The sequence below is a fragment of the Diabrotica virgifera genome, chromosome 2, assembly GCF_917563875.1.
Source record: "Diabrotica virgifera virgifera chromosome 2, PGI_DIABVI_V3a".
NCBI lineage: Eukaryota > Metazoa > Arthropoda > Insecta > Coleoptera > Chrysomelidae > Diabrotica > Diabrotica virgifera.
The window spans coordinates 256,961,393-257,063,591 of record NC_065444.1 but is presented as its reverse complement, the minus strand read 5'-3'; the positions used below and the strand labels follow the sequence as shown (position 1 = coordinate 257,063,591).

General features: G+C 32.9%; 3 protein-coding genes across 8 annotated transcripts; 1 reads left to right on the top strand and 2 right to left on the bottom strand.

The window, feature by feature from the left end:
- Positions 1-19,801: 19,801 nt before the first annotated feature.
- LOC126880969 (uncharacterized) lies at positions 19,802-21,124 on the top strand. The gene has a single exon (XM_050645053.1). The coding sequence runs from the start codon at positions 19,802-19,804 to the stop codon at positions 21,122-21,124; it is 1,323 nt and encodes a 440-aa protein (XP_050501010.1).
- A 17,456-nt stretch (positions 21,125-38,580) lies between these two features.
- LOC126880968 (facilitated trehalose transporter Tret1-2 homolog) lies at positions 38,581-39,262 on the bottom strand (the record flags this gene model as incomplete). Its single annotated transcript, XM_050645052.1, has 1 exon — positions 38,581-39,262. A coding segment is annotated over one exon (612 nt), but the record flags the coding sequence as incomplete, so codon positions are not given.
- A 3,675-nt stretch (positions 39,263-42,937) lies between these two features.
- Positions 42,938-98,803, bottom strand: LOC126879853 (facilitated trehalose transporter Tret1-2 homolog). Of its 6 annotated transcripts, none has more exons than XM_050643161.1 (4): positions 98,549-98,803; positions 65,308-65,378; positions 52,585-52,651; positions 42,938-44,344 (listed from the first exon to the last, which is right to left on the bottom strand). In XM_050643161.1, the coding sequence occupies exons 3-4, from the start codon at positions 52,631-52,633 to the stop codon at positions 43,020-43,022; spliced, it is 1,374 nt and encodes a 457-aa protein (XP_050499118.1). In that variant the 5' UTR covers positions 52,634-52,651; positions 65,308-65,378; positions 98,549-98,803; the 3' UTR covers positions 42,938-43,019. The 6 variants fall into 6 exon arrangements, with proteins under 6 accessions (XP_050499118.1, XP_050499121.1, XP_050499122.1 ...); XM_050643164.1 differs by lacking the exon at positions 98,549-98,803 and adding an exon at positions 98,227-98,289; XM_050643165.1 differs by lacking the exon at positions 52,585-52,651.
- Positions 98,804-102,199: the final 3,396 nt, after the last annotated feature.

The following is a 102,199-nucleotide window of genomic DNA, read 5'->3' as shown; positions in this document are numbered from 1 at the left end:
AAGGGCCGGTTGTTCGAACGCTAATCAACAATTATTTATATGGGAAATAAGCCACAATTAAAATGAAAAAAATAATTTTATTAACGTTTCGACGCCCAAATCGGGTGCCGTTGTCAAAATACAAAATATTACTAAAATAAACTAAAGTGTTGTTGCTAAGCAAAAAAATTCTTCTAATAATTTATTTAATCTCACTCATTTATATTGGCAATTCAGACATATATTATACATTTTAAAGTAGAAGACTTTAAAATGATATTGCCAATATTTATGAGTTGCGTTCCTGGGACGACTTACTGAAAGATAGTTCATTCGATTACATGAAATTAACCCCAACTCAAGAATATCCGTCATAAAAAGTTGGGGTTAATTTCATGTAATCGAATGAACTATCTTTCAGTAAGTCGTCCCAGGAACGCAACTCATAAATATTGGCAATATCATTTTAAAGTCTTCTACTTTAAAATGTATAATATATGTCTGAATTGCCAATATAAATGAGTGAGATTAAATAAATTATTAGAAGAATTTTTTTGCTTAGCAACAACACTTTAGTTTATTTTAGTAATATTTTGTATTTTGACAACGGCACCCGATTTGGGCGTCGAAACGTTAATAAAATTATTTTTTTCATTTTAATTGTGGCTTATTTCCCATATAAATAATTAATCATAAAAATGCCACAAGGAAATAGCTTCAGAACAACGCTAATCAACAATGATCACTATCAAATATTTAATTATTGTCACAACTGTCAATGTCAACTTTGGTTGGGTTGCTGAAAACATAATTGATTATAATTATGCGATTAGTTAATTAATTAACATTACAATTATTAACATAATTGATTAACTAATTTCATAATTGTACTCAATGATTATGTTTTCAGCAACAAAATCAAAGTTGACATTGACAGTTGTGACAGTAATTAAATATTTGATAATGATCATTTTTGATTAGCGTTCGAACAACCGGCCGGTTGTTCGAACGCTAATCAAAAATGATCATTATCAAATATTTAATTACTGTTACCAACTGTCAATGTCAACTTTATTTGGGTTGCTGAAAACATAATTATGGATTACAATTATGAAATTAGTTAATCAATTATGTTAATAATTGTTATATTAATTATAATTATAATCAATTATGTTTTCAGCAACCCAATCAAAGTTGACATTGACAGTTGGTGACAGTAATTAAATATTTGATAGTGATCATTGTTGATTAGCGTTCGAACAACCGGCCCTACGTCTGTTCTGTCATACAAAATACATGTGCCGTTTTCGTGGTGTGACCGTTTCAAATTTTTAACCTGTTCCACAATTAAAACTGCCCCTGTTCCAGTGTTCCCATATATCAAAGTTTATCCGACTAGACACCCTTAAGCTATTAACAAATTTTCAGCTTGCTATTAATCAACTTTTTTTTCATACGTTGATAATCAGTAATCTTAAATTATCAGTTTTAAAAAATTCGGTCATGGCTTACTTAAAATTTGGAAAGATTTAGACATATAATTACATAATAATTTGCTCTGAAAAATGAAAATATCACGAAAACTAATAAAGTACAGTAAGGGTACTTTTCGATAGTGACATAAACTACAGGGTGTTCCATTTAAAATTACTGAGAAAATAATGTACCTGCGTTTTGACTCACCCTGTATTCGATATAAAGAAAATTTGCAATATCAACCATTCTTAAAAATGTTCACAATCAACAAAAAAATATGGCTCCAATAAACCATTGCTGTTGTGCTTATTTTTATTTATACATGGAGCAGAACTTGTTATGATTTTCATAGAAAATTGGTTATACCTTTGTAAATACCCTGTATAACATAACAGACTTTTATATTTTTGTAATGAGGAAGTTAAGAAGATTTCGAATATAAGATAAAATATAGGGTGTTCCATTAAAAAAAAAAACATAAGTTGGTCTGCCACGATGTTATCAACACCCTGTAACATTCTAATTAATTTTAAAATGTGAAGCTCAAAGTTGTCTACAATTTTTGTTATTAACTTTTATTGCTATTGTCCTTTTCATGATCATTTTTCAGTGCGTAACAAATGACAGGAAAAAGGGTAAGTCCGTGATAATACACATTTATGACATTTATTCTAACATGACATTTTAGTTAAATCTGACAGTTGTCATATTTTATTTTCAATTTGGAATAAAAACCAATCAAATGTGTTTCTTGCATTTATAAAATGGTATTTTCTTTGATTTGTATAGTCTTATAAATTATACAGATTATATTTGTAATATTATCTAATTAAAAAAAAAATTATATTTTTATTATGGCGCCATCTATCGACAACTAGAATAACTAGAATAAATGTTATAAAAATGTCACCGACGAAATGTAATTACCGACGTGCCTTTTTTTCTGTCACATACAATTTAATGCGTTAGAAAGAAATCGAAAAACTGTGACGCACTGAAAGATGATCATGAGAAATACTGTATCTATTACTATAGCGGATCTATAGGGCTTTTCATTCACAGTCATTTGTTTCGAGCTTCTGTTATATGTCACATAATATTAATATATCTACGTCATACGTTATTGGTATATACAATGATACAAACCAAAGACGTATGGCGTAGATATATTAATATTATGTGACACATGACAGAAGCTCGAAACAAATGACAGTCGATGAAAAGCCCTATTGAGCTTTACCCCACTAATCAATCACCCTGTATGTATAGTCCGTCCAATATACTTACCGTTGCACGTCATTACCTACGTCAGAGCTCTAAGTTGACATTGTTGCCCAATTACAAAAATTCTTGAATTCATTTTAAATCAAATATATCACAATTTTTGCGGAAGGGGATATACAACAAAACAAATTAATATTCAATGTAAATGAATAAAAACTATAGAAATAGAAAACAAGAATTGAGTTATAATCTTGCGTTAAAATAAATATGTATAGTCGAGGAAATGAAGCATTTTGGCTCGCAATTTTTTCGTCCAGCATGGATTTATTTGAAATTTTCACAGAAGGTAGGGAATAGTCCAAGGATCATTTTCTATATCATGTTGCTGTACGCTAAAACCTTGGGGGTAGTTGCCACCCCATCTCGGGGGTGGGAATTTTTTATTACATTTTAAACATGTAAATCGATGTAAAAAGTAATTTTAATAAAAAAATGTTTTTTACATTTTCTTCGTAAAACTAATACTTTTTGAGTTATTCGTGGTTGAAAGTAACAGTTTTTCGACGGAAAAATCGACTTTTTTAGAGGGTTCTTTTTTGAGAATAACGAGAAAAATATGCATTTAATCAAAAAACTGTAAATATCAAAATTGTATCTTTTAGTAACACAAACGAAATTGTTTTTCTATAATATTTTTACGACCAATACAAACCGAGATACGGCATGCCAAAGGTTAGCTTTCTTCGTCAAATACATAATTTGAAATAATCAAAGCCAAATAACGGGAAAACTTTGCATTTTTCCAGGAAAACTTACATGATGTTTTTTCAAGCATACTATAAGATCTTAAAAAAAATAATAAAAAGTTTCTAGCATAAAAATTGAGCAACTTATGATAAAAAAAAAGTCGGTACCTATTTTTCTCTACGAAAAAAAACAGTGAAAACAACCCCCTAACTACCCTTGTAACTAAAAATTGGTCTTCGCCTTTCTGTAATTACTTTTATATTTATATTATCAATACACTCAAGAAGTTTGACCTATTTATAAGGCCTAATTTTAGAAAAATTGGAGTTTAAAAAAATTGATTTTTTGCAATTTTGCAAGTTTTATCATTTTCTTCAAAATATCTCCGAAAATACTGGAGATACGAAAAAAATTATACATTACTAATTTGTAGCTTTTTTAATACCTAAAATTTTCTTATGCATAGATTTTTATTACAGTAAACAGTTAGCGAGATATAGCTGTTTAAAACATCTAGTTACGAGCAAACATCCCCTTATACCCCAGGCTGTGGGTGAAAAATAGGTCGATTTCAGGATATAATTCAGGAATTTTTGAAACCTATCAGGTGTTGTAAAGGACGATGCCAGGAATAACTTCTACTAAAATGTAACCAAAAATATTGTGCGCTTTTTTTATATTGCGATTTTCATTTGTTAAATTTGTAATTTTAAAGATTTTTAATTTTGCAGCTTAGGATATTGATTTTAGAGAAAAACTTTTTAATAGAAAGTTGTAGTAAATTAAAAAACCTACAATTTGAGCTATGGTAAGTTTAATTTCGTTTATTGGTTATTGCAAAAGAGCCTGCGAAATGTCCAAAATGACCGTTTTTTACAATTGCATTATTTATTGTACACATCATTTTTTTATATTTTTTAAAGCTTTAAAATGAAGATCATTCAATTCCAAACATAAAATTGTAAAGCCAGATTAACGAATTTGTTGCTTAGATATTATAAATTGTTTATCCCAAGAGTGCAAATGTTGAAGGCTATAACTTTTGGAAAAAAAAAATCATAGAGAGTTGGTGAAACATCCAATTTCCTTCTAAAGAGTTATATTTTCATATTCTGATGTAAATAAATGCGTAAAACATTTTTATACCTCTAATGTTTGGGTTTGAAAATGAGGAGGCAAATTTCGTTATATAAACATTTAGAGCTGAAGCGGCCCTGTACATCCTATGAGTTTTTAACTTACAGATTATTGTTGCTGAAAACGAAACGAAGATTTATAAAAAAATTAAAAAATTCTACGACCAACTGAAGCGGAGATAATTTTTGGGTTTTGAAAATAAGGGGGCAAATTTCGTTATAAACTTTTAGAGCTGAAGCGGCCCTGTGAATCCTATGAGTTTCTAACTTACAGATTAAAGTTGCTGAATACGAAACGAAGATTTATAAAAAAATAAAAATTTTCTACAACCAACTGAAGCCGAGATAATTGTTTTTTTTCTCAAATCGTAGTGCCTTTATTTATAACAATTAAGAAATTATTTTACAGTCATTGACTAAAGAAAGACTTATATTATCTTAAAATAAAAATTATTATAAAATATAATTACATTTAATTATTAAAAATTATTTTTAAAATCGGTGCTTTTGCGATCGGCCGAATTTTGCAAATCGCCCGGCTCGCTTCAAATCCGCGCGCTCGGAAAATTTTTACGTAACTTGTATTAAATTTTGACAGAAAACAATTTAATAATATTACCATTATAATATACAGTCTGTTTACCACTATATTTGTTTTTCTTGATAAACTTTTATATGTGAAATCTCATTTCTGAAGAAATAATATTACAAAAATGATACATATAATAATATATGAAATATATAACTATATTTTTAATTTTTTCATTGTTATATAAATATAATAATAATAATGTTACTTCTTATTATACAATATAAAACTTTTTCTTCTTGTAGTGACTACAAGAAGCTAACATCCAAAACGGATAGTCACTACAAGAAGAAAAAGTTTTATATTGTATAATAAGAAGTAACATTATTATTATATTTATATAACAATGATAAAATTAAAAATATAGTTATATATTTCATATATATGTATCATTTTTGTAATATTATTTCTTCAGAAATGAGATTTCACATATAAAAGTTTATCAAGAAAAACAAATACAGTGGTAAACAGACTGTATATTATAATGGTAATATTATTAAATTATTTTCTGTCAAAATTTAATACAAGTTACGTAAAAATTTTCCGAGCGCGCGGATTTGAAGCGAGCCGGGCGATTTGCAAAATGCGGCCGCTCGCAAAGCACCGATTTTAAAAATAATTTTTAATAATTAAATGTAATTATATTTTATAATTTTTATTTTAAGATAATATAAGTCTTTTTTTAGTCAATGACTGTAAAATAATTTCTTAATTGTTATAAATAAAGTCACTACGATTTAAGAAAAAAAAAACAATTATCTCGGCTTCAGTTGGTTGTAGAAAATTTTTATTTTTTTATAAATCTTCGTTTCGTCTTCAGCAACTTTAATCTGTAAGTTTGAAAATCATCGGATGTACAGGGCCGCTTCAGCTCTAAATGTTTATAACGAAATTTGCCCCCTTATTTTCAAACCCAAAAATTATCTCGGCTTCAGTTGGTCGTAGAATTTTTTTATTTTTTATAAATCTTAGTTTCGTCTTCAGCAACAATAATCTGTAAGTTAAAAACTCATAGGATGTACAGGGCCGCTTCAGCTCTAAATGTTTATAACGAAACCCCCTTATTTTCAAACCCAAAAATTGGAGGTTTAAAAATGTTTTACGCATTTATTTACATCAGAATATGAAAATATACCTCTTTAGAAGGAGATTGGATGTTTCAGCAACTCTATGATTTTTTTTTCAAAAAGTTATAGCCTTCAACATTTGACCTCTTGGGATAAACAATTAATAATATATAAGCAACAAATTCGTTAATCTGGCTTTACAATTTTTTTATGTTTGGAATTGAATGATCTTCATTTTAAAGCTTTAAAAAATATAAAAAAATGTTTTGTACAATAAATAATGCAATTGTAAAAAACGGCCATTTTGGAACTTTCGCAGGCTGTTTTGCAATAACCAATAAACGAAATTAAACTTACCATAGCTCAAATTGTAGGTTTTTTAATTTACTACAACTTTCTATTAAAAAGTTTTTCTCTAAAATCAATATCCTAAGCTGCAAAATTAAAAATCTTTAAAAATTGCAAATTTAACAAATGAAAATCGCAATATAAAAAAAAGCGCACAATATTTTTGGTTACATTTTAGTAGACGTTATTCCTGGCATTGTCCTTTACAACACCTGATAGGTTTCAAAAATTCCTGAATTATATCACATTTTTTCACCCACAGCCTGGGGTATTATTCGAGCCCTTTAAACCCACCTCAATTAAAAATTAAGGAATCTTACGGAATTTAATTTACAACACTCTTATTACTCTTCAAAAATCCTACAAAACTGTTATTGAAAAAACTTTTTATCGCCAAAAATGAAGGAGCTATGTTTATAAAACTATTTTTTTTTTTCGAAAAATTCGAATACTCCCCTCATGCATTTTCAATGTACCTATATAATACCACAGAGCCGGTTCGTATACTGGATGACTAAAAAACTATTTGTTGTATGTGTATTTTTATATATTTCTAAATTGGTATTTTTGTAAATAAATGTTTTTGTAATTCTTTAATTCTACTTTTTTTCTGTATAGATCTATTAAATTGTCGACTTATAAAAATTGCAATGTTATTAAGGGTGGTTTTTAAGGGTTGAAATATGGTATTATATCCTAAAGCATAAAACAATCATTATTTCACCAGTCAAAACCAAATTTTACCTATATTAAAGATTACAATGTTTTTATATAATATTTGACAATAAGGGTAGTTTACACCCCTAAAGATAATCAATGCCCTTGAGCATGATATAGAATATGAAGTACAGGGTAAAATGATCCTAACCCCAAATTTTTATGTAAATTGATGCAAGCCGAAATTATTCTTTTAGGATAAGTAAACTTTTCATATATAGCTCCAACAAGGGTTGTTTTAAGGGTTGAGATATTGTGATATTATATCTTAAAGCACAGAACAATCATTATGTAACTAATAAGAAGCAAATGTTGACAATATTAAAGTTTAAAATGTTATTTTATAATTTTTTACAATTAGGGGTGGTTTTCACCCTTAAAAAACCAAAAGCGTACAACGGCTCAAGATAGAAAATGCACTAGAGGGTGAAATGGGCCTAATCCCAAATTTTTGTACAAATCGATGCTGGACGAAAAAATTGCGAGGTTTTGCCATTTTTCCAGCTTCATTTCCTCGACTAGTAATAAAAACAGTAAATATAATAAAACAAATACTTATAATGAAGTGTCATCACCGCAACTGTCAAATCAATGTTACCAATTTATGCCAAAATGTCACCTTTGTTCGATCGCAGTTAGTGTAATCCGTTAAGTTAGAGTGTAATCCGTTAAGTTTCTTAAAGGAAGAATCAGTCAATGTAATTATGCGTTTTCTTGCAATTAACCAAATAAGCTTATAAACTGTAATGCGTTTTCTAGCAATTAACAAAATATGCTTACAAATTGCAAGGAACTGTTTTTATGTACAGTACAACCTGTCATATCCGGACGGTTCTGCGCCGTCCGGATCCACCGAAAACTACCGAGAAAGGCAGTCCTGCTGTTGGACAACGCACTAAAAGAAGAACTAAAAGATGGCGAAATAATGTATTATACACTGAGATTGACAAATATACTAAGACAAAAATTGATCAAGATTCGGTGTTTCTAAATTTGCATACACTCGTGATAAGTGACTCGTTCAAGCCCTTTTAAGTACAGCTCTTTCAAAAATAAGGACTTTGAACCGATGAAACTTACAGATCGTATGATCAATACATACGTGAGTAAAAAACTTGCGAAGTGATAACAATAAGTTCATTTGAAATGCTAATTAGGGGTGATTTTCCCGATTTCTTACCAAAAAAAAGGCACCAACTTTATTTTGAGCGTAACTGGTTTACTTTTTATGCTAATTTTTTTTTAAACAAAAATAAGCATATTTTAAACACTTTTAAAAAGTTAAAATGAGTTTTCCCCCAAGTGCTTCGTTTTTTGGTTATGGCACGTTAAAATATACGATTTGGAATTTGACGAATATGAACCTATTTTTCATTAGCTATAACTCTACTTCTACTAGATACAGTGACCTAATATACAGTGCTAGTCAAAAGTCCGTACCCCCCCTCGTATCTTTTGAACGGTTATACTTATAATAGTGAAATTTGGAGGGAGGAAATAAACGGATGTAGGCGTCTTAACTAGTCATGACAGGTGACGTAATAGTGACAGGTGACGTAATAGTGACAGATGACGTTGCAGCGCCACCATGACAGATAATTTTAAATGAGACCTTATGGCAAGTGATACCTCGTTTGAAAGGTATTGAAAATACCTATTCAGCCATACTAATTTTTTTGGATATAAATTTATTTTGATTTTGGTGAATAAATGAAATAAATATAAAATTGTAGTTTCGCATTTAATTAATAAAAATTCAAATGTCCGCCTATGTTTTTTTTGTCAAAAAAGTTCAGTTTTTCAGTTCTCTAATAGTTTTTACGTCAACGTCAACCCTTTTGACAAGTAATCATAGGCGGAGGTTTGAATTTTTATTAATTAAATGCGAAACTACAATTTTCTATTATTTCACTTATTCATCAAACTTAGCTTAAACTCAAACAAAATTAGTATGACTGAATAGGTATTTTCAATACCTTTCAAACGAGGTATCACTTGCCATAAGGTCCCATTTAAAATTATCTGTCATGGTGGCGCTGCAACGTCATCTGTCATTATTACGTCACCTGTCATAACTAGTTAAGACGCCTAAATCCGTTTATTTCCTCCCTCCAAATTTCACTATTATAAGTATAACCGTTCAAAAGATACGAGGGGGAGTACGGACTTTTGACTAGCACTGTATACATCAGGTTTTTCACTTTTTTACGTGCTATATTTTTGATAAGAATTTTTTTCCAACTTACTTTTTGAGTTATTTGCGAAAAACCGTTTGAAAACGTAGTTATTTTGTAGAAAAATTAACATATTCACTCGCAAATAACTCGAAAAGTATTAACTTATTGAAAAAACTTTATAGAACAAAAGTTGCTTAGAATTAGGCATTTTATCCATTTCCGGACTTATTTCGAACATATATTTTTCACCCCCAAAAGGGGGTGAAACTCACCCCTAGGGCAAAAGCACACATCGGCACAATATCACTTTTTTTCTTTGACTTATTAGCTATGTGTATGCCAAATTTCATGTCAATCCAAGCAGTTCTTTAAAATTTAGAGGTTTTGCAATATTTTACCTTCAAAGAACGTACTATTGACGCACTGTCCTTCAACGTGTTAAATGTAAGAATGACTACTTACCATGTCATGAAGAAAAAATCAGTTGGAATATCTTCACGGAAGAGCTACCACCTACATTATTCGGGATTGTTCTTGAAGACAAGGCTCAACATAAAACATAGTTTTTAAACATTTAAATATACATGTGTAAACATAAGCAAAATTATGGATTAACTAATTTTTTCGTGAATGGACGATATTACTAGCACACGAACCCTATTAAATCATCGTAGAGGTAATCGATTTTGACAAGAGCTATGAGTCATGCCGAAAGGGCTCTATTAGTCTAGGTAACTGGTGGCGCAACTAGTGGCCCCACCAAATTGTGAGCACGGGCAACTGGTGGCAGAGAATAGCCACCAGCAAAAATAATAAAATGGATTGGAATTGGAAAAATAATCAAATGCAATTGGAAACTTGTTTGTTATCAATTTTACGAAAAAAAGTTATTCTTCATAAAATGCTCTTAATAGTATAAAATATAAGATGCAACCATCAGATTCAAATTTTGTGAATTTTATACGAGGTATGTCAAAAAAGATGAATTTCGCTCAAGAGTAAAGTATCCTTATATTAAACAATATCGAAAAATGTTTTATAAAAAGTTGTTCGGAATTAAAAGCTATGTTTGAATATGCAATTACATTCTTCTAATTGAAATATTGTGAACTGTAAAGGTACTTTACTCTTGGACGAAATTCATATTTTTTAACATACCTCGTATAGAATTGATAAAAGTTTATATATTATGATTGCATCTTAGATTTTAGACCATATAAAGATATTTGTAATAAAATGATGTTGGGTATCCGTAATTTAAAAAAAATGCATTTTTTTTCAATTAGAATGATGTAATAAAATTAATGCGTCCCAAAACATAGTTTTTTTTTAATTCTTAACAACTTTTCATAATAACAATTTTCGATGTTGTGAAATCTAAAGGTACTTTACATACAATTTTTTTGACATACCTCGTATAACATAGACTATGCAGAGCATTTTATAAAGAATATTTTTTTTTCGTAAAATTGATAAGAAAAATGTTTCCCATATGGTTCCAAGTTACGCAGACATACTGTACCTATATATAAAAGCTCAATTTTTTTAAATTTTCCAATTAACGTCACATTCGGATTCAGCATAATTAAAAACAAAATAGAAACATTTTTGATCAAGGTAAAGTGATGAATTCACCGATATTTCTAAAATATAAGAGCTTTTATTGTTTAAACAATGAATAAATAATTAACGGCTAAATCTGCGAGAACTTTTTAATATAGCATATTATTTATAAATCAACAAAAAAGGTTTTATAAAAATATACACTTGTTAATAGAAAATATAGAAGTTAATAGAAAACAAATACGAAGCACTCGATTACAACAAATGAACTAGTGGTGGCCGACACCAGTTGCTCAGTCTAATAGGGTCCATATAACATAATGCCCCGGCTTGGTGGCACCACCAGACCCCGTTGCCCGGCTGGTGGACTGGTTCGGCCACCAGATCGACAATAATTTCTGGTGGCGCAACCAGTTGCCGTAGTCTAAAGAGGAAAACTGACAGAGCGTGTTGCGACATTATGAGTGAAATAAAAAAATGTAACAGAAAAAGATAAAAACTGAAGACGGAATTCAACCCAACGTAAAAAAGATTAAACGTAAGAAGAGATAGAGAAATTTCTGTCAAAATTTGGTATTTATGACCCTTAAAATAACACCAAATGCTAAAATTTATTAGCCTGTAGATAGTGTGGATCTCTCGTCAGCCGAGGGTATGGTCAGTGGCGTGGTAATTTTATGGTCAAACTACGTTTTGTTCTAATTTTTATCATTGTGAGAATTAAAAAAACCAACTAATATTTTTATCTCCACCACTGAGAGCGGTCAACTTTTTGGTTGCCTGTATTCTTCGGGACATATTCGGGACATTTTATCACAAAGTGTAAATATTACTAATTTTACCGTCTTGTAGGGTATCTGCGTTCTCTTTCTTTTCCACTATTATATATATTATATCTCTCTTTGCCGACGTTTAAATTAGGACCCACTTGAATCTCGCTTCAACACGCGCCTCGACCTCGTCGTGAGAATTCTCCATAAGAGGTAACACAGACGGGGCGGTGTACGTCGACTGAACCCCCGCTGAGATGTCGAAAGCGACGCATCCCTTACTATACTTTGATGCAGTAACACACACCAGGATTTTCGATTAAGCGACTTTCTGGCGACATATCCTGGAACCCATCCACCGCCAATCGGTTTTATGACTTCGACATGGTATCGTGCTGCAACACAGGCGTTTGAGCTGTTTTCTAGCGAATTCTGTAGTGAGTGTTGTCAGATCGTGTTTTTGTGATGGGAAATACAGATGTAGAAAAATTAATTAATAAAATTCAAATGAGACCAGCTATTTGGGATATGCGTATTGATGAATATTCAAACAGAGTAATAAAAAAACAGGCCTTATTTATTATTTTATTTATTATGCTCTACAGGCCTTGTATTTACAATTTTAGATAATACAGTTTATGCTAATAATTTATATATAATTGTATTTGATGTCTATGTAAAAATTGCTGAACTATGGTTCTCCACTATATCCTATTTTTCACCTCCTCTTTCCAGTGTGTAATTTCCATCGATACTATACCTTCCTGAAACTTTCTTACCGTCTTTTTCTTGGTCTACCTCGTCTCCTAGTCCCAACTGGTCTTCTGTGCAGTACCATCTTTGGCATTCTTTTCTTATCCATCCCCTCGACATGACTTGCCCACCTGATTCTTTATGACTTTGTGTATCTTGTTACACTTGGTTCCTTGTAAAGCATCCTTAATTCTTGATTGGTGCTTCTATGCCAGCCGTCTTCTGTATCTGTATTCTTTCCCCTGAAAATAGCTCTTAGTACGTTCCGTTGTCAACTCTATATCATCTTTTCTTCTGTTTTATTTAGCACCCATGTCTCACATCCGTAGGTGACTGTTGCTCTTATTACGGTTTTGTATATTCTAGTTTTCGTCATTCTCGATACGTACTTTGGCTTTAATTTGAATAATTTTTTTGTTAATATTCATTTGTGAAACATCACTATTTCCCAATAGATGTGGTATAATAGAGGGGCATCAATTTAACACCTGTATTTGCTCAGTGGCGTACCATAGAATGGACAGCCTCTTAGCGTTATAAATAGTTTTTCTTAGGTGATATGCTTTCTCTCATAACGGTGTTATTTCTTGAACACGGCTCTTTAATACTCACTACTACTCCTGAAAAGATTTTTTAGACATTCTTGTAAAATTAAAAAACATCTCTGGGCCTTTATTATATTAATTTCGTTAATATAATGTGTAAACCATCCCTTATAATTTCGTTCCTTTATGATGGGATGTATCCAATATCTGCGTTTCTTTTTTTTCTTTAATCTAAGATAAAATAAACTTGTATTTATTACAAAAGACAAATCGTCATAACTTTCAGACATCGTATCGTACAGCAGCTAACACGCGACTAAATTTGGCAACAACGAAATACAAATACTTTAAATCGTAGCATAGCTGCCGCTGTTATACCGCGCCATGTGTTTTACGCTGCCTCGACGTCGATTCGACGCGCGCCGCCTGGTGTGTCCTTGCTCTAATAGGTCTCATTTACTTAAATGCCCCGTGACGTCATGAGTCACTGGTGGAGCAACTTGGTGGCGTCACTAGTTGCCTAATATAATAGCGGCCAAATAGTACACAAGTTTACCTATTATTTACAAGGTCATAGCTCTTGTGAAAATCCATGAGGTCTATAAGTCATCACACCCAGATGGATAACGTCACTAGTATGATATATATGCCAAAAAATCATAATTTAAAAATAAAAATCGACCTGTTTTGTGATTTATTTCAAAAATTTTCAATTCTCGAAAAAATGAATTTATTCCATAATTTACCTCACTATATATACAGGGTGTCCAGAAACTCTACCGACAAACGAAGACAGGAGATTCCTCAGATAATTTTAAGATATTTTAACCCAATTCACCTAGTCCGAAAATGCTTCCTAAAGGAGCTAGAGCTCTTTGAAGATGGCGTCTTGTAAGTAGTTTTTCTTAAATAACTCCAGAACGCTTCTATTGAGAAAAACGAAAATTGGTACACATATTTATTTTCCAAAGATAAATCGACTCCATGCATTGCGAATTTCTAGTACCAGTCATAGGTGTCCGTTTTGGGTAGGGCAACAATTGTTTTATCGCATAACTTTTTTATCTTTAATTTTTAAGCATTTTTGACTCTGGATTATTAAATTGTGAGATATTCTACAACTAAAAGGTACTCTTGTTTTAGGTCGATAGGATACACCGTTTTCTAGAAAAATCGATTTGAAAATTTTTCTTTTTTTGAATTTCCAAAAAAAATTTCAAAAAAAAACTATTTAGAAATCTGAAAACTGGTACGTTTATTTATATTTCAGAGATGAATCGATTTCATTAACTGCAAATTTCTAGTACGGGTCATATGCGTCCTTTTTGGGTAGGTCAACGGTTATTCTATCGCATAACATTTTTGTCTTTAATTTTTAAGCATTTTTGACCCTAGATTATTAAGTTATGAGGTATTCTAGTACTAAAAGTTACTCTTGCTTTAAGTTGATAAAATACACCGTTTTTTTAAATTTTTTCAAAATTTTTATTCAAATTCAAAAAACGAAAAATTTTCAATTCGATTTTTCTAGAAAACCGTATGTCCTACGGACTTAAACTAAAAGAGTACCTTTTAGTACTAGAATACCTCACAATTTAATAATCCAGTGTCAAAAATGCCTAAAAGTTAAAGACAAAAAAGTTATGTGATAAAATAACCGTTGCCCTACCCAAAATGGACGCCTATGATCGGTACTAGAAATTGGTAATGGATGGAATCGATTTATCTCTGGAAGATAAATATACGTACCGATTTTCGTTTTTCTAAATTGAAGCGTTCTGGAGGTATTTAAGAAAAACTAATTACAAGAAGCCATCTTCAAAGAGCTCTAACTCCTTTACGAAGCATTTTCGGACTAGGCGAATTGAGCTAAATTGTCTTAAAATTATCTGAAGAATCTCCTGTCTTCGTTTGTCGGTAGAGTTTCTGGACACCCTGTATAAACAAAATAATACATATACACAATGATCTCCAAAACGATTGGACAATAAAAAATTAAATATTACACAAGATTTTAACAAAAAAGTTATTGAAACTTAAAATTTAAAGCCATTTCTTCAATATGATGTATAAGGGAATCCATTTCGTAGGTAACTACTGGCTGTGATACGATAACAATACTACATATCACACCAGGAGTTCCTTCAAGTCAGATTCCCTTGGTCTGTTGTGGTCTTCACGATCCTTAGGAACTCTATTCCCTCGATGTAAAGTCGAATACATTGTGCTTTGCTGAACCAGCTTTATGAAATAAAAAATACTCATACAACTAGATCACCAAAGAACAATATAACCCGACAAAGCTGGGAAAACTTTGTATATCTTCTGTGTTGTTTTTCCTCTGTATATTATTAGGAAGGAGGGTATGGTCTGAAATTTTTTTAATTTTCTACTTCTTAGAATAGCTTTGCAGAAGCATCGCGCCAGAGTGCTGGAACGTAGTGAGAAACGTTCAACAGCTGTTCCTCTTTTTTGTAAATTACTCCGCGATTCAAAAGCATTCCAGTGTGCATCACTTTACCATTTGACGGACAAAACAATTGAAAATAAAAATTATCTAAATTTTAAACGCGTTTTTCTCAAAACTGCTGTTTTCAAAGACGGTGGACATCGCAACTAAAAGACTACTTGAACGATCCACCTGAAATTTTGCATAATTTTCTTATGGAGATTTCGCGAGGTAACGCTGTTGAGATATTTTTTGTGTTATGCTTATTTCTGTTCAACGATAATAAATATGTTGATTTTCAAAAAATCCGGTTCTGATGTCCACAGCAAAATCCATTTTTTTGAGGCGTCTAAAAATTTACCACCATTGGCTTAGTTTTCAATATTTTTTCTTTATTTTTTTTTAATATTCTTTGAACTGTATTGAATGTTTATTATTAAAAATAAAATAATTTTCCCATAGTTTCAAAAAAAAATTCACAAAAATGTGCATGAAATGTTGATTTCGAACCATACCCCCAACCTAATACATATTAATACAGTGGTGGTAGTACAGTGACAAGAATTCTTGATTATTTTTGCAATAAAAATTATCAAGAACACCGTACCTTACAAAACAAAAAATAAAATTACAGAATTCCTTATTTAATAATTATTTTTAGAGGATGGAGGAAACAGAAAATAAAATAATTTTTTAATAAGATTTTGAAATTATTTACTATTGATAAATAATCAAACTAGTCAATACACGATCTTAGTAAGCATTTAGACCAGAGAAGTGAAGTTTTTATCAACACATTCTGAAAAAAATTAAAGAACAATTAAAAAATTTACGAAGTAAAACATTTTAAAAGTTTAATATTTGCTAATTTCTCTGGTCTAATGAGAAACTAACCCAAAATTCAGCAAACAAATATTACACAAATATTTAATTTATCGCACATTTAACAAACTTTTACATATTTCTATTATTATAGGTTTTGTTTTTCAAACTTTTGGTCACAAACAACTTCGCCAACGGGTTAGATAAGGCATTTATCTACCGAATGTAGCGCCATATTGAGTTTTGTGGGATTTTGTTATCACCAAAAAGTGTACAAATATTTGTTTACTCGTATTCAAAGCCAAAAGACCTTTGCTAAGTTGTAGATATTTAAATTAATAAAGTATCAAATATTTCAGCAATTTAAAACAAGTTGATACTCTTTACAAAAGTGGTCTTCAAAAAGGTCCTGGTGGTGGTTGTCAAATGAAGAAGGAAAATTTTTAAAATAATACACTGAATTTAACGCAAAAGATAGTGGTAAAAGAAAATAAGGTAGCCAAATAGACCGCAGAAATAGCAGATATCCCAAATGAAAACAATAAAAAATTTCAGTGCAAAAGAGGAAATAAATGATATTTTAAATAGAATACTTTTTGAACTGTAATAGTCCATTAATTAGAGAAATTAACAGAGCAGATGTATTACCAGAAACATACAGGAAGAAATACTACGCCGAATGAATAACAACAACCCTGTAATTACTATACATTGCGTCCATAAAGTAACGCATAAATTCATTATTTCATTATTTAATAATGAATAATTATTTCATAATTACATAATTTCATAATTACGATTTTTTGGCATGTATATCATACTAGTGACGTCATCCATATGGGCTTGATGACGTAATCGATGATTTTTTAAATGAGAATACGCTGTGAGCTCGTACGTAGAGGGGATATTTACAAATTCGCGAGCGCCAGTAGTGGCAAGTCTGTAAACGTTTACCGGAAATTTGACATAAATGTCAAAGTAATTAATTTAAAATTAAAATTAAAAACATTAATTATAAAAAATATTAGTTGGTCAAAGCTGTGGTATATATTTTTACCTTAAATATACTTACGTTTTAAATGCTGAATTTAAGTTTTTTAATGTTCCGTAATATGTAATTATAAATTAATCCTGCGCCATCTACACGATAATTGTGAAAGAATCCGAAGTAAGAAATTCATATTTTATCAATAGAACGTCAAAATGATTAGCAAAATCTTTAAAAAATCGATTACAATTTAATTACTTTTTTGCGTTGTAAATATTAAGCGATAACAATTAAATAATAAATTTAAAAATTACCGGTAAAAGTTGAATTAATAACCGCTAGGAGCGACACCAGCGAAGCTCAGAGCGTATAGGGGTCACGTGATAGCTTATTTGAAAGGTTATTTAATTATCTTTTCACTAATATAAACATTAACATAATTATTTATGCAGGGTGTCCAAGAACGTTTTAGTTGTAAGATTGAATTTAAACGAAAAGCAATATTTATTTGTCAAATAAACATTTTTTTCCTGTTTTCTGTCTACAGTAAAACGTATTTTGAATTAAATAAATCATATAGATTCTTCTTTTTCTCAATTAATTTAATTAAAAGTTTGAACACCCTGTAAAAATAAATATGTTATGTTTATACTAGTGGATAGAAAATTGAATACCGTTTCAAATGAGCTCTATCACATGACCCCTACTCTCATTAAAAAAAATCATTGATTACGTCATCACGCATAGATGGATGACGTCACTAGTATGATATATATGCCAAAAAAATCGTAATTTAAAAATAAAAATCAACGTGTTTCGGGATTTTTTCTTAAAGTCGTCTGATTACGAAATAATGAATTTATGCGTTACTTTATGGACGCACTGTATATATAAAAAATATAATTTTAATATCTGAGCCACCTAACGAGGGGACGAAAAGTTCAAAAGGAAAGATCAAGGGACGTAAAATAATGTCCTGGAAGAAACATTTTTAGTTACACCCAAAAAACTTATTTAAAATATCTCTCTGTGCAGAGGTGAAAAAAAAAATACATTAGAAAGAAAAACCTTAAAGAAGTAGATGTTAAACAAGACAATCAACTCTACGAAGATTAAAAGAAACTGAGAAATGAAACACATGCACTTATAAGAAGAACTAACAAGAAGCACTGGAAACGCTTTTGAACAAATTAATAAACCCGAAAAACATCGAAAAGGATGCACGATTTACTTCAAAAGAAGTACCACTTGGAACCACAAGCAACAGAAACTACTATGTATAAACAAAGAAGTTCACACATACAAGCATGAAGTACAAAAAACACTTGAAAAACTAAATAACATAAAAGCTGAATGATAATCTAATCCTTAAGCTAAATTCACCTTGCTCTAGAAATAAAAATAAATGTCTACGCCCATGCAATTTGACCAATAACCGAGAAAAATAAGTGATTATAACTGCCCGGGGGTATGATCCTTCTAGGAAACATTCACCTATACATATTATGCTAGCAGGTAGAAAAACATAATCACCCATGAATATATCTGTAATACCGGATTTATACTCAGCCCTGTTCGACAGGGAATTGGACAGGGAAGTGGGCAGCGTGAATGTGTAAATAGCTCACTCGCGCTTTTACTCGTCATGCTACTGCCACTGCACCTACATAAAGTTTTTTTCAGCTAACAAGACCGCTTTGCCATTAAATGCTGATAAGTTTGTTACTAGCGGAGCAGATAAGCGGCGATATATTTTACACTACCTTTATGAATAACATTTTACTGGTCTGTTGTTTCAATCAGCACTCCTCAACAAGTTATAGTTTATTGGTTTTAATATTTTTTTGCAATAGTACGAGTACGGAATATTTATTTAAACAGTGAATTTATTACATGTTATTTTTTTTTAATTTCTTCTGAGGTAGCAGGTTTACCCAATAATCAAAGTTATGCCTTTACAAGAACATATTATGTGAAAAATAAGGAGTATATACCATGTGTCATAATAAATGCAATCTTCTTTATTCACACTTTAAAAATTTGTTTAGCGTGTATGTATTTCTTAAAGACACACAATCATTGAAAAATGATTCATGCTATTTAAAAATATCTTTCTGTTAACGACACTGTTATCGACAAAGTAGATCAAATTCAAACTTGTCATCAAATTACACTTCTGTGTATCGTTAAAAATTAATGGATGGTCGTGGGTTGCATTGGTGTTGTTTAATACATAATAAGCAAAAATCTTATTTAAAACATGCCAATGGTTTTTGCAATCACAATCAATGCAGTGTTTATGCCTGTTATTATAGCATTGGCTGTTAAATAATTTTTATTCGATTGTTTCGTCTGTTGTACAACCCTCGTCCTTTTTAGGGTGTAGTAGTTGTATATAAGTACATACCTATTTTTTTATAGTAGTGTAGTGAAGCGGTACTTCAAAGTAAAATGAATAATTTGGAGAAACGTAGAGTGTTGTCTCCAGAAGAACGGCGTTTAGTTCTGAAAGTCGAAAGTTATTTCAATTTGGAAAAAAATAATATGGGTCCATTGACATCTGTTATGGCAGTTCAGAAACGCACATGCGATGCTTGCGGTATCTCAGAGAGGACATTCCGAAGAATTAATAACATGAGTGAGGATGAAATAAATAAAGTAAGCAAGAGAAATCGTCGACATCCAAAAACTTTAGATTTGAACCAGTCAGTTAAACTTGAAATTAAAAATATTATATACAATATGTATAAAGCCAAAGAACATGTAACAATTAGTGCTGTGTTACAAAAAATTAAAGACAAGGAACTGTGTGATATTAGTTTAACAAGTTTGTGGAGAGTGCTGAAACATTTAGGTTTTCGATATAAAAAGACAAATAATAGACAAGTATTGTGTGAACTGTCCAATGTTGTTTCAAAACGGTGGCATTTTTTAAGAAAATACATGAACAATAAAACGTCTGATAGTCCGAGGCAAGTTGTATTTATAGATGAAACTTGGATTTTCGCTAAAGGAAATATGTCAAAATCATCCTGGCAAGATGGCACCACGAAATGTTATTCTTCTAATCGTTCCAGTAATGGTAAACGCTACATTATACTTCATGCTGGAAATGATGAGGGTTTTATTCCGGACGCTAGTTTAATTTTTTCGTCCACAAAGAATACAGGTGATTACCATGGAAATATGGATGCAAATATTTTTGAAGAATGGTTTGAAGAAAATTTGTTGAAAAAATTGGAGCGACCATCCATAATAGTGTTGGATAATGCATCCTACCACTCCAGAGTAGAAGAGAGATTTCCTTCAAGCAGCTGGACAAAAGAAGAAATACAGTTGTGGTTGACAGAAAAGAAAATTTATCACAGTGACATATTTTTAAAAGTTGATTTACTTCAAAGGTGTGGAGAGCACAAAGTTCAAAAGAAATTTGTTACTGACCAAATGGCTCTTAAATATGGCCATGAAGTTCTTCGACTTCCGCCCTACCATTGCCACTATAATGCAATTGAGTTAGTTTGGGGTATAGCCAAAAATTTTTATGATAAACATGCGTCCAAAACAACAGATGACGCTAGCGTTCTTAGTTTATGGAAAGAATCGCTAGAACAAATAAAAGCAGTACAATGGCAAAATTGTATTAGACATACGGAAGACATAATCGTTAAGTCTTTTCAAACCGAGCGAGTTATAGACGAGGTCCGGCCTCTAATTATTCGGATAGACAATTCAGATACTGACGACTCTGATAGTGAAATATCAGACAGTGAATAGGACAAATCGTTTGCTAAAAGGAAGTGTTTCGGGAATTCAATTCGGACTTGCAAAGCGGTGTGTTTTAGTTAAACGATAAGGTAGTAGGTCTAATTACTGGACTGCATACTCTCAATAGCTTTGGTATTAATTACTGGACTACACGTGTTTAAACCTTTTGTTTTGTTGAAAACTCGGAAGTGATTTAGTGCCAATTTGTTTCAAGGTTATATTTAATACAGTGTCTGCAGAAACTAAAGTCTTGGATGTATTTTATTCAAATTTGGACATACCAGCAACTTGGCAAGTATTTTCCAACTTTACTGCATGCAAAGCAATTCGTATAATTTTCACTCTACGCAAAATAGAGATTTATAGACATCTTCATGAACATTTGATGTCGACAAATAATTTCGAGTAATCAAAATATTCCGTCCCACTTTTTTTAGCACGCCCTGTATATACATATTATAATCATTTTATTTGCCTTGATACAGTAAAATCCAATATTATTACTGAACATAAAATACAGGAAATTAAATATTTTTACTTTTCAAGCGATAGGAATTAAATATTAACGCCCCACTGTTTGAGGCCCACTGATCATATCTTAATTACATACCGGCCGTCATAGGGTAAAAGGACTTTACCCAAAAAGTCGGTTCTAGTGACGGAAGTCAAAGGAGAGAAGTCAAAGGCGGATTCGCCGCCGGCAGAGCGGCAAGTGAGTAAGGGAGCAAGACGATGTTGTTGTCACATTCCTTTCTTGTGACTCGTTCGGTAATGAGACTGATGTAAACACCTCACTCGTGTCGAGATCATATTTCGGGCAATATTTCCGTCAACGGCAGCGGCAGTAGCAATAGCTGAGTATAAATCCGGCATATTCAGACTTTTGGCACGAGGACCAATTTTCAAATGACTCCAGGTATTTATACCTGCAAGCAAATATATTACAAAAGGTATGTGGAGACAGTGGACTAGAAAAAAATGTTTGTGCTAAAAGGTAACAAACAAAATCCAGCTCTAGGTAAATTCGACATATGAAATTTGTAATCTTAGGAATGTACCTGCCACACAAATAATTCTAACAGACAAGTGAAAAACTATTAATGGTCCTGACAAGGACAATTTCGATTATAAAAAAAGACTAGGAAAACATACATATTCAAATCCCTCTAAATGGTTATTATAGAAATATTTTCAACAGCTTAAAAATCTTTTTTTCAAAGATTTACTAAAAAGTCTATCTATACTATGTATGAAAATTATTGACAGCACAGTTGGCTTCAATGACACATTTATAAATTTTTGTATAAATCTAAAAAGAAGTTTTGATTATGTATGTTATACACTTTGAGCAGGTCTGTATGTTTTTTGTTCTCTTTTAACTTACATAAAACAAAAGTTACACTTATTTCAATGTTTCATCACATCATCAATAAATATGTACATCACAAACTAAGAGAGTGGCACCAACAGAAACAAAAATCGCAGAAGAGTCGCAGGACTAAATACAGAATCCACTGAATACTTATGCAGAAACAGAAATCAGCGAAGATAGCTGGGAATTAAATATTAGAAAACGATAACATCTAGGAAAGCTGGGAAAAACTGAAAATCAGACAAATAAGAGAACACTGAGAAAGCTCAAAACAGATGGAACGCGACTTTTAAAGGAACACAAAGAGGAGTATGAAGAATAAAGAGAATAAAGAAAAGATGAACAAACTAATATAAACGAGACCTATGTTGAGAGAGTATACGTACACCTGAAGATAAAATGGAACAAAATATGTAATGAAATAAATATACAACCATCTTTTCAAGAAATAAGAAAATGAAATACAGAATTAAAACAAAATGACAATAGCCCTGGAGAAAATTGAGGAAATGCAGAATTTGTTAAATATGAAGCAGAAAAACTTGCTGAGAAGAGCATGATAAGAAAATAAACAGATCTATCAAAAAGTTTAATTAGTATAAGGCAAACTCTCACATCAAAACTTTTGGGACTAAACCAAGGAGACTTCTCTTAGAACAAAGAAATATGTATGGAGTATCCAGAACAACAGGAGTAAATGTAGACATCTCTATCTCACTAAAAAAATACAGGTCTGTATTCCAATCAGAGATTAACACAATCTTTCATTGTGCCACAAAAATTAAGAAGGACTTTTTGAACTCAAGTGGATCAATAAATACAGATAGTCAAGTAATAGGAGGTACCCTAGCAGTAGCCGTAAAACGAACTTAAGGTTCAGCGGAACGGAATAGGAATAGCCGAACTGTACCGACTACAGGACTAGTGCGTAGTCGGTTCAGTTCGGCTATTCCTATTCCGTTCCGCGGAACCTAAGTTCGTTTTACGGCTACTGCTAGCGTAAATTTGTCGCCCGTGGAGCCGTAGCCTAAGGTGTCTCTAGGCCTAGGCTGTGGGAATGCGCAAATAACTCAATATATTGTCAACATGCACACTGATATGGGAGACATATCAATAGAAGGCATTGAAATTAGCTGGTTAGAAGACGAACACTGTCCTCAACCAGAAAAAAGTATCGATCCTAACACAATAGAACTTTCATTAGGAAAGTATATCTGGTCAAGCATATATTTACCAAAATATACAGATATGTGTGCTAAGGCTGAAGTACTGTGGAAAACAAGTAGGAATAAGTTCAAAGTCATAATAGGCTTCCTTCCTGTTATACAATATCCCTTTCAGTCACCATGTTCCTTAAAACGAACATCAACTTTTCATAATCACCAACAATAACTAATTCAAATTTTTTATGGTGAATCACCATGATCCTCTAGCTCATGGGTTCCCAACCTTCTAGCAACTGCTTACCACCTGAAATATTTTGAAGAATTTGGCGTACCACGAAACACGGTGAAAGGGGATGGAATGGAAGGTAGCCCACTATATTTACTACCAGAAACATGTCCCTTGGCTTTTTTTATCAAGACAAAAATAAATTTAATTATCGGTCAATTATGCTTTCTAATTTTTATTTAAAAATATATACTTCTTTTTTTTTCTTCTTTCTCATAATCCTTAGTGCCCTTCAGGGCGTTGGATGAAAAATATATAAGATATACGTTTATTACAAAACATAGCTTATACAAAAACATGGTGCAATGTTACACAATTGGTACAAAATATCAACCAAAGGAATATACAAATCAACAGAAATCAATATTAGTCATTGTGAATCTCGGGATTAATGTGAAGCTTGTTGCAGTTGGCCTGTGATTAAAGTGTCAATTGCAGGAATAATTAAACTCAATTTTATTCTTAAGTCCTCTTCAACACTTGATAGTATGTTTCTATATTTATTATTTATATACAATAGTTCACCAGTCTCATACAAGTAACTAGTGACAAATGGCATCAAAAACAGCATAGCTTGGCGGAAGAGCATTGGATAGTCGGATTTGCACCCGATCCTGATCCTGATCAGAGTCAATTAAGTAATTCCATTGAACACTGTCTTTCATAGAACTGTCTTTTGTTAGATCGATGAATGTTTCCTGTAATTGCAACTCATTTGGTAAGGTTCCTGCAAAAGGATTTCTGGTCCAGTCAAGTGTGGAACATTTTTCAAAGAAGTATTTTTTAAAATTCTTGAAGAAATTACAGATGATGAATTACAGAACTCACAGGATACCCCAGATGTTGATAATTCTGATTTAGAAGGTAAGCAAAATTGATCAAGTAAAGATACCATGTGAAGAATTTTAACAGTAACCACGTCTGGTATTGGAGATGTTTCGTTTTCTTCAAAAAATGATGACAGCATAGGAAATGCAGAAGCATGCTTCCCCTTTATTTCAGAACAAAAAAAAAATTCGAAGGAGTTTATTTTCTCAATGGCTGTGATGGGTGTTGTGTTTTCTCCCTGAAGAACCATTTTCGACGTGTTGAGTACGTCAAAAACGTCAGCTAGATACGCCAATCTTGACAACCCTTCTTCATCATAAAACAAGTCTTACATGTCATTACTTTTTTCAGTTAGAAGCATTAAAACTTCTGACCTCAGTTCAAAAAGACGGGTGAACATTTTCCCTCGAGATAACCATCTCATTTCTGTATGCAACAGAAGAGTTTTGAACTTGCTACCCATATATTTACACCTCAAGAAGCATAATCTTGAATTCGCTTGTTTCACCTACGTGACGCGTACCACCTGAAATCCTCCCACGTACCACCAGTGGTACACGTACCACCGGTTGGGAACCCCTGCTCTAGCTAGATAAACATCGTCTTTGTTCATTGTATTAGTCACAGTGTCACAATTGTTTTGAATACTTAGTTTGGTTGATAAATAGCCCATGGTAACACATATTTTGGGCGTATCTGCAATTCCTGATATTTCCTTTGTGTTTAAACATTAGTTAAGTTAAAATCTGATTTAAAAATTATTTTATAGGTACTTAGTTGTTAGTTTTTACATGTATGTACAAACACATGACAAATATTAGATGCTAGTTTCATACAAAAAATCATGTGTTCATTTAAACGAACATGGTGACTCAAAGGTAATTTAATTTTCAGATTTCTTATTTCGACGACATGTCTAGAAAGCCACTAACTGAAGCTGAACTGCTTAATATTATCAATAATTTGTCAGATATCGAAGTTATGAGCAATGATGGAGATGATGAATTACAGAACTCACAGGATATAATTCTGATTTAGAAGGTAAGCAATATTGATCAAGTAATACCATGTTTAGACGATATAAATAAATTTTAGATAAAGATGACAGATCCGAAGAGCAAAAATCTGCGACTGAAGAACAAAATGGCGTGGATCAATTGCACATATTTGACAAGAGCAAGGAATGTGCAAGGTGTAAAAAATGGAACCTGTCTGAAAAAGACACACATTAGTTTTTGTAGTAAATGCAAAATTCATTTATGTATTGTCCATGAACGTAATTTTCATTCATTTTCATTCAAAATAAATATGTTTTAAAGATTTTTTTGGTGTCTTTTACATGCGTGACCCTTGAGTCACCATGGTCATTTTAACAAACATTAATTAAAAAAAAAGGTTCTATGGGCAAAATTTTTTTTTGTTCATAAATCTTTCTAAAAGTCATATACCTCAACCTCCAAGTTTCAAATTTTTATCTTTACAAACAAAAACTCATGACTGAAAGGGATATGGTTGTTCAATGGAGACTGAAGCTACTCTGTGCAGAAACAATCAACCATACTTCGAACGACTGCAAGACACGTAATCATAGGTAGTAAACACTTGTGAGACTAAAGTGAATCGAAAAATATATGGTCCACATCTACTTGACCTGTAAAATATGTAGAGTTCCAGAATTGGGAGTAACATGAAACCAATCGATTATAATATACATAGACAAAAATGTATATATAGTCGTTTCGCTAAACTCAGACACCACTGGCTAGTGATTTTAGTAGGTAATTTTTTGTCTTTGGCCAATTTTGCCAATTACTAACTATTTAGTAATTATTTTTTTGCAAATTTTACCAAATTGGCAAAATTACTTAGTAAAATTACTAGCTAGTTGTGTCTTGAGTTTAGCGAATCGACTATAGTATATAGATTACATGAGACCTGACAACCCAGCTGTTTTTGTTGCTACAAAGCTGGAGTATCAAAAGAACAGAAGATAAAATAATTGAATCATCAACGATGTGGTTAATATAATAAAAGTTTCCGAGTCTGATACATGTGACACAGCACAAATATATTCACTATTTTGTGGTATGAATCACCAAGAAACAATGAGATATTAATTTATTCTGAATAAATTTTGAATTTAGGAATTTTGCATGTGTAATAGGAAAACAATTTATGACATTTTATAACAGAAAAAACTATTTATTGTATCAACGGTAATTTAATTACATCCATTCAATGGTTCGGCACATTCATTCAAACTCATTTTGTTGTATGATACTAACAAGAAACAAATAGGTACATTTCTTATACAGTTGAAACTGCTTATTTGAGTCCTGGTTTAATGAATAGAAATTTGAGGTCCTGAAACGTTTCTACTAGCCACAAATAATTGGTTATTAGAATTTCCAGGTTATAGGCATGAAGGCTTTTCCAATAAGCGGATTCAACTGTACCAATAAACAAACAAATGACACCAAATAGAAGCTATATATAAATGATGAAGGTGATGTGACAGAATGGTCAAAGGATAAAACAATAATAATTCGATACAATAGGCTAGTTATATGATATGTACACTTTCCCTATATTTTGGATAGAATATTTTGGATTGTTGCAATATACAGTTTCATCAAGTACAATCAAGGAATAGTTTTTGGGAAAAACTTGCTATTACTAAAATATTGTATTCATAAAAATATTTCAAGAATATTAACGATTTCCAAAATTATATCAAACTTTGTACTTTGGACAGTTATGGAGAGAACAACCTGGGTAGAAAAAGCCAGATCATGTCTAAATATATTTATGAGATAAGTGATAAAAATGGAGAAAGAGAAAAGTATTATAAACACAAATAACCCTTATCGACTTAAGAGTAAGCATACGATAGCATTCCCAGGAAACAACTGTAGGAAGCAATGAGAAGAATGCACATTAGGGAGGAATGGGCGAATAAAACATAAGACTGTATAAAGCAACAGGTGCAAATAAAATTAGACAATGAAATAACAAAACCAATCATCACAACAAAAGGCCAAAACAAGAATGTGGTCTATTACCTACACCTGGTATTATACACAGATCAGGCTTTGAAAGATGGTACAGAAGATACAGAACAATGAGCATACTAGTGCAAGAGAATATACAGTCGGAAAAATTATATAAAATTTGTTTGTTACAAAAAAAGATAGCAAATACAAAATAAGTGATTGATGTGATCGTTCATGGGTATTCTTTCATTTTTCCGACTGTATATTACATCTACTACTTTTCACAGATGAACAAATCCTCTTTGCACAAGACAGGGAGGACATGGAATATGTGATAGAAATTAAAGGAAGAATATGAGTTATCTACATAAATATGTGTAAGACTAAATAGTTATGTATTGGATCTGAGGTTTTGAACTTCAGTTTAGAAGAAGAGACAATTAAGAGTACAGTAAAACCTCGATATAACAGACCTCTACTTACAGACTTCGGATATAACAGACAAAAAATCCGGTCAAATGTAACAAAATTAAAAACGTCCTGTTAATATTATACATACAGTGACACCTGCCATATCCGGATCAATGTGGCGACAGACTGATCCGGATATGAAAAAATGCGGATATCAAGACCACTACTTCTTTTATAGTCTCTGAAACGTTTTCTCCTTCATACGTTCCAGTAATCAACGCCGTCAATAACTTTCGTCGATAGACACGTTTTATAGATTCTATAATACATTATTTCGCCATCTTTTAGTTCTTCTTTTAGTGCGTTGTCCAACAGCAGGACTGCCTTTCTCAGTAGATTTCGGTAGATCCTGATGGCGCAGAACCGTCCGGATATGACAGGTCCGAATATGGCAGGTTGTACTGTACTTACCTCTGCCCATACCAAGATACATTGCATAACAACAGGGTCCCCGTGGATCCCAAACGCTCTATTTTACAAAGAAATTCAATAAACTTTTTATTATAGCATAATGAGGACATTTCTAAATAGTCTGATTTATTTTAAACCTATTTATATTTAACAGACTTTCGGCTGTAACAGACACCCCGCCCCCTCAATTAGTCCGTTATATCGAGGTTTTACTGCAGTTAAACTTATTTAGGTTCAATGATAAGCTGAGATGTACTTGTATGAAAGATATACAAATGAAAATAGCACAGGGAAAACAAGCCACGAAAGCACTCCATGGAGAGAATATGAAGTATGTAAAATACAGAAGAGTTGAATTGGATTTAAGAAAAAATACAGAACAGAATGGAAGTAGAATGCTCAATTATAAAAGAACAGTATGTACTAGTGATATTGGCATGTATAAAGAATGTTAGGACACAGGTGTCTGAATAGAATATTGGACTGGAACTCACCAAGAAGACGGAGACAAAGATCGATCTTGTTAGTTACAATTCAGATATTCACCCTTATTTTACGAGAAATTCTAATAATATTTACATCAGCAGAACCAATACTACAGGTGCTATGAACTCAAGTTGAATACCTCAATTAACAAGTATAGGAAAAATTTAAAGAATTATGTTGCAAATCGTATTTAATATCTCATGTGGCTTCTAAATGTGTTTTTAACTGCGTGTAGTTTAATGTAATATTTTGAGTAATGTAGCATTTTTAATGCTTGTATTGTGATGGAATATTTTAAGTGTTTTTTGTTTTATTTTTATTATTATGACTTGGATATTGTATCTTAATAACACTTTTCTATTGTCAAATAATTTAAACTGTATATACATATTATAAAATATCTCAATTGTAACTGTATATTAGGGTTACCTAATTTCGAATAAATTCTTCTTCTTCATGAATAAATTCTTCTACTATGAGATGGAGAATATACATAGGGAATCCTATGATAGAGACCTCAAAGAAAGCCAAAAAGGAATTAAATAGTGTGGATAGATGGTAGGTATAAGAGCAGTGGCAGCAAACAGTGGATTAGATTAGCTAGCACAAAGTAGAGAAAGATGGAAGCAATTGGTACTACATTCAGGTGATGGATAATGGTTGACAAGAATGAAGAGAACTGAAAATAATGTTTCAGATTTTTCTATATGGGACAAGTAGTCAACGATACAGTTTTTGACAAAACAGTGAACATTAGAGAGATAGAATATTGACAGATAAGTAGGTGAAGGACAATCTAAACATTCTGCAAACAGGATATTTCAAAACCTAGTAATGCGAAAGGCAAAGTGTATATACAAAAGTAGGTGACTTAAGCATGGAAATAATATGAATAATGAATAACTGAAATGTAACAGCCAAAAGTTACAAGATATGGGCACATTGATGTAATTAACAGTGACTCGACTGGTAACTATTTACTCATCAATACATAATCACTAGTTGAGTTAATTGTTTCATGTACATGAATCATACAAAGTTGTTTGGTATAAATAGAATCAAAGAGATTTAGTAATTAGATGAAATATGTACTGAAAAAATTTAAAAACAAGACTCAAAATGACAAGAACAACACTTTCCTTCAATAAAAGCAGTGTTTCGTAGCAGAAGCATTTCTAGGCAGTAGGGTTACTTATGTTACTGTATCTTTAATCAATAGAAACCTTATAAGATGGCCCACCCTTACTCTTACCTAGGAATTACTGAATTACATAAAGTTAGGGATATTGAAATAAAAAAGGTAAAATTGTTACAAAATAAAACAAGCATAATTTCATGACTGATAACATGGGTTATCTATGAATATATGAATAACATTTCTATGTGATAACTACCTGCAAGTTGGTGCTCCAAAAGTATTGAAGAATAGGAACAAAATTCTATATTTATATTCTCACCATGTCGGCATTTGAAACCATTAAACTTATGAAAAACAACTACTGTAACTGTTAATATTCAAAAATTGTTATAAACGTTTCTTATTCAAGGTCATATTTGCATTGCTGAATTTCTTAAGCTTGTAAATCTGTTTTCCCCATTGGAAATTTCCCATGAACTTATTAAAAAAAATATGCGGTAAAGTTTACAATGTGCAAAAACATATAAAGCTAGAAATAAAATAAAAGTGCGGTGCAAATTAAACAACAAAACTTACTCTCCATTCAGGAAAAAGCGCCGCTTGAATGACCGAAGCCAGGTAGCAATTACCCAGAATCGCAGCAACCTGTTGATCGGCAACCCCTCAAAAAATGGGGCGAAAGCGACATCCACACAAAAAGCGAAGCGATAAGGTGCCCAACGTAGAACGTATGCCCGTTGGAGGCGAGTGTTCCATCTAGTCACAATTAAAAACTCATGCAACATAGACGGAACACAAGCCTTCACTAGGCAACACAACAAAAGCTAGGTTATGTAAAATAAACAGCGCAAACAGCATAATCGTAATAAAATATACACAATAAATCAGTTTAAATGATATTAAGAACATAAAAAACTTACCGAATTATCTCCCAATGCAAGCCGCAAAACCGATGAAACCATAATGGCGAAGCAAGCCTTCGAGAACAATGGCCATGATGGTCATCGTACCTTTGGCGGGAAGAGGGAAACGGAAGGCACATGCGCCATACTAACCGATTTTAGCGCGAACTTTAACTATAGCTGTCTATTTTTTATCCAAATTTAGATATTTCAAGCATAATAAAAGTAAAATTGATGAAACTAATATTTAAACATCATTTTGATACTTAACAGTTAGTAGCTGTTATAATAGCAAGGAAAGTAAACAATATTAAAAAATTTTAGAATAAAATTAGCCTCGTCAATGGTGTCACTAGCCATGAGAATTTTGTTAATACAGGTAGTTCATTTTATTCTAATCGAAACCAACAATAAACATTAATTATGATTTAAATATATTTGGATATACTTTTTTTTGTACAAATTACATTTTTTTAGCAGTAGTCTATCAAAATAGTTGATAAATATGAAGTAAACGTTGTTTAACAGGTTACCTCAGGTGATTTAAGAAATAGAGAAGAAGAAAATTTATGGCGGCAAAATTAAATATTGACGGTTGCGTTACAGGACCGGTCTTATGCATATTATGTTAATTTACGTAACTCAGTCCTTATGGTAGGGGAGCCCAAGCGGGGGATTTTTGCAGTTACTCGAGCGCGTCAGATTATCATATCGGGAGAAACCTCGTACCCTGTAGATGTACCTCTACCATATATTGGCTTTTAACACAGGGGAGTTCGTTAAGGGGGGCCCGAAAACAAAATCTATCCTTAAAAAACTCGAAATTGTCAGATTAAGATAAGGTAAGTTAAGTACATGCAAAAGAGTGTATATTTCAAAAATCTGACGATTTGAGCTGGGCGTAAGGAAATGGGCGAGTCCCAAAGTTTCACAAGAAAAAAGCGAATATTTCGCGAAATGAATGACAGATCGAAAAACTAAAAAATATGTGCTTAATATTTTTTAAAAATCTATCGAATGATACCAAACACTACTTCCCACGGAGAGGGGTGGGGGGTAAATTTAATATTTTAAATACGAATCCCACGATATTTCGCGAAATGAACATCAGATCGAAAAACTGTAAAATACACTTATTCAATATTTTTGAAAAATCTATCGAATGGCACCAAACACGACCCCCCCCCCCATGGAGGTGGGGTGGGGGTTACTTTAAAATCTTAAATAGGCCCTTATTTTTTATTGCAGATTTGGATTCCTTACGTAAAAATAAGTAACTTTTATTCGAAATATTTTTTCGAATTATGGATAGATGGCGTTATAATCGGAAAAAACGATTGTTGGAAATGGAAAATTAAATTTAAAAATGACAAGCGCTTACTAAAATGGAAAACTTTACTTCACTTTTTTTGGTTTTGGGACCTACTCTTCACAACCCAATAGGTCCCCAAAGCGCTCTAGTGACTGCACATTTAGCATACTTTGCTCCCCTACCATTAAATCAGGAATTTGATTGTTAAAATTAAATTGAGAATTAGGGTATCTCTGTTAAAATAAATAGGAATAATAGTTTATCAGAAATTTATATTGTCAATTGAACGAATTCGAAAATATTCAAACAGAGAGAGTCACAAATCAAGATGTTTTGCTGAAGATGGGCTGCGAAGTCATAAAAACCATACAAACGAGAAAACTGGTATATCAAGGCCACATAATGAGAGGGCAAAAGTACTCCTTGCTAAAGCTCATAATCGAAGGAAATGTCCCGTCCCCGGGAAACAGAAGTGTGGGACGTAGAAGGATTTCTCCTGGTTGCGAAATTTAAGGGAGTGGTATGGGTGCAGTTCAATACAATTATTCAGAGCTGTAGCCAACAAAGTTAAATTGCTGTGATGGTAGCCAACCTCCGATAGGAGACGGTACTGCAAGAAGAAGATGAAGCAGTTTTCCTTTTTGAAGTTATATAATTCTTTACGATCGAGAGTGAAATTTTATAATGCCGGGCGCATGCGCACACAGACAGTATGTAGTTTGTTGCTAATCTTTCAAGATATATGTATGTATCAGCGGTGTCAGCGCAAATAAGTCATTAAAGCCACATTGTTGATGACATAGATGATGTTATCTACATTTCTTTATTATTTTGAGAGTAGGTATTATCCTTTTTTCTCATGGCGCTATGAAAATAGAGAACAAAATTGCAAAATGAAGTAAAGCGAATGAAAACACTAAGAAAATGGTGGTGTCCCAGGTAATTTCTAGAAAGTCAAAGAAAATATATCTATGTCCCCTTTATCTTTATACAATGGTACATAAACTTACCATCACACTCTCTCTACATGCATTTGGTCATCCTCTTTTCCTCATATATCCTACTAATTATTTGCCACAAAAAATCATCAGGGCCTATATATACTGCTTTACCATTCCGCATCCTATTTAATCCCTCGACAACCTCATCTCTCGCTATTCCCAGACCCAGTATTATATTCTCATTTGGGATTCCGCATCTTCTGTCTCTCATCTGATGTTCTTCATTTAGCAACTTAGTACTCATACCTTCTTTGCTTTAATTTAACATCGGTTCTTATAACACTTTCCCATTAGTCCCTTCTTTAACGGTAAAATATTGCAAAACCTCTAAATTTTAAAGAACCGCTTGGATTGACATGAAATTTCGCATACACATAGCTAACAAGTCAAAGAAAAAAAGTGATATTGTGCCGATATGTGCTTTTGCCCCGGGGGTGCTTTTCACCCCCTCTTGGGGGGTGAAATATTATTCGTCCAAAGTAAGTCCGGAAATTGATAAACTGACTAATTTTAAGTAACTTTTGTTCTATAGAGTTTTTTCACTAAGTCAATACTTTTCGGGTTATTTGCCAGTGAATATGTTCATTTTTTCAACAAAATAACCACACTTTTAGACGGTTTTTTGCAAATATCTCAAATGGTACGTATTTTGTAGAAAAAATATTCATAGCACAAATATAGCCTGTAAAAAATTAAAAAAAAAATGGTGTATATATCATGTTTCTATACCTAGTAGAAGCAGAGTTATAGCTAATTAAAAATAGGTTCATATTCGTTAAATTCCAAATGGAATACTTTAACGTGAAATAACCAAAAATGAAGCACATTTCGGGGAAAACTCATTACAACTTATTTAAAGTGCTTAAAAAACGCTTAATTTTTTTTTTTTAAATTCTAGCATCAAAAGTAAACAAGTTACGCTCAAAATAAAGTTAGTCCCTTTTTTTTGGTAAAAAAAATCGGGAAATCATCCCCTAATTAGTATCTCAAATGAACTTAACCGTTACGACTTCACAAATTTCTTGACCCGTGTATGCATTGTTTATATGATCTGTAAGTTTCATCGGTTCAAAGTCCTTATTTTTGAAAGGGCTGTAGTTAAAAGGGGTTGAACGAGTCACCCATCGCGAATGTATGCAAATTTAGAAACACCAATTCTCAATCAATTTTTTTATAACAGAAAAACAAAAAAATACATGATATTCAGAAAAGTAATGCTGACTTTTTTGTTTTTCGAGATTTTTGGTACCTCTAACAATTTTTAAGTTATTTTGAAAAAAAAGCATATTTTTCAAAATTAAAATTTTTAAAAATTTTACTTTAAAACCAAATTTTTTTCTAAAATAAAGCACTTTGAATCGATAAAACTTACAGATCATATAAACACAACATAAGTAAAATAATTTGTGGATCGGTAACGATTAATTTCATTTAAGTTACTAATTAGGGGGTTATCTTCCCGATTTTTTTTTTTGCTAAAACAAAGGCGACCAACTTTATTTTGAGCGTAACTTGCTTAAATTTAATGCTAGAAACTTTTTATAAAAACATAAATAAAGCTTTTTTTAAACACTTTAAAAAAGTTATAATGGGTTTTCCCCAAAAAGTGCTTAATTTTTTTGGATATTTCACTTCGAAATATTCTATTTGAAATTTGGTGAATATGAATCTATTTTTCATTGGCTATAACTCTGGTTTTACGAGGTCCAGAGACCTAACGCGTACACCATTTTTTTTTACTTTTTGAAGTTATACTTCTTTACGGGCGTAATGACGGTGAAATTTTATATGAGAAAACCTAGCGACCGGGCGCATGCGCATTATAACTTTGTTCTGATTGGATGTTCAAATGACATGACAAAAATTATCCAATATGGCAGCTGTGGCACAGTTGTGGGACTGTGCATGGTTTGGTTATAATGTATGCTTGTTGCGTTTTAAAATTTGTAGGAAGAGAAACAACAAACAAAAAGTTAGTTAATGGTTATACTGCCTTTTTAAATAGTTTTCATATTATATTTTTGGACTTATTTACATAGAAGAGATGATTGTTGCATGCCAATGTGAAAGCTCATCAAACTGTGCCTAGTATGAGTGCCGCAGATCTCGCTTATTCAAAGCTAAAGAATCTTTCACTGGTAAGTGTTTTATAAATAGTTGATCAAATTTTGTTATGATATTTGAACATAGCCACTTTGCACGACGCAAGTGATTGCGAAATTTATTAGTCGTTATACGGGCTCCGATACCTACCTTGAACCTACCAAAATACATAAGTAGTATGTAATACTTTCATTTACATAATTTGATTACCATCAAAATTTCTATCAATATTCACCTAATATATTGTCTTCTTACTCTATGTTTTGTTGTATTTTTTCAATTCTAAATCATTTCAATTCAAAATCAAAATAATTTGATTTACATAAGTTAAAAATGTCAAAAGGTTAATCTGTTTAGTTAGACGATCTTCGCACATAATGACAAGCTGTCTCTGTGGCGAAGTTTTAATGCGGGTGAATCCCAATACAACGCAAATACCAGCCGCGTGGTAAGTTGGTTCGAATCCCAATAGAAACTTTTATTTTTTTATTTTTTTTATACATTTTATGATTGTAAGTATATTGATTATATAATTTTATTTTCAGAAAATACGTATTTAGTTAAAATTTTTTCCGACAATTAATGTTCAGAAATCATTTGTGGCATTTTTAATGTGTTTTTTGGCACTGTTTTAATAAAAATGTTTGAGAAGTAGTAAGTATAAATTAATTTAATATTTAAATAAAATATAAATAAAAAGTATATTAATTTCGTTTATAATCATATAATAGAAGTATAACTTCTTACGTGCGTACAAAGTACACACACATTCTTTTTTACAGGCTATATTTTTGCTAAGAACGCTTTTTTCGACAAAATACTTACTTTTTGAGTTATTTGCGAAAAACCGTCTAAAAATGTAGTTATTTTGTTGAAAAATGAACATATTCACTCGCAAATAACTCGAAGTGTTGAGTGATCAGTGGGTAATATGAGCAATTACCCGTATGCGCGCCAATGGTGAATATTAAATTCTTAATTGTATGTCAAAAAATATGCAATAACTACGTCATAAAATATGCAATAACTACGTCATAAAACCCACCAAATTGCATTTGCATATCTCTACCAGTTTTAAAGCAATAAATATATCGTCAGTTTGTCACAAAAATTTCAACACCCCCTATCTCGGAAACGAAGCATTTGCGAACATAAGTTTTGAAAGCCAACTGTCATTATTTTTTTATGCAGAATTACCCCTTAAACTTTGCCAAAATTTTTTAAAAACACCCTGTATTGATAAAAAGCATGTCTAGTTGTTAAAGCACCTACCTTTTTTATTATCCAACATAAGCGAATCAATCAAACAACAAAATGTTGAGAAAGCATGAGCCTCTAGTTAGGTTTTAATTCCAGTATTCTACAAATGCTTCCAGTATTCCACAAGGTGATGCAAACTTTAAGAAAAAATCACAGTTTGATTCGTACACCCGGTATACAACGACAATTTACGTGTTTAGCAACAATATTACTATAACGCTATTGTCAAGGAATAAGGCTATAACATATTAAAACAAGCTGAAAATGCGAGCATTATCATAACGAAAACTTTGTTTATATTATACGTATTTAAATTCATAATATAGAAAATTGCTACTACGAAAAGCTGTTTAGAACTAAAAATTATATTTTAATGTGCAAGTATATCGTTCTAATTTAAATGTTGTGAACTATAAAGATACTTTACTCGAAATTCATATTTTTTTACATACCTCGTATAAAATTAATAAAATTTGATTCATGATGGTTGCATCATAAATCTTAGACCAAGAAGAGATTTTTATGGAGAATAACTTTTCTTCGTCAAATTAAAAATACAAGAGTTATAAATGAAAATGATGTTGGTATCCATAATTTGAGAAAATTCGTCAAATATTTTTTTCCATTAGAAGGATGTAATTTCATATATCAGAACATACTTTTTTATTCCAAACCACATTTTAAATAACAATTTTCCCAATATTGTAAAATAAATAATACATACATGATAAAGATACTTTTTACTGATAAACTTTACTTGGATCTACAGACCGAGCGAGTCTCGTAAATTCCACGGCTTCGAGCCACGCTTCACGCAACCGTATTTGCGTACTTGTGTTTTGAGTTGTGTGGTCGTACGCTGGTCGAGTGGAGTTATAATTTACCAAATTTAAATATAATCGTTTCTACTGATTCATTATTCATATAATATAATATGTATTATTGCTTTCAAAATATGCTCAAATTGTATTTTTATACATTTATTACACATATTATTTTATATAATAATTAAATTCACTATAAAATGTCATTTATATTTTATTAATAGCTAAATAATTTAAAATTTAGTTTGACATTCACGAAGTGTCAAACTCAAATGTAAATAATAACATTTGCTTTGCTTAACAAATTCAGATTAAAAAAAGGAGCCTACTTCCTAATCAAAGATTTCAGCTGACGTTTAGTGCGTGGTAGGAAATAACCGGATTGTGACGTCACATTTTAGATTTTGAGGTCGATTATCTCGAAGACGATTAGAGATATCGAAATGCTGTTTTCAGATTTGGATTCAGAAGACAAAACTACATAAGAATCCATCGATACATCTGCTCTAAGTATTGCAGGAGCGGCAACGCAATAACACACAGACTTTTGCAAATTTATAAACGAAAAGTTTTCGTTGAAAATCACTTAAATCAGACAACAGATTTAAGAGATATAAGACATCAAAAATGACCCATTTTTAAGGTGGCCGGTTAATTTTGGCCCAGAGTGTAGATATTCTCGCCGGCGCGCGCTGGGTTTCGAACTCCGGCCTACCTGCTTGGAAGTCATACATGCTACCGCCTGAGCTAGCCGGACCCTTTATTGTTTCTATTACTTCTATAAATGTAGACAACTTACAGTTCTTTCGGTACATTGTAGATTTTTCGTTTCTATATTACTTATATTTTATGGACTAAAAATAAATAAACAGATAAAAAATGGACAAATTGGAAAAATCATATAAAACACGGTCCAGGTACAACAAATTTATTAAAATTTGAATATAAAACATTAATAAAAAAAGGTATAAGTACTGTTTATCTAGCAACTAATATCACCTATCCAAAAAATTTGAATTTCTTGAAAACTTTTACCCTTAGTCTCAGGAACAAAGAAAATAACGAAGAAAAAGGAACAAATACAAAAGCAGGCGAACAACCAAAAGGTACCACCTATTCCAAGCGCTAAATTGAGATCGTTAAAGAACTTAGTAACCAAAAATGACATTAACGATCCCGTGAAACCGGTCACAGTGGCTAAATAAAATTTGACGTTAGATGGCAGTACCTCAGAGGTTATAGTAAACGGTAGTGGACCAAAACCTATGTTGAAGGTCACTACGTATACTATAAGACATGCGATTGGCACCCACGACCAATTCTTTAACGAAACATCCGAGTGTTCGTGTAAGTAGGCTCCTAGAATTATCTCTGAGATTATACATCCCAACGCAGATACTGTCAAAAGGCACTTACGACCTTTTCTATCAACGATCAATGGTCCTGCGAAACTTGCCAAGAACAGAACCACACCGACAATCATAGCCGAAACTTCGTTTGACAAGCCAGTACCGGCGAAACCAAAAATTATTTCTGTATATGCCAGAATAGCACCCAGACCAGACAGTTGTTGAAAACTACTCAAACCAAGACGTTAACAGAACATTAAAAAAATTGAAAATTGATAGTACAACTTTCAAATTTTATTTACATATATATTTTGTTTTACAAGATAAGAGGAATTTTTGTTTATACAAACGAGTCAATTTGGTTAAAAATATTCTGAAAGCATTGTTTTACTGATGCTTCACATTTTTCTTAATACGCGTAAGATTATGCAATCTAACGTAGAATGAAGTAAACACTTCTGTTGTATGTAGATATATAATTTATTAAAAAATTCTTAAAATTTATCCACAAGGGAGTGGAAGTACAACAAAACGTTTTCGGTCAAACTGACCATCCTCAGTGTAAACCTGGAAATAAGTGAACCACTTAGATTGAAATGCAAAAGGGTGAAACGTTTTGTTGTACTTCCACTCCCTTGTGGATAAATTTTAAGAATTTTTTAATAAATTATATACCTACATACAACAGAAGTGTTTACTTCATTCTACGTTGTCTTAACAAAGGTATACAGCCAACTACAGGGTTTACCCTTTTAAAGTTTTTATTATGCAATCTACTTTATTGGCTTCCTCTTGTCAAGAATACCACTGGATGAATTGTTGCATGTGCGATGAAGCTTCTCTAGCCTCTTTACGCAAATCTTTGTCAGTTCAGTCAGTTGCAATAACATCATCGACATCGCCACCATCAAATTCCGAGTCTGTGTCAGCTTCTGAATCTGTTTCATCCGCCTCTTTTGCCATTTCAATGGTTTCATCATATCTGTCAGCAATCGATAGCCGTTTGCGTCCTTATCACAAATTAACGATTCGTTTATGTCATCTTAAGTCAACGAAAACAAAACAGTTGATTCAGCCATAACTTCATTCGTAACCGCACTGCTACATTTCAGCAAATTTCGTTTGGCTTAACGAAGTGCTGCTCAAACAAAATGAATTGATGATCCAATTTTTGCTTATGTCGTCAATACAACTTACGTACGGACCCTGACGGTTAACAGAGGTGACGGTTAATGGAGAGACGGATAATCGAGGTTCCACTGTACTTAGAATGTACTATCGCACATATTTTTAGTATATGGGAAGAATATTCCAAGGAAGTGCTATATATCTTCTAGTTATATACTTAGAATATACTATCGCACATTTTTTAGTATGTATATGGGAAGAATATTCCAAGGAAGTGCTATATACCTTCTAGTTATATACTTAGAATGTACTATCGCACATATTTTTAGTATATGGGAAGAATATTCCAAGGAGTGCTCTATATACCTTCTCTTTATATACTTAGAATATCGCGCATATTTTTAGTATATGGGAAGAATATTCCAAGGATGTGCTATATATTTCTCAGAAGTATGTTTTCAACATCACCCAATCTCATTCTAGGTTCTACTAATATATTATATTCTAATTGCATATGAAAATGTAGTTATTATATTCTACAATATTACGTAAAAAGTAAGTATAAAATATAAAATATAGGTACCTATGTATAATAAATATTATATGGGTAAGTAGGTATATATAAAATATAAGTACCTAATATATTTACTTATTATGTGCACATCAAAATAAAAATGCTGCTTATACATATATTATATAATAGCCAAATATATATAATATGTTTGTAAATTACTAAAATTTATAGGTATCTATATACATACTTTTACTTACTAGGTATTTAGGAAATATTGAAGTACCAATATGAATTTATTATCTTCAAGCTGCCGGCAAACAAAATAAAAAAGTTATTTATGTATGTTCTTAAAAATGTTTTAATCCTTGTAGCTAGAAATACTTCGTCTTCGCTTCGTCCTAACAGCGTAGACACAAATGCCTAACGTAACTGTAGTGGAAACTATTTTCATATTTTGCCATTAATAACAGATCTTATTAGGGGGTAGGTAACAAATGTTACCTATCCCCTTCCGCTGTGCAGGTATAATATGCAATGCAAAATGCAAGGGTCAGAATGATAATGAACGGCCGTTTCCGGATTCCCGTTTCACGTTGTTTGGTTGTGGACCTTTACCTGAATGTAATGTAGTTAAAAATAAAATTATACCTAAAAATACTCATGGTATATTATATTCATTTCAGTTGAAAACGAAACGAGAATTTCTCATTTTACTTCAATAGAATTAAGTTTTAAACTTTTTTACCATACAATTAAAACGGTTTAAAAAAAATGAATTAGATAGTTCAGTAGTACCTACCAAAATACCTAAACTTTATTAATTATTCTTAACGAAGTTGATAACCTATAGGCTAACATTATTCTTTTTCCTATAGGTACATAAAGTATATTCTTTTAAAGATATTTTAAAAGTATATACAAGTATGTGTTAAGCATATACTGTTGCATATACTAAGAATATTCGATTAAAGTATATTCTAAGAATAAACTTTTACGAACATTCCGAGATACTACGTACACGGATGTGCTCAGTATATTCGGTGCAAGAATATTCTTTGAAGCATATGCAAAAAACATGAAATTTAGAATGTTTTTTATGGTACATGCTATGCTTGTACCATAGCAAAAAAATACTAAAAAGCATATACTTCGACGAATGTTGGTAGGATATGCTTAGAACATGATACGAACATCATTGTTATGTGATATATACTGCAGAGATCCGATCCATGATATTTCATCTAATATCCTCCTTCCCAATGGATTTATATCTGTATCGTTTGAATCCAGTTTCGTTAAAATTGGTGAAGACCATGTTAAAGTTGTATCGCCGTACATGATGTGTAAATGATATTCCACAGTATCAGTACCAACACCGATCCCTGACGAACTCCCGAAGTTGTGTCCCACCATTTTTTACTGGTTACTCTAATTTTTCTATTTGATCAGTGGTCACACATTTAGGTATATTTATGTCTTTTAATCTTTCGATTGTCATAGCTTAATTTTCTGTATTAGTCATTTTTAATATCTAGCATTGCTATAACTGCCCATTTTCTTTTGTCGTTTTTAACTTATTCTGCTATCCACTTTATTGCATCAACAGCTGATTTTCCTTTTTGGAATCCAAACTGTTGTTTCGATATTTGTTTGATTTTGAACTGAGATCATAAAAAGCATCAAGCAGAGAAAGCTAGAGTATTTCGGACATCTCATGAGAAGTCCCAAATATAGGTTGCTACAAAATATGCACAAAATATTGCTAAATACAAAGAAAAATAGCAGGCAAACGCAATCCAGGACGAACAAGAACCTCATGGTTGAAGAACTTGCGAAATTGGTATGGTGTTGATACAAGCATGCTATTTAGGGTGGCAGTGAATAAAATTAAGATAGCTATGATGGTAACTAACGTTCTTAAAGTACATGGTACATAAAGAAGAAGATATTTGTTTACCTTCACCCAACGCCGTTTGTAACCTGTGTTTTATGAGAATTGTATATTTATAAGTATGTTTTTCCTAGGGTATTCATTGATCTTCCTGGCTTTAATAATAGTACCAAGTTGGCGAATTTTAGTTCATCTGAAAATTTCTGTCTTCTTACTAAATTGTTGCAGATAGGCACTAACACTTCTGGTTTATGTTTGACTAATATAATATTTTTATTAACTCCGGTGGTATCCTATCATCTGAACCCGGTGCCTGTTTGGGTTTTAAAGTTTTCCCTGTCTTCTTTCTCTTTTCCTGCCAAATTGGGAAAATAATATAAAACACGGTCCAGGTACAACAACTTTATTAAAATTTGAATATAAAACATTAATAAAAAAGGTATAAGTACTGTTTATCTAGCAACTAATATCACCTATCCAAAAAAATTTGAATTTCTTGAAAACTTTTACCCTTAGTCTCAGGAACAAAGAAAATAACGAACACTAAGGCAGCAATACAAAAGCAGGCGAACAACCAAAAGGTACCACCTATCCCAAGCGCCAAATTGAGATCGTTAAAGAACTTAGTAACCAAAAAAGACATTAACCATCCCGTGAAACCGGTCACAGTGGCTAAATAAAATTTGACGTTAGATGGCAGTACCTCAGAGGTTATCGTGAATGGTAGTGGACCAAAACCTATGTTAAAGGTTACGACGTAGATTATAAGACATGCGATTGGTACCCACGACCAATTCTTTAACGAAACATCAGAGTGTTCGTGTAAGTAGAAGTATGCCCCTAAAATTATTTCTGATATTATACATCCCAACGCAGAAACTGTCAACAGAAACTTGCGACCTTTTCTGTCCACGATCAATGGTCCTGCGAAACTTGCCAAGAACAGAACCACACCGACAATCATAGCCGAAACTTCGTTTGACAAGCCAGTACCGGCGAAACCAAAAATTATTTCTGTATATGCCAGAATAGCACCCAGACCAGACAGTTGTTGAAAACTACTCAAACCAAGAGCCACCAAAAATCCTTTGATGACGTACTTCTTCTTTAGAGTATTAAAAATGTCGCCCTGTACATTTCTAGCCTTCTCTCGTTTAATTTCTTCAATTTCATTCGTGGCTGTGTACTTACTTTTCGTCTTTCTTAGCTTTTTAAGAATCTTTTCCGCCTTTTCATCTTCTTTGTTAACGTAGTAATATGGACTTTCAGGGGCTATTATCAAAAATATAACCAAGAACGATATGGGAAAAACAGCCAAAATGATATTAAACCATAAAACGGATACGTAAGGGCCTAATACGTACGGAATTAAGTCACCTAAACTAGCAAATGTGCTGTAGGACATTAGTAACATTCCCCTATAGGAATCTTCTGCAATTTCAGCAACGTACATCGGCAATATGATGTACACCGAAGACAAGGAAACTCCCCCCAAGAAGCGCCCCACATAATACCAACCGATGGTTTTTGCAAAAGCAAAAGAAAGAAACGATATAATGTGCGGTACGGCCAATAAGAGCAGTACAGGTTTTCTTCCTATTACATCAGCTAAAACGGCGAAGGGCAGAATTCCTACCATTGCGCCTATATACTGCAAAGATCCGATCCATGATATTTCATCTAATGTTATCTTCCTTCCCAATGGATTTATATCTGTATCGTTTGAATCCAGTTTCGTTAAAATTGGTGAAGACCATGTTAAAGTTGTATCGCCAGTTAGAGCCAGAAGGTTTCCTGCAAAAATAAAACTATTATAAAATAAAAGTTTTTAGTATATGAATCTTTTCTGCACAATCAAAAACTTATTGTCGTGTTTTTCACATAAGAAAAGATTTTGACACAACATGGAGACACAATTAATACAATATTAAAAACACTTCAAGAGTAGAATGTTCAAGGGCATATAATTGTCATTTATTAAAAACTTCCTAACACGAACTTTTTAGGTATAACTAATAGATTTACATCTTCCAGACGAGTATAGTATATATATATATAAAACCTCGATATAACGGACTAATTCGAGGACGGAATGTCCGTTAAAGACGAAAGTCCCTTCTAAAAATAGGTTTAAAATCAATCAAATTTTTTTTTGAAATTATGTAGGTAATGTATTTAGATACAGTGTACAAATCTATAAGTTAAAAAAGGAATAAAGTTTTGTTCGCTACTTTTTTACTTTTCTACTTCATCTAAAAACATTCTGTAATATACTCATTTGGTTGATAAAATTATTCACTGATTCATGGGTTGAATAAGAGATGTATTTTTTGACAAAACATACAATTAAGGCCATCTTCTGAATTTAGAATACTTTCAGGCGGATTAGCAGGAGCTTTGTCTAAAATCAATAAACATTTCACCTCTTTAGGCGGTATTACCAGTTTCTTCTCTTGAAATTTTCTCACTGCAGGTACAAAAACCAATTTTTGAAAATATCTCTGGTGAACCATGCCCTATTAGAGCTATAATATAAAACGGGCAGATGATGCCTTTTGATGATTATATCTTTGACAATAAGTACCAGGTTTACGAGATTTGCCAACAATAATTATAGAAGTCAATCCATGCAATCCATCTGCTTTGGCACAAATCAGTGCCGGGATCCTGTCCTTGTTGTTTTTCCTTCTAGAATTCGATTTTTCATATTTTTTTGCATTCAATTTTTTTTACATTCGATCTTATTTTTTTGTCCGTTACATCCGAAGTCCGTTAATTAGAGGTCCGCTCTATCGAGATTTTACTGTACTTCAAAAAGCACTTCAGAAGGATCTACTCGAAGTTGAACACTCTAATTGCAATAAATAGTATTGTAAGTCAAATAAAGCTACCTCTATCTAAAAACAAATAATGTAACCTCAGGATCACATATATTGCAAAGTGCGTTTTACACATAATTGAAAACTGGTCTAAAAACACGGGTTTTATATTCTCTGGTGAAAAGACACGTTATTTAATTTTAGAAAAGAAAACATTATAACCTATCGAGCAGGCTGGATGCAAAAAATATATTTTAGTACCATAGACCACTTGCACACTGTAATAACACTAATAGAGAAATGTACCGGGTATAACGTTTTAATTAATATGGCGTTTGTGCTTAAATCTGTACAAAACGCATGTATACAGTATGGTGCAAATGAAAGGAATAAATTCGTTATTTCGTAAACCGGCGACTTTACGGAAAAATCCCGAAACAGGTCGATTATTATTTTTAAATTACGATATTTTGGCATATATTTCACACGGGAGACATCATCCGTCTGGGCGTGATGACGTAATCAATGATTTTTTTAAATGAGAATAGGGGTCATGTGCTAGATCATTTGAAAGGTTATTCAATTCTCTATTCAGTAATATAAACATTAACATCATTATTTATACGGGGTGTCCAAAAACAATTTTTTTAAATTAAATTAATTGACAGAAAAATAAGAATGTATGTAATTTTTTTAATTCAAAATACATTTATTACTGTCAGGAAATAGGAAAACAATGTTTATTTGAAAAATAAACATGGCTTTTCGCTTAAATTAAATGTTCAAACTCCCAAAAAGCAGGTGCCTAGCGGGAGCTGGCTTAAACATTGAATTTAAGCGAAAATCGACGTTTATTTTTCAAATAAACATATTTTTTCTGTTTTATGATAAGAGTAAAAAGTACTTTGAATTAAATAAATTACATACAATTTTCTTTTTTTGTCAATTAACTTAATTTAAAAAATTGTTTTTGGACACCCTGTATAAATAATTATGTTAATGTTTACATTACTGAATAGAGAATTAAATAACCTTTCAAATGAGCTAGCACACGGCCTCTATTCTCATTTAAACATAATCATCGATTAATCGACCATAAAAATCGACCTGTTTCGGGATTTTTCCTTAATGTCATCGGTCGTCGAATTTATTCCTTTCATTTGCACCATACTGTATATTCAATATACACTAATGTAATTAAAAATATATACAGAGTGTCCCAAAAGTAGTGGAACGGTCGAATATCTCGAGAACTAAACATCGGATCGAAAAACTGAAAAACACATTTTCAATAATCTTTAAAAATCTATTTAATGACTCCAAACACGATCCCCCACTCCACCCCCTGGAGGTGAGGGGGGGGGCAACTTTAAAATCTTAAATAGAAACCCCCAGGACTTAAATTTCTTATGTTAAAGTAAGCAACTTTTATTCGAGACATTTTTTAGAATTGTGGATAGATGGCGCTATAATCGGAAAAAACGCTTTCGAGAAATACTTTCAAATAAAAAACCAAAAAATACGTGTTTAATATTTTTCAAAAACCTATCGACTAACACCAAACATGACCCTTTACCCCACCCCCTAGAGGTGTGGGGGGGGGGGGAACTTTAAAATCTTAAATATCAACCTCCATCTTTTATTGCAGATTTGGATTCGCCATGAAAAATTAAGCAATATTTATTCGAAACATTTTTTAGAATTGTTGATAGATGGCGCTATAATTGGAAATAGACGATTTATTAACGCCATCTATCAACAATTCTAAAAAGTGTTTCGAATAAATGTTGCTTAGTTTTTCATGACGAATCCAAATCTGCAATAAAAAATGGGAGTTGCTATTTAAGATTTTAAAGTTACTCCCACCCAACCCCACCTCCAGGGTGTGAAGTGGGGGGTCGTGTTTGGTATAACTCGATAGGTTTTTGAAAAATATTAAACACGTATTTTTTGGTATTTCATTTGGAAGTGTACTTCTCGAGATATAATACCGTTTCTATAATTTACCTATGGTGTCAGGATAAATGGTTTTTTTCCGATTTTAGCACCATCTATGTCATCATCATTCTCTTTGCCTTATCCCTATGCGGGGTCGGCTTCCCTAATTGCATTTCTCCACACAACTCTGTCTTGGGTCATATCAATGTTAATCCCCTTTACCAGCATGTCCTGCCTTATCGCCTCCCCCCAGGTCTTCTTTGGTCTTCCTCTCCTACTCCTTCCAGGAATCTGCACTTCAGCTATTCTTCGTATTGGGTGATTAACGTCTCGACGTTGAACATGACCGAACCATCTTAACCTATGCTCTCTCATTTTGGCATCAATTGGTGCCACACCTAGACTTCCCCTAATATACTCATTTCTAATTTTATCCTTCTTTGTCACTCCACTCATCCATCTAAGCATTCTCATTTCCGCCACATGCATTCGTTGTTCCTCTTTCTTTTTCACTGCCCAACATTCAGTTCCGTACATCATAGCCGGTCTTATGGCTGTTTTATAGAATTTTCCCTTCAGCTTCATTGGAATTTTTCTGTCACACAACACACCACTCGCTTCTTTCCACTTCATCCATCCAGCCCTAATTCTACTGCATACATCTCCATCTATTTCTCCATTACTCTGTAATACCGATCCTAGGTACTTAAAACTATTGCTTTTCACAATCATTTCACCATCCAAAGATACCATTTTATTTGTACTAGCTCCATCTTTAAATGAACATTCCAAACACTCTGTTTTTGTCCTACTAAGTTTTAAACCTTTTTCCTCCAGAGCTTGTCTCCACTGTTCCAGTTTTTGTTCTAAGTCTCTTTCACTATTTCCTACTAACACGACATCATCAGCATACATTAAGCACCATGGAATGTTACCCTGTAGTTTCGCTGTTATCTGGTCCAAAACTAATGAGAATAAATACGGACTAAGCACAGAGCCTTGGTGCAATCCTACTTTCACATGAAATTTATCAGTCTCTCCCACACCTGTCCTAACACTAGTCGTTACTCCCTCATACATATCCCTCACAATCTTTACATATTCACCAGGGACTCCTTTCTTATTGAGTGCCCACCACAGAATCTCTCGAGGAACTCTATCATATGCTTTCTCAAGATCAATGAATACCATATGAGCGTTTGTTTCTTTACTCCTGTATTTTTCCATCAACTGCCTTATAATGAAAATAGCATCTGTTGTTGATCTACCCTGCATAAAGCCAAATTGATTCTCGGATATTTCGGTCTCTTCACGTATCCGTCTGTCAATTACTCTTTCCCATATTTTCATGGTGTGGCTAAGCAGTTTTATAGCCCTGTAGTTTGTACATTGTTGTATATCTCCCTTGTTTTTGTAAACAGGTACCAGTATACTGCTTCTCCATTCGTCTGGCATTTGTCCGACTTCCATAATTCTATTAAATAGACCTGCTAGCCACCTTGTTCCTGTCTCTCCCAATGCTCTCCATACTTCCCCAGGAATATCATCTGGTCCTACCGCTTTTCCTTTCTTTATTTTTTGAAGCGCTTGAGCCACTTCCTCGTTGGTTATTTTGGTGACCATTGCTGCTACTGTCTCCGTTGACTCTACAGGCTGTCTGTCAAATTCTTCATTTAATAAGCTGTCAAAGTACTTTCTCCATCTCTTTTTGACTTCCCTTTGGTGAACTAGTATTTTATTATTTTCATCACGGATACATCTAATCTGATTAAAATCTTTTGCTTTCCTTGCTCTCTGTTTGGCTATTTTATATATCTTCGTTTCGCCTTCCCTGGTATCAAGTTGATCATATAGGTTTGAATACGCTTCTGCTTTGGCTTTTGTTACTGCTACTTTCGCTTCCTTTTTCGCCACCATATAGTTTTGAAGATCTGTGTCGGATCTGGTTTCTTGCCACTTTTTATATAATTTTCTCTTCTCTTTTATTTTTCCTTGTACTTCGTTTGACCACCACCAAGTCTCTTTATCCTCAAACTTTTTTCCTGACGTTTTCCCAAGTATTTCAATAGCAGTCTCTCTAATACTACTGGCCATTTTTCTCCAAATTGTATTAGGGCTTCCTTTCATGTTCCAACATATTTTTTCTACTATTCTTCTCCTGAATAGACCTTCTTTCTCATCTTTCAGCAGCCACCATTTGATTTTTTGTGGTCCTCTCCGATATTTTTGTTTAGTTTCGCTTTTTACTTCGATGTCCAGAACAAGCAGCTTATGTTGTTGGCTTACTGTCTCACTCACTATTACCTTGCAGTCCTTGCATTCACGTATGTCTTCTTTCCGTATCATGAAGTAGTCTATTTGGGATTGATGTTGTCCACTTTTGTAGGTAATAAGTTGAGTTTCTCTCTTTTTAAAGAATGTGTTAACAATCGCCATATCCAATGCTGTTGCTAATTCAAGCATGTCATCTCCAGCTTCATTTCTAGTTCCAAAGCCTAATCCCCCATGTATTGTTTCATATCCTGTCTTGGTTTGGCCCACATGTGCATTGAAATCACCTCCTATTATAACTTTCTCCTCTGCTGGAATATCACTCAGTACGTCTCCTAATTGATCATAGAAAGCTCTTCTTTCATTCTCACCCAGACCTGTTTGGGGAGCATACACACAAACAACATTCAATACCTCTTTATCAATTACAAATTTCACTGACATCATTCTATCACTCAGTGACATCTATGTACAGTTCAAAAAAATGTCTCGAATAAAAGTTGCTTACTTTTATGTAAGAAATCCAAATCTGAAATAAAAGCTGGGGGTTTCAATTTAAGATTTCAAAGTTACCCCCCATCCCACCTCTAGGGCGTGAAGTGGGGGGGGGGGGGGGGTCGTGTTTGGTTTCATTCGATAGATTTTTGAAAATTATTGAAAGGAATTTTTCAGTTTTTCGATACGATGTTCATTTCGAGAAATACATATTCGACCGTTCAGCTACTTTTGGGACACCCTATAATGACAATTCCACCATGCAAATAAAGCTGGACGAAAGCACAAAAACGAATCTCTTAAAACTACAACGGGGAGTGAGACAAGGAGACACCACTTCTCCCAAACTATTCACCCGTACGCTAGAAGACATTTTTAAGAAATTAGAATGGAACAACAAGGGTATAAACATCGACGGATCATACTTAAACCATTTGAGATTTGCGGATACAGTTTTAGTAACAGACAATATCCAAGAACTAAATGAAATGTTACAAGGAGCAGACAAATATAACAATACAAAACCATAGAAAATGTTGAACATTATGTTTATCTCGGCCTCTCATCAAACTGGGAAAACTAAATCAAGATGCTGAAATTAAAAGAAGAACTCAACTGGCATGGGCCGCTTTTGGTAAACTAGCATATATCTTGAAAAACATTTCCTGTAAACTAAGGCATTCTGCACACGGAGCGTATCGTAATAGACGCGTATTAGATGCGACGTACGAAAGGCATACGCTTTCGTGCTGCTCACTTGTGTCTTTATGGAATACTGTACATGAAGCGTAAGCGGCGCGGAATCGTCAACGCAGACAAGCTTCAATCCGCCAGGCGTACAACGATGTCAGTAGCTTGCAGTACGCTTGAGTGTTAGAACACCTTTTTTGGCGGAACTTTATGAGAATGGCGGATTAAATATTAAAATTTGTCCAACTGATTGAAAATTATGAGTGTTCATATAATAATACCCAAACAAGAGTACCCAGAAAAATGTGTGGAATTTAGAATCATCTTCCGACAACTCTTTGGCGGCAATAAATAACTTTCTGTTGTAGTTTTTGTAGATATAAGGATGCACCCAAAATTTCCTCTTTCTTTTTTTTTTGCGGTGGCGAAGATAATTTAACAAATGTAAGTCCTCTTCATCACTTAACATATTTGCAACTACTGTAAGAGCATGGAAAACCTTAAAACAAGACGATCACATGCCGCTTGCAAATCGAATCGTTTGCGGATTTTAAGGCGCAAGGGAATCGTCGCTGCATGACGAAACTTATACGCGTCTATGACGATACGCTTCGTGTGCAGAATGCCTTAAGGAGAAAGGTGTGTAACACATACATACTACCAGTTTGTGCCTACGGTTTAGAGACCATAGTCCTTGAATGTAGAATGTAGAAAATGTGGCGGCCAGTAGAGCCTGATACACTGCGACCTTTGCAGATCTATTGTGTTTCCCCCTTCTTTTAAAGCACTTCATCTAGCTTGGTACTCGTAATGAGACTCAACAGCCTTGATAGTGGCCTTTTCATGTAGCCTGGTGCTTCCGGTTTTTCCTCCACGAGTTCTAGAAACCGCACTCGTGCGAGACCTTCGCAATGACACAGAACGTGTAGAGCGGTTTCCTCTTCTTCCAGACAGAACCGATAGGTATCCTCTTCTGTCAGACCTATGAGACTCAAGTGTCTATTTAGTCTCACAGTGTCCAGTCACCAGATCCACTATCATTCTGTCAGTGCTGCGACTGCGCGAAAGTAAGTCTGCTGTAAATTTAGCCGAATGTCCTTTGATGAACTTTTTGGCCTGTCTCTGCCCTGGGGAGTTGTTTCACCATTCAAGAGACTTCTGTTGCACCCATTTGTGTATAGCTGCTCTTTTTATCGTATTTGCGATTCCAAAGAAGGGTTCCGGACCATCCAGTGGCGTAGTTGCGCCTTCTCGGGCCAATTCATCGGCCTTCTCGTTGCCACGATGACCCTTATGTCCCGGCACCCAGGCAAGTATCAACCTGTTTCGACTTCTCACCTGAGAGAGGACATTCAAACAGTTCCATACCAGCCATGAATCGACCTGTACCGAACTGAGAACCTTTAGAGCCGCTTAACTATCCGAATAGATAACGATGGAGTCGTTATCTAGATTTCGGCTGATTAGTTCCATAGCGCACTTTTGTATTGCAGCTACTTCGGCTTGAAATACGGTCGCGTATGTTCCTAGACATACCCGGACTTCGGTCCTTGGTTTTATGCCATATATTCCAGCTCATGTAGCTATATAGGTTTTGGAGCGGACCAGTTTCCAAGTCCTTTTTTTTGGTATTGTGATTTGAAAATTTTTGTTAAAGCTATACCTCGTAACCATTCGGTCTACAGGCATTCCTAGAACGGGGTCTGCCTTTATGTCCTGGCATAGCCTAGATAGGCTGGCATAGAGAGAAGTGAAAATTTGCTATGCGAAGTTCGATTGAATTTAGATATACACGTGTACAATTATGATAAATTTACTTACCACAAAATGCAACTAAGTAAGCGTAATTAATTTTTTCCTTTATCCCCATTGTATTGTATTCATTTGTCTAAAAAAATATACATAAATTTAATCTAACACTTATCAGTCTAGACTTCAATTAATCATTAATTACTCTTTTGATTTTAATGAATATCATAAAAATATTATGTGACTTTTAGATTATAACAGATAACGAAAAAAGGTAAAACAATACAGAAATCAAACAGTTATATGTACCAAAGAGATATTTGAATCACGCAAAAAATGTATGACTTTGCTGTAAAAAGCTAAACATGTGTGGTAAATTAAAATTTGAATCACACAAATTATGTAAATACAGTGAAATTCAAATAATGTTTGGAGAATACCCAAAATATAGAGGGTGTCTCTAAATAAGTGTGACAAACTTCAAGGGGTAATTCTACATAAATAAATCTTGAGCTTTTTAATCTAATACATCCCCAGACAATGGCAATATAGCCTCTGGCTAATATATCCCCTGACAATGGAAAAATACAGGAATAAAGAGACCAATGCTCATATTGGTATTCATTGACCTTGAGAAAGCATATGATAGAGTTCCTCGAGAAATTCTGTGGTGGGCTCTCAATAAGAAAGGAGTCCCTGGCGAATATGTAAAGATTGTGAGAGATATGTATGAGAGAGTAACGACTAGTGTTAGGACAGGTGTGGGAGAGACTGATAAATTTCAGGTGAAAGGAGGATTGCACCAAGGCTCGGTGCTTAGTCCTTATTTATTCTCATTAGTTTTGGACCAGATAACAGCGAAACTACAGGGTAGCATTCCATGGTGCCTAATGTATGCTGATGATGTAGTGTTAATAGGAAATAGTGAAAGAGACTTAGAACAAAAACTGGAACACTGGAGACAAGCTCTAGAGGAAGAAGGTTTAAAACTGAGTAGGACAAAAACAGAGTATTTGGCATGTTCATTTAAAGATGGAGTTACTACAAATAAAATGGTATCTTTGGATGATGAAATGATTGTGAAAAGCAATAGTTTTAAGATCGGTATTACAGAGTAATGGAGAAATAGATGGAGATGCATGCAGTAGAATTAGGGTTGGATGGATGAAGTGGAAAGAAGCGAGTGGTGTGTTGTGCGACAGAAAAATTCCAATGAAGCTGAAGGGAAAATTCTATAAAACAGCCATAAGACCGGCTATGATGTACGGAACTGAATGTTGGGTAGTGAAAAAGAAAGAGGAACAAAGAATGCATGTGGCGGAAATGAGAATGCTTAGATGGATGAGTGGAGTGACAAAGAAGGATAAAATTAGAAATGAGTATATTAGGGGAAGTCTAGGTGTGGCACCAATTGCGGCCAAAATGAGAGAGCATAGGTTAAGATGGTTTGGTCATGTTCAACGTCGAGACGTTAATCACCCAATACGAAGAATAGCTGAAGTGCAGATTCCTGGAAGGAGTAGGAGAGGAAGACCAAAGAAGACCTGGGGGGGGGAGACGATAAGGCAGGACATGTTGGTAAAGGGGATTAACATTGATATGACCCAAGATAGAATTGAGTGGAGAAATGCAATTAGGGAAGCCGACCCCGCAAAGGGATAAGGCAAAGAGAATGATGATATCCCCAGACAATGGCTGCAATCGACCTTTGTAGCAATTCCCATAAAGTCAAGTACAACAACCTGCTCAAATCACATAGCAATATCTTTAACGAGTCAAACACTTAAAAACATTTTTGAAAATAATACACAACTGAATTGTTAAAACTCTTGAATGTGAAATTAGTGGCACACAATTTGGCATTAAAAATCGTATGGGCACAACAGGAAGATTTTGGTATTTTAATATTTCTTTTCCTAGTTTCTGAGAATACGTAGTATTTTACATTTTCAAAATTGTGAAATATTTAAGGAAATTTTTGTCCTTAATGATGAACAGACAACAAATTAAAATAGGACAATTATGTCCTGCCAAAGAAAAAATATTCTTCTTGTTTATTCTCGTGCTTCTCGTGGATACAGTTCTGCTACTAATCTCTTCCTCGATTTATCTAATCTCCTTTAAATAATCTTTATATATCTTTCTGTGTACTCCTTTATGTGTTCTGAGGTATGTCCACTCTCTCTTTCTTGATATATTGCAATTTACTAGGACTCTACAAAGGAATATCAAAGTCCAAACTATTACAAAATATTTTGCCAATAAAACTAGTAGAAAAATCGCCAATGTTACCTGAGAATATTATCGTCAACAAACATACACAAAATTCTAACAATATTTGTAGTAGGTTCGATAAATACCTTGTTTACAATTATAGTAATACAAGTAGATAAGACTTTGAAAAATATTCATCAAGACTCAAATTAAAAAAGATAATATATCAACAACTAAAATTTGTTATGTTATCTTTTAAAAATGCCATTTTTGTACTAAAGTTTAGACTCGACATTATATAAATGAGGTATTCAATATGAATCCGGAGGTAATTATAATGTTGACTGAAGGCTTGGATATAAAGTCGACGATTTCTGTATTTAGACAATCTCTACATATTATCAGTCAAGAGACAAAACACCTACAGAAGTTTCTAACAACGTGAATAATATAGAACGATCAGCTTGATGAACCACTTTAAGTCTTCTTGCGAGTGCTACATAACCGTGTCTACAAAAAAAAAACTAGACGATAGAATAAAAGGAAACCGATTGGGATTTAGAAAAGGCTTTGGCACTAGACAGGCATTATATTTATTAATGTTGATTTTATACGTTTCAGACATCCCTCAAAAATCAATAAAACTTTAACAATAGGCGCAAGCCACAAAAAAATATATTAACAAAACCCAAAAAACGGACAAGAGGGGCCCACATCCTCGAGCGCCGAGTCACCGAACTGAACGTAGCTCAGAGCGAGGACTCGGCGCCCGAGCAAGCATTCTTCTTCTTCTTCGTTTTTTTGGCTTGCATACAAGTGCATCTGCCAGCACATTTCATGTAGGTTATGAGAGTCTTGCTCGAAGCAATATACAACCTACGTTTTTATCCTTACAAATAATATATATATATATATATATATATATATATATATACAGGGTGGTTCATCTTATTCGCCTCGGTCTCTGTACGGAAAACCACTTGATATTTTAAAAAAATTTCTTCACAGAAATATACACGGCCTTTAATACTACAATCTAAAAATTATGTGAATTATACAGGGTGCTCCAAGAAAGAGTGATATATCAAAGTTATATTTTTTCTTATGGAATGCCCTATATCTGATGACATTATTGAATTAACCTTAAAAAATAAGCTATACTTTCATAAGGGTTCCCTATACCTAAATACAGGGTGTTTTGATTTATTTCGATTTTTATAAAAATGTAAGGTTTTAGAAAAAAATAAATATTTACGAATCTAAGAAGCAGTAACAAATTATTTCTTGGATCTTAATAACAGACTATTTAGCATACTTAAACAGATGCTTATTGCAACAAAATTTCTTACAGGGTGGTCAAAATATGAGATTGTTCTATTAACAAATTCAAGCTGTAATAACTTACTTATTTTAAATGGAACATCCTGTATCTTACTAGTCTATCGCGTATAAAATTTACTTAGCTTTCAATTTGTATTAGGGTTTCCTATACCTATTTTTTATAGGGTGGTCAAAATATTAGATTGTTCTATTAACAAATTCAAGCTGTAATAACTTACTTATTTTAAATGGAACACCCTGTATCTTACTAGTCTATTGCGTATAAAATTTACTTAGCTTTCAATTCTTATTAGGGTTTCCTATACCTATCTCCCTTCATTCTTTAAATATTTAAAGATTTCCTAATTTGTAAGCTTTAAAAATTAGAATTAAATATAATTAAATATACCTATGTCGTGGTTATGTACAACACATCATCAACACCGCCAATATACTTAAATATCTAAATAAAATAAATAAAAATTCACATTATTATCATTTAATCACACAGAGTGTTCTTATTTTAAATGACATACTCGATATTCTATTGTTTATAATGGAAGATATTTAAAATCTCTACAATTCCATGTAAATATTCTCAATACACATGTTATTCTGTAAATATAAATTCCATATTATTCTGTAAATACCCATTTTTACATATTTTTGTACAATAGGCTCGTTTTCGTCAAAGTAGCCATTGCATTTAATTGTTTGTAATTGCGATTCAAAGATTCAAACAAAAAGTGGTGTTCTTAAATTTACTTAATAACCGTTGGCTTAAGATATGGAAAATATTTATACGGAATGAAATATAATTTAAATATCTTCCAGAATACGACATCTAATATAGGGTATGCAGTTTAATATAAACATATTATTCAATGTCACCTGTAGGCCAAAATCAACTAAAATAATACAACACTCTGTGTGATTACATGATAACAATGAAAATTTTATTGACAGTATCTTGACTAAGTATATTGCCGGTGTTGGTGATGTGTTGTACATAAACACGACACAGGTACTTAATTCTAATTTTTAAAGCTTACAAATTAGGAAATCTTTAAATATTTAAAAAATGAAGGGAGATAGGTATAGGAAACCCTAATAAGAATTGAAAGCTAAGTAAATTTTCTACGCGATAGACTAATAAGATACAGTGTGTTCCATTTAAAATAAGTAAGTTATTACAGCTTGAATTTGTTAATAGAACAATCTAATATTTTGACTACCCTGTAAAAAGATAGGTACATGAAACCCTAATAAGAATTGAAAGCTAAGTAAATTTTCTACGCGATAGACTAGTATGATACAGGGTGTTCCATTTAAAATAAGTAAGTTATTACAGCTTGAATTTGTTAATAGAAAAATCTAATATTTTGACCACCTTGTAACCCACCTTACTAGGAAACCCTAATAAGAATTGAAAGCTAAGTATATTTTCTGCGCGATAGACTAGTAAGATATAGGGTGTTCTATTTAAAATAAGTGAGTTATTACAGCTTGAATTTGTTAATAGAACAATCTAATATTTTGACCACCCTGTAAAAAGATAGGTATAAGAAACCCTAATACAAATTGAAAGCTAGTTAAATTTTCTACGCGATAGACTAGTAAGATACAGGGTGTTCCATTTAAAATAAGTAAGTTATTACAGCTTGAATTTGTTAATAGAACAATCTCATATTTTGACCACCCTGTAAGAAGTTTAGTTGCAATAAGCATCTGTTTAAGTATGCTAAATAGTCTATTATTAAGATCCAAGAAAGAATTTGTTACTGCTTCTTAGATTCGTAGATATTTATTTTTTTCTAAAACCTTACATTTTTATAAAAATCGAAATAAATCAAAACACCCTGTATTTAGGTATAGGGAACCCTTATGAAAGTGTAGCTTATTTTTTAAGGTCAATTTAATAATGTCATCAGATATAGGGCATTCCATAAGAAAAAATATAACTTTGAGATACCACTCTTTTTTGGAACACCCTGTATAATTCACATTATTTTTAGGTTGTAGTATTAAAGGCCCTGTATATTTCTGTAAAGAAATTTTTTTAAAATATCAAGTGGTTTTCCGTACAGAGACCGAGGCGAATAAGATGAAGCACCCTGTATATATATATATATATATATATATATATATATATATATATATATATATATATATATATATATATATATGAGTTAGTTAGAAGCAACCTACCTTGCTCGTTTCGGTACGAAACCGATATGTGCCTCTACTTTGAGGCCACGAGATGTCACCTGGTATTTATTGAAAAATACCTACGGCGTCAAACAAGCAGGAAATAATCGCAACTTTCTACTTTTTAAAAAGTATGAAAATAATATGTAAAATATTATACGGGAAATAAATATTCTACCTTCGTCTGTGCTGCCATCTTGGGAACGTTTTCGCTGTCTACAGCTCATCAGCCAAGCTCTCAGAACAGACGAAGATGTAGAATATTTCCTCCGTATACCCGAGGTAGACAGCGAAAACGTTCCCAAGATGGCAGCACAGACGAAGGTAGAATATTTATTTCCCGTATAATATTTTACATATTATTTTCATACTTTTTAAAAAGTAGAAAGTTGCGATTATTTCCTGCTTGTACCTCGGGTATACGGAGGAAATATTCTACATCTTCGTCTGTTCTGAGAGCTTGGCTGATGAGCTGTAGACAGCGAAAACGTTCCCAAGATGGCAGCACAGACGAAGGTAGAATATTTATTTCCCGTATAATATTTTACATATTATTTTCATACTTTTTAAAAAGTAGAAAGTTGCGATTATTTCCTGCTTGTACCTCGGGTATACGGAGGAAATATTCTACATCTTCGTCTGTTCTGAGAGCTTGGCTGATGAGCTGTAGACAGCGAAAACGTTCCCAAGATGGCAGCACAGACGAAGGTAGAATATTTATTTCCCGTATAATATTTTACATATTATTTTCATACTTTTTAAAAAGTAGAAAGTTGCGATTATTTCCTGCTTGTTTGACGCCGTAGGTATTTTTCAATAAATACCAGGTGACATCTCGTGGCCTCAAAGTAGAGGCACAGATCGGTTTCGTACCGAAACGAGCAAGGTAGGTTGCTTCTAACTAACTCAGATTGCGCTAGTCCCATAAGGACTGCATGGCTGTCTTACGGCCTCGGGTATACGGAGGAAATATTCTACATCTTCGTCTGTTCTGAGAGCTTGGCTGATGAGCTGTAGACAGCGAAAACGTTCCCAAGATGGCAGCACAGACGAAGGTAGAATATTTATTTCCCGTATAATATTTTACATATATATATATATATATATATATATATATATATATATATATATATATATATATATATATATATATAACTTTTCTTCAAATATCCATTATTCCATTTAACTAAGAACAAACACATTAGCAACCATGCTCGAAAATAATTCTTTCTTAATAAAGATAAATTGCCATAATTTTACTACAATAACTATAACAGACAACACTAAGCTACTTCACTTTCACGAATTATAACTAAAAATTAACTTTTCTTTGGGGATTATTTAGATAACTTCAACTAAATTTTTCATTCTACATAAAACATCCTTCGGCGGCCATTGCCGCCGAAGGTCCCCCTATTACTCCCCGAGCAAGCAATTAGAGCGAAGATAAGTCACTAGAGATAACGGGAATAGAGCGCCTCACGCTGGCCTGCATTGATCGGGGTAGGATTTCATGTGGGAGTCCGTGTACGCAGGACTCTCATATTTGATAAGCACTTTGCCGATTGAGAGCCCCTATAGCGCATCAGAGTGCTATTGGGGGGAACTGGATGGTCTGGAGCATTGGAGCGGGGTGGAGTGATTCCTGCATACATAAGTTAATCCTCCTCTAGTGATGTTGATTATAGTTACTTTCGAGTGTTCGTTACAAATCGTTACTTTTGTATAAAGTAATCATTTAAGTACTCGTTACTTTGATTACTTTTGTTACTTTTGTATTTTAGTACCGGTAATCATATCGAGAATCGCATTTCTCAGTATTTCGTATAAGTATAAGATCCGATATAACGACCTTCACCGATCTATTTAATGGATAGAAATTAAATGATATGTAATTGTTCTGTCATTCCTGCTCCACAATATCAGTAATCTGTTTGCATCAATTAAGTGCCAAAAACAAACCCTCGAAACTCTAGATGGCGTACCTTAGCAGTAACCCTGGGCACCCAGGTGCTTCGGAGGTCGGTTCTGATTGCAAATTCGTGTTCAGTGACCCCAAATACCCCGAAATAAGAAAATCTGGCACTTAATATACTGATTTTAACATGTTTATGCATTTTTCGATGCGTTTTATACACTTTTAAAATGTACTAATGCGTTTCCACCTATTTTTTTATTGTAGACTTTTTTCCAGACGTCATCCTAATCCTAAATACAATGCAAAAAGTTGCAAGTCTCTATGTACCTACTATATTTTTTAAAATAGCCTGTGTTTTTAGTTCATGTAAAATTAAAGTTGATGATCATAGTCTAGAAATATTATCATTTCTACATATTTTCCGGTCAATCTCTAGGCCTGATAAGAATAGTGTGTATTTATTATTAAAATCTAATGTGTTGCTACTTCAGCTCTGCTACTCTGCTACTCTGCTTCAGCTACTTCTCAGCGCCCTGTAATCCTGTAAAACTCTTCATAGCCTTCGCCCTTCATAGATAAAATTTTAGTTAACTGTACTGATACACTTGTGGAATACCGGTCCGACTCCGATATCAACCGAGTAGATACAATACTCAAAATCAAAATATGTATCTACTCGCTCTGATACGATTGGTACGACGTAACGAAGTAATCAGAGTAATCAAAGTAATCAAAGTAACGATTTGCCTCTGTGTATAGTAATCGTTACTTTCGGTATTCGTAAGTAACGAGTACTTTGTAACGAATAGTTACTTTTTCAACATCACTATGCTCCTCGCCCCAATGAATTGTATCACCCGAATGTCATTCTCTCGGGGTGAGCAAGTCTCCCAGGCTGGGTTAAATCACTATTGCTTCCTTGCTTGCAGGCATTATTCACTATACAAATATAGAACGGTGCCGATCAACTGTGACGTAGTCAGCTGTCTAGTTGACTTTGAGAGAGCCTTCGCCAAAATACAATGCAGAAGACTTTCAAACATATTACGGAACACAGAAATAGATGATCAGAATGTGAGAATCATTACAAATTTATACCGGCATCAGAAAGCCACAATACGAGTAGACCAACAATACGATACAATACTCCTTGCGAACAGCAGAGAAGGGCTACAAATTTTGGTTGATCGCACTACGCAGTGTTTAAAAAAAGGTTGATTTAAAAGTGTTTAAAAAAAGGTTTATTTTTGTTTAAAAAAAAAACTTCCAACATTAAAAGTAAGTGAGTTACGCTCAAAATATTGTTGGTCCCTTTTATTTTTTGGTAAAAAATGGCGAAAATCACCCCTTAATTAGCTTCTCAAATAAAATTAATCGTTGCCGCTTTACAAGTTACTTTACTTATGTATTGTTTATATTATCTATAAGTTTCATTGTTCAAAGTGCTCAGTTTTGAAAAAAATTGGGTTTAAAATAAAACAGTTTTTTTTTAATTTTGAAAAAAATCGTAATTGTTTATGGAATTAACTTAAAAACAATTAGGCATACCAAAAATCTCAAAGAGTAATAAAATGTACGTTTTGCTTTTCTGAATATTTTTGATTTTTTGTTTTCTTTGTTAGACAAAAATTGGTTATGCTATGGCTGTTCAAAATTTGCCTTAACTCGTGATTAGTTACTCGTTCAAGCCATTTTAACTACAGCTTTTTCAAAACGAAGCACTTTGAACCGATGAAACTTACAGATCATATAAATAATACACAGACAAAGTAACTTGTGAAGTGGTAATGTTAACATTTATACAGTAGGAAAAATGAAAGAATACCCATGAACGAACATATAAAACACGCTGTATTTTTCTGTCACCGTGTCACACAAAAAATTGGTCAGCGCAAGTACATGTAATAATTATTATTACATGTACTTGCGCTGGGCAATTTTCTTTGTGAGACGGTGACAGTAAAATACAGCGTGTTTTATATGTTCGTTCATGGGTATTCTTTCATTTTTCCGACTGAATAAAAGGGACCAACAATATTTTGAGCGTAATTCACTTACTTTTAATATTACAAGTTTCTTTAAAAAACAAAAATAAACCTTTTTTTAAACACTTTAAAAAAGTTAAATTGAATTTTCCTCTAAAAGTGCTCCGTTTTTGGGTTATTTCACAATGAAATATTCGATTTGGAATTTGACGAAGAAAAACCTACTTTTCATTAGCTGCAACTCTGCTTCTACTGGGTCTACAGACCTCATATATACACTATTTTTTTCAATTTTTGGTAAGAATATTTTTTTCGCTAAAATACTTACTTTTTGAGTTATATCCGAAAAACCGTCCAAAAACATGTTTTATTTTGTTAAACATGAACATATTCACTCGCAAATAACTCGAAAAGTATTGACTTAGTGAAAAAAATTTATAGAAGAAAAGTTGTTTAGAATTAAGAGGAAACAGTAGCGATCAACAGGTAGCGAAAACGCGTTCCAAGATTGCGGCTGTAATTTTGAATATTTTTTCGAGATATTTGGCACACGTATTCGTAATATAATAAAGAATGGCGGTACAGAGCCCAATTTGAAAAATATATTAATATGTGGAAATTACTCTGATATTAAATACAATATTAAAAAAACGAGCCTGTACCGCCATTAAGAAGAACAAAAAAATACACTTTCTTCAAATAAACTTTTTTATCCGATGCCTAGATTTTGTGTCATTTTGGAACTACTAATGAAATAAAAATTTTTAGTAGTTCCAAAATGACACAAAATCTAGGCATCGGATAAAAAAGTTTATTTGAAGAAAGTGTATTTTTTTGTTCTTCGTAATGGCGGTACAGGCTCGTTTTTTAATATTGTATTTAATTACAGAGTAATTTCGACATATTAATATATTTTTCAAATTGGGCTCTGTACCGCCATTCTTTATTATATTACTAATACGTGTGCCACATATCTCGAAAAAATATTCAAAATTACAGCCGCAATCTTGGAACGCGTTTTTGCTACCTGTTGATCGCTCCTGTATCACCTTAAGTAGTCATTTTATCCGATTCCGGTCTTATTTTGAATGTATTTTTTTCATCTTCGAGAGGGGGTATTCCCCTTCATTTTTGTAAAATGTAGATGTAGAATTGTAAACTTTTTCGTATATAATAGATAATTTCAACTACAGTCGGAAAAATGAAAGAATACCCATGAACGAACATATAAAACACGCTGTATTTTCCTGTCACCGTGTCATACAAAACATTGGCCAGCGCAAGTACATGTAATAATTATTATTACATGTACTTCCGCTGGCCAATTTTCTATTGGGGTATTCTTTCATTTTTCCTACTGTAGCTATTCCCAAATTTTCATCCTTCCTTTATTTTTTTGGGGTCAGATTGTTCTTTGATCGGACTACTACTCTATCGCATTGAGACAAAGGATGATATTTACGTAAAAAGTAACGAAGAATAAAAAAACATGCTGAAATGATTATTACGACCATGGCGTAGATTGTAAGGGGGAAAAGGAGCGAAAAGGAAGTATATATCCTCTATATATACAGCACGCCTCTGGCAACAGCGGAAAACTATCTTTTAAGACTAGTTAAAGTACCCTAGCATGTATAAACTGTGTGTCAAGTTTGAACAAAAAATATTAAAAGGTGCTTTAACCATGGTCTAAAATCATTTTAGAACATTTGTAATAGAACACTCTGTATCCCGGTAAGGAAGAATATTTTATTTAATTGTTTTGGGTTAAATATTCGTATTTTGTGCTAAGGTGTCTCCAGTTACGATATGGACAATTGTTAATGAAACACTCTGTATAGAGTTGAAGCCTTGTTATCGAAGAATGTGGAAAATATCATGGGCACGACACATAACAAACACGGAAACATTAAGAAAGAAGAAAAAAGAAAATTAAATAGTCAACTCTATGAAGGAAAGACAAGTGAGATACTTTTGGGGGTTGATGTAAAATGTAAGGTGGAAGTGGAAAGTGGAAGGAAAAAAAGGACTAGGGAGACGACCCACGTCCTGGTTGAAAAATTTGAAGCATTGGAGTGGAAAAACAACAATAGAACTCTTCAGAAGCGCTGCAGACGAATATCAGAGGCTGTAATCATCGCCAGTGCCTTTAAAGAAAGGATGATGCACACGAAAAAGAGGATAAACAAAATGGATGAAAATCGACTATGGTTTGTTTTTAAACAGGAGGAGTAAACTAAAAAGACAGATTCACACCCAAGAAAGTCATTAGAAAAATTAACAAATACATCTTCTTTTTTGGTTTTTTGGTTTTTTATATAAAAGCAGACTAAGAATCTAAAAATTAAAGCAATAATGCAGAAAACACAAAAACGGCCGATATAACTTAATTAACCTATGAAATGCCAGTGGTGTCAAAATTTAATAAATGTCATTAGTGTCAAATTTCATAAGAGTGGAGTAAACTTTTCTGAGGTTGGACCAATTACAAACAAGCATTACGGCGCAGTAAATTTGAATTACTCCTCTTGGTTTAAAAACAGGCCATAGCTCTAAACATATACTAAATTAGGAACCGAAAGGAAAAGAATCCTATTGGGACCGTGCAAGTTCGGCAAAGCGACCTCTATTTCTACGCTCTGTACTTTTATTCGCATTTTTAATCATATTGGCCAATTATATTAGTCCTGGTTGCTGGATAATTGTCAAGACCATAGTCCAAAAAAATAATAAGAAGAAAAAATAAGATGCAGGTTATGTTTAGCAAACGTAAACAATTGTATGTAGTAAATAAAATCAGTTATTAAAATGCAATACTGCAAGCAAAATACAATTAATTAAATTTACCTTTATATAATAATTGCATATCATATCAATATTGTGGAGAAATATATAATTTTTCTGCGTCAATGACAGAAGGTATGAAATATACGTCAATTTGACAATTTCAATTGACAATATCAATTATTTAAGATAGTTGCAATATTTCTCCGCGACTCGCGCACGGTCGTTTCTCGTTTCCCTTTCCAAGTACTTGCACACCGCGAATTGTAGTTACATGAACACATCTATGTATTGTATCGGTTACACAGTAAGGATAGATGTTTCGGATATATCATTCTGAAATAAAAAATACACTAAAAAAATTACCTATTTGAGTACTTTCCGTGAAGCCACAAAATTATGAAATTATGCGTCACATTGGTGCCGTACAGAAGTATCTAGAAAAGAAAAAGAAAAATTAAAACTTATTGTTATAATTAAAGTACCTAATTAAGTAAAGGTACTTTACTTATCAATTTATTAATCAGGTAACAATGTAATATCTAATTAGGTACTCATCTAATAAGTAAAGGATCATTATTTTACTTTTAACATTTGATAGGTATACAGTGATGAGTGCGCTAATAACCGGCAAAATGACGTAAAAGACGGAAAACATGTCAAGTTGTGAGACAAAAAAAGATGAAACTAGTAGAGGTAGGTAGAGGTAGCGATAGAAACCTATAAATTCACATTACATTGATTGTTGCCCACCTTTAAACGTATATAGGCTCTCAAATCAATCAAAGTAACACAATAACTGCAGAAGTCCACAGACGTATCCAGCAAACAGATCATACTATGGATTAAAGAAACTTTTATCAAACATAGTCACAAAAAGAACGAAAATATTGATATACAGAACAGACGATCAAGCCCGTCCTCACTTACACCTTAGAAACGTAGACGACGACAAAAAGCGATGAAGAACGTGGTGTGAGTTTTTATGGAATCTCACCCCATCGTGGCAAAAAGGGTTTAATTATTACCTTTTGCCTAATTGGACATACGTAAATATTTTTGGACCATACACATGTCCCCAAAGTAGAGGAATGTCCTTCGATTATACAAAACAGTGAACTTTTAGGAGAACTGGTTCTAAGAATTAATTTGGTCTGGTTTTATAGTTACTAATTAACACGATATGAAGGGGTTGTGCACACGAGAAATAAAAGTGATAAGCGACAAAAACATTTATTAACAACTTGTCTTATTATTGTCTTAGTAGCAAAAAAGAGAGAAAAGAGTTTATTATACAAATTTCCGCGAGACAATTAATTATTGTGAGAGCGTAACGTATTTTCACGACTAGTAGAGAGGAGCAAACACTTCAACACCACGCCTTACGGAGGCTGGTTAGAGACTGCGGTTTTTCTTCTAAAACCTGCATAATATTTTATTACTTCGCTAAGGGTAAGAATGTCACTTAACATGAGCGTATCCATATCCACACGTGTTTATACCCTTGTGAACACCGGAGAAGCTAAATGGCCACCACATGTCCGCTTTATCTTTTCTGCTTAACACAACACTTAAAAACAAAATTCTTAAATCTCACTAGCAAATGGTACAGATTGTCCCAACAAATTTAAGAGCGATATTTTTATAAAAGCGAATTAATTTAAATAACTGTTGTTTTCACAACAGAACGTTTAAGCTGTTTTGAACGTAAAATACCCATACATGTTTATAAAGGCGTGCAAGAGAACGAATTATGACGTAGACGCTATAATTTTGAGCTTTACCGCCTTTATAGTGAACCTAGTATTGGTAGGTCCATCAAAATAAACAGTGGAGTAAGGAAAAGAGGCAGACCTAGAGCATGATTTAAGGACCAGGGAAAACGACTTACGAGTGTTAAGAATACGAAAATGGAAAACCAATGCGAATGATAGGAAGGAATGTAAGCTGATTCTAGAACAGGCTAAGACTCACCAGGGGTTGTAAAACCATTGATGATGATGATGATGATATGTTAAAACAGTTATTTACTCAATACGCCATAGGCGTAATATGATAAAAATAAGCAAAATATAAAAAGACACGTAATTTTTCTGAATTTTTTTGTATGACTAAACTTCCTTGACGCACTGTATAATTATTCGTCACTGTTACAGTTACAGCGTTCAAATGGGTGTTGGAAAAACTTATTTTTATTAATTGGCACATGTCCAATTTAACAATTTACGATTTATGTATCATCAATGGCTCTTTAATTGATTTGTTTACTTCCTATTGACGGGTCGTTGTCTGAAAATTTGTCAAAGGTTGCATTGTTTCTAATAAATAAAAATAAATCCCAACAAAGAGATACAAAGTTAGAAGTAGTACCTTTGATTTTTAATACTAATATTACAGATAGGGCCGTTAATGAGGTTATTTGGCTCCGAATTCCATTCTACTACATCGATTTACTTGATATTTTCACAATAAGTAGAGAATAGCTGAAGAAACAAAGTCTAACCTATGTCGATGTGAGCTTTTATCTTAGGGGTGGTTCCCACCCCTTCTCGGGGGTGTAAAATTGTTTGGTTAAAATATTCACGGAAGTGGCTAGAGAACCTAATTCTAAGCAAAAACTGTTCAATAATTTTTTTTAAAACTCAATAATTTTTGAGTTATTCGTGGTTGAAAATTGGCCGATTTCATTGAAACATAATACCTTTTCGGCCCGATTTTTGAGAATACCTTAAAACCTATGCATCTAACGAAAAAAACTGTACAAAATGTTTTTGTAGCTTATAAAAAAAAACAAAGAGATTCGTTCCTTCATATATCTTCTAGTTATATTACAAAAACAGGTATATGGTAGGTGAGAAGAGTGTTTTTTTGGTGCAGGCTGAAATCGGTGTATTCAACTTGAAATAAAAGAGAAACGGTTGATTTTAGTTGTATAATGCTACCAATACCTTTTGTAGTGATTGAAAAGACCTTTAGAATGAGCCACATTAAATGTCGATTACATTCAAAGTAAGCGAGATATGCTGCCAAAAAAATTGATGACTAATGGAATTAAAAAAAAAATGTGAAGTACATTTAACTCCCATCAGAATTTAAATGCATCGTGTTCCTTCTATAATATTTTTTATTATAGTGTTATTTCTATGTTTAAAAAGTTGGACGGGTTTAAAATGGATAGTTTTTGAAAAAAATAAGACCAAATTATAGAGCGCATTTTTAAATTTTCTTAAGAATCTTCCTTTTTCTCCATGTAACTCGAAAATGATAAGAGATACGAAAAAAGGTACCACACAAAAATGTAGAATTTTGTTGAGTGAAAATTTTGTTTTATGTTTCATTATTGTATCTCTTATCATTTTCAAGTTACATGTAGAAAAAGAAGATTTTTAAGGAAATCTAAAAATGCGCTCTATAAATTGATCTTATTTTTTTTTTCAAAAACCATTCATTTTAAACCCGTCCAACTTTTGGAACCCGTCCATAATACTATAATAAAAGGTATTGTAGAAGTAAAATAATGCATTAAAATTCTGGTGGATGAGAGGTTAAATATACTTCTCATTTTTTCTTAAAATACATTAATCATCAATTTTTTTGCAGCATATCTAGCTTAGTTTGAATGCAATATACCTTTAATATTGCTCATTTTAAAGATCTTTTTAAGCAGTACAAAAGGTGTTGGTAATATTGTACACCTAAAATAGTTCAAGTTGAATACAACGATTTGAGCAAACACCAAAAAACAAACTATTTTCACCTACCATATCTCTTTTTATATTATAACTAGTAGATTTATGAAGGAACTAGTCTCTTTGGTTTTTTATGTTACAAAAATGTTTTATATAGTTTTTTTAGTTAGATGCATAGTTTTTAAGATATTTGCAAAAAACCGTTCGAAAAGGTGTTATGTTTTAATGAAAATGGCCAATTTTCAACCACGAATAACACAAAAAATATTGAGTTTTCAAAAAAAAAATATATAGAACAGTTTTTGCTTACAATTAAGTTCTCTAGCCACTTCCGTGGTTATTTTAACCAAGAAATTTTCTACCCCCGAGAAGGGGTGGGAACCACCCCCCAATATAAAAGCACACATCGACATAGGGTAGACTTTGAATTAGGAGATAAGTAGACGCTATTCCCAAAATTTCATTAAAATCCATGCAGTAGGATAGAATTCGGAGGTAATATCCTATTTTTGCTCCCATTGACTGGCGTAAGATGCATAATACAAAGAAATATTGGATTTTTAATGAATAGGTATATCATCTGTAAACCTCAAGTTGTCCAGAAACTCCCCATTGATGATGACTCCAATATTTTCATTGATGAAAATATGATAGAACTTATTATTTAGACAAGCTACCCCCAATTAAAAAAAGAAGGCTCTACGTTACATAGAACCCTTTCTTCTTCTTCTAATAGCGCTACAATCCTTTGTGAGTCTTGGCCTGCTTAACAATGTTCTTCCATCCTGCCTGTCGGATAGTTAACTTCGTCACTGCCTGATGTTCATGGTTTTAAGATCTTCCTCTATGTCGCCTATCCATCTTTAATGGGGTCATCCTCTTGTTCTATTTCCTTGGGGCTTCCACCTCTGGATTATTTTTACAGCTCGATTATCTGGCATTCTTTCTAAGTGACTAAGACGAAGCCAGCTTAGTCTTTGTGACTTACAAATCTAACAATATCTGACTCTGCATTAGTTCATCCAGCTCGTGGTTCATTTTAATTCTCCACAACCCATCGCTGCAATGGGTTGATCCAACTTAGTATTTTGCTCTCAAATATTCTCAGTTGGGGGAGGGCCACGTTTCACATCCATATATGACCACTGGTCTAATTCCTACTGTTTTGAAGATTCTAAGCTTAGACTCACGATTCAGTAACTTCTTTTTCATTAAGTCTTTTGTATGCATTAAAGCACTTATTATCGCTAAGAATCTGTGCTTGTCTTTTTTGACTGGCGTTGTTGTTGTCATTTATTACTGAGCCTAGGTAGGGAAAAGTGGAGACATATTCGTAGGTATGGTTGTCTATTTTTAGATTCTCATGCTGATTCGACTTTGTAAACGTTAAAACGCCGCAGATAATTTAAATATTTATAAGGCGAAAAATGGTACTTCATTCTGAATAAATTATTACTTGTAAGTAAACAATTAAAAATAATATACCTTTTTAAAAACATGAAATTTTGGCCTGTACCTACAGCCATTTGAAAATTACACATTTTCTGAAATGGGGATAAATAAATACGATAGAATTGTTTAAAAACTACTTGACCGATCTATTGCACATAAAGTATAATAACTACATAGGTACCCATAAAAATTCACATTGTGAAATGTGTTTTAAATATACTTATTGTTTACTTAAGAATTATAAGCAATTGAAAAATTGCTTACTTTTGGATTTAATTTGCAATAACTTTTTTGCTTATAAACATCTTTTAATGTAGACAATCTCATTTTAAGGAGTAAGTTATTTCAAGAAAGTCGTCGTGTTGAACATTTTAATCTACAATGCGCATTTAGTGTTTTCACTATATTAAAATGAACGAAACTATCGCTTTTTTTGAGTAAATGTTAATAAAAACCACGATGGAGTAAAAATTCTAGTTCAAAAATATCGCCCAGTAATTTTTCGATTTTTAAAGGCTTTGTTTCCTGTGGTAAAGGTTTTTGAAGGTATACTTTAAATAAATATATTGTTATGATCTGCTTTTTATTAATTTTATATTAATTATTATTTATTTGATTAATTATTTTATTGTCGCAAATCATACATAAAAAATGAATAAAAAATCTCAGGGTGCCTTTTTATAATATCTAGAAAATGTCTAAATTATCTTACGTTATACTTATCTTCTCTCATGGGTTCAGTATCTCTTAGTTGATCCTAATCGGGATAAAATAGGGAAAAGAAATAAAGCAAAATATAAAATAAACATACAGAATTGTCTTTTATTTATCAAAATCGATACTCTAAAAATCTATCAAATCTAAAACCTGTGGACACAGATGTCCGAATGAAATTTCTACCATTTAAATTTATTCTAGTTAAAAAAAAAACAATTTATCGGTTTGTTCCCGATGACTTTGGTACAACAAAATAAACAAAACCAAATTATGTATTCGCAAGATTAGCTATACTTCCTATTTACTTTTTGAAATATTGGAATTTTAATTCCTATGCTTTTTACTCAAAATTTTAGTTTCTGAACATAAAAATATCTTTCACATAAGTTGACTGACCTTTTGCTTCACTCACTCTGATGTCTTCTCGTGACCCAAAACAGCTCTCCCTCGTTGACTATGTTAAAGGCTACTCATCAAAGCCCTCTCCGTTCTCCAGCTTCAAAACTATCAGCATACCAGCACCAATTCCCCTACGAGCCAAAGCCTCTTTTGACCAGTACTCGATTCACACAAAACTCCAAAATTTCTCTGCTCTCCTTCTCACAATAATACAGAACCAAAGAGGTATTTCGTCTCAATTTGATCTGTCTCTCGTTCCACTTTTCAGCACTATTCTCCACTATCAAACAACCACTGGTACTTGCTAACTACTTATCCACGAAAACGTCGAACGGCTCCTCAGCGATGCCAAAAACATAATGACTTCTTTTCCAAACTCTCTCAATCATCCAATCCACTTTTCCCCCTTCCACATTGCCAAGAATCAGAAACATCGACTTTTCCATTCGACAAACAAACAGTCATTTTCAAAATTATTCCGACCATCCTAATTACTTTCGGAGAACCCTACAATATTTACTCGGGTTGAAACAAAGATTAAAATTCCAAACTTTCTTTTAAAACCACTCTTCTAGAAATTGATAATTACCTCTACCTGTGGATTCTATAGTTCTCGTAATAAACAATCTATTTCCATTTTAACTCTAAATACATCGTCCTTTTCACTTTAATTATTCACAAAAGCCTTTAATGGTTCATCGGAAAGCTCATTAAAAGAGAAATCCACTTACATCCAAACTAAATTCTAATAAATATTTACAGCTCAATATACACTAATATACAGGGTGTATCAAATTTATGTGCCCGCGTTATTTAAAAAAAATTTAATTTAATTTTCATTTTGCTTTTGATTGATAAATTTGAAAACACAATAACATCCCCGCCTTGTTTTGAGATAAAATCAGTATTAATAAGTGCAACAAAAATATGATTTTCTCTCGACAACAACACTTTTCTCTTGCTATCATATTATCCTAATCTAATTCTCTTATCCTACCTTAAATTTTATGTATTTGTCTTTATTCGTGGTATTTGTACACATCATGGATATTGTAAACTCCTCGTATCTTTTCTGAATCCACATGCCTCAGGACATAACTGTTTATTCCATTTTCATTGTGCACGATGTATGGACCCTCGAAAATAGGCATTAGTTTTGCGCAAACGTCCCCAGTGAGATTTGATACTCGTAATGGCCTTACAAGCACCTTTTCTCCCTTCTGAAAAGTCACTGGACGTCGTCTCCTATTATGATTTTGTCTTTGGAGATATTTTTCATTACTGCGCTGCAGCCTCCTCTGCACAGTTTCCAAAACTCGTTGGTATTCCCTCTGCTCAGGTTCTTCCCATGGCCGTAATGGCATAACACCCTTCATGATATATTCCGGAGTCTCTTTTGTCACCGTGCTTGGAATGGTGTTTAAGTAGTTTTCTATTTCTGCCACTTTCCTGTCCCATCGTCTATGTTGTCCATTTGCAGTAATGCGAAGGAATTTCGTAGTCTCCTGTATAAAACGCTCTGAAGGATTACTTTGAGGATGTCGGATACTGACGAAATTTGTCCCTATTCCCCTGTCTTGAAGCTGTCCCTTGAAACGCTCACTCCGGAAATACGTCGCATTGTCTAAAAGAATTCTTCTTGGTGTTCCTACGGTGGCTATAAAATTGTCAATCTTTCTCATTATTTCTTCCCTCTTTGTTGTACGGCAACTGTATAACTTTACGTATTTTGAAAATATATCAACCATCACCAAAATATGCTTGTTCCTTTGCGTGGTCATTATCAGATCACTTAACATATCTATTGCCACAATATCCAATTTTTGACGGGATACAATATTTTTAGCAATATTTTCATTTCTGAAATTTCTGCTTTTATATTTTTGACATATTTCGCATTTTTGGGTCACTTCTTTGGCAATCCGGTAATCCTTTCGGCAGATATAGTTTTCTCGAAAAACCAGCCAAACCTTCCTGCTACCGATATGCCCATTGTCATTGTGTAATTTTTTTATGATCCTCTCTGCCAATGTCTGTGTTACCAAATATAGTTCCTTTCCATCGATTCTTTTGAAGAATATGTCATTTTCTCTCTCCGCTCTTCTTTTTTCTTTTTCCTCCAGCTCTTCTTGATTTATTCTTATTTCGTTTAACGAAAATACACCTTCCTCTTGTGTCAAGATATTTAGTCCCACCTGAAAAACAATTCCTTCCTTTTTTCCAGTGTCTTCATCACGTGTGAGAGCGTCGGCTATAATGTTGTCTTTTCCTTTTATGTATCGAAACTCAAAATCATACTCCTGCAGCAACAAAATTCCTCGATGTATACGATTGTTAACCAGTCGATTTTTCATGATATGCACTAAAGCTGCATGATCTGTTTCAATTGTAAATTTTGCTCCCAATAGATAAAACCTTAACTTATTTACACAAAAAAGTACGCTAGCAAACTCTAATTCAGTCACACTGTATTTTCTTTCGTGTGTTTTTGTCACCCGGGAAATAAAACAAATTGGCACTTCTTGATTGTTTTGTATCTGCGACAAAACTCCCGCGAATTTTTGGATGGACGCATCAGTTCGTAATATGAAAGGTAAATTGTACATGGGATGATATATTTTAGTTCCTTTCGAGAATTCTTCTTTTAATATTTGGAAAGCCTTCTCGTTGTTCTTCTTTCCAATTCCATTTAACACCTTTTTTCAGTAATTTTATCAATGGAGTCTCCTTCTGGCTCAAATCAGGAATTAGTTTTTTGAAATAGTTGATCGTACCAAGAAAACCTCTCAATGTTTTTAAATTCGTTGGCCTTGGGTATTCATCTATGAGTTTTATCCGGTCCTCGGCTAAACTAACTGTTTTTGTTTCCAATTTAAAACCCAAATATGTCACTTCTTTTTGAAAAAATTGACATTTTTCAATATTCAATTTTAATCCGGCCTTGTCCAGCTCTTCTAATATAATTTTTATGTGTTTTAAATGACTCGATGTATCTGGTGAAAAAATTAATAAGTCGTCAATGTAGTGTACTATAAAATCTTCATACCTGTTTAATATTGTATGGAGAGCTCTTACCAGTGCTGCACAAGCACTTTGTAACCCAAAAGGCACTACTTTAAATCGGTACACAATACCATCGATCGAAAAAGCGGTGTAGTTTCTACATTTTTCTGCTAAAGGTATCAACCAAAAACTATGTTTTAAGTCAATTTTAGAAAAAATTTGTGATCCTGTAATTCTCCCAAAAATAGCCTCGATGTTGAGAGGTGATTCATATTGAGATACCGTGTGTTGATTTATATTCCGGGCATCCAAACATAGCCTCAATTCTCCACTGCTTTTTTTAACAATCACGATTGGGTTGATATACGGAGAGTCACATCTCTCTATGATTTGATTTTCTAACATTTCATTGATTTCTCCTTTCACCTCCTGTCGGTACTTATATGGGATGGGGTAAGTTTTCGATCGAAAATTTCCTAAGTCTTTCACCTCAAATGAATGTTCATACTTTTTGGCTACTCTGTTTTCTTCATTTATTAAATTTTCATACTCCCTCAATATTTCACGCAGTTCCTTCTCCTTTTTTTCTCCACATATCAATTTTATTTCTTTTTCCTCCGATTCTTTACACATGTTTATTGTGTATTCTGCCTCCTCCATTTTGCATACTTCTTCGTCAAATACCACAGTTTCCATGGTATCTTTTTCGCTCTCTTTTTCTAATCTGATCTCTTTTTCTTCTGGGCTCATCTCTTTTTTCGAGGAATCCCAATCTTCATTTTCTTGTGTCAATCTTTCTTCTTCTTTTTCTTCTGTTGGGCTCATCTCTTCTTTTCAGGAATCCCAAGCTTCATTTTCATTTGTCAATCTTTTTTCTTCTTTTTCTTCTTCTGGGCTCATCTCTTTTTTCGAGGAATCCCGAGCTTCATTGTTTTTACTTATCTTCTCCTGCTTTCTTTTCTTATTTTTCTGTCCTTGCTTAATTGCCAAATTCATTTCCACCGTTTGTTTTTTGTCTGCATTATCCTTTTTCCGTTTCTCATGTTCCTTGTCCATTTCCAGAATGTTAGGTTCTTCTTCTTTTCCATCTGTGATTTTCATCGTGTTATCATTGTTTATATAGGGATAGTTGGTCAACCCAATAGGAAAATTTGTTTGATTCAAATTGAGACAGTCACCAGATGTCCCCACAATTTCTGTCAGGGTCGCAACGTCAAAATGCATAGACACCAAGTTGTATACAATCCTATTCATAACACCCCAATTCGCATACATATTAAGAAAATTAAATATATTGATGGTTAAGAGCAGATATAGTATGTCCACTTTTTGCTGATTTTAAGATAACATTATAAAAATATTCAGTAGGGTCATATGAATGTTTTGCATAATTATTGTAAGTCCAGAATGATTGTAAATGGGTTAAAGGGCTTTGCCAAAATATAATATTTCCCATTTGTACTAAAAACCGACTTGCACAGATATTTTATGTCCGTTTGGAAGTGCACAAACATAGTATGTTTTGGGACATACAATATCAGTGCTCACGCGATCAAACTTATCATGAGTGTAAATACTGTTTGGCCGGCCATGCAATAACATACCTTATGTTGTATGTCCATACACATTTTCAAAAAAAATATTTTTTAACCCAATAATACATAATATTTTAAAAAATATTTTCATTAAGATAATAATGATACCCGAACTTATTACCCAAACATTATGATATATCGGTATATCAGCAGTATCAAACAAAAAGTAACGCGAAAACTTCAAAACGTTCTCCTCAACAATTAAGATATTTGGACATACTATATCTGCGCTCTTAACCATCAATATATGAAAGAATATACCTATTTAGAAATTGAATTAATGATGTCATGCTATTATATTATATCATGTATAGTAGCATGACATCATTAATTCAAGTTTTAAATAATACTCTTCTATATATTTATTTTTCTTAATATGTATGCGAGTTGAGGTGTTATGAATAGGATCGTATTCTACTTGGTGTCTATGCATTTTGACGTTGCGACCCTGACAGAAATTGTGGGGACATCTGGTGACTGTCTCAATTTGAATCAAACATATTTTCCAACTATCTCCCTATATAAACAATGGTGTTATTTTTGAAATCTATCACCACATGTTTTTCTGACAATTCATCCACTCCTACGATCATATCATGCATCATGTTTGGCATTATAACACATTGTAGTGCATAAAATTTCTTCCCCAATCGAACCCTTATTCGTATTCCTTCATTTATTGTTGCCAAAGTCCGTTTATTTGCGCCCACTAAATTTACCCTGGGAATTTTGTAAATCAAATTCGTCAAATCAACCTCTTCTATTAATTTCCTGTTAATCAAAGTAATTTCTGAACCAGTATCAATCATAATTTTAATCGGTTTCTCATTTATAAAACCATCTACCAATTTTAAATTAGATCCACTTCCTTTATCATTATTTCCTGCTAATTTAATAAATTCCTTCGGGTGACAAAAAATTCCTGTTTGCTCTTTTGTTTTTAGTGAGCGCTTTCGTGAAAAGACGCTTGCTGTTCTTCTTCGCTTCTTCTTCCGTCGCTTTGTCTCTCATCCTCATATTCATATATTTGCGTGTTGTTTACCGCTCTTCTGTTTTCTCTTTGTCTGTCGGAACCGTATCGGTTTCCACGATTTTCCTGTTCATTCCTTCTATTATCATTTCTGTCCTCTTGATTTGTGCGGGTGTTATTTCTATTCTGGTTTTCTCGATATCTGTCTTCGTTCCATTGCCGATTTCTTTGTCCTAGTTTCCTCTTCCATTGTCTCTATTTTCGTTTTCTCTTCTTGTATAATCTCTCCTAAAGTTCTGTCTTCTATCTCTATAGTCTCGATTTTCGCGTTGTCTATAATTATCTTGCGATCTTCTTATTTCTCTTTCTCTCATTTTTAATTGTTGTCAAACATCCTTTTATTTCCTTTTCATACTTTTCTATGCGTTCCTCTATTTTCTTATTGTTCTCTTCTATTGCTTGTTTTGTTTCCTCCTGATTTTCTTTCATTACTCGTTTTGTTTCTTCCTGATTTTTATCCATTGCTTGTTTTGTTTCCTCCTGATTTTTATCCATTGTCCTTTTTGCTTCATCCATTGCTTGTTTTTGTTTCTCTTTGATTGTCATCCAGTTTTTGTGACTGGAGTTGCATTAGTTGTAATAATTTATCTATTCCTGATAATTCTTGTTGTTCTGATGCCATGATTGTTGTTTCGAAAATGTCTTCTTGTTCTATATGTTCTTCTTGTTCCAAATGTTCTTCTTGTTTTTTGTTTTCTTTGCTTTTGCTTCTGGTTGTTATCGACATGTAGTTAAAATTTTATCCCCGCCTAATATGAAATTCGAAAATACCGTGTATGCTGTCGAGACGAAAATTTTTCTCTCCCCAAATATAATCAATTTATCCCACTTTTTAAATATTTCAAAATTCAAATCAATCAAAAATAAAATAAATATGTAAAAATAAACTGTACCTAGATAGAAAAATAAGTCAAACAAAATATTTCAAAATTTTTAAATATATCAAATTTCTCCGACGGGCAAATAAATTTTCCTTCACCTGTTTTTCCGTTTCCTATTCCCTTCAAATTCACAACCAGAGATACTTTAATGTCCTACGTTGGCTCGCCATGTTGTTATGATCTGCTTTTTATTAATTTTATATTAATTATTATTTATTTGATTCATTATTTTATTGTCGCAAATCATACATAAAAAATGAATAAAAAATCTCAGGGTGCCTTTTTATAATATCAAGAAAATGTCTAAATTATCTTACGTTATACTTATCTTCTCTCGTGGGTTCAGTATCTCTTAGTTGATCCTAATCGGGATAAAATAGGAAAAAGAAATAAAGCAAAATATAAAATAAACATACAGAATTGTCTTTTATTTATCAAAATCGATACTCTAAAAATCTATCAAATCTAAAACCTGTGGACACAGATGTCCGAATGAAATTTCTACCATTTAAATTTATTCTAGTTAAAAAAAAAACAATTTATCGGTTTGTTCCCGATGACTTTGGTACAACAAAATAAACAAAACCAAATTATGTATTCGCAAGATTAGCTATACTTCCTATTTACTTTTTGAAATATTGGAATTTGAATTCCTACGCTTTTTACTCAAAATTTTAGTTTCTGAACATAAAAATATCTTTCACATAAGTTGACTGACCTTTTGCTTCACTCACTCTGATGTCTTCTCGTGACCCAAAACAGCTCTCCCTCGTTGACTATGTTAAAGGCTACTCATCAAAGCCCTCTCCGTTCTCCAGCTTCAAAACTATCAGCATACCAGCACCAATTCTCCTACGAGCCAAAGCCTCTTTTGACCAGTACTCGATTCACACAAAACTCCAAAATTTCTCTGCTCTCCTTCTCACAATAATACAGAACCAAAGAGGTATTTCGTCTCAATTTGATCTGTCTCTCGTTCCACTTTTCAGCACTATTCTCCACTATCAAACAACCACTGGTACTTGCTAACTACTTATCCACGAAAACGTCGAACGGCTCCTCAGCGATGCCAAAAACATAATGACTTCTTTTTCAAACTCTCTCAATCATCCAATCCACTTTTCCCCTTCCACATTGCCAAGAATCAGAAACATCGACTTTTCCATTCGACAAACAGTCATTTTCAAAATTATTCCGACCATCCTAATTACTTTCGGAGAACCCTACAATATTTACTCGGGTTGAAACAAAGATTAAAATTCCAAACTTTCTTTTAAAACCACTCTTCTAGAAATTGATAATTACCTCTACCTGTGGATTCTATAGTTCTCGTAATAGACAATCTATTTCCATTTTAACTCTAAATACATCGTCCTTTTCACTTTAATTATTCACAAAAGTCTTTAATGGTTCATCGGAAACCTCATTAAAAGAGAAATCCACTTACATCCAAACTAAATTCTAATAAATATTTACAGCTCAATATACAGGGTGTATCAAATTTATGTGCCCGCGTTATTTAAAAAAAATTTAATTTAATTTTCATTTTGCTTTTGATTGATAAATTTGAAAACACAATAATATATAGAATTTTGTATGAACACTTTGTAAACAATTATTATTACGTGTTGTGTTAAATTCTTTAAATACACGAGCAATAAAGCGAAAGATAATATTCAGTTTTGTCAATAAAGTGGTAAAATGACACCACATGTTTAAATAATACAAAAGTTTTTATTAGTTACTTGGAATCATATTATAAAATAGATATTAAATTTATTTAAAACGTTCTTTAAATTTTCTTGACAGACATATTTTTAAAGCATTTCATTCAACATTTATACAAATATACCAATACCAACATAATAAATATTATATTTATACGGGATTACGCCATAACTGATTGTAGTGAAAATTACATTTTTAACTACGAATGTTTGATGTTTCGACCTCGTTTTCGGAAATCGTTTTTAATGAAATGAAACACCAACCAAAAGACATAACAAAGATAAAAAAAGACATAAACAATAACTTATATGCTATACGAATAGTGTGGCTAACAGGGCCGCCGCTAAAGTGTTGGCCGCCCGTGTGCAACTTAATATTTGCCGCCCCCCTTCCAACACTTTAGAAATATGTACCGGGTGTCCCAATAAGAATGGCTCTCGGCCATATCTCAGGAACCGTTTATAGTAGAGCTTTGAAATAAAAAATTTTATAACAAAAGTTGCCTCGGGAAAAGCCTGGAAATTATTTTCATAATTGTGGGTCCACGCTAGAGGGCGTAATTGAATATCAAAAATAAAAAAATCTAAATTTTACAAAATTTTCCTAATGAAGGGGCACTGGAAATCCGATTATTGTATTCTTCATCAAATTCTGCGCATATTTGATTTAACAAGTTTAACTCTACCTTTGCAAATAAGAGGTGGGGGTGAGTGGGAACCTTGGTTTGAAAAAATGGCTGTAAGTCCGGTTCTGCTATGAAAACTGGGTCTTGTTGAAGACAGATCTTTTTCTTCAATGTAAGCGTGATAATTTTGAACCATCCTAATAAGTAATAAGCCAGCTGGGAGGCGTTATTTAATTTTTTTTAGAAATCTAGTTTTCTTTGGAAAATATTAAATACAAGTATGCATTTTTAATCATACTTTATAAAATTAGATTAAATTAGCAATAGAATAGCGAAAACCGCATGTCGATACCTTTTTTCTATCTCAAGATATCTCGAGAAACGTGTAAATTTTATACATAACTGTTACTATCACCGGTAAACTAAGTTAATGAAAAGTAGTGTGCTGTGGAAAAAACAAAATAACATTTTCCAGATGTCAACGTATAAAAATATAATTAATTAAAACAACAATATAAAGAGAAACAATACTATTAAAATTAAATATCACACAGAACAAAAAGAACTACTTAGTGACGACCTAAATATTCAAATTTTTGCTTATCATACACTACTCTAGAATACATTATCCAGAGAATACTAAACGCCATTCAAACCATATCGAGAGCAGAAATTGAGACTGCTGTTCAATCTACTCTTGAAAGAGTAAATGTTTGCAACGAAAATGATGGGCAAAAATTTGAACGTTTATGTCATCACTAAATAGTTGTTTTTATTTCTTTGTAATAGGGCTTTTCAACGCTTCTCATTTGTTTCGAGCCTCTGTCATATGCCGTACAATCCGTGTATAATATTAATATACGAGATATGAACGAGGCTCGAAACAAATGAGAAGCGTTGAAAAGACCTAATATACGTTGACAGCTGGAAAATGTTTCTTTGTTGTTTCCATAGCACATTACTTTTAATGAATTATTTCGTTTACCGGTGACAGTAACAGTTATGTTTTTAAATTTACACGTTTTGTAAGATATCTCGAGATAGAAAAAAGGTATTAACATGCGGTTTTCGCTATTCTGTTGCTTATTTTGTCTAATTTTGTAATATGGTATTAAAAATGCATGTTTGTATTTAATATTTTCCAAGGAACACTAGATTTCTGAAAAAAATTAAATAACGCCTTCTAGCTGGCATATTACTCAGTAAGTTGGTTCGAAATCATAACTTTTACATTGACGAAAATGATCTGTCTTCAACAAGACCAAGTTTGCAAAATTTGATTAAGCAGAACCGGACTCACAGCCAGTTTTTCATAACAAGGTTCCCACTCACCCCCCCTCTTATTTCCAAAGGTAGACCTAAACTTGTCAAATCAAATATGCGTAGAATTTTATGAAGAATACGACGATCGGATTTCCAGTGCCCCTTCATTAGGAAAATTTTGTAAAATTTAGATTTTTTAATTTTTGATATTCAATTACGCCCTAGCGGTGGTCCCACAATTATGAAAATAATTTCCAGGCTTTTCCTGAGGCAACTTTTGTTATAAAATTTTTTATTTCAAAGCCCTACTATAAACGGCTCCTGAGATATGGCCGAGAGCCATTCTTATTGGGACACCCGGTACATACTAGATAGTATTTAAAGAAATGTGCAGAAGATCCATAGCAATAATAATTTGTAAATGGAAAATTCTTCAACATTTAGACTAAATCCATGATCCAACGTCCATTATGTGTATATACTAATATCCTAATGTAAACGTCAAATTTAAATGTCAAAATGTGAATATCCTAAGATCCTAATAAAAATGAATATTTCGGGCTTTCGTTTCAGAAAGCTTTTTGACAATGTCTTTAATATCCAATGACGCACACACTTCATGTTAGATAGATAACATTGCTAAAGCAGAAAGTCTATAACCCCATTCCACGAATATACGTCTGTTTTGCATTACCGCGACAACGAATATTTTACTGTGCAAAATATGAAGACGAAAGTAAATTGCAAATTATATTGTTGTTTATTTGAGTAATTATTAGAGCAAAATACTTTCGTACTTCTTATGTTGCACACTAAAATATTCGTTGTCGCGATAATCCAAAACAGACGTATATTCGTGGAATACACCATATCTTGCTTCATTAAGGATCTCAAATAGTTTTTAGTTTGCCATCTAACAGTTTTAGTTTTGTTGCCATCTAACATTCTTCATGTAGAGACAAATCCACCTGTTTAGCAATCCATGTGATGGGGAAGTCATGCAGTTCCTAAGGGCCTAATTTTTCTAAATTTTATTCATCGTTTGGAATTTTTAACAACTATGCTAATTACACAATTAAAGTATATTAAAACACAAGAATTAAAACAATAATATTAGGTTAATGAGTAAATCTATGCCCTTTAGCGTTATACAGTGCGTCCATAAAGTAACGCATAAATTCATTATTTCGTAAACCGGCGACTTTAAAGAAAAATCCCGACACAGGTCGATTTTTATTTTTAATTTCCGATTTTTTGGCATATATATCATAGTAGTGACGTCATCCATCTGGGCGTGACGACTTAATCGATGATTTTTTTAAATGAGAATAGGGGTCATGTGATAGCTCATTTGAAAGGGCATTCAATTCTCTATTCCCTAGTATAACCATTAACACAATTATTTATACAAGGAGTTCAAAAATCATTTTTTTAATTAAAATATTTGAGACAAAAAGAAGAATGTATGTAATTTATCTAATTCAAAATACGTTTTAATGTTGTCAGGAAACAGGAAAAAAATGTTTATTTGACAAATAAACATTGTTTTTCGCTTAAATTCAATGTTAAAGCTGCCACCCACCTGCCTCTTGCCAGTTTCAACATTTCATTCAAGCGAAAATCAATGTTTATTTGTCAAATATTTTTTTTCTGTTTTCTGACAGTAGATAAACGCATTTTGAATTAAATAAATTACATACATTCTTCTTTTTGTCTCAATTATTTTAATTAAAAAAATGTTTATATGAACACCCTGTATAAATAATTATCTTAATGTTTACATTAGTGAATAGAGAATTCAATACCCTTTCAAATGAGCTATCACATGATCCCTATTCTTATTTAAAAAAATCATCGATTACGTCATCACGCCCAGATGGATGACGTCACTAGTATGATATATATGCCGAAAAATCGGTAATTAAAAATAAAAATTGACCCGTTTCTGGATTTTTTCTTAAAGTCGCCGGTTTACGAAATAATGAATTTATGCGTTACTTTATGGACGCACTGTATTGATTCTGTGTGATGTTTCTCATCAGGTGTCTAATAAGTTCTTTTTTAGTTCTTTTTTTCCTTTGGCTGCCTCGTTTTGGATTTTGGACGGATGTCCAGATTGAATTCTACGAGACCCGCAAAACAATCCTTCACGATGTTTTTTCTGGTGATAGCAGTTGGTTGATCCTTAATTTTTCTGCCTTTGAATAAGGGGCTGATTATTGACTGACATATACAAAAATAAAAAAAAAACTGATAGATTTTCGATTTGCTCTAGATTATTGTTATGTTAAATAGCCCTAGCATTTCCTTCAAATTTGCTTTTGGCCGCCCCTATTGTTGGCCGCCCGTGTGCGATGCACACTTAGCACACATGGTAGCGGCGGCCCTGGTGGCTAACTCCAATTCAGTCGAATTCGGGACAAGGCTGAAAAAATACCTGAAATCCGGGACTTTTCAATGAAAATCGGGCCATTTTTTTAATATCATCATTTTATTGATTATTTAACATTTTTATGTTGACAGTGATATTTTTGATGGGATTAAGCCACACTTGGTTGTAATGATAATTACATGTTTGTTAGTTTTTCACGTTTCCACTTCCAATCCGGAAGTCGTTCTCAAAAAAGAAAAAATTATAAAATCAAATGATGTTGGATTTCCATGTAAATATAAAATATAATATATTAGGTTAATATAAAAATGCAATTATCATTACAACCAATTAGAGCTTAATCCCATCGAAAATATAATTGTCAAACATGCCACAAGAAATCAGATCATTTTTATGTTGATTACTTCTTACTATTTGTCGAATAATTGAATTTGAGAAAAAAACCTTTAAAAACCAATCCATTCATATTTTAAATTGACTACAATAAACTTGTAAAAATCAACCAAGTTGCCAAGTTGTGATTTTGCGGCTGTCCATATTTTTCGTCCCACCACCCAAAACAAAATTTTACCAAAACGTTGAAAATTCGGATGACCCGGAAGCCTTGTCCGGGACGCCGGAACTTGACTTCGTCATTCGGGCCATGTCCCGGATTTTTCGGACTAGTTGATCACACTATATATGCATTATAATTCCCCCTATTTTCCTAACTAGCGGGTTTATTGGGTTGAATTTGCCGGTCTATGGCCTAAGTTTCATGAATTTTTTGGATTGATGAATCTTCTTGGGGGAGGGGATTTCCCCTAAACCACCGTAGATCCGCCACCGAATAGATAGGTTAGATGTAATAACCAGAGATGGGGAATATGTGGAGATGTTTGAGTAAGTCGAAGATAGGGGTCGACAAGACAAGAATGCTCGTCTTGATAACAACTTCTTGTTTTGTCTTGAGAAAAAATCATTGTCTTGACGTTTTCTTAACATCTTATCTTGTCTTGACTCAAGAAATTTCAAGATCTTGAAATTTCTGGATTACCCGGTCAGGTGATTCCCCGGCGACCTTTTTATTGCGTTGCGTGCTAACACGGCCTCTACTGCCACTGGCTACTGACTCCGGGGAGTCCCCGATCTACATTTGTTTCCTGACGAACACGAACGTAAAATTGATGTGTAGTTGCATGATTAAAATAAGCATTTTGTGTGTTTCGCACATATTCTAAACTTAGCTGTTCAGGATTTCATAAAAGTTGTTGAACTAGTTGAACCAAATAGAAACAGTTTAGACATCGAAAAGGATTTTGATTATTTGGAGGATGAGATCGGGGAAAATATTGCACACTCCCATTGGCGGTAATTGGAATAAACTTTCTTTTAGACAAACTGGAAATATGGGCTCATGAACTTGATATAAATATGATAGAATAAAATTGATAGAGACGCTACCGATGAGCACTTAATTTACTCCATTAAGCTGCGGGAGATAAAATACTGAAACACTACAACAAAACTAATGGATATATATGTACTGTATAGTTCTTATTTTGGATCCTCGGCATAAAGTAGAGGCATTTTCCTTTTCATCTTGGGGAAAGCTTCTACAATCAGAGGCAGTACAAAAATTTGAAGAAATATTTAAAGCTAACTACTTTAATAAATCTCAGAATGATCTACAGAATCCAATACCAGAGCCAGCACTTAGTCTTAAAAAAGAATATAAGGAATTTGATTTAGATTTTACTTACCTATTTAAGAAAGCTTATAATGATAACTTACAATCTTGAAAGTATGAAATGGAAAAATACTTAAATGAGCCTAGGTGAGAACATTCTGAGAATATACTTGATTGGTGGAGAAGACACGAAAATGTCTACTTGTCATTATCGAAAATGGCCAAGGATTTTGTCGAAACGCAACATCTGTACCTGCGGAAAGGCTATTTTCAAGAGCAGCTTTAACAATATGAGGCGTTGACTCCATAAGAAGTGTTAATAATCCTTAATCCATGGCTTATCAATTCCGATTTAAAGATATGTGCTAAACTTATTATTTAAAATAAAATCTAGTTTGCAATTTTATTTTCAACAGGATTAGGTAAGTATCACTATGTTTTTAATTTACATTTTTTAAAATCGTTTTGCAAAAAAGTTTTCAATAAATGAAAATATGTTATGTTATGTTAAAATAATGTTATCTTTTTCACAAATAAATACGTTTTAGAGTCTTCATTATTAGTCAAGATATTTTAAGATTTCTTGTTTTCTTGACAAAAAATCTTGGTATTGACATAAAATTTCTTGTCTTGTCTTGAAATCTAAAATTACTTCTTGTCTTGAAATCAAGACAAGATCTTGAAATTTTCAATAACTTGGCGACTCCTAGTCGAAGATAATAATTTTTCATGTATTTATTATAATTTTGAATAAATTAGTCTGTTATTCATTTAGATACATCGTTACGTTACAAACTGATGAATAAGCAATTTATAAGTTATCAGTGTATAATATAATTTAAGTGATAATTGTTTTGATAATAGCAGATTTTTATATAGAAGTTTATTTCGAATTGTTTAATCAAATTTTTAATTATCAGATGTATTGCGTTAATGTGTAAACTTCAATGGTGAATGTTATCACACATAAAAAGGTTGATAAAATAGTTTTTTTTTAAATAAATAAACAATGCTAAAAGTTATTTTTAATTCTAAACCTTTTGTAATTTTGTAAATAAGATTTGCATTGAAGAATAATTTGTTTTAACTTTAGAATTGCTCTATCTTCACATTTTCTGACTAATGCTAATACAAAAAAGGTCTCTGAGGTAAAGGAACTAAATAACATTTAAACTAAATAAATGATACATCGACCTGCAATTTTTTTTCCAGTTCTTATGCACATGTTCTAACTATGGATACAATATCAAGTGTAGGTTGATTTTTGCAAGACTTTTACAACAATAATGATTTTGCCTTATTCTGGAGTCTTCTGGAAATGAAATTTTTAACCTTCTTTTAAGTTTTAAGACACAACTTTGGGATTGTATTTCAAATACTACTTACCTTTTGAATGGCTGAAATATGAGGAAAGGGCAATGAGAAAAACAAATTCAAAGAGGGAACATTAATATGATATAGAACAGCTAAGCGAAGTGTAAATAAAAAAAAGAAAGCATATCAGTGAAATAAATAAAACATTGTTATCCCTGAAAGACCGAATAAGATGGGCGGGTCACGTGATAAGATCGAGTGACGAAAGACTTCTGAACGCCACATTCTGGGAAAGGCCCGATGGCAGAAGGTCAGTTGGTCGCCCAAGAAAGAGATGGAAGGACGCAGTAGCCAGTGATCTAGGCAAAATGGGAGTACAGCAATGGGAAATAGCTGCTCAAGACCGAAAACAATGGAGGGAAATAGTAAACACGGCCAAAACTCACATAGAGTTGCAGAGCCAAATGATGATGATGATCCCTGAAAAAAGGTGAGAAACTAGGAATATAGCAAGGTTGGCAAACTACAAGAGAGGCAAAAGTTAAAGCTAAATTTAAGGATATACAGGGTGTCCAGAAACTCTACCGACAAACGAAGACAGGAGATTCCTCAGATAATTTTAAGACAATTTAACCCAATTCATGTAGTCCAAAAATGCTTCATAAAGGAGCTAGACCTATTTGAAGATGGCGTCTGGTAATTAGTTTTTCTTAAATATCTCCAGAACGCTTCTATTTAGAAAAACGAAACTTGGTACACATAATTATCTTCCAGAGTTAAATCGATTTCATCCATTGCAAATTTCTAGTACCGGTCATAGGCGTCCGTTTTGAGTAGGGTTACAGTTATATTATTGCATAACTTTGTTGTTTTTAATTTCTAAGCATTTTTGAGTCTGGATTATTAAAATGTAAGGTATTATAGTACCAAAAGGTACTCTTACTTAAGGTTACCAAACTAAAGGTACCAAAAGTCGATAGGATACACCGTTTTCTAGAAAAATCGATTTGAAAATTTTTCGTTTTTTGAATACTAAAAAAAAAGAAATTAAAAAAAAACTATTTAGAAAAACGAAAACTGGTACGTTTGTTTATATTCCAGAGATGAATCGATTTCATTAATGGCGAATTTCTAGTCCGGTCATATGTGCAACGGTTATTTTATCGCATAACTTTTTTGTCTTTAATTTTTAAGAATTTTTGACACTAGATTATTAAATTATGAGGTATTCTAGTACTAAAAGGTACTCTTGCTTTAAGTTAGTAAAATACATCGTTTTTTTAAAATTTTTTTTCATTTTTTTTTTCAAATTCAGGAAACGAAAAAGTTTCAAATCGATTTTTCTAGAAAACGGTGTGTCCTACCGACTTAAAACAAGAGTACCCTTTAGTACTAGAATACATCACAATTTAATAATCCAGTATCAAAAATGCTTAAAACTTAAAGACAAAAAAGTTATGCGATAAAATAGCCGTTGCCCCACCCAAAAAGGACGCCTATGACTGGTACTAGAAATTCACAATGAATGAAATCGATTTATCTCTAGAAGATAAATACGTGTACCAATTTTCGTTTTTCTAACTAGAAGCGTTCTGGAGGTATGTATTTAAGAAAAACTAATTACAAGACGCCATCTTCAAAGAGCTCTAGCTCGCTTAGGAAACATTTTCGGACTAGATGAATTTGGTTAAATTGTCTTAAAATTATCTGAGGAATCTCCTGTCCTCGTTTGTCGGTAGAGTTTCTGGACACCCTGTATAAAAGGGTAATATGCCCACAGTGACATATGGTAGTCAGGTATGGACAATGAAAAAAGGAAATACATACAAAGAAATTGGGAAGATGGGAAAAGAAAATGCTCAGACGAGGCTACAACACGGTGGAAGATTGAGATCTGAGAATTCATCATGAAAAAAAAATAGCGATAAACCGGATTGCAGCTGCAGAGAAGGGTGGAGACATCTTGAGGAGGCCTATGTCCGACAGTGGACAAATTTTGCTGTATGATGATGATGATTCATCTGAGGGACCACAGACGTTCGTATACAATACAATAGGCATTTCTTTGTAAAGATGATGAAGTCGACTTTACTAAGTAACAATATTACAGAACTCAACACACTATACACACTACACATTTTACTATAATATGATTGCGACTGGCTAAATGATAAATACCAATAAAAAAACTACATATATGTAGGATTGTAAATAGTTTACCTTATATTTTAAATTCCCCTGTATATCATTTTTCTTAATTATTAGTACGAGAACGGGATAAGGGTCTCACACATATGGACGTTGGCCCAGATGTGCAGAACGAATTGGGGATTATGGCGACGGTAGCGGACTACTTTTAACTTTATAGTTTTAGTTTATTGGAAAAAGACGGCGGCGGGTCGGTACACACTTTGAACCAATTTTAATTGGGTTCTTTCACAGGAAAAAAGATATTAGCCTAAGAGGGTTTGTTTTAGCGTAAGGAACGAGAACGAATACATTTAGTCGATTTTAACATCATAAACGCGACGGACGTGTTCTTAGGGATAATAAGACGTAAAAAGACGAATTAAGACGGGTATTACATTGATTAGACGCAAATTATCTATAAATACATTTCTTATTTTGTAAGAATAAGAACACGTAAGATTTTAGTCGCATTTACACAAGCACTTTTACATTTCGTCAATTTAATAGTATCAATAATTTAGTTATCTATTTTATTAATTAAAACTGTTAAACATCAAACGGACTTTTATTACGATTGTCTTTAAAGAATACCTACATATATACATACAGATCTTGTAGCGAAATATATCACAAGAATATGACAGTATAAATCAACAAAGACAATTTACATTGAAAAAATAGCTGACGACTTGTCATAAATAATTAAAATAAAGTAATAATAGCCTCACCTATTCCATAAATAATTAAAATAATAATGGCCCCACCCATTCAATGAATGGAATAAAAATACAAAGACATAACTTAGATAAACTCATTGTGAACCTTTCAACTAACATTTTGCCAATTTTTAAGAGTTTTTGAATGAAACAAGATCAGGTAAAAACCCAGAATATTCATTAATAAAAAATATACAGGGTGTAACAAAAATGCAGGTCAAAAATTAAATTACGTATTCTGGGATCAAAAATAGTTCGATTGAATCTAACTTACCTTAGTACAAATGTGCACATAAAAAAAGTTATAGCCATTTGAAGTTACAAAATGAAAATCGATTTTTTCCAATATATCGAAAACTATTAGAGATTTTTTATTGAAAATGGACCTTTGGCATTCTTATGGAAGAATCATCTTAAAAAAAAATAATAGTGACATTTGTACACCCCATAAAAATTTTATGGGGGTTTTGTTCCCTAAAACCCGTCAAACTTTTGTGTACGTTCCAGTTAAATTATTATTGTGGTACCATAAGTTAAACACAATGTTTTTAAAACTTTTTTGCCTCTTAGTACTTTTTCGATAAGCCAGTGTTTATCGAGATATTTTGAATATTTGTTGAATCCACCACATATTTGTATATGGTTAAGTACGATTATAGAGACCTCTTAATAAGCTGAAAATTTATTATAATTTACATTTTTAGGTATATTTTGAAAAAGAAGCCACATCTCAATAAAAGCTCGCTTATTGAAAAAATACTAAGAGGCAAAAAAGTTTTTAAAACTAAAGTAATGTCTGTGAAGCACTGTAACTTTCGAAATACGATGGTGGTCAGTACCTTTCGGTTCTTCTTCATTCCTCCGAGGACCTCCTCATTTGTGACTCAGACAGTCCACGGGATTTTAAGTATTTTTTGATATAGCCACATCTCAAATACTTCTAATTTTCTACAAATATCTTTGTTCAAGGTCCACGATTCAACACCATAAGAAAGGACAGAGAAGACGTAGCATCGCAGCATTCTTACTTTTATACCAATAGAGAGGTTGTGGCTTTGAAGAAGGCCCCATCTGGTTGAAGGTGGATCTAGCTTTTCTGATGCATGTTTTTATCTCTTGGTTGTTGGTCCATTCTTCATTTATTATGGTGCCGAGGTATTTGCAGTGCCTCACTCTTTCTACAGGGGTTTGGTTGATGTAGAGTTGACCTTCTGTTATCTTTTCTTGCTAATAATCATAAGCTTTGTCTTCTTTATGTTTACATTGAGTCCATACTGTTGACTGTAATGTATGTTTTTGTTCATGCACAAGAACTTGTACATCTTCTAGGTTGTCCACAAATACTATGGTGTCATCTGCATCTGATGTTGTTTAGCTGGTACCCATTTAGTAGAATACCTTTTCCAGTTTCATGCAAAGCTTCGATAAACATTTTTTAAGAGTAGAGATTGAAGATTAGAGGAGGCAAAATACAGCCTTGCCTCACTCAACGCATGATCTTCACATATTCAGTGTGTTAACCTTCAACTCTGAGATTTGTGGTCTGATTCCAGTAAAGATTTCTAATTATCTAAGCTGGTGTTATACAAAATACTAATTTTAAAAATCCAAATGGTGCCTAGTGATGTAAGAAGAGAATATTCTCCGCCAGAAAATTCTCAACGAGAATTTTCTATATTTACAACAACCCATATATTTTTTGCATCCCAAACATTATTATTCTTGAAGCCCAAACACCTACTTGCCGCTCCGCTCATGAAATGCTTTTTCGCTTTGGCCTGCTGGAGAATCACGCGATTTTAGATAAAATCCTCGAAAATCAAAGTAGCCAGGATTGGGGAATCCCATGAAATACTAGCTAGGATGTTTACAGTGTCAGTGTTTATTGTTTTGGTGCTATATGTAATACTAGTATAGCGATACTCTTTAATTACTATTTTTGCTAATTGTAATTTTAATATTTTTTCTCAAAAACAAAACAACGTTAGTCATTCAAACTGCATATTCAAATACGAAGGTTATGGCCTTACCCTGTGACATCTGTTGTTCGTCTATGCGGCAACAAACTGCACCCTCATTAATTAAGTATTTTATCAGACAGTTAATGTGTCAACACTAGCTATGCATTCGAAATTGTTTTTCTTAAAACCTAAAAGTAGACGCCAGACTTGATAGTGATTTATGTGATCATCTCAGGGGAAAAGGAATACAAACATTATCATCGTTTGTGGTTGCTTTCTTTAGTCACTACGCAGCATGCGAACCATTCACACATACCGACGCGACCCTCTCCGAGAGACCTAAACGAACACATTTTCGTTGCAAAAATAAAATTACCGTTTGTTTTATTATATCCATTTTTAATTAAATTCCGCAACTCACCCATCGGAATACTAATAATGTACAAATATTTAGAATGGTGATCATTTAAGCAGAGAAGAACAAGTTGAGGGAACTGAGTTTATAGATAATTTAGCAACTTTAAAGCTTGGTGATCACTCAGCTGAAATAATGGCAGATTTGGCACTTTATTGGTCTAGGAAGTGATTTTTTTGGAAAACCATACTTTGTTCAATCAACTGAAAAAGTAGACCCAATCATATGGTGAAAATGTACGTACATTAGGGTGGAACGAAAAAGGTCAAAAAAATAAAAGAAAAGAAAAATTCTTGTGGCTATCGTTTAAAAGTTGTGTCAGGTGATGAAAACAGTTGGTGCGAGAGCATTTTGAAATAAAAAAATATCTTGAGGTTCCATATTGGATTTGAAGATTGAAAAAACAAAAAAATTATTTTTGTCGAAAAAATCAATATGGCTCTGATCAAATTTTAATGATCCTGTTTTACCATCTAAGTGTGACATTCTAAAGTGCTTTCTATTTATTCGTAATGAACTTAAGTTGACAAATAATAATAAAGATCCATGTATCGCCGACGTCTTGAATGCCGCTGCAACTAAAGTAGAACAAATATGAATAAAAGCTTCTATTCCAACATTATCGCATAAGTGCATTTAAGATATGATTAAAAATATTTATACAGAGTATCAAAATCTTAAGCGATAGGTACACAAAAACTAAGCAAAGCACCTGATTCATAAATAGAAAAGATTTGCCAGTTTCGAAAGGAATGTAAAAGTTATTTTATATCGCGGCTTGCAAGTGCAACATGACTGGAATTGTTTGTGTACTTGTGATAACAAATCAAGAAAGTACCACAAAATGAGCGAATTTTTCTTCAAGATCATCGATCCTGTCGAACAATGGCAATTGGACCGGTGGATATTGCAGCATCTGCAGCAATAAGGAAGAAAATGGAAAGAACCATGAAGGCAAAGGCAAGTTCTCAAAAATATAATACTGACGAAATTGTTCTTAAAGCATGTACCGTTGATTCCTCTAATCCTTCCATTAGTAGCAGCTTGTCTGACTCAAATTCCTCTAATGCAGATGATCATGAAAAAGAATTCATTGCTCCTTTGTCAACAGTTACAGTCCAACCATCTACGTCACAAATACTGCGGCACTTCAATGGCTAGTATGCTTATTTCATTGCAATGAGCTACCTCTACGTCATTTAATTCAACAGTTAGATGGACGCACCAGTGGACCACTTCGCTTTTCAGGGCCAATAGGGAAACTTCTGGAACGCTGTGAAGAGAAGACTCTTGTCGATTTTGTCGCAATAGAAAACAGCCTAGCAATATTATTAGAAACAACAGACCTTAATACCGATTAGAAGTACTTGTACCAAATCAGTCAAGCAGTTGCTGCGGGAAAATGTCCTAATGCTTTGAGCCTTAAAAAACCTGGGAAAATATCACACGCAAGGTGGCTGACAGTTGATAATCGATTGCTTCGATTGTATGTTGGAACTGAATGTCCCAGCCCCCAATTAATTATGTTAGTAAGTTTCATCAAAAAAGTGTATGCACCAGTTTGGTTTTATATAAAATTGTATCCTAGCTGTTCTGATGGTTCAAAACATTTATGGCGAATGATCCATTATTCACGATTTCTGTCAGTTGACCAAAGAAAAATTGTCGATGACGTTATCCAAAGGAATGCTTATTTTGCCCATCCCGAAAATGTATTAGGTACTCGGTATGATGAAAGATGAACGAACACATATTACGGGGTCTAGGACTACGCAGAGTGCCGAAAGCTCGAGAAAGTCAGAAAGAAAAAAAGATTCGGAGATTCAAAATATGTACCAACATTCAATTTTAGTGCTGCAGATTATAATGACTTAATTTCTATTTCTGGATTCAAAGTTACGGCTCCTCCTTTGCTAAAACATATTTCCAATAAAGATGTAAGGGATATGATTGCTTCTGGGAATTACAACAACATAGAGGTCTTAAACTGCCCTTGTCATACAAAATCCGTGGAAGGAACTGTCAAGTTAGTAACTGAAGCATCAGCTGCTGTTTGTGGACCAGAATCAAGGGATGGCTTTATTCGTTCAAGGTTGCAGTCTAGAAATATTATGCCGTTTTTTAACAAAACATCAGACTACCAATCTTAAAATGTATACAGTATCATAAAACAATTATTTAGATTCGAAGAACTGATAAAAAAGTAAATTTTTAAAATTTTATTTTTTTTTGTTATTCCCAAAAATTTAAATTGAATATGGAACCTGAAGATAGGGTCCAATACAAAAAAGATTCCTTACAGTTTTATTATACATCAAAACACAACTTTTTCGCACTAGCCCCATAAAGAATAATGACTTCGAATTTTTCGTTCCACCCTAATGTACATGTTTAGGAACAAAATTAACTAAAATAGAAGTTGGTATAAAGCATGCCTTCATCCAGTGCAGCGACTGAAAGAAGTTTCAGTACTTATGGTTTTATCCACTCCTCTAAAAGAAACCAGCTTACTGCTAAATGGGCTAGTAAGGTAATTTTTATGGCTCACCATTTAAAATTGCTAGACATAGACCAATCCATGACTGTATTGACAGTACATTGAAATGCAGAATGTAGATGACCAGGATGAGCAAATGATGGAAGCATATTATGAATCTGAGGCCTCATCTTTTTCAGACTAGATCATCACATCCATTATTTGCTGTTAAGAAGAAAATTTCGTTTTTTTATCAAATACATTTTGTCTTTTCTGTTGTTTTTGTATTTTTTATATATGTTACAGTTCAAGTTGATTCTCAGTTAGAGTTGACTCCAACTAGTTGTTAGTGGTCCAAAAATAAAAAAACACATATTATTCTTATAAATAAAATATTTCCATATTCAGCTAAAAAAATTATTGCAAATCCCCCACTTCTATATTCAACATTAAAACCTGAAACTAACTCTGATTCACCTTCAGCAAAATCAAAAGGAGTACGATTTGTTTCTGCTAATCCAGAAACAATTCATATTAAACATAATGGAAAAAATAAATAAAAAAATCAAATATATTCTTGATATTTAATAAAATCTAATATATTTAAAGATATAATTAAAAATAAAAAACTAGTTGGAGTCAACTCCAACTGAAACGAGCAGTAAAAGTTGATTTTAAAAATTTAAATCAACTTTTACTAGTTGGAGTTGACTCTTCCTGGATCGATTCAGTAAATGTTGATTATACGAGAATCTCAAGTGCATTTTTGATGAGAGTGCGTTTCTTTGTTTTGACCGTTAGTTTCAACTACTTATTAGTATAGTCTGTAACGTCGCCCCCGTTAGGTAAATTATTCTGATTCGATTTTTTGCACAAACTTACTCAAAGAAATATATCCGTATAACAATCCTTATAACAAATACACAGGGTGTCACGCGGTACCGCGGTCGAAAAATTGTTTAACCAATTTTTGTTAACCAAATTCACAAAAATAATTTTTATCTACTCTATCTCATATTAGGTAAAGCAACGGTTCTTAATCTGTGGTACATGTACCACTGGTTGTACATATCATTATTTGCGGTGGTACACAAAACACACAAAAACTTAATATAGTAGTACATAGTAAGTCTTGATTACACAATCTAAAAATATAGAAATATAATAAAAGAAACATTAGATGGTACATGACTCAAAAAGATTGAGAACCGCTGATGTAAAGGTTTTATTGTGTGAAAATTGTAAATATAGATAGCAGTACATGAAGGGTTTAAAGTGTGTCTGAAGTAACAATGTATTTTAAATCGGTTTTACTTTATCGCACTGTTTTTTAGCACACTTTCATATAATTAAACATCCTTAACTTTCGTCTTCGGGAGGAAATCAGACACGCCCTTGCAACGACAACTGAAATGCTCACAAAACAGCGACCACGGAAGCAAAGATGGATGACAGAGGAAATATTGGATTTAATGGACGTCAACTAAAAAACAACAAATCTGTAGGAAAAGATGAAATACCAGCTGAGCTATTGAAGTTAATCAACGAGGAAAACTTAGACCTTCTTCTTGGACTATTTAATAATGTTTACAATACAGGGACTATCCCTAAAATATGGCTTGAATCAGTCTTCATACCACTGCCTAAAAAGAAGAACGCCAAATTATGCCAGGACTTCCGCCTTATAAGTCTATTAAATAACATTCTGAAGCTTTTCTTGCGTATCATACAGAACAGAATATATTATAAAAAATGTGATGAGGTCACCGGTCAAGAACAATTTGGCTTCAGGAAAGGTATGGGGACACGAGAAGCAATATTCTGTCTTCAAAATCTGGCACAAAGATACAAAGATCAGCAAGCAGACCTTTTTATCTGTTTCATAGATTTTGAGAAAGTGTTCGATAGGATGAAGCACAAGACCTTGATAGAAAGATTGAACGACATCGGAGTCGACAAAAGAGATTCTAAAATTATAGAGGCTATTTATTGGAATCAGACAGCAATCATAAAGACCAATGGTAATACGTTAAGGCCAATTGAAATACAACGAGGTGTTAGACAGGGTTGTGTGCCATCACCCATACTTTTAACGTCTACTCTGAAGTAATATTTGCAAACTCTTTATCGCACTCTTCAGAAGGAATCAGGATAAACGGGCAGGGAGTAAATAACATCCGGTATGCAGATGACACAGTATTAATGACTGATTCGGACCATAGTCTGCAGATACTGTTGGATAGCGCTCATTGTTAATAATTAAAGATAAAGCTTAGTAATAAAATAGTGACAAAAATTTCTGCTGGATCTTGTAGAGGGGGCTATAAACTTTGATTTGGCCACCTTCTGACTTTCATAATAATGGATTTTAACCGAGTTATTAAGCCTTGAAAATGGCTATTTTCGCATTTTTCAAATTTTAAATCACATATAACTCGAAACAATCAATTTTAGAGAAAAATCACAAAATACCTTTTTTTGCTCAGAATAACCCAAATGATCTAAAAAAAATTGTTCGAAGTGAAAAAATTATTTTTGTGAATTTGTCTAAAAAAAATTGTTTAAAAAATTTATCGATCAAGGTACTGCCCGGCACCCAGTAGATTTGTTATAAGGACCTCTTTTTGAGTAAGTTTGTGCAAAAAATTCGAATCGGAGTAATCTACCTAACGGGGGCGACGATACAGCCTAGACTAATTTGAACATATTCAGTAACATTTAATTTCTAGAATTGGCTGTTTGTGTGAATCAGAATAAACTTTTACTAGTAAATGTTGAATATAAATCTTAATTTTATATTTATAATCAACTTTTACTGAAACCAGCCGTTAGAGTTGACTCCAACTAGTTGGAGTCAACTAGTTGGAGTCAACTCCAACTGGATAATCAACTTGAACTGTAACATATATAAAGAACACTGTTGTTTCATCTCATATAATTTCATGATTTTTAATACCCTATTTCATCTTCAACAATATCCCTGCGTTAGTATCCAAGTGCGTTATAGGGTTCATTCTCAGAAAATTCTCCATATCGAGAATATTCTCGGGAATATTCTCCGATTTCTCATTCGCGAGAATTTTCCAACACTAAGGGTGCCTACGCTAATTTTGCAGACACACACCCTATACCGTAGCATTGGAATTGCATAGAAGATTGGAGTTTCTAGTAAAGTCATTATGATTTGATAATGTCAACACTAGGGAAAAAGGAGATAAGATAGCTTAATACACACATTATGTATAAATTCAGGTATTACAAAGTTAAGTAAATCAGTAAGTTTCCTTCAAGATATTAAAAAAAATTAAGAGAAAATAAAATTTTAAAATTTGGTCCTGATAGACCCCACCTGCGCACTTGTGTTACAAAAAAGTCACCCCTAGAAGGGAGGGTTAAGGTAAAATACTTAGCTCTGAGCATGACTTATGATAATAAATTACTTGTAAATCTAAAATGTTGAATTAACTACAGGTTACAGATATTATAGGAGAATATAAATATCAGCTAGTCAGTGGCGCACCCAGGGGGGGTTTTGGGGGTTAAAACCCCTCCCAGGGCATATAAAGGATAGTAGGAAAATGTAACTTGTCTTTAACAAACTATACAAAAAAATTCTGTACCCAAGCCAAACTCCAGAGGAAACCAAACCCCCCCCCCTCAGAGGAAAATTCTAGGCCTAGAATATGACAGTATCAAAAACAAAGGCTATTTAAATTGACAAAACATCTGACGACTTTTCATAAATAATTAATAAATAATAATAGCCTCACCTATTCAATACATAGAATAAAAATAAAAGACAACTTCTATGAGCTCACTGCAATCAACAAACAGTAGGTATTTTGTCAATTTTTAAGCGTTTTTGAATGAAACAACAACAGGTAAAACCCCAGAATATTAATTAATTCAAAATATATTATCATAAAATCAAATCTATATAGATAGGTAATTGTAATTTACTTCTGATTTCATTTCACCTTGGGAAGAACAAAATTTCGGCGCGCGCTTTAGAATAGTTTACCTGTAGAGCAATATAGCAAAAAATATGGAAGTTAAAAATAAGCATGTGAAAATAAATGTATTTTTACTTACGTAAATTCCAAATATCAATCTGTATTAGCATTTTTCTTTAAATATCATCGTTACACAATCAGATATAACCTCAACATGGCTGTGGAAATTAAAACATACATTTTGTCAGTATCTTCATATCAGAATGAGATAACAATGTCGTGTGTTGTGTTTTAATGTTGAAGCAGGCTCAAGCGTCATTGCAAATTAATTATTTAGCAATGTTAATTACGATTTATTGATATAACATTGGAAAATGAAATGAAATTTGACCACAGATCAATGTGGTCGATTATTAAAGACAACTGTCAAAAATAAAAAAAAAAACTTTAGTTTAGTCCTTTTTATACATTAAATTATTGATCTCTCCTTAACCAATATATTCAGAATTAAACAATTATCAATTTTAAATATATAATTTAATACAGGATAGCGCAATTTAATACATATTATAAAATTTAATTATTTCAGGGAGCTCTTAAATTTAAATTCTCGCGCGACATATGACATAGAACATAAAGTGTCAGAAACGTTTGGGCTTTTCATCGATTGTCATTTGTTTCGAGCTTCTGTCATAAATTGTATAATCTGATTAATCTGTAGGTCTGGATCCCGCGTATGAAAAAAAAGTTGATTAATAGCAAGCTGAAAATTTGTTAATAGCTTAAGGGTGTCTAGTCGAATAAACTTTGATATGTGTGAACACTGGAACAGGGGTAGTTTTAATTGTGGAACAGGTTAAAAATTTGGAACGGTCACAGCACGAAAACGGCACATTTATTTTGTCCGACAGAACAGACTTAAACTCTTCGAACAGAGATTAAACTCTCATGCAAAAATCAGACTGCTATTTATCACCAAATGGGCGTTTTAATGAGTGGAACATGTAGAATATGTCAAATGACAGGAATTATGACAGGTAATAAATAGCAGTCTGATTTTTTCATGAGAGTTTAATCTCTGTTCGGAGAGTTTAAGTCTGTTCTGTCGGACAAAATAAATGTGCCGTTTTCGTGCTGTGACCGTTCCAAATTTTTAACCTGTTCCACAATTAAAACTACCCCTGTTTCAGTGTTCCCATATATCAAAGTTTATTCGACTAGACACCCTTAAGCTATTAAAAAATTTTCAGCTTGCTATTAATCAACTTTTTTTTCATACGCGGGATCCAGACCTATGTGTATAATATTAATATAGGGCTTTTCATCGATTGTCATTTGTTTCGAGCTTCTGTCATGTGTCACATAATATTAATATATCTACGCCATACTCTTTGGTTTCTATCATTGTTATGTATTACCAATAACGTATGACGTAGATATATTAATATTATGTGACACATGACAGAAGCTCGAAACAAATGACTGTGAATGAAAAGCCCTATACACGGATTATACGACATATGACAGCAGCTCGAAACAAATGACTGTGAATGAAAAGCCCTATTCATTTGTCAACCTATTTTTATGTATCGATTTATATCAATGATGAGGATTCTAAAAAATAAATAAATATTTGTTAATATTAAAATAATATTTATTAAATGGCTTAAAGATTTAAGCTATGCGGTTATCACTTTAACAGGAAAATTTCATATCTAACTGTAATGTGTGTTGCCTATCTTTGGATCTCCGCTTTCAGAAATATTATACTCTGTTCGCTGATCCCACTCCTAACCCTCAAGTAAATTTAATATAGTCGGTTCGCTAATCTTAGACACAACTGTCTAATAGTAATTTTAGTAATTATTATTTTTTTGCCTAGTTAGTTACATTTTGACAGACTAGACGTGGCTGGAAATTACTATTCAACCAAGCATAGGAATACATACAAATGGAAAGTTTGAATAAAATCAATGAATATACAGGTTGTTTGTAAATAAGTATGAAAAAACTTTAAGTGGTAATTACTATGTGAGGGACTAATGAAAGTTTGCTCGATAAACATGTATGTCCAGAAATGTATCGTTTCCGAAATACGGGGTATTGAAATTTTTGTTACAATCTGACGATTTATGTATTGTTCTAAGACTGGTTGAGATATGCAAATAAAATTTGATGGGTTTTAAGAGCCCATTTGCCCATTTTTTGACATACAATTAAGAATTTTATATTTATCATTATCGTGCATACGGGCAAGGGTTTAAAATTAAAAAAAAATGGAGAAGACCACTGAGATATTTCAAATAAAAATAATTTTTGAATTTCTCGTTTAATTTGTGACTAAAAATCTATTTTCACTTTTTTCATACGGCGCATCGTTTTTATGCAAAAAATAAAACAACTGAACGCTTACAAGGTATTCGACATAATTTTCTATATGAATTGTTTTTGTAGTATTCAGGTTTTTTCTGGTAACCAATTTTCTCATTTTCGTCCCTTGATATAAGTTTCTAATTTTTCTATTTTAAAGCTTTCTTCTAGACATTTCAATTTACCTTGCATTTTATTTTTTTTGTATCTTGTGACTATTTTGGTTCGTTTCCTTTGTTCGTTGTATTTTCTCCATAGATATAATAACACATAGATCAGGCAATGTTCGAAAAATAGCGCAACGTTTAGCAGTTTGGGTCGGTGGTCTATTTATCTCTCTCTACCGGCGCTTAGCTTTCTCTCTCTAGAATATGATGGCCGCTGCCTCTGTGCCTGTGTCATTCTATTACTCCCACCTCTTGGTAGATACGCTCACACTCGTACGACAGACAAAGATAGCTAGACCACCGTACTTGATATTCGCGTTACACCCCGATGCATTGAGTGGCATATCCCTAGCCTCTTCTTCTTCAAGTGCCGTCTCCTAATCGGAAGTTGGATATCATCATCACTATCTTTACTATCTACCGCTGCCTGCTCTAAAGAGTCCTATAGAACTGCATTTAAACCAGTCCCTTAAATTCTTCAACCATGACACTCTCCTTTTTCCTATACTCCGTCCGCCTCTTATCTTTCCCTGTATTATCAGTCTTAGCATTTCATATCGCGATCCCCTCATTACGTGTCCCAGATATTGTAACTTTCTTATTTTTATTGCCTATTATTTTTATCCCTAGCCTGGTCTATCGTTAATATGTCTATGATTTTCTCTCCAAAACTCTGCTTATTTTGCAACATTTTAAATCCTATTTTATTTCGGTCAACTATTTTCATTCCTCACTGAAACAGACCTTTTAACCACCATTAAAAGGAGAAAAACGTAATATTTGGGGCACATACCTAGAAAAGATAAGTACGAGTTGTAGCAGCTGAATATGAAGAGTAAAATCGAAGGAAAAATGGGTACTGGTAGACGACAAATCTCCTGACTGAAAACATTCGCCACGGGACCGCGTTAAACACACAGACGCTTTTAAGAAAAGCAGAAGATTGAGACGAATTTGAAATGGTTATAGTCAACCTTCATTATACTCTGGGCTAATTAGAAAATACAAGGAAAAGTTATTGACCAGCAATTTTATTGCTGGAATCGAATCTTATGATTGTATATATTAATAATATAGGTATTCAAAGTCTGCAGATAGTGTTCTACTTTTTTATAAACAAAATGGCGCCCGAAAATCGTGTTTTTGAAGTTATACTTCTTTACCGGCGATAGAGGGTGATTTTTTATATGTTAAAACCTATCAGCCCGGCGCATGCGCATTATAACTTTGTTCTGATTGGATGTTCAAATGAC

Excerpts from the sequence above, each read along its gene's own strand:
- LOC126880969 (XM_050645053.1), top strand. The coding sequence starts at position 19,802 with ATGAATAATTTGGAGAAACGTAGAGTGTTGTCTCCAGAAGAACGGCGT.
- LOC126879853 (XM_050643161.1), bottom strand. The coding sequence starts at position 52,633 with ATGGGGATAAAGGAAAAAATTAATTACGCTTACTTAGTTGCATTTTGT. Across the intron at positions 44,345-52,584 it reads TTACTTAGTTGCATTTTGTG|GAAACCTTCTGGCTCTAACT; the intron begins GTAAGTAAATTT and ends TTATTTTTGCAG.